General features: G+C 46.8%; 1 protein-coding gene across 2 annotated transcripts; it reads left to right on the top strand.

The window, feature by feature from the left end:
* Window positions 1-53,119: 53,119 nt before the first annotated feature.
* On the top strand, window positions 53,120-93,317 carry LOC141076494 (uncharacterized). Of its 2 annotated transcripts, none has more exons than XM_073563979.1 (7): window positions 53,120-53,266; window positions 85,391-85,537; window positions 85,666-85,845; window positions 85,930-86,053; window positions 86,137-86,234; window positions 86,433-86,523; window positions 92,327-93,317. In XM_073563979.1, the coding sequence occupies exons 1-7, from the start codon at window positions 53,180-53,182 to the stop codon at window positions 93,178-93,180; spliced, it is 1,581 nt and encodes a 526-aa protein (XP_073420080.1). In that variant the 5' UTR covers window positions 53,120-53,179; the 3' UTR covers window positions 93,181-93,317. The 2 variants fall into 2 exon arrangements, with proteins under 2 accessions (XP_073420080.1, XP_073420081.1); XM_073563980.1 differs by lacking the exon at window positions 53,120-53,266 and adding an exon at window positions 55,234-55,793.
* Window positions 93,318-144,179: the final 50,862 nt, after the last annotated feature.

Genomic DNA, 144,179 nt, shown 5'->3' on the forward strand with positions numbered 1-144,179 from the left:
GGTTGACAAGCTTAAGTAAGAAGAATTGATGCTTTTGGCATTCAAATGAGCACTGTAGGTGTGTTTCCTGTCCTCCTCTCACTGCCGACTTTTATTCCCCATCGACTTACATTGGGTTTCGTGTTTCGGGACGACCCCAACTTTTCCCTATAATCGGACGATCTTGCTCGACCCGACTTTTAGTCGCTCAACTCTAATGAGGACGACATCTTCATCTTCTACTACGGCTCTAGAGACAGATTTGACCAGAGTCGGTCACTGCCTCCATCCCCACCGGCCGTCTATATGAAGGTTTCCCGTCTTCCCCGCACTGGAATCTTCTATCACGTTAGATCTCAGCTCTGAGTCACACACAGAAGTTTGAGGCTTTTAGAAAAGACTTTTTGTTTCCACAAACACAACGGACAGAAATGATCTGACCCCAAAGTCTCCATGTACAGTGATTTATGGGGTTTATTTCTGGCCTTAGACTTTCCTATATTACAAGAAAAACTCCAGAAAAAGCCGATATTAAAATGTTTCTAAAGAAAATTGGCTCCAACAATTCTTGTAAGAAGAAAAAATTAAGAAAAAAGCAGAAGACACATTTTATACTTTTTCACATGTTAAACATTTATTAAAAAGAAATGAATCTTTTTGGGCCCCAGAACATAGATGTACACCGCAGGGACGGCACAGATGAGGCTTCAACAAAAACCCTGACAGTTTAACCACTTGCTGCTGTGAGAAGCAAACATGACATCTAAGAAGGTGTGACAGAGTTTGGCTGAATGCCCCCCGCCTCCAAGTACTCGATAGTATGGGGCGGCCTAGTTACTGCGATACTTACATGTCTAATAATGGGGTCTGGGCTGCAATGTATGAAGGTCTATTAGGCCGGGCCAGAGGCAGCGTCCAATAAGTTACCTTATAACGCCCCCATACTGTCATGGTTTACTGAGGCTCCTGGTTAAGCGGTGCAGCGGTTAATCTGGGAAACCTCTCTGCGGATCTGGGGAGGGTTCTTATAGCCTCATGGAGGAGCCGTCCCCTGTCCTTTATACTCCTGGCTGAGTGTGTCTGACCCTGTTCTGTCTGTGCTTCATGCCTGTCTTCGTATGCTTGCTTGGTGTTTGACTTGGTCCTGTCACGGTTAACGTCTCTTGTATTCTGACTCTGTACCTCGCTGCCCGCTCTGTGTATGACCCCGGCTACGTATTGACCTTTCTGTGATTATCCCTCCTGTACCTCGCTGCCCGCTCTGTGTATGACCCCGGCTACGTATTGACCTTTCTGTGATTATCCCTCCTGTACCTCGCTGCCCGCTCTGTGTATGACCCCGGCTACGTATTGACCTTTCTGTGATTATCCCTCCTGTACCTCGCTGCCCGCTCTGTGTATGACCCCGGCTACGTATTGACCTTTCTGTGATTATCCCTCCTGTACCTCGCTGCCCGCTCTGTGTATGACCCCGGCTACGTATTGACCTTTCTGTGATTATCCCTCCTGTACCTCGCTGCCCGCTCTGTGTATGACCCCGGCTACGTATTGACCTTTCTGTGATTATCCCTCCTGTACCGTGCTGCCCGCCCTGTGTATGACCCCTGGCTACGTATTGACCTTTCTGTGATTATCCCTCCTGTACCTCGCTGCCCGCTCTGTGTATGACCCCGGCTACGTATTGACCTTTCTGTGATTATCCCTCCTGTACCTCGCTGCCCGCTCTGTGTATGACCCCTGGCTACGTATTGACCTTTCTGTGATTATCCCTCCTGTACCTCGCTGCCCGCTCTGTGTATGACCCCTGGCTACGTATTGACCTTTCTGTGATTATCCCTCCTGTACCTCGCTGCCCGCTCTGTGTATGACCCCGGCTACGTATTGACCTTTCTGTGATTATCCCTCCTGTACCTCTATGCCCGCTCTGTGTATGACCCCGGCTACGTATTGACCTTTCTGTGATTATCCCTCCTGTACCTCGCTGCCCGCTCTGTGTATGACCCCGGCTACGTATTGACCTTTCTGTGATTATCCCTCCTGTACCTCGCTGCCCGCTCTGTGTATGACCCCGGCTACGTATTGACCTTTCTGTGATTATCCCTCCTGTACCGTGCTGCCCGCCCTGTGTATGACCCCGGCTACGTATTGACCTTTCTGTGATTATCCCTCCTGTACCTCGCTGCCCGCTCTGTGTATGACCCCGGCTACGTAATGACCTTTCTGTGATTATCCCTCCTGTACCTCGCTGCCCGCTCTGTGTATGACCCCTGGCTACGTATTGACCTTTCTGTGATTATCCCTCCTGTACCTCGCTGCCCGCTCTGTGTATGACCCCTGGCTACGTATTGACCTTTCTGTGATTATCCCTCCTGTACCTCGCTGCCCGCTCTGTGTATGACCCCGGCTACGTATTGACCTTTCTGTGATTATCCCTCCTGTACCTCTATGCCCGCTCTGTGTATGACCCCGGCTACGTATTGACCTTTCTGTGATTATCCCTCCTGTACCTCGCTGCCCGCTCTGTGTATGACCCCGGCTACGTATTGACCTTTCTGTGATTATCCCTCCTGTATCTCGCTGCCCGCTCTGTGTATGACCCCGGCTACGTATTGACCTTTCTGTGATTATCCCTCCTGTACCGTGCTGCCCGCCCTGTGTATGACCCCGGCTACGTATTGACCTTTCTGTGATTATCCCTCCTGTACCTCGCTGCCCGCTCTGTGTATGACCCCGGCTACGTATTGACCTTTCTGTGATTATCCCTCCTGTACCTCGCTGCCCGCTCTGTGTATGACCCCGGCTACGTATTGACCTTTCTGTGATTATCCCTCCTGTACCTCGCTGCCCGCCCTGTGTATGACCCCGGCTACGTATTGACCTTTCTGTGATTATCCCTCCTGTACCTCGCTGCCCGCTCTGTGTATGACCCCGGCTACGTATTGACCTTTCTGTGATTATCTCTCCTGTACCTCTATGCCCGCTCTGTGTATGACCCCTGGCTACGTATTGACCTTTCTGTGATTATCCCTCCTGTACCTCGCTGCCCGCTCTGTGTATGACCCCGGCTACGTATTGACCTTTCTGTGATTATCCCTCCTGTACATCGCTGCCCGCTCTGTGTATGACCCCTGGCTATGTATTGACCTTTCTGTGATTATCCCTCCTGTACCTTGCTGCCCGCTCTGTGTATGACCCCTGGCTACGTATTGACCTTTCTGTGATTATCCCTCCTGTACCTCGCTGCCCGCTCTGCAGGATAATCCGTTTGTTCTTCCTGTAGATCGGGGTGGGAACCTTTTTTGTGCCAAGGGCCATTTGGAATTTTATAATAGCGTTCGGGGGCCGTATAAATTTATTAATAATGATGAGCGAGTATACTTGTTGCTTGGGTTTTCCCGAGCATGCTCGGGTGTCCTCTGAGTTTTTTGGCGTGCTCGGAAATTTAGTTTCTGTCGACACATTTGCATGATTTGCGGCTGCTGGACAGGCTGAATACATGTGGGGATTCCTTAACAAACAGGCATTCCTCACATGTATTCAGGCTGTCCAGCAGCCATAAATCATGCAGCTGAGGCGACGAAAACTAAATCTCCGAGCATGTCAAAATACTCGGACACCCGAGCATGCTCAGGAAAGCCCGAGCAACGAGTATACTCGCTCATCACTCATTAATAACTGTCTTAAACATTAGTAAGCTGGTATCCAAGGTAAACAGCGGGTATCTATATATCTTGGATACCAGCTCCCAGCGTCGTTGATCGTTGGTCTCTCGCTGTCACATGCAGCGATGCGCGCTGGCCAGTGGGAGACCAATGATCAAAAAATGGCCCAGGACATTCGAGCACAATCAGCGATACCCGGCGGGGGGGCTGGTCGCTGATGCATGTCACACACAGCGATGTCGCTGGCGAGATCTCTGTGGCGTCACAAAATCAGCGATCTCGCTGTGTGTGACGGGGCCTTTAGAGTTCATTTCCTCCCAGCAGTGGGGTTTTATATGCAGGAGCCAGGCAGGTTCAGAACGCTACTAACCTGCTCATTACGGTAACCCCATTTATGGGGCTTGAGGTATACAGAACATGGGTGGTACATGGGGCCTGGGGTATACAGCACATGGGGGTACATGGAGCCTGAGGTATACAGCACATGGGTGGTAAATGGAGCCTGAAGTATACAGCACATGGGGGGTACATGGTGCCTGAGGTATACAGCACATGGGGGGTACATTGAGCCTGAGGTATACAGCACATGGGGGGTACATGGAGCCTGACGTATACAGCACATGGGGGTACATGGAGCCTGAGGTATACAGCACATGGGGGGTACATGGAGCCTGAGGTATACAGCACATGGAGGGTACATGGAGCCTGAGGTATACAGCACATGGGGGGTACATGGAGACTGAGGTATACAGCACATGGGTGGTACATGGAGCCTGAGGTATACAGCACATGGGTGGTAAATGGAGCCTGAGGTATACAGCACAGGGGGGTACATGGAGCCTGAGGTATACAGCACATGGGGGGTACATGGAGCCTGAGGTATACAGCACATGGGTGGTAAATGGAGCCTGAGGTATACAGCACAGGGGGTACATGGAGCCTGGGGTATACAGCACATGGGTGGTACATGGAGCCTGAGGTATACAGCACATGGGGGGTACATGGAGCCTGAGGTATACAGCACATGGGTGGTACATGGAGCCTGAGGTATACAGCACATGGGTGGTACATGGAGCCTGAGGTATACAGCACATGGGTGGTACATGGAGCCTGACGTATACTGCACATGGGGGTACATGGAGCCTGAGGTATACAGCACATGGGGGGTACATGGAGCCTGAGGTATACAGCACATGGAGGGTACATGGAGCCTGAGGTATACAGCACATGGGGGGTACATGGAGACTGAGGTATACAGCACATGGGTGGTACATGGAGCCTGAGGTATACAGCACATGGGTGGTAAATGGAGCCTGAGGTATACAGCACAGGGGGGTACATGGAGCCTGAGGTATACAGCACATGGGGGGTACATGGAGCCTGAGGTATACAGCACATGGGTGGTAAATGGAGCCTGAGGTATACAGCACAGGGGGGTACATGGAGCCTGAGGTATACAGCACATGGGGGTACATGGAGCCTGAGGTATACAGCACATGGGTGGTAAATGGAGCCTGAGGTATACAGCACAGGGGGGTACATGGAGCCTGGGGTATACAGCACATGAGTGGTACATGGAGCCTGAGGTATACAGCACATGGGGGGTACATGGAGCCTGAGGTATACAGCACATGGGTGGTACATGGAGCCTGAGGTATACAGCACATGGGTGGTACATGGAGCCTGAGGTATACAGCACATGGGTGGTACATGGAGCCTGAGGTATACAGCACATGGGGGGTCCATGGAGCCTGAGGTATACAGCACATGGGTGGTAAATGGAGCCTGAGGTATACAGCACATGGGGGGTACATGGAGCCTGAGGTATACAGCACATGGGGGATACATGGAGCCTGAGGTATATAGCACATGGGGGGTACATGGAGCCTGAGGTATACAGCACATGGGTGGTAAATGGAGCCTGAGGTATACAGCACATGGGGGATACATGGAGCCTGAGGTATATAGCACATGGGGGGTACATGGAGCCTGAGGTATACAGCACAGGGGGGGTACATGGAGCCTGAGGTATATAGCACATGGGGGGTACATGGAGCCTGAGGTATATAGCACATGGGGGGTACATGGAGCCTGAGGTATACAGCACAGGGGGGTACATGGAGCCTGAGGTATACAGTACATGGGTAGTACATGGGGCCTGAAGTATAAAGTACATGGAGGTACATGGAGCCTGAGGTATACAGCACATGGGGGTACATGGGGCCTGAGGTATCGTGATTACCTTGCACACTGCAGCCGCACAGGAGGACGTGACACTTTCAGGTCTGCTATCTTGCTCAGCAGTGGATGGAGCCTGTTCACGGAGTCCGGCGTCTCCCTGGTGCAGGCTCGCTGACAATGCAGCCCCCTCGTCTATTGCTGCAGCAGGATTATAACTCTCCCTCTCCTGGAGCCGCACAGCAGGAGTCTCCCGAGTCCCCACTGATGGGAAAAGCACGGCAAGATACCGCGCGCAATTCTTAAAGGACCCGCGGCCAAAAAATAGGGGAAGTGGGGAAAGCGGCTGTGGGCTGCACAAAATGATATGGCGGGCCGTATACGTCCCGCAGGCCGGATGTCCCCCACCCCTGCAGTAGATAATCCTCCTCTAGAGGAGTCTGGAGGCGACTCTGTCATACAGACCACAGGAAAGCTGGAATATTTGTGTGTATGGGGGAGTCGGGAGAGATCGCCGTCTGCCAAATGTCCGTTCAGCCAACTCTGATCTCATGTGTATGGGGCCGTTAGTATTACACTGACAGGCAGTGATGATACACGGCACTACAGTAGTACAGGGCATCACCGGAGCCATCAGAGGCTTGTATGTTGTGTGATCGCACTGATCAGAGGGGTTTAAAAAGGTTTAAAGTGGAAAAAATATCACAGTTTCAGCAACAAGAAATATCCATCACTATATGGAAAGTAGAGTCACTGCACAATGTTAGTTACGTCACGTCCATAACTACTTTATTATACTCTATTATCCTGTACACAGTGGAGTAGATAGAAATCACAGATCCCACAGCAATAGCTGGAATTGGGCCCTCCAACGTAAAGAAAAAAAATCTATCTATATACACTGTTCAAAAAAATAAAGGAAACACTTATACAACAGAATATAACTCCAAGTAAATCAAAGTTCTGTGAAATCAAACTGTCCACTTAGGAAGCAACACTGATTGACAATCAATTTCACATGCTGTTGTACAAATGGAATAGGCAACAGATGGAAATTATTGGCAATTATCAAGACACCCTCAATAAAGGAGTGGTTCTGCAGGTGGGGACCACAGACCACATCTCAGTACCAATGTTTCTGGCTGATGTTTTGGTCACTTTTGAATGTTGGTTGTGCTTTCACACTCGTGGTAGCATTAGACGGACTCTACAACCAACACAAGTGGCTCAGGTAGTGCAGCTCATCCAGGATGGCACATCAATGTGAGCTGTGGCAAGAAGGATTACTGTGTCTGTCAGCGTAGTGTCCAGAGGCTGGAGGTGCTACCAGGAGACGGGCCAGTACACCAGGAGATGTGGAGGGGGTCGTAGGAGGGCAACAACCCAGCAGCAGGACCGCTACCTCCACCTTTGTGCAAGGAGTAACAGGAGGAGCACTGCCAGAGACCTGCAAAATGATCTTCAGCAGGCCACAAATGTTCATGTGTCTGCACAAACCGTTAGAAACTGACTCCATGAGGATGGTCTGAGTGCCCGACCTCCACAGATGGGGGTTGTGCTCACAGCCCAACACCATACAGGACACTTGGCATTTGCCACAGAACACCAGGATTGGCAAATTCACCACTGGCGTCCTGTGCTCTTCACAGATGAAAGCAGGTTCACACTGAGCACATGTGACAGACGTGACAGAGTCTGGAGACGCCGTGGAGAGCGATCTGCTGCCTGCAACATCCTTCAGCATGACCGGTTTGGCAGTGGTCAGTAATGGTGCGGGGTGGCATTTCTTTGGAGGGTCACACGATGTTGGGCTGTGAGCACAACCCCCATGGAGACACAATTGTGCCTTTACCTGGAGATAAATTCCCAGTGGGGGCAATTTCCAAAATGCAATAACTTAAGTGGGGAATTCAGCTCTTTTCGCACTTAAGGGATCTGTATATGGAGTCTACAAACTACAGTGGGGAAAATAAGGATTTGTTACGCTGCCAATTTTGGGGCTAAAGTCACATTTTTGTGAGAAAAAAAGTAAAATTGTCATTTTTTCCTTCCACATTGCTTATATTCCTGTCACACTGTCCGAATTCAGATATTGTCCTGTCAGAAAGGAGAATACAGGGAGCGAAAGGGTTAATAGTACTCACAGGAGGAACCGGCCCAGAAAACAGAAGATCCAGGAGTGTCCACCACATATATGACTGCTCTGTGCACAGGACCTGTGATGAGGTCACAGGAGGGGAGGAGTCAGGGGTCACATGATCAGGGGCCTCAGTGTGTGCAGGACTCAGTGTGCTGGAGCGCTCCCGATAATCAGCTGCGTGTGTCGCGCTGTGTGATAGTCACAGCACCTGCATGGAGGGCGACACATGCAGCTGATTATCGGGAGCGCTCCAGGGATCCGGGGTCCCGATGCAGCTATTCGGTAAGTGATATTAGCCAATAACAACTTCTCCGACGATATTCGCTCATCTCTAGTAATAACAGCTCAAAGAAATTCACCGAACTTTTCATTCATTTTAATAGCAAGACCCTATTAAATATTGAGCACCAGCGGGACGAAGCATTGACAGCGGCATGTAAAAGTGTGGGCGCCCCGGGTCAAAATGACCGTTATTGTGAGCAGTAGTAAGATGAAGTTGAAATGATCTCTAAAAGGCCGAACCTCTAAGATCACACATGGCCTTTGCATTTTAGGCAAAAGTAATAATTATAAAATATATATATAGACTTTTTTACAATTTCATAACTGGAAAAAGAGGCGATGCAAAACTTTGGGCACCCTAGGAGATTTGTGTACTGAGATAATTTTGACCAAGATTTCTCATCTTAATTAGCTTGTTACGGTTATGGTGAGATCACATGGTGCCCAGGAGCTACAGTCTGAGGAAAGGGCTAAAAAGCCTTCACTAGACCCCTGTACAGCTGTATAATGAGGCCCAGGCTTTATAGTGAAGGGACAGGAGTGAGGGCCTGTTCCCAGGAGCTACAGTCTGAGGAAAGGGCTAAAAAGCCTTCACTAGACCCCTGTACAGCTGTATAATGAGGCCCAGGCTTTATAGTGAAGGGACAGGAGTGAGGGCCTGATCCCAGGAGCTACAGTCTGAGGAAAGGGCTAAAAAGCCTTCACTAGACCCCTGTACAGCTGTATAATGAGGCCCAGGCTTTATAGTGAAGGGACAGGAGTGAGGGCCTGTTCCCAGGAGCTACAGACTGAGGAAAGGGCTAAAAAGCCTTCACTAGACCCCTGTACAGCTGTATAATGAGGCCCAGGCTTTATAGTGAAGGAACAGGAGTGAGAGCCTGTTCCCAGGAGCTACAGTGTGAGGAAAGGGTTAAAAAGCCTTCACTAGACCCCTGTATAGCTGTATAATGAGGCCCAGGCTTTATAGTGAAGGGACAGAAGTGAGGGCCTGTTCCCAGGAGCTACAGTCTGAGGAAAGGGCTAAAAAGCCTTCACTAGACCCCTGTACAGCTGTATAATGAGGCCCAGTCTTTATAGTGAAGGGACAGGAGTGAGGGCCTGTTCCCAGGAGCTACAGTCTGAGGAAAGGCCTAAAAAGCCTTCACTAGACCCCTGTACAGCTGTATAATGAGGCCCAGGCTTTATAGTGAAGGGACAGGAGTGAGGGCCTGTTCCCAGGAGCTACAGACTGAGGAAAGGGCTAAAAAGCCTTCACTTAGACCCCTGTACAGCTGTATAATGAGGCCCAGGCTTTATAGTGAAGGGACAGGAGTGTGGGCCTGATCCCAGGAGCTACAGTCTGAGGAAAGGGCTAAAAAGCCTTCACTAGACCCCTGTACAGCTGTATAATGAGGCCCAGGCTTTATAGTGAAGGGACAGGAGTGAGGGCCTGATCCCAGGAGCTACAGTCTGAGGAAAGAGCTAAAAAGCCTTCACTAGATCCCTGTACAGCTGTATAATGAGGCCCAGGCTTTATAGTGAAGGGACAGGAGTGAGGGTCTGTTCTCAGGAGCTACAGTCTGAGGAAAGGGCTAAAAAGCCTTCACTACACCCCTGTTCAGCTGTATAATGAGGCCCAGGCTTTATAGTGAAGGGACAGGAGTGAGGGTCTGTTTCCAGGAGCTACAGTCTGAGGAAAGGGCTAAAAAGCCTTCACTAGACCCCTGTACAGCTGTATAATGAGGCCCAGGCTTTATAGTGAAAGGACAGGAGTGAGGGCCTGTGCCCAGGAGCTACAGTCTGAGGAAAGGGCTAAAAAGCCTTCACTAGACCCCTGTATAGCTGTATAATGAGGCCCAGGCTTTATAGTGAAGGGACAGGAGTGAGGGCCTGATCCCAGGAGCTACAGTCTGAGGAAAGGGCTAAAAAGCCTTCACTAGACCCCTGTACAGCTGTATAATGAGGCCCAGGCTTTATAGTGAAAGGACAGGAGTGAGGGCCTGTGCCCAGGAGCTACAGTCTGATGAAAGGGCTAAAACGCCTTCACTACACCCCTGTACAGCTGTATAATGAGGCCCAGGCTCTATAGTGAAGGGACAGGAGTGAGGGCCTGTTCCCAGGAGCTACAGACTGAGGAAAGGGCTAAAAAGCCTTCACTAGACCCCTGTACAGCTGTATAATGAGGCCCAGGCTTTATAGTGAAGGGACAAGAGTGAGGGCCTGATCCCAGGAGCTACAGTCTGAGGAAAGGGCTAAAAAGCCTTCACTAGACCCCTGTACAGCTGTATAATGAGGCCCAGGCTTTATAGTGAAGGGACAGGAGTGAGGGCCTGTGCCCAGGAGCTACAGTCTGAGGAAAGGGCTAAAAAGCCTTCACTAGACCCCTGTATAGCTGTATAATGAGGCCCAGGCTTTATAGTGAAGGGACAGGAGTGAGGGCCTGATCCCAGGAGCTACAGTCTGAGGAAAGGGCTAAAAAGCCTTCACTAGACCCCTGTACAGCTGTATAATGAGGCCCAGGCTTTATAGTGAAAGGACAGGAGTGAGGGCCTGTGCCCAGGAGCTACAGTCTGAGGAAAGGGCTAAAACGCCTTCACTACACCCCTGTACAGCTGTATAATGAGGCCCAGGCTCTATAGTGAAGGGACAGGAGTGAGGGCCTGTTCCCAGGAGCTACAGATTGAGGAAAGGGCTAAAAAGCCTTCACTAGACCCCTGTACAGCTGTATAATGAGGCCCAGGCTTTATAGTGAAGGGACAAGAGTGAGGGCCTGATCCCAGGAGCTACAGTCTGAGGAAAGGGCTAAAAAGCCTTCACTAGACCCCTGTACAGCTGTATAATGAGGCCCAGGCTTTATAGTGAAGGGACAGGAGTGAGGGCCTGATCCCAGGAGCTACAGTCTGAGGAAAGGGCTAAAAAGCCTTCACTAGATCCCTGTACAGCTGTATAATGAGGCCCAGGCTTTATAGTGAAGGGACAGGAGTGAGGGTCTGTTCTCAGGAGCTACAGTCTGAGGAAAGGGCTAAAAAGCCTTCACTACACCCCTGTTCAGCTGTATAATGAGGCCCAGGCTTTATAGTGAAGGGACAGGAGTGAGGGTCTGTTTCCAGGAGCTACAGTCTGAGGAAAGGGCTAAAAAGCCTTCACTACACCCCTGTTCAGCTGTATAATGAGGCCCAGGCTTTATAGTGAAGGGACAGGAGTGAGGGTCTGTTTCCAGGAGCTACAGTGTGAGGAAAGGGTTAAAAAGCCTTCACTAGACCCCTGTACAGCTGTATAATGAGGCCCAGGCTTTATAGTGAAGGGACAGGAGTGAGGGTCCCCAGGAGCTACAGTGTGAGGAAAGGGTTAAAAAGCCTTCACTAGACCCCTGTACAGCTGTATAATGAGGCCCAGGCTTTATAGTGAAGGGACAGGGGTTAAAAAGCCTTCACTAGACACCTGTACAGCTGTATAATGGTGGGCACTGTACTGTATAAGGAAAGTGCCCCTGACTGGGTGCCTTTCCTCCCCTCCCCTTCCCTTAGGGTTAATAGAGCTGGCCCACCCACGTCATGGTCCGGGGTGGGTACTTAATGTTATAGGGCCAATAGGGATAAGGAAGGGGTTACTACAGCCCCTTCCTGTACTTATAATGGACCAGATCCGAGGCCGCCCTTCCTCTTTCCTCCTGGCAGCTGATTCTGGAAGTGCTTGTTGAGCACTGTCCGTCGGTTCTATGGCAGACCCTCTTTTGGAGGCCCTGCGCTTGCGTGTCCTGCAGGAAGGAGAGTCGTGGCTACAGAATTTCCTCGCGGGGATCGATGCTCACCTGGCATCCCCGCGGGCTGCAGCTTCTCCAGTGGTGCCCGGTCCTGGAGCGGTTTCACCGCGGTCAGGTCTGGCCGCTGCAGCGGTGTCACAACAGCCGGCGGCGTTGGGGGAGGTGGGAGGCAGGCGGTCCGTGCGGCGATCCCGCCCTCCTGTCCGGCTGCGCGATGCCTCGCCTGCGCTGGCCGGAGTTTCCCGGCGGCGCGCGGCTAGGCGGAAGTCTCCGCCCCAGACTTCCGGTCTGGAGAAGCTGAGCGCGCAGCCGCGCCGACACGTGGGAATAGGGGGCGCCGGTCCAGCGGTAGGCAATTGCGGGGGGGTTAGGGAATCTAGGGGCCCCGATCAAACACTTAGCGGAGCGGGAGTGGTTGGAAGGGATCCGGGCAGGGCGGCGAGGGAGATTACGTGCAGTGGGATATCCGGTGCCATTATGGGAGGGAGGAATAGTGCAACCTCCTCCGGCTCAGCAGAGGAGCAGGGCACTGATCAGCCGGGGGTGGGGGCCCAGGGGAGGGGCAGTCTGTCACTGGCTCTTGTTGTGGGAGCGGTCCACACATCATCCCCTGCAGAAGTGATTGCGCCGGGTACTACAGTGCCTGCGGCGGCACCGCAGCACGGCGGTACGCAAGGGGTTGGGGGTCAGAGCCAGGCCCCCGCTTCAGCCATAGCTGGGGGTAGTCGGGAGGCGTCAGTTAATGCGGCAGTGGTCGGTTCCCCCAGGAGGAAGAGGCGAGGCAGGCGTAGTCGCCGGGGATCCTCATCCTTCTCTTCCTCTTACTCATCGTCCCCACAGTCGCGGCGTCACGGGCACCATGCATCACAGTGTCGCCATAAAAGATCAAGGCACTCTGGCCGCAGGGGTTCCTCTAGTGGTCATCACCATCCCCGGTCCTCGAGACGTGGCTCTCCATCTTCAGTGTCAGAGGTGTCCAGCGCGTCTGTGAGTCCCGAGCGAGTCCGTGGCACCGGGAGTCGAGGGCCCGATCAAGGACTTACAGCCTGGTTGAGGCGAGAACAACTCCCGAGGCTACAAGTCGCGGCGTCATCATTCCGGCGGGTCATCCGGGAGCCGGAGTTCCTCCAGCCATGGGAGTCCCTCCTCCAACGGTGAATCCGGGTGAGTGTTCCTTGTTGGGTTCTCCGAGTGTCGATACCACAGCTATGTTATCCGTGTTGCAAGCGTTGATCGGGCAATTGCCCCCCAAAGCTAGTATGGCGAAGGAGTGTCAGAAGGGGGTTGCCCCATTGTCGGGGGTGTATAAGGATACCATGTTCTGTGGGGTTAGTGCACTTGGGTCGCACATTGATGATGATACTAAAAAGATTTGGAGTAACGATTATATAGATATTTGGTCGTTGGTTTCGGTGGACCAACACACCGTGGACAAAGAAAGGAGGCCGGTTGAGAGGTTTTCGGAGAGAGTGCGTCCAAAGGTGGCTAAAACTATGAATAATAGGTTGCAAGCTTTCGCCGTACTGGGTTGCATTATGGGACAGGAGCACCCGAGCCGCTGTTCAGAGTTGTTTATCTACCAGGATATGATCTACAACTCATATAAGGCTCATGGGGGTTCAGCTTGGTGGAGGTACGATGAGGAATTCAGGAGGCGGTTAGCCCTTCACCCGGAAATCGGATGGGGGGTGAAGGCGACTGAGGTTTGGTTGCGCCTTATGATGACTCAGAAGCAGTATCCCTTTCGGTCAGCGGCTGCTGGACAAGGATCAACAGGTTCCAGTTCAGTGGGATATGAACATAAGGATGAGTGACCTCATGGAGATCAACATCCAACACTGCGGAGACACCATCACATGTTTCTCAACGCAGTGATCTAGAGCAATGCCCCCATCCCTTATGGGAAATATGCAAAAGCATGTAAATCAACAGCCGCGGAGACACCATCACATGTTTCTCAACGCAAGCAATGACTAGCCAGGTCTTTCCCCGGGAAGGAACAACCACGGGAAGGGCAGTCTCCAATGAAGGAAACCACCTATGCCAAAACATGGTATCCATCCACAGACAGCTGTTTCGGGGTATTGCCCCTCATCACCAGTTCAGTGGGAGACCCGGTACCTGTTGGTTGTTTAATGAGGGACACTGTCGGTTTTACGGCCTCTGCAAATTCCGACATGAGTGTTCGGCATGTGGAGGTTCTCACCCGGCGTCTAAGTGTTCCCGCCCTGCGGGAAAGCTGCCTGTCAAGCCACAGCAAACTGAGAGGAGAGACGCCGGTGAACGTAGTCGCGATGGCACCATGGTTAGACCGTTATCCTAACAAGGAGGCTGCAGGTATGCTGCGTTTTGGTTTTTCGGAAGGTTTTTTCATCCCGTTTAAATTGCATAGGTCCCCCGGTTTTGCGGCAAATTTGAAGTCGGCTCGCGAACATCCGGATGTTCTGGTGGCAAAAGTGCAGAAGGAGGTAGCCCTGGGTAGAATGGCCGGTACGTTCGTATCCCCACCTTTTCAGGATTTTAGAGTATCGCCCCTGGGAGTGGTGCCTAAAAAAGACCCTGGTTCCTTTCGATTGATTCACCATTTGTCTCACCCAAGAGGGTCTTCAGTGAATGATGGTATTTCCCCTGATGATGCTTCGGTATCTTATGCATCCTTCGACAGGGCTGTGGCTTTGATTAGGATCGCTGGGGAAGGAGCCTGGTTGGCGAAGTCTGTTATCGATTCGGCATTTCGTCTGTTGCCGGTTCATCCGGATTGTTTTCATCTGTTGGGTTGTCAGGTAGAAGGAGAGTTTTATTTTGATATGTGTCTTCCCATGGGATATTCTATTTCATGTTACTATTTTGAACTTTTTAGTTCTTTTTTGGAGTGGGTAGTGAGATGGGAATCGGGCAGTAGGTCCGTCACTCACTACCTGGATGATTTTCTTTTTGTCGGCCCGAACGACTCTGAGTTATGTAGTAATTTGCTTTCCACATTTACGTCAATCGCGCGGACGATTGGTGTGCCTTTGTCACCAGAGAAGACCATCGGTCCGGTTCACACTTTGTCTTTTTTAGGCATCGAAATTGATACTGTAGCAATGGAGTACCGACTGCTGGGGGACAAGGTTCAGAAATTGGTCTTGTTGATTGAGGGTTTCATGTCAGTTCGGAAGGTTACTCTCTTGCAGATGCAATCTCTGTTGGGGTTGTTAGTATTTGCGAGTAGAGTAATGCCGGTTGGTAGGGTTTTTTCACGACGGCTGTCGTTGGCTACGAAAGGGGTCTCCAGCCCACACCACAGGGTGCGGGTTATGAGGGCCATGAAGGCAGATTTGGAGGTGTGGCTTTCCTTTTTGCACACATTCAACGGTCACACTTGCTTTATGCTACCGTGCCGGACGGCACAGGATTTGAATTTTACGTCTGGGGATGGTGGCGCTGGTTTTACGTCAGGATTTGGGAATCGCTTGTGTCAGGAGAATTGGCCGGAGTTTTGGGTCAGGTTGGGTTTTTGTAATGACAGGACCATGTGTGCGATTTTTCCGATCGTTGTTTTGATTGAGTTGTGGGGTGATCTACTATGTAATCAGGAAATTCATTGGAGGACGGTTAATCCAGGGGTGGCTCGTTGCCTCAATCATTTCTCGTCCAGGTTTCCGCCGGTCTTGTGCCTTCTTCGTAGACTGGCTTTGCGCTGTTTGAAATTCAACATTTGGCTTCATTCTCAACTGGTACAAGGCCCCGATGTTTTGCTGCTTAACGATTCTGATTTTTCTGACTTGCAGGTTTCCAAGGATCCTGGTCCCAATTCCCGTCGGGAAGTTTTCAGTTGCCTGCAGATTCTGTGGGACGTGGTCAGGAACAGTTGATGTCCCTGGTTCATTCCTCTGTGTCCCAGTCGACTTGGCGAGCATATGGTAAGGCATGGATGGAATGGTGTCAGTTGGCGGGTCATAGGCCTGTTCAGATGTGTGAGTCCTCGAGATTGCAAGTTACGGTGGAGTACGTGTGTCATTTGCATAGTACGGGTCTATCTGGTACGTCAGCGCAGCAGCGCTTATCCGGCGTTGCTTTCCACTTTCAGTTATTGGGTTGGTCCGATGTTACCAAATGTTTCATTGTCCGACAGGCTATGAAGGGTTGGAGGGTTCAGCCTCGTAATGAGTGTAGGTGTCCGGTGTCCCTTGCCCTTCTTAGCCAACTCATAGGTATTACCGTTAAAGTGTGCAATTCTGCGTTTGAGGCAGCCCTTGTGTCTGCCGCTTTTGGCTTTGCATTTTTTGGGGCATTAAGGGTTGTCAAACTGGTTCCTCGTTCGAAGTTGGATTTGGGGTGTGGTTTGCGGATGTGGTTTTCTTGGATGAGTCGGTGCGCGTGAGGATACGTAAATCGAAGACTGATCCTTTGGGTAGGGGTTCCTGGGTTTTGCTACGGGCGGCCAGATTCTCATTGTGCCCGGTCGCTTTGCTTAAGGAGTATGTGTCTATGAGGACGGGAGGTAGTTTTTTCTTTGCGCATGCTGATCATTTACCTTTAACTAGGTATCAATTTCATGCTGTGTTCAATAGATGTTTGAAGGGGTTAGGAGTTCCAGCTGGTGAGTATGGCACCCAGTCTTTTCGCACTGGGGCAGCTACGGAGGTGGCTAAGGAGGGTCTTCCTGATGCTGAAGTTCAGAGGATTGGGAGGTGGAAATCAGCATGCTTTGCTTGTTACATTCGTCCAGATTTGTTATATTAACGATTTCTTTCTCTGCAGATTCCGTCAGGTCAACTGTATGGTTGCTGGGACATTCCTACATTTTCTGGGCTGCGCAGCGTGCGGAGTGTCGCCCAGGTGGACGGCACCTTGGATTTCGGGATGTGACTTTCATGTGGAGAGGCATTAGGGGCCTGCAGTGGCCGCAAGTTTTACCGGAGGTTGTTTCGATTGCAAGAGGAGCTCGGGGGCCGAGCATTTTGGTGTTACATGCGGGGGGAAACGATTTGTGCTCGTACAAGGTGGCGGAGCTGCTATGATGCGGGCTGATATGGAACAGTTTCATAGTTTTTTCCAGGAACTAGTGTTGGTTTGGTCGGAGATTGCTCCGAGGGCGGTGTGGCAAGGGGCTCGTGATGGTATGGCAGTCGAACGTTCGAGGTCTATCAATGCCCGTATCTCTAGGTTCGTGCGTGAGAGGTTCAGTGTGGTTGTTCGTCACAGACAACTGGAAGGAAATAACAGTGCTCTGCTAAGGCCTGATGGGGTACATTTAAACGAGATCGGGCTTGATATCTTTCTATCTGGTCTGCAGGATGGAGTGGAGCAAGCTTTGCTATTGATGGATGGGGGGGTCGGAGTCCTGTTTAGAAACAGGATCCTCCGTGGCGGTGAAAGAAGGAATGGCACAAAGCTATGGCTTGCTGGCCAACTTGCCTGCAAATACAGAACAGGGCATTTGGCAGCGAGCGCGTGTTAAAGAGAAGCTAAGTGCCTCTAAAATGTTTGTTTGAGAAAACATTCAATAAAGCTGTGACCGACCTTCACCCATCATTTGGTTTCCGAGTTTGGTTTTTGGTTGGGTGGGGTAGAGGAAACGTTATTGGGGTTTTTAGCCCTGAGTCACAACAGTCTGAGGCCAAGGCTTTATAGTGAAGGGACAGGAGTGAGGGCCTGTGCCCAGGAGCTACAGTCTGAGGAAAGGGCTAAAAAGCCTTCACTAGACCCCTGTACAGCTGTATAATGAGGCCCAGGCTTTATAGTGAAGGGACAGGAGTGAGGGCCTGTTCCCAGGAGCTAGTCTGAGGAAAGGGCTAAAAAGCCTTCACTAGACCCCTGTACAGCTGTATAATGAGACCCAGGCTTTATAGTGAGGGGACAGGAGTGAGGGCCTGTACCCAGGAGCTACAGTCTGAGGAAAGGGCTAAAAAGCCTTCACTAGACCCCTGTACAGCTATATAATGAGGCCCAGGCTTTATAGTGAAGGGACAGGAGTGAGGGCCTGTACCCAGGAGCTACAGTCTGAGGAAAGGGCTAAAAAGCCTTCACTAGACCCCTGTACAGCTGTATAATGAGGCTCAGGCTTTATAGTGAAGGGACAGGAGTGAGGGCCTGTACCCAGGAGCTACAGTCTGAGGAAAGGGCTAAAAAGCCTTCACTAGACCCCTATACAGCTGTATGAGGCCCAGGCTGTATAGTGAAGGGACAGGAGTGAGGGCCTGTGTCCAGGAGCTACAGTCTGAGGAAAGGGCTAAAAAGCCTTCACTAGACCCCTGTACAGCTGTATAATGAGGCCCAGGCTTTATAGTGAAGGGACAGGAGTGAGGGCCTCTTCCCAGGAGCTACAGTCAGAGGAAAGGGCTAAAAGGCCTTCACTAGACCCCTGTACAGCTGTATAATGAGGCCCAGGCTTTATAGTGAAGGGACAGGAGTGAGGGCCTGTTCTCAGGAGCTAGTCTGAGGAAAGGGCTAAAAAGCCTTCACTAGACCCCTGTACAGCTGTATAATGAGGCCCAAGCTTTATAGTGAAGGGACAGGAGGGAGAAAAGTGGGGAAAGGAGCAGGAAGAGCCGGACTGCCCATCACTAACCTGCAGAGCCGTACTCCACATATATGGCTGCTCTGTGCACAGGACCTGTGATGAGGTCACAGGAGGGGAGGAGTCAGGGGTCACATGATCTCCGGAGTGAAGACGCTCCATGGAGCCTTCTCCTCAGTCAGTGACATTCCCGCCATTATTTGCCCCTCACTACTGGCACAATTACCCCGCGCCGCCTTCTCTACACAGTGTTATGTGTGGAATGTAACGTGTGATTTCTCTGGAGGGAAATAGACGCCACACAGGAGGGAATTCTCACCAGTTACCGGCCGTCTACTATATGGCGGCATATGATTGTGCTATCGACTCCACACCAGGAGCTAAAATGCCCAAATCTCGGTTATTTCCTCCCTTCCAGAGTCCGGCTGAGGCCGGGGTCACACTTGGGAGAAACTCGCCCGAGTCTCGCTCCTCAGTGTCCTTGTGGATTAGCCTCTGTAGGGGAAACGACACCGGCTGTCAGGGACAGGGGGCCCCAACATAAATCCAATATTCGCTGTAAGAAAACCCAACCTGATGCCGCCATTCGGGGTCACCAATGCTCCGGCAGTCTGTGACAATGTCAGTAATTATATTTTTGTCACTGATTGGTAGATTTGTGGTAATTTTCCTGGATGATATAGTGAGTTCCTCCCGTCCTCTGGAGGAGCATGCTGAGCATGTCAGACAGGTTCTCCAGGTTCTACGTGACAACTATTTATTTGGTAACCTGGAGAAATGACAATTTGTGGTCCAGCAGGTCCAGTTCTCAGGACATTTGGCTTCTGCATTGGGGTCTCAGATGGACCCGTTACGGTCCCAGCAGTCCCTTCATTGGTTTTATCCAAGTGACCTGAAAGTGTTACAGAGATTTCTTGTAGTCGAGAAACTGAGGAACAAACAAGTGAAAAATAGGGTCTTACCTGATAACCAGATGTAATGAGAGTAGGGGAGTATTACACTCACCTGATGGAGTGGCGCCTTTACACCATGCTCAATGCATAAATCAGCTGCTGCAGGACCCGGGGCCAAAGACCGAGCAGAAGAGCTGATCCGGGTATAATGTGTCTGTACCTGCGCTGCTGATGGAGACGATCGGAGATGGAGATTTTCCTTAAAAACGTTTATTTACTTATATTCCGCAGCACTTTACAGTTTGCACACATTATCATCGCTGTCCCCAATGGGGCTCACAATCTAAATTCCCTATCAGTATGTCTTTGGAATGAAAAAACGTCAACAAATCACAAAATGTCAAAGTTCATGAGAAAGTCCGTCACACAAAGATAAATTATAGATCATGAGAAAACAGAACACACTTACATACAATAATTATATTATAAAGAGCCTATGAATGAAGTGAGGTCACCTAAAAGAATGAATAAAAATATACTGTATCTTTCGGACTATAAGCCGCACCGGACCATAAGCCGCACCCCAAATATTCAGGAGGAAAATAAGGCAAAAGTTAATGTGTCAAATGGGGGTCTGTGCCACAGTCTGAATTCAGTAAACCCGGGGGGGGGGGAATCGGCAGCGCTGGTGGAGCCGGGTCACAGGAGGTGTTCGGGGATCCGGCGATGATCTGACTTATCCCAGGCTGGTGCAGCAGGAGGCTCTGTAACATCTGTAATCTCACTGTGGCCATTTGGAGTAAGGGGGTTTAGTTTATAAATCCAGAAGATTTCTTCCCGATGTAGTTGTCCAATGCGATTCTGACCCTGTGGGGGAATCTCCTCTGTGGGGAATATTCTCAGTTGTGTGGAATCTTTCTTGTGTTTGATGGTGCAGTGACGTGAAAGCCCATGTTGGAGAAAACCCTATGGAGTATTGGAACGGTGTGAGTTCAGCCTTTTGTGGAGGGGTTGGGTCGTCCTTCCCACATATAATTTCTGGTATGAGCATATAATCACATATATAACATAACTGGTGGAACATGACATGGGAGTTTTGGTCGGGAAAATTTCACCAGTAGGTATAAGGGTGAATTCAGAGAGACCATGGCAGATCGAGTCACAACAGAGGCAAGTTTTCAGATCGCATGTAATGATTTTATTCGGGAGACAGGCGATTTTTAGCAAATCTTCCTTCTTCTCTTCTATGTTTCTTGGTGCTAGGACATTTTTCAACGATGGAAGTCTTCAAAATGTCAAAAAGGGATTGCTGGGTAATGTTTTACCCATTCCAGCTGTCTGACATGCTTATGATGCTCCTGCAGAGGACGTGAGTAACTCAATATATCATCCAGGTAAACTATCGCAAATCTACCCATCGGTGAGAAAAAAAATGAAATTTTCAAAGACTGCCGGAGCATTGTTTAATCTGAATGGCATCACCAAATTTTCAATATGACCCTCCCGTGTATTGAATGCGGGCTTCCATTCATCACCATTGTGTATACGTATAAGAGTAATCATAAGGAATTGAAAGAATTGTCACCCTGTAAAATAATGCATATCCTGTAAAATACTCAGGACTAGTTACCAGATAAAAATGTAGTGGTTTATTTGGATTCTTCCATCAAAGAAAGGTTATTACAGAAAAACAGGTGAATAAAAATAGGTGAAAGAGAAATTGTCCATAGTTCATACTCTGAGATCCCACATGGCAAAAGCAACATGTATTCTTCTTTCTCTCCGGGATCTCTCATGGCAAATGGCGTCTGTCTCTCTTAGGCTTCTTCGTACTAAAGTAACATACCAGCTGTTATGTCATGTCATGGCCCAGAACAGATGACATCTTCGTGTCTGTCTCTCATGATGGTGAGGGAAGAACAGCGACCTCTACAGTTAGCCATGAATTATATACGTCTCCTAAAGCACGTGGTCTCTACATATATGGAGCTGTCTTTCTACCATGAGCCAAGCTTAAAAATAGCCTATGTCGTGTAAGCTAAAGCAATGTACAGAACTGAGTCTTATAAGAAATTAACGGATTATTAATATTTAACAATTCCCCCTTTTGAGGGAGACAGACATTAATTGGAACCCTCAAAATATAACAAGATTTTTTTTCTTCTTTTTTGACAAAATAATTTAATATCAATAACAATAATAATATCAGATTACCGTTATAAGTACTCAATGACATAATTGATGTGAATTCATGTTATGGTAAGCCGTGAACAATATTCATATAAAATATGTATAATTATACTTCCCTAAGTCTAAATTGAAGCATCTCAGGTCCAGTCATCATCTGATGTCATCTGGTCTTCATTTTGATGTCTTCTGTCTTCTTCTTGGTTCTTTTAAAAACACAGTTTTTCTATAGCATATAGATGTTGTAGAAATTGTGTTGTATATCAAATCAAAGTTCATAAATTCAAATGTTAATACGAAAACAAAGTCTATGCAGCTTTAATATCTGTGCAGTGTCACATTTAAAAACCTGGGCTTACATTGGCTCGCCTTGGATATTCTGGAATCCTCCATCGGTACTGGTCTTTGAACAGGTGTGACGTCTTTGGTCAGCAAAGCAAGGGTTAAAATGACTCTTCCTTGCTAAACATAGCACCATAACCAGTCCTTGTCCTAATGCACAGGACATATGTCAGGGTTGTAGCTTCCTGACAATTACCTTATTGTTCACCAGCTTTACATCGAAGCTTTACAGGTGATTGAAAACTTCTGGAACTTGATAAGAACGTGATAACACAGTTCACATCAGCATCATAGGATCATCGTCCTCTGGTTGTCAGGTTAGACACTTTAATTGTGACTGTCAGTGGTGGATACTGCACTTGTAATTAACACAGTCTTACCGAGAAGTCATAGCTTTGTTACCTTCTGGGACTTCTGGATCGCGGCATTCTTCTTGCAACTGATAAGAATCAATTTTAATATGAAAAGTCTTTATTAACGTAATTTCAGTATCTTGCTTGAAGTCTTCAGTCCCTAGTCTATACCAAATCCGGTAATTTTCCTATCCTATAATATCACAGCGTACCATAGCAATCAGTAATATCCATATAATTATCAGAATTTGTACCGTATATGGATTTCAATGTTTGAAATAATAAACCAATAATAAGTGATAATACATTATTATCCATATTTTTTTCATGTGATAGAACATTTTTATGTCATAGGTGTAATTACCTTTTTCAACCTATAGGTGTCACTGTGTTTTATGTAACCAGTGTTTTCATCTTTATTAATAAGGAATATATTTATTATACTAATAATATGTAGGAATGTATAGCCATGAACCAAAATAAGAATATATGAGTGAGTGAATGAATGAATAAAAGAATTGTTGCATATAACTCAGAAGTGAAACATTTTCCTTTGTAATGAAACCGTATCATTGTTATATTTAATGAAGCAAAATTCTATAGTAGATATTACTTTACTATTGATGAAAGAAAAAATAAAAATGTAAGAATTAAAAATAAAAATAGAATAAAAAAATTGAGAATTAAGAATAAAAATAAAAATAAGGCCTTTATGTTGATGCAGAGTAGTTATGTCTTCAGTGACATATACCCTTAATATTTCCATGATCTGGATTATTTCATAATTGTCATAAACTTGTGTTACCAAAATATTCAAATTATGCAACTTTGCATATAATATTCCTCTTACTGTAAAGAAATGACTCTTTATAATACTTGTTATTATACCCAATACTTATACCATTGTACCTTATTTCTATTTGTTCTTTATTAAAATGTGTGAAGAAGAGGTATTAATCAAATGTGATGATGTAGTCAGGATCAAAAACATATTTTCCCCCTTAATACCAAAAAAATATTGTTTCATGAAATAATTCATTTATCAAAACCAAAATTAAAAATAATTAATTTATAAATTGTGTAAATATTATACTTGCTTATACCATTATTTGTCTGAAGATGTGTAACCATTAAAATTAATTTGAATATCATAAAATTATCCTTTGGAAAAATTAATTTAAATGTAGTTTAAGATTAACACACTTGGACAGAGAAGGAAGGTCCACTATTCCCAGATGCAGCTGGTGAATACCAGGCTCTGTGCTGGTGCCTGTTTAAAAGAGCTAAAGCTGATAAGGAAAGAATAGATTTTCTTCATAAACTATTTTCTATTTTGTTGTGCGATTGCACTTATCCACAATTAACTAAATCAAGAAATAATTACTAAAGAAATATAGAAATATATGTTGTATAGATAATATTTCATTATGTATCTTAATATTCTAATAATTTATCTGATCTGCATATTTCTCCTAAAGATAAAAGCTTTTGGGGTTTTTTTTTTTTTCTTTCTCTCATGCATTCAGGATCCTGAGGCCTCACAAACGTATCACATCACTCGCTCAGCAGCTGCTCATACACTCAGTCACTGTCACTCAGACTGTGTCACATATTAAGTTTAAACCAAATACCTCACATACGAAGGTGTGATGAATACACGTATTTTAACCCAAATTATCCTAATCATCAATGCATTGTAACTATTTCAATTTAGTCTCTTAATATTTCTTTGAATATTCCCCACATGACATAAATATATATGTATAGCTATACTTGACATTTAGGCCTAGAAAAAAAATTCCATTGCTTTGCAAAAGTTGAGACCCCTTTAAAAATTCTTTCCCTAAGGAACAGGGACATAGTATACTGGTCTGGTATACTTATTATTAGAACAAGGTACAAATTTCCCTGCTGTGGTTGTCATTCGAACCATGCAGAAAAGCACACCCACAGAACATATTAAAAAATGCAATTAGTTATTTCCTTTTAAGGGTTAGATATATATAATCATGCAATTATTGCAACTTGCTGTGTAAATAAAGGCATAAATCCTTGGAAGAGAATTTTTCCCGATTAAGTCCTGCTTTGAAATGAAAATTCTAAGGAAACATAAAAGAGAAGATTAATATCATATTCATATTCTAAATATTATTACTGATGTAGATTTTAATTTTCATTAAAAAATACAGTTCTACTATTTCTACTTCTACAAACACTCTATATATACTGTATGACTATGTATATATCCACAAACCATAAAACTACAGGATTATAACCTATAAAATAATTACATATAACTCACTAATTGTATAACACTGTTACACAATATATATAATTACTTTTTCTAGCCAATTCCTACACCCATACTTATTTCTCTGCAAAAAATATCCTGAAAGGTTCTTGCCATTTTAAAGCTGATAGATTCTTGGAGCAGAGTATTCAGTTTACAGGCCATGATGTCACTCACCACCTGTTTCTGTCTGTCAGATTCGGCCATCTTGGTTACAGAAAGAAGATCAAAACTCATCATTTTCCTTAATTCAATTTGTGTCTTTTCGGTGTTCTTTTGCATCATTCCATATGGCTTATAACAAACATGTGATTTTCTTTTTCTTTCTTCGTAGATTTGATTTTGGGGAAAACTCATTTTAGAAGGTTTTGCTAATACAGGCTTCTGATAAGATTTTACTCTGCCTGTCTTTACAAAATTAGCACGATTTACTGTCCTTTCACGATTCTCGTGTTTTCTGGCAAAATCAAGGGATTGCGCACATTCAAATAAAGAATCTTTTTGTGACGCAATAACACGAGATGCAGGATTTAAAAAACAAAATTTGCTTACAAAACTCCTTATGAGGGACGGTGTTTTGACATTCTCACTCAGCATTCTATACAAACGTTCATATATGGACATGAACGTAAAAATACATTCCTTCCGACCAATCCTTAATTTTTGAAGAATATCAATATCTGGATGATTTTCATTTGATGAACAAAAAATGAGAATTTTTAATCTGTCTTTATCAGTTAAATTCTCATGTGTTTCACCAGATAACTTTAAAGATAACCTCCTGGAAAAGGTTACAGGGATCCACATTTTGAACAACTGATTCTTCTCCTCGTTCGATAAATCAAATTTGTCAACACAACTTTCAAAAACCTCAGAGTTTCTACAAACATGCATTTTGTTGTCATATGCAGGAATTATTTCGCATATTTTTATCAAATTCTTCCTTACGTTACTTCGGATTTGGGCCTGTGAGTCGTCTATTTTTAGTTTTACGTCTTTCCCTTGTACGTCCTCTACGTCAGTTCTGAAGTCTCCTCCTACTTCTCCATCTTGTTCCACATCTGCAAGGTCACCTTCAATGGCCGCTACAGACACTTGATTACAGTCAAATCTCCCTAACTTTACAGCCAATCTCGAGAACATCACAACAATCATTTTTGGATTTCTCTGACACAGATCTATGAAATATATCTACCATCTGTAGAATATTTTTTAATCTCTCTCTTTCTCTATTGAAAAACTTAGAATCTAACCTTTGATTCTCGAGTTCACACTCGGCATATAAACTTAACCATAAAACTTCTGAATTAGAATTGTCTACAGACTTAAATTTCAATCTACTCTGCTTAGCATAAGAATTAATTACATCCATTTCTCTTACCTTGAAATTTCTCAGCTTGTTCCTTTGATAGACAATGCTGGGCTCTTGTCTTGGTTTCAGCACGTCTGGCACTTTGGCACTTGTAGTACTTCTCAATCTATCTGGCAATTCTTACTTCTAGGTTCTGTGTGATTCTTGTAAGTAGTGGAATTCCCGATAACTTGCACATATGATTTGACGTTAGCAAAGTCCAAAAGGGGGTTTGGGCAAGTGGAGGGAAATTCGCAAAAAAGTACAAAAATGCAGATCTGGCTGGCTCTCCAATGTAAAATAATGCATATCCTGTAAAATACTCAGGACTAGTTACCAGATAAAAATGTAGTGGTTTATTTGGATTCTTCCATCAAAGAAAGGTTATTACAGAAAAACAGGTGAATAAAAATAGGTGAAAGAGAAATTGTCCATAGTTCATACTCTGAGATCCCACATGGCAAAAGCAACATGTATTCTTCTTTCTCTCCGGGATCTCACATGGCAAATGGCGTCTGTCTCTCTTAGGCTTCTTCGTACTAAAGTAACATACCAGCTGTTATGTCATGTCATGGCCCAGAACAGATGACATCTTCGTGTCTGTCTCTCATGATGGTGAGGGAAGAACAGCGACCTCTACAGTTAGCCATGAATTATATACGTCTCCTAAAGCACGTGGTCTCTACATATATGGAGCTGTCTTTCTACCATGAGCCAAGCTTAAAAATAGCCTATGTCGTGTAAGCTAAAGCAATGTACAGAACTGAGTCTTATAAGAAATTAACGGATTATTAATATTTAACACACCCAGATCCTTCTTACAATTTTATTCAATGGTGAAACGTGACATCAAACCATATTAGAGTGCGGCGTGCAGGTAGCAGGGAGCTATACAGAGGAGAGAGCCTGACGGACTATGGCTGTTTCGCACTTGCTTAGCACTTCTGCCGGTCCATGCTTGTCAGGGGGATACACCACTTCGTTTTAACAAGGGTTAGGGAATGGTTAACTGAGAAGTGCAAAACATGTAAAGTGAGTACAGTGAGATGATTAATATATAAGATTAAAAGAAATATAACATAGATCAAAGCCACACATATTAAATCTATCATTGAGGCCAAGGGGAACTTGTGCATCACAATCCAAAATCCATTTTGCTTCTCTTTTTAGTAGCCCCACGGCTCCTAGATACCCGCTGTTTACCCTGGAAACCAGCGTGCACGCTCATTTCCAAGGTAAACAGCGGGTATCCAAGAGCCGCGGGGCTCCTAGTTACCTGACGTTTACATTAGAAACCAGCGTTCAAAAAATGGCCCGGGACATTCAACGACGATCAGCGATAACCAGCAGGGGGGTCGGTCGCTGATCCCCGTCACACACAGCGATCTTGCTGGAGAGATCGCTGATGTGTCACAAAATCAGCGATCTCGCTAGCAAGATCGCTGTGTGTGACCGGGCCTTAAGTCAGGGATGAGGGGAAGCGGGTAAGTGTTCCGAACCGTTATCTTGTTAAGTTCCCGAAAGTCAAGGCATGGCCGCAAACCACCATCTTTCTTCTTCAAAGAAGAAGAACCCTGCTGCCACGGGTGAAACAGAAGGCCTGATATGCTCTTTGCGGAGACTCTCAGCTATGTACTCCTTCACGGCTTGGCACTCTGGCCCAGACAAATTGAACAACCGAGCCTTAGGTAACTTGGCTCCAGGTAGTAAATCAATGGCACAATCGTATGGTCTATGTGGTGACAGCACCTCAGCCTTGCTTTCGGAAAACACATCTTCGAAATCCTTCAGGTATTCCGTAATACCTTCCAGACCGACAGATGACACAGATACGGATTTAACAGAGTTAACAAGAGGTCTCAGGTTACAACATTTATCCTTGCATCCCCATTGAGTGAGCTCCCCCGTTACCCAATCAATGGTAGGATTATGGCGTTGAAGCAAAGCCATCCCCAGTACCAGTCCCACAGGCAAGTTATCTAACACAAGACAACTTAGTTTTTCCACATGAGTGGGACCCACTTTCAGAGAAAAAAGTTCAGACCTGAAACAGATACCATCCTGGGTAAGAAGGGACGAGTCAATTGTCACAAGTTTAACAGGATCCTGCTGACTGTCCCTATCTTATTAAGAGTCATAATATGGGTATCAATCAGGTTAACAACAGAACCACAGTCAACAAAGGCGGTAGTCTGAACAGGACCATCATCAAGTTCCAGTTCCAACTGAAGCACAATTTTTGCAAGTGAGGAAAAGTGTACCTGATTGTCTTTGTAGCCTCCTCGACTACTACCCAGACTTAGGCATTTCCCGCCACCTTGGAGGACGACGGACAGGAAGGGCAGTCCTTCTTCCAATATCCAGATTCCCCACAATAGAAGCACAACTGCTTCTCCTGGCGGCGTCTTCTTTCCTTCTCCTCACAGGTGACAGCGCTCACCTCCATAGCCACAGGAGGAGTCCGGGTATCACCTCGACTGGAGAATAACGATGTTTTGAGTTGCATAACGCCTCTTGACCGCAGTCTGCGATCCATACAAACCGCTTGGGTCATGCATCCTCCAGGGAGTCAGGTGGAGGATGAAGTGCCAGGGCATCCTTCAGATGTTCACACAGGCCTCTACGGAACCCCCAAAGGGCGGCATCACTCCAAGAAATCTCAGCTGCCCAACGTCTAAATTCAGAACAGAACCACTCAGCCGAGTGCTTCTGTGGCACCCCCAGGAGTATGGTCGCCACAGTGGCATTACCTTCCTCCTAGGGAGTGTGATGTCTTGCTTGGAAGCAATGAAGGAACTCTCTGTCAGGTAAATCCAGCACACAGCACAGTTCCCACTCCAGGCCAGCAGAGTGAGCTCTGAACCCAAACTGCTGAGGAGCTGCTCTCTGTGGCCAGGAAAGGGAAGTTAGTGAGTTGGTGTGGAGAAGGCGAAGTGTGTGGATGTGGGAGAGATGAGCTGGAGGATTGAGCGGAATTCAGGCTCACTTCTAGCTGTAGCGCATGGACGGGATTCTGGTCTCCAAGGTTGTATGGATGCTGATGTTCCGGAAACAGAAACCGGAGGAACAGGAGGCTGTAAATGCTCTGTTCCGACATAAGACTCGGAGGCACAGCAGCAACGAGTGTGAGCCAGAGAAGAAGGAGGCTACGGCTGTCTGCCATACAAGGGGAGTTCTAAAAGAGAGCAAGCAAGGGGAACTTCAGTGTAACTCAGTACTGCAAGTACCTCAGATAAGCGCTAGGAAGGAGACTACACAACCCATCTGCATAAAGAGATTCCTAAGTTGCTTCCAGGCTGATTAACTCCTGTTCCATCTGTAATCTGGATCCTCGACTGCACTTACAAAGCAAAGTAAAGGTAAAGGAAACTGCACCCTGTTGTGCCATTGCCTCCTTCCTGCAACCTCTTCCGCACTGCTACATCTCTGTGCGTAACACTGCACCCTCTCCCTCAACACCTATTACCACTGCCCTGGGACTACAGCTCTACCTGTGGGGAGCTCTTACACCTTGCTGCCTTATACCATCTGTCCCAGAGGATCTGCCTGCAGTGTCGGCTTAACCCCTTCATTGCCGAGCACCACAGGTGGCGTCACGTATCATCCAACTATAAACTTTATTCAGCCACATTTCACCCCTTTGGATGGACTCCTAGGGCCACAGACCGGGTCACCGCCACCGTGACACGTCCCTCTGAGACACCGGCCCGGTACCGAGTAACCCCACTGCCCTGGCAGGCGATCCATTTTGGCGTCATGAACAGGATTTACGAAGCCCGGTGCTACCGGGTCCTGTGTGCCAGAGACTGTATTGTGTGCCATAGACTTATTTTGCAATTGCCGCCATTACCCCGCCATTTGGCGCGTGCGGGAAGCCAAAGGGGTGTGCCTTCATGGGTGGAACCTGCAAGAGTGAAGTGCTGCGCGGGAAGAGACCAGCGGGCGGGAAGTGAGGAACTGAGGCCTGCAGTCCTGGTATCCCCGATCATCCAGCCTCTGGAGCGGCAACCGGTAAGTCAGTGAAACACGGGGCCTGGCAAACGTTAACTAGGGGGGAAGAGAATGTCTGAGGCAAGAGAAGATGCAGCGGTGGATGCCACCGCACCCCCCACAGCGCTGCAAGATGCAGGGGCCAGCGCAGCTGCGGCTCCAATGGCACCGCAGAATCCAGCTGCCAGCGCCACCTCCAGAGCACCTCAAGAACCAGCGCAGCAGTCCCCATAATGCCGCTGTCCATGCCCTATATACCGGGAGTGGCCTGGTTACCGCAGTACTCAGGGGAGTCACATACCCTGAGTGAATTCAAAGAGAGACTGTGCAGCTTGTTTGAGGTGTATCCTCTGTCTGAAAACCAAAAAGTGAACATCCTTATTGGGCAGCTAACTGGTGCAGCGCAAAGAGAAGTAAAGTCCTGGCAGGACACTGATAAAGAGACTGTTAAAAAGATTCTGGCTAAGCTAAGCACCTTTGACACCCACACTGCAGCTGAAATAAAAATGAGATTCTTTGGGTGTAAGCAAAGAGTGCAGGACAGTATATGGGACTATGCTCTTAACTTGCAGGAGGCGCTGAGAGCCATAAAGCAGATTGACTCAGACAGTGTGAAAGATGGAGACAGGTTGTTAAAGGAGCAATTTACTGAGGGACTCCTATCCAGTACCCAGAGCACAGCTGCGCATCATAGCCCTACAAAACCCTGACCTAGACTTTGCAGACTTTAAAGACAGGGCTAACCGGGTGCTGAATGAACCAAATGTCAGCTGTCCAGCACCCCCTAGGCGCCCAGCAATCACATACCACCAAGAAGCAGCATCTTTCCCTCGGAGGCTGACGCACAGACTTTGGATAATGATCCATCTACAGAACTGCGCCTTCAGGTCCAAGAGCTGACCAAAAATATGGCTGCACTCGCCAAAACTGTGCAGTCCATGCAGATGTCCTCAAAGGAGAAGATCCAGCTGGCCTCCAGTCCAGAGAATGTCCCGTGGCTACGGAAGAAGAGGATCCTGCCACTCCGAGGGGAGTGACAACGATCGCTATGACCAGGATGGACGTCCCATCTGTCGTCACTGATGCAAGGCAGGCCACATCGCAAGATTCTGTTATTTAAATGAGCAACCCCTGGGGCAGAGGGCCAACCCCCCAGGAGTAGGACCACAAGGCCCAAAGAACTGGCGAGCCAAGTATCTTGGAGGGCGACCGGTCCTCCCAGTGGTGATTGACGGCATCCTGTGGAAAGAGCTGAAAACTGCTGTTCACAAACGATCTCCATCCAACCTCACTGAGCTTGAGCTGTTTGCCAAGGAAGAATGGGTAAGAATTTCAGTCTCTCCATGTACAAAACTGACAGACATACCCCAAGTGACTTGCAGCTGTAATCGCAGCAAAAGGTGGCGCGACAAAGTATTAAGCTAAAGGGGCCGAATAATATTGCACGCCCCACTTTTCAGTTTTTGACTTTCCACAAAAATTTTAAATAACCAATAAATTTCATTCAACTTCACAATTGTGTCCCACTTGTTGATTCTTCACCAAAAATTTACATTTGGTATCTTTATGTTTGAAGCATATGTGGGAAAAGGTTGAAAAGTTCCGGAGGGCCGAATACTTTCGCAAGGCACTGTGTTTGTGTCACTGACATGTATATATATTTATGTATTCTACGTGTACATATCTATCTATTCTTTTCTGAGCTGTCAGTGTGATTTTACAATAGCTGGACATGAATTGCCGGCTTTTCAAAGGACATCAGTGCGTATAAATCGGACAGCATTCGCATGGTCCGAGTGCTGTCCGATTTATCTATCGCACCCATTGACTTCTATTGCAGGATGCGATCCGATTTGTGATTACAATTGCAGCATGCTGCGATTTTTTCTCCAGCCTGATCTTGATCCGATCTGAGCTGGGAAAAAACCGCAGATGAGCACACCATCATAGATTAACATTGGTACAAATTCAATTTGATTTTTTTTTATCAGATTGAATTTGTCCGATTTCACCGCAAGTGAGCATGAGCCCTTATCGCACCCCACCAGGCCAAGACTTATGTTCAGCGGCCCCAACCACTCATCGGTCTCTTGTTTAGTCACTGTCCACAGCTCCTGCGCAGTAACGTCCCTGCGCGTGCTTACTGTTCCGCCTATCGGTAGTTATCTGGACCTTGCCACTGATGGTGGTGCACACCTGATTTTGACTGCAACATGTGTGTGCTGGACAGTGATAGCCCCGCTTGAAAAATTAGTGGTGGATGGGAACCACGTACTGCACAACAGCCACCACAATCACTTTTTTAAAACTGTTTTTCTCCATTAGATGGAATGGCAGCATTTCAAAGGCCAGGAATGTGTACATGAAGTTATTCAGGACCAGGGCCAGTGGGCAAGTAGTTTCCTCTTTCTGTCTAGGATTTGGGTGACTGAGAGCTGAACACTTCCATGGGACGGGGTGCAGATGCTCGGTGACACTGCTGGTGGTGGTGCTGTTGTAAGGACGAAGACCGGGCTGCAGGTACCTGTACCGAGCCTGGTCCAGAACTGTTGAGGCTGCCTCCCATGTTGCATGGGGCCGTAATGAGGAGCTGGACTGACCTCATGACCCAGGATAAAAGGAAAAGCGTGCGCTGCAGCAGTCAGTTTGGCGATAACCAGCAACAGCGCACAGCTGAGAGAGCAGCTCGCTCCGTCCACCGAGCATCGGCACTGCGGCAGGCTGCGTTCGCTGTCCACAGCGGGACCACGGGAGATAAAGGTGCCTTGCGCCCCATGACAGAAACAGAGAAAGGTGCTGTGCACACCGTGACTGTGAGTACCGCACACAGAGCAGAGAAAGCCGAGCACCGGACATACGCTTGCGGCCTCCCTGCCAGTTGATGCACGGCCATTTACGCTTCACTCTGGGAGCGCTGCGGTTTTGTTTCGGCTGCATCTGTTTATGGACTAGAGGCTCAGCGGAAGGTGCCGGAGACCGACCGCTGCCACCAGAAGACGGACCATCGTTTAAAGGACCCCATGGACTATGGAGTTTTGGAGATGTAAGATGGGGACATTGTGGACTGAGGACATTACATGTTGGCCATCTCCATGGATTTGTTGTACAACCCTGGATTTATGGAATAAGAATAGTTGCATCGGTGACCTGCCTCGGTGATTATTACACCCCACAACCTCAGATCTCCACAGGGAGGATTTGTTCTCACTTCTCATTATTGTGCTAGCCCAGTTTTTGTTAATCATGAGCTATTAATCTTTTACAGAACCATTTTCCATATTACAGAATTGTATCTTTATAAATGTCACACTGATGGGCCGGATGGCATCCAATGTTTTCTGCTCAGACCCATCTGAGTTCAGTCACATTGCGAGTCCAGATGAGAAAACCCCCCCGATCTGCCCGGCCTGATAGAAGAACATTGCTCCGAGTGCAGGCCAATATGCAGAGGATCGCACTCTGCTGATTATTATGCCAGCATGCGCGAGACTCAGAATGTGAAGAGTCACATATTACACAGAACAGGCAGGAAACAAGGGAAGCAGAACTATCAATATGGGAGAGTGATACACAGCTGTGGCCATATTGGGGCAGTTCATAGATAAGGAGGGGGAGGTTTTAGGGTCTGTGCACACGTTGCGGATTTCCTGCGGATCCGCAAGTGGTTTACAGTACAATGTTGTTCTACGGAGAAAAAAACCCGCTGTGCACATGCTGCGGAAAAATCTGCACGGAACCGCAGGATGTCAATTCTTTGTGCGGATTCCGCAGCGTTTTTACACCCATTCCATTATAGGAATCCACAGCTGTAAAAACGCAGAGCAAATCCACACTAAATCCGCATAAAAAACGCAAGGATTTTGACCTGCGAATTCTGTCAAAAGATGTAGATTCCCCACGGAAAATTCCGCAACGTGTGCACATCCCCTTGTTGTCCTGTGATTTTAGGTCTGATCCAGGGTTGTGGTCTTCAGGAGGTCTGAGGAGCACATTCCTTCATTGATGTAACAAGACATAAATCCACGCGACACATTCATTCCAGCTCTGTCACAGGTCGTCAGAATTTTGTAAGCCATTAGTATCCAAAAAATAAACCGTGAATATTGCCTAACATTACAAAGATATTTTTCCTCTGGAAAATCTACCATCGCCTGTCCCATCAGTGGTGACAGCAGCAGTCTGACCCTCAGCGAGGAGCAGCTTAAGAAAGAAAAAACAATTATGGACAAAAAAATACAAAACATACAGCTGATCCGGCTGTACGGGCTCCACGGAAGTGCGGGTCTGATCTACTGGTGAGGACTTCCCGGCAGGTAGTTCCCCCAATAAACCGCACGGTGTGGACACAGCCCGATACAGATCCAACTGCGGTTACTGGATTTTTCAGAGAAAAATAAGGAAAAAATATTTTTTAATAAAATGGTGGTGCTTCTTAAAATCCATGCGTCTTTATTGCTTATCGGGGGGTGGTGGCTGCGGTGAAGCGGTGTCCCAGGGTCGCTGCTGGAGGAGGCAGGAGTGGGGTGATTCTGCAGATGGCAGGCAGGGATGAGGGGGTGCTCCGATGTGCGGCGCTGGTGCGGGGGTCTCCGGTGGTTGCTGGCCGCTGCTGCTGGTGTCTCCGATGCACAGCGGTGCTGCGTGGGAGTCCAGCGCTGCCCGGAGCTCTGCCAACACTTTGCGACATGCCAGAGCCCCGATACTTCCACGTTTCCCTGTGCGTGGGCAGTGGACTCCGATAATTTGTACGCCGCCGCCACAGTTGCGGCGCATGCACAGACGGTGATCAATATCTTGAGAGAGATTTCAGCGCTGAGATCTCATCTCTCGAGATCTTGGTCCCGAGATCATTTTCTACGCATGCGCCGCCGCCGGCCATATTCCCGGAGTCTACAGCACACGCACAGGGAAACATGGAAGTACTGGGGCTCTGGCATGTCGCAAAATGTTGGCAGAACCCCGGCCAGCGCCGGACACCCACGCAGTACCGCTAGGCACCGGAGACACCCGCAGCAGCAGCCAGCAACCACCAGGCAGCCGGACACCCCCCCTCATCCCAGCCTGCGGCCAACACCCACAGCATCGGTAAGGCATGTACGCTTTGTAAGACGCACCCCCATTTTCCCCCCAAATTTTGGGGGAAAAAAGTGCGTCTTACCAAGACTAATGTCACACCGAGCTTTATCATTCTAGAAATGAAAATTCAACTCGTATCTGTCACACTATTTTATTACAAGTCAAATAGTTAGAACTAAAATATATAAATCTATGCATACATACAAATGAATGATAATGAGTTTTAGAAATCAAAACAATTAATTAACCCCTTTACCCCCAAGGGTGGTTTGCATGTTAATGCCCGGGCCAGTTTTTACAATTATGACCACTGTCCCTTTATGAGGTAATAACTCTGGAATGCTTCCATGGATCCCGGTGATTCTGACATTGTTTTCTCGTGACATATTGTACTTCATGTTAGTGGTAAAATTTCTTTGATATGAAATTTTGAAAATGTTGCAATTTTCCAACTTGGAGTTTTCTTAATAAGTAACATTTCCCACATGTTTACTTTACATCAGCACAATTTTGGAACCAAAAATGTTTTTTTGTTAGGAAGTTATAAGGGTTAAAAGTTGACTAGCGATTTTTCACTTTTACAACACCATTTTATTTTTAGGGACCACATCACATTTGATGTCACTTTGAGGGGTCTATATGATAGAATGGTGTCACTTTTGGGTATTTTCTAAAAACTGCACCCATCAAGGTGCTCAAAACCACATTCAAGAAGATCATTAACCCTTCAGGTGCTTCACAGGAATTTTTTGAATGTTTAAAAAAAAAAAAAAAACATTTAACTTTTTCACAAAAAAAATTACTTTAGGTCCAATTTTTTTATTTTCCCAAGGGTAACAGGAGAAATTGGACTGCAAAAGTTATTGGGCAATTTGTCCTGAGTACGCTGATACCTCATATGTGGGGGGAATTACAGTTTTGGTGCATGGCAGAACTCGGAAGGCAAGGAGCGCCGTTTGACTTTCTCAACGCAAAATTGGATGGAATTGAGATGGGGCGCCATGTCACATTTGGAGAGTCCCTGATGTGCCTAAACAGTGCAAACTCTCCACAAGTGACCCCATTTTGGAAACTAGACCCCCCAAGGAACTTATCTAGATGTGTGGTGAGAACTTTGAACCCCCATGGGCTTCACATAAGTTTATAATGTACAGCTATAAAATTAAAAAATCATATTTTTTCCAAAAAAAAAATTATTTTCACCCCCAATTTTTATTTTCCCAAAGGAAACAGGACACCAGAAGTTATTGTGCAATTTGCCCTGAGTATGCTGATACCCCATATGTGGGGGTAAACCACTATTTGGGCGCATGGCAGAGCTCAGAAGGGAAGCAGCTCCATTTGACTTTTTGGCTGGAATGGAGATCGGACCCCATGTTGCATTTGGAGAGCCTCTTTTGTGCCTAAACAGTGGAAACCCCCCACAAATGACACTATTTTGGAAACTAGACCCCCCAAGGAACTTATTTAGATGTCTGGTGAGCCCTTTGAAGCCCCAAGTGCTTCACAGAAGTTTATAACGCCCGGGTGTGAAAATAAAAAAATTATATTTTTTCCACAAACATGATCTTTTAGTCCCCAATATTTTAATTTTTCCAAGGGTAACAGGAGAAATTGGACCCCAAAAGTTGTTGTCCAATTTGTCCCGAGTAGACTGGTACCCCATATGTAGGGGTAAACCACTGTTTGGGCGCATGGCAGAGCTCGGAAGGGAAGGAGCACCATTTGAATTTTTCAGCGAAGAATTGGCTGGAATTGAGATCAGACGCCATGTTGCATTTGGAGAGCCCCTGATGTGCCCAAACAGTGGAAACCCCCAATTCTAACTCCAACCCTAACCCAACACACCCCTAACCCTAATCTCAGCCCTAACCAGAAAATGGAAATTATTTCTTTTTATTTTATTATTTTTCCCTAACTAAGGGGGTGTTAACGGGGGGTTTGATTTACTATTTATGGCGGTTTTTATGTTTGGCGGCTGTCGCACGCTAAAAGACGCTTTTTATTGTAAAAATAGTTTTTGCATCACCACATTTTGAGAGCTATAATTTTCCATATTTTGACCCACCGAGTCATATGAGGTCTTATTTTTTGCGGGACGAGTTGACGGTTTTATTGGTACCATTTTCTGGCACATGACATCTTTTGATCGCTTTTTATTCTGATTTTTGGGACCCAGAATGAATAAAAACCAGCATTTCATGAATTTCTTTTGGGGGTGCGTTTACACCGTTCCGCGTGTGGTAAAATTGATAAAGTGTTTTTTTCTTCGGGTCAGTACGGTTACAGCGATACCTCATTTATGTCTTTTTTTATGTTTTGGCGCTTTTATGTAATAAAACCAATTTTATATAAAAAATAATTGTTTTTGCATCGCTTTATTCTGAGAGCTATAATTTTATTATTTTTTCGCTGATGATGCTGTATGGCGGCTCGTTTTTTGCGGGACAAGATGGCGTTTTCAGCGGTACCATGTTTATTCATATCCGTTTTTTTATCGCGCGTTATTGAACTGTTTGTTCAGCAGTATGATGATAAAGCATTTTTTTTTTAAAGGGGTTTACCAAGGGGATTAACTAGTGGGACAGTTTTATAGGGCGGGTCGTTACGGATGCAGCGATACTAAATGTGTGTATTTTTATTGCTTTCTTTTTTCCAAAAAATGAATTAGGGATTTTTTTTTTATTTAGCGATTTTTTTATAAATTAATTTTATTATTTTTTTTTTTTACTTTATTACATTGTCCCAGGGGGGGGACATCACTGTCATGTGTCTCATCGCTGATCTGACAGGTTGCACAGCACTGCTGCAGGCTTCCTCCGTGCCTGCACTCCACAGGCACGGAGGAAGCCGCTTCCCTGCAGGCCCCCGCGGCCATATCGGATCTGGAGGCCTGCAGGGAGGAGGACCCTCGGAGCGACGCAGCACATCGCATCGCTCCGGGGGTCTCCGGGAAGCACGGATGGAACCCTCTCCCTGCATGCTTCTCTCCTATGTCCCAGTACACTGCGATCATGTTTAATCGCAGTGTGCCAGGGGTTAATGTGCCAGGGGCGGTCCGTGACTGACCACCCCTGACACATAGTGCAGAGTGTCAGCTGTGATAATCAGCTGACACCCGGCTGCCATAAGCGGCGCTCCCCCCGTGAGTGCTGCTGATCGCGTTAGATGTACTATTCCATCCTTGGGACTTAAGTCCCAGGTCAGATGGACGGAATAGTACATCTAATGTAGGAAAGTGGTTAAGGCACATTAGAGATTAATGAGAAAAAAAAAAAAACATTTTGTACCAAAGTCCCCTGTTCTTTAGCTGCAAAAAATGTATTGAGGTACTTAACACAAAATTCCTCTCTCGCTGAATCCACTATAGGACAAGAGCATGGGTAAAGGGAAGAGGACCTGTTGTGAATTCTCTCTATGGCTTCCCTCTGGTGATTACTGAAGATAGTGGAGCTAGTCAGATTGACAGAGGGGTTGCGAGTTCTCTTTCTGGACTCCCTCTGGTGGTTACTGGAGGTAGTGGAGCTGATCTGATTGACAGAGGCTTGTCACCTGATAATGAGGAAGACGACTGGAGATCTGGGGTTTCTGATTGGGATTTAAGACAGCTGACTCCCTCTATCCCTGCTGGTGATTTTCTTCCTGTGCCTCCTGAGGTCTGATGTCTCCTGCTCTTTCCCTGCATGTTCAGCCAAGTGGTATATTTGCTATTCTGTTTACATTTGATCTGGTTTTGTCTATCTCAGTTTTGTGTGGGTCAGCCAGCTCCGGCTGGGCCGTGCTAAATCACCACCCATATGTTGCTGCATGTGCCAGTTTGTTTTGTCCCCTTTTATATTGGTCTCTTTTTGCTTTGCTTTCAGAATATACCAGAGTGCTGATATAGTGGGGGCGAAGTTGTGCGACTTCAGTGTTTTTGTGCATCAGACGTGTTGAACTTTTTGCAGGGTTTTTTTGCGTAATTTCAGACAGTGTCTTTCCTTTCCTGTCTAGTCAGTGTGGGCTGTTGTGAGCTCATTTTCGGGTTTGCCTCTGGCTTCTGGTGAGGGTTATGCAGCTGGCTGTGCTGACAGAGGAGTAGTGAGTTCTCTATCTGGACTCCCTCTGTTGGTAAAGGGAGGTAATGAAGCTGATCTAAATGGCAGAGACCGGCCACCTGAGGAAGAGGACTGTGATTGGATGTCAGGAGTTTCTGATTGGATTTAAGGCAGCCGACTCCCTAGTTTCTTGCTGGTGATTTCTCCTGACTGTGGCTTTTGGTTTCCAGTTTGGTTCCTGCCTTCTTAAAGCTAAGTTTTCTCTGCTATTGTTCATATGAGTTTTTGTCTGGTTTGCTTGGTTTTTGTGTTCAGCCAGCCCTGGCTGGGATTGGGCTGAATCCCCATTTTGTCTCTGATCAGTTGATCTCTTTTGCTCTGTCTTCAGAATATACCTGACTGCTGATATAGGGAATTGAAGTCTAGCGACTTCAGGGCCTTTTTTTTTTAATCAGACGTGTTCGACATTTTTTGTCAGGGTTTTTTGCGTGATTGCAGACAGCAGCTTTTCTTTCCTGGCCTTTCTAGTTAGTGAGGGCCCCATCGTTTGCTCAGCCTTTCTATCTGTGTTTGTGTTTTCATCTTGTTTCACCTTCAATACATGTTGGGGGCTGTCTATTGCTTTGGGGTCTGCTCTGGGGCAGTTTAGATTTTCCCTTTCTTTAGGCTTATTTAGTTCTCCGGCCGTGACGAGGCGTCTAGGACTATCGTAGGCACGCTCCACGGCTACTGCTAGTTGTGTGGATAGGATCAGGGGTCTGCAATCCGCTAGTTACCAACCTCTTCGGTTTTCTGGGCTTAGCTTGCTTTTTGTTTTTTCCTCCTCGGTGACTCATTCATAACAGTGGGCCCCATCATTTGCAGTCTATTTTTCTGCCTGCGTTTGTGTTTTCATCTTGTCTCATCAACAATATATGTTTGGGGGCTAGCTATTCCTTTGGGGTCTGCTCCAGGGCAGTTTAGATTTCCCCTTTCTTGCTTTAGGCTTAGTTAGCTCTCCGGCTGTGCCGAGGCATCTAGGATCATCGTACGTACGCTCCACGGCTACTGCTAGTTGTGTGGATAGGATCAGGGGTCTGCAATCCGCTTAGTTACCAACCTCTCTGGTTTTCTGTGGCTTAGCCTGGGCCTGCTATCCTCCTCGGTGACCCATTCATAACAGAATCACCAGCCTAACTGTAGAATCTAGGGTACTCTAAAGAAGGAAAGAATTGAAAAAAATATATGGAAAAAAAATTCTGACATTTTTTTTTTTTTCTGGGGCCGTAGGAGGATATTTTTTGTCTAAATGGAGACTAAACAATTGTCCTATCGTGTGGAGCAGCTCGCTGCTGAAGTGCAGGGAATTTCTGCCTATCTCGCTCAATCTTCTGCTGTTGAACCAAAAATCCCTACTCCTGATGTGTTTTCTGGGGATCGGTCTAAATTTCTGAATTTTAAGAATAATTGTAAATTATTTCTTGCCTTGAAGCCTAACTCCTCGGGGAGCTCGGTGCAGCAGGTTAAAATTGTCATTGCCATGCTGCGCGGCGATGCCTAGGATTGGGCTTTTTCTCTGACACCTGGAGATCCTATTCTGGCTAATGTGGATACGTTTTTTCAAGCCTTGGAATTGTTGTATGATGAACCTAATGCTGTTGATCAAGCTGAGAAAACCTTATTGGCATTGAACCAGGGTCAGGATTCTGCAGAGTTATATTGTCAAAAATTCCAAAAGTGGGCGGTCCTTACTAAATGGAATGACGATGCCCTAGCAGCTCTCTTTCAGAAGGGTTGGGCAAAAACCGTAAAATATGTTATGGTGGGATTTCCTGTCCCCTCTGGTCTTGACTCCATGTCATTGGCCATTCAAATTGATCGGCGTTTACGTGAACGTAAAACTACACGAGAGGCGTTGCCGCCTTTCGAACAAACTTCTGAACCCATGCAATGTGATAGGGTTTTGTCTAGGGCGCAACGTCTGGAGTTTAGAAGGCGTAATAAGTTGTGTTTTTTCTGCGGGGACGCCTCTCGTACTATTGCTGTCTGCCCTAAACGAGAAAAGCGTTTTGCTCACACATTTGCGGTGGGCAGTGTACAACCTAAGTTCCTTTTGGCGATTACCCTGATCTGCTCCTTGTCTACATTTTCCGCTAAGGCTTTTGTAGATTCAAGAGCAGCTTTGAATCTGCTGGATTTAGACTTTGCTAAACGTTGTGGTTTTCCCATGATACCCCTGTGGACTCCTATCCCTTTGAGGGGTATTGATGCTACTCCTTTGGCGGAGAATAAACCCCAGTTTTGGACCCAGGTGATAATGCGGGTCGTCCCAGACCACCAAGAAAATTGTAAATTTTTGGTGTTGCACAATTTGCTTGATACTATTGTTCTGGGTTTCCCTTGGTTGCAAACTCATAATCCTGTTTTAGATTGGAAGTCTGTGTCTGTGGTGAGTTGGGGTTGTCAGTGTGTTCTTAGTGACACTCCTGTTTAGTGACACTCCTGTTTTCTCCACCTCTCCCCAGTCTCATGATATTCCTATTTGGCTTATTTTTCTGATGTATTCAGTGAGAGTAAGTCTGCATGTTTGCCTCATCACAGGAGTTATGCCCGGGTGTAAATTTCCCAAGGGTCGGCTTTTCAACTTATCGGTACCCGAACATGATGCTATGCGATCTTATATCAAGGAGTCGTTGGAGAAGGGTCATATTAGACCATCCTCTTCACCCTTAGGTGCTGGATTTTTTTTGTGGCCAAGAAAGATGGTTCATTAAGGCCATGTATGGACTATCGTTCCCTTAACAAAATCACTGTTAAATATCAGTACCCGTTACCCCTGATTTCTGATTTATTTTCCAGAGTTAAAGTGCCTGTTGGTTTGCCAAGCTTGACCTCAGGGGGCGTATAATCTTATTCGCATAAAGCACGGGGATGAATGGAAGACAGCATTTAATACTCCGGAGGGACATTTTGAGTACCTGGTGATGCCTTTTGGGCTAATGCCCCTTCTGTCTTCCAGTCTTTTATGAACGATATTTTCCGGGACCTTGTGGATAAGTTTTTGATCATTTGTCTGGATGATATTTTGATCTTTTCCAGTGATTGGGATTCTCATGTGGAACATGTCCGGATGGTGTTCCGGTTTTGAGGGAAAATTCTCTGTATGTTAAGGGATCGAAGTGCCTCTTTGGTGTACAGAGGATTTCATTTTTAGGATTCATTTTGTACCCGTCAGCTATTGAAATGGACCCGGCCAAGATACAAGCCATTTATGATTGGGTTCAGCCCACTTCTTTGAAGGCTCTCCAGAATTTTTTGGGTTTTGCTAATTTCTACAGTAAATTTATAAGTAATTTTTCTGGTATTGTTAAACCACTGACTGATTTGACCAAAAAGGGCGCTGATGTGGTGAACTGGTCTCCAGAGGCAGTTTTGGCATTTCAGGAGCTTAAGCGGAGATTCACTTCGGCTCCGGTTCTACGGCAACCTGATGCCTCACTCCCATTTCAGGTGGAGGTAGATGCTTCTGAGATTGGTGCAGGAGCCATTTTGTCCCAAAGAGATCCGGTGACTTCTAAGAGGAATCCCTGTGCCTTCTTTTCTCAAAAATTCTCCCCCATCTGAACGTAACTATGACGTGGGGAATCAGGAATTGTTGGCCATGAAATGGGCATTTCAAGAGTGGAGACATTGGCTGGAGGGAGCGAGACATCAAGTTATGGTCCTCACTGACCACAAGAATTTGATTTATCTTGAATCAGCCAAACGCTTGAATCCTAGACAGGCTAGGTGGGCCTTGTTTTTCACGCGTTTAAATTTTGTGGTCTCTTTCCTTCCAGGCACTATGAATGTTAAGGCGGACGACCTTTCTAGGAGTTTCTTTGCAGATTCTTTTGATGTGACCAAGCCTACTACCATTCTAAATGAGGGTGTAGTTCTTTCCGCCATCTCACCCGATTTGAGACGTGCCCTTGAGGAATTTCAGGAGGACAAACCTAAACGTTGCCCTATGGGGAAATTGTATGTCCCTGACCAGTGGAGGAAAAGAGTAATGTCTGAAATTCATTGCTCCGCATTGGCTAGTCATTCAGGTATTTTTGGTACCAGAGATTTGGTGAGTCGGTCTTTTTGGTGACTTGCCTTATCTCGTGATGTCAGGAATTTTTGTGCAGTCCTGTGGGACTTGTTCTCGGTCCAAGCCCTGTTCTCGTTCTAGTGGGTTGTTGATGCCCCTGCCGGTGCCCAGGAGGCCATGGACTCATATCTCAATGGATTTTATTTCTAATCTTCCTGTCTCTCAGAGAATGACTGTTATCTGTGATAGATTTTCTAAGATGGTCCATCTTGTACTACTCCCAAAGTTGCCATCTTCTTCTGAGTTGGTGCCCTTGTTTTTACAACAGGTGGGTTCGGTTGCACGGGATTTCTGAGAACATTGTGTCGGACAGAGGAGTCCAGTTTGTTTCCAGATTTTGGAGAGCTTTTTGTTCCAAACTGGGAATTCAGTTATCTTTCTCCTCTGCATTTCATCCTCAGACCAATGGGCAAACTGATAGGATCCCAAAGTCTGGTTTGTTCTATTTGAGATGTTTCCTATCTGCTGATCAGGATGACTGGGTCTCATTTTTGCCCTTGGCCGAATTTGCGCTAAACAATAGGGCTAGTTCTGCCACTTTGATGTCGCCTTTTTCTGTAACTTTGGGTTTCATCCTCAATTTTCTTCAGGGCAGGTGGAATCTTCGGCCAAGTGTGGATTCTGTGGTAGAGAGAATTCAGCAGATTTTGGACCAAGTGGTGGATAAGTTGTCCCACTCAAGAAAAATGCCAACGGTTTTCCAACCGGCATAGGACCATTGGTCGCAGGTTTAAAGTGGGTGATATGGTTTGGCTGTCTTCAAAGAATATTCCTATGAAGGTTGCATCTCCAAAATTCAAGTCAAGATTTATTGGACCTTATGAGATTTTGGAAATCCTTAATCCCGTTTGGCTCTTCCAGTTACGTTTAAGATTCATAACGTGTTCCATAAATCCTTGTTGAAGAGGTTTGTAGAGCCAGTAGTTTCAATGGTGGCACCTCCTGACCCTGTGTTGGTTAAAGGTAATTTGGAGTATGAGGTAGAGAAAATATTGGATTCTCGTTTGCTAGACGGAGACTCCAGTACCTGGTCAAATGGAAGGGTTATGGCCAGGAGGATAATTCTTGGGTCTCTGCTTCTGACATTCATGCCGAAGACAGCTGACTCCCTCTATCCCTGCTGGTGATTTTCTTCCTGTGCCTCCTGAGGTCTGATGGCTCCTGCTCTTTCCCTGCATGTTCAGCTAAGTGGTTCATTTGCTATTGTTTGCATTTGATCTGGTTTTGTTTATCTCTGCTTTATGCGGGTCAGCTAGCTCTGCCTGGTGCTGTATCACTGCCCATATGTTACTGCATGTGCCAATTTGTTTTGTCCCCTTTTATATTGGTCTCTTTTTGCTTTGCTTCCAGAATATACCAGAGTGCTGATATAGTGGGGGGCGAAGTTGTGCGACTTCTGTGTTTTTGTGCATCAGACGTGTTGGATTTTTGCAGGGTTTTTTGCGTGATTGCAGACAGTGCCTTTCCTTTCCTTTCCTGTCCTGTCTAGTCAGTGTGGGCCCCATCGTTTGCTCAGTCTATTTTTCTGCCTGCGTTTGTGTTTTCATCTTGTCTCACTGACAGTATATGTTTGGGGGCTAGCTATTCCTTTGAGGTCTGCTCCGGGGCAGTTTAATTTCCCCTTTCTTGCTTTAGGCTTAGTTAGCTCTCCGGCTGTGCCGAGGCGTCTAGGATCATCGTAGGTACGCTCCACAGCTACTGCTAGTTGTGTGGATAGGATCAGGGGTTTGCATCCGCTTAGTTACCAACCTCTCTGGTTTTCTGTGGCTTAGCCTGGGCCTGCTATCCTCCTCGGTGACCAAATTTTATCAGGGACCTAGGTGGGCCCTGTGCCATATATAACAAGTCCTAGGATGACCCAAAAAAAACCCATAAAACAAAGCCCCAAAAAAATAGAGAGAAGCATGACAGTACAGAGAGTATGTACAGCAGATAAGGTAAAGGTGAGAAATAAATATTGGACAAAGGAAATGAAAAGGTGGTAGACCCCCACAGGACCAACCCTAGCAAGCCACGAGAAGTGGAAAGAGGGGACGGGAACTTCGGAGATCTTAGACTCATCTATCTGACATCGGAGGGGCGCTGGGTCACACCAATTTTGGCAGAACACGGATGGTGGAGGCACCAGCACTCCACTTGGTGGAGAGATGGCGAATGATGAATTGCCATCCAAAGAGGTCACTACTGTGGAGGGCAAGGTGAAAAGAGACAGAGGAAACTCCCAACACCTAGAAGAAAACAAAGAAATTTATGTAAGAAAAATCCTGCCTAAATTGTACAAAAAGCCATGGCCGCCCCTCCCAATAAATGCCCATCAGCAACAATGTACAAACTGAACATGAGGTTATTACTTTACATTCTGATAAGCCTGTATGAAGCCCACTACCACGTCACAGTTACCAAAACATGGGGGCCCTAGCTTTAAGGGGAATCTGTGATCCCATTTTAAGCCTATAAGCTGCGGCCACCGCCATCAGGGGCTTATCTACAACATTCTGTAATGCCGGGGGCGCTGCCACTGTAACCAAGGTCGCACCTTTAAAAGATTCTGTAATGCTGTAGATAAGCCCCGGATGTAACCTGAAAGAGAAGAAAAAAAGAGTCAGATTATACTCACCCCGGGATCCGATCCGATGGGTGTTGCGGTTCGGTCCGGGTCCTCCCATCTTCATGTGATGCCGTCCTCCTTCTTACTTCTGCAGCAGCGCAGGCCCTCTCTGACATTTCCCAGCGCCTGCGCACTGCAGTAATTTACTCTGCCCTCAACAGGGCAGAGCAGTACGCCTGCGCAGGAGCCGTACGCCTGCGCAGGAGCCGCAGCAGAAGTAAGAAGGGGAACGTCATAACATGAATATGGGAGGACCCGGACCGGACCGCGACACTAACCGCCCCCGGTGAGTATAATATAACTTGTTTTTCTTATCTTTCAGGTTACATCCGGGGCTTATCTACAGCATTACAGAATCTTTTAAAGGTGCGACCTTGGTTACAGCGGCAGCGCCCCCGGCAGGGAGAGCGGCAGCGCACTTCCTTCCCTAGGCAGACTCCTAGCACGCAGTCCCATGCAAGCAATATTACCCCGTTCTCCCCAGGTAGACCCCCCTCCAGCATGCGCATGCAGCCCCATGCAAGCAACATCCCCCTTCTCCCCAGGCAGCCCCCCCTTCAGCATCCAGCCTCATGCAAGCATCACCCACTTCTCCACATTAAGACACCCCCCTCCAGCATCCAGCCCCATGCAACCAACATCACCACTTCCTACCCAGGCAGACCCCCCCTCCAGCATGCACATACAGCCCCATGGAACAAACATCAACCCCTTCTCCCCAGGCAGACCCACCTCCAGAATGCAGCCCCATGCAAGCAACATCACCCCCTTCTCCCCAGGCAGACCCACCTCCAGAATGCAGCCCCATGCAAGCAACATCACTCCCTTCTCCCCAGGCAGAACCCTCCTCCAGCAACATTACCCCCTTCTCACCAGGCAGACCCTCCTCCAGCATGCACATGCAGCCCCATGCAAGCAACATCACCCCCTTCTCCCCAAGCAGCCCCCCCTCCAGCATGCACACGCAGCCCCATGAAAGCAACATCACCCCCTTCTCCCCAGGCAGACCCTCCTCCAGCATGCACACGCAGCCCCATGCAAGCAACATCACCTCCTTCTCCCCAGGCAGACCCCCCCCTCCAGCATGCACATGCAGCCCCATGCAAGAAACATCACCTCCTTCTCCCCAGGCAGACCCTCCTCCAGCATGCACATGCAGCCCCATGCAAGCAGCCCCCCCTCCAGCATGCACACGCAGCCCCATACAAGCAACATCACCCCCTTCTCCCCAGGCAGACCCCCCTCCAGCATGCACATGCAGCCCCATGCAAACATCACCTCCTTCTCCCCAAGCAGCCCCCCTCCAGCATGCACACGCAGCCCCATGCAAACAACATCACCTCCTTCTCCCCAGGCAGACCCCCCCTCCAGCATGCACACGCAGCCCCATGCAAGCAACATCACCTCCTTCTCCCCAGGCAGACCCCCCTCCAGCATGCACATGCAGCCCCATGCAAGAAACATCACCTCCTTCTCCCCAGGCAGACCCTCCTCCAGCATGCACATGCAGCCCCATGCAAGCAGCCCCCCCTCCAGCATGCACACGCAGCCCCATACAAGCAACATCACCCCCTTCTCCCCAGGCAGACCCCCCTCCAGCATGCACATGCAGCCCCATGCAAACATCACCTCCTTCTCCCCAAGCAGCCCCCCTCCAGCATGCACACGCAGCCCCATGCAAACAACATCACCTCCTTCTCCCCAGGCAGACCCCCCCTCCAGCATGCACACGCAGCCCCATGCAAGCAACATCACCTCCTTCTCCCCAGGCAGACCCCCCCTCCAGCATGCACATGCAGCCCCATGCAAGAAACATCACCTCCTTCTCCCCAGGCAGACCCTCCTCCAGCATGCACATGCAGCCCCATGCAAGCAGCCCCCCCTCCAGCATGCACACGCAGCCCCATACAAGCAACATCACCCCCTACTCCCCAGGCAGACCCCCCCTCCAGCATGCACATGCAGCCCCATGCAAACATCACCTCTTTCTCCCCAAGCAGCCCCCCTCCAGCATGCACACGCAGCCCCATGCAAACAACATCACCCCCTTCTCCCCAGGCAGACCCCCCTCCAGCATGCACACGCAGCCCCATGCAAGCAACATCACCTCCTTCTCCCCAAGCAGCCCCCCCTCCAGCATGCACATGCAGCCCCATGCAAGAAACATCACCCCCTACTCCCCAGGCAGCCCCCCCCTCCAGCATGCACATGCAGCCCCATGCAAACATCACCTCCATCTCCCCAAGCAGCCCCCCTCCAGCATGCACACGCAGCCCCATGCAAGCAACATCACCTCCTTCTCCCCAAGCAGCCCACCCTCCAGCATGCACACGCAGCCCCATGCAAGCAACATCACCTCCTTCTCCCTAAGCAGCCCCCCTCCAGCATGCACACGCAGCCCCATGTAAGCAACATCACCCCCTTCTCCACAGGCAGACCCCCCTCCAGCATGCATACGCAGCCCCATGCAAGCAACATCACCTCCTTCTCCCCAAGCAGCCCCCCTCCAGCATGCACACGCAGCCCCATGCAAGAAACATCACCCCCTTCTCCCCAAGCAGCCCCCCCTCCAGCATGCACACGCAGCCCCATGCAAGCAACATCACCCCCTTCTCCCCAGGCAGACCCCCCTCCAGCATGCACACGCAGCCCCATGCAAGCAACATCACCTCCTTCTCCCCAGGCAGACCCCCCCTCCAGCATGCACACGCAGCCCCATGCAAGCAACATCACCCCCTTCTCCCCAGGCAGACCCCCCTCCAGCATGCACACGCAGCCCCATGCAAGCAACATCACCCCCTTCTCCCCAGGCAGACCCCCCTCCAGCATACACACGCAGCCCCATGCAAGCAACATCATCCCCTTCTCCCCAGGCAGACCCCCCCAGCATGCACATGCAGCCCCATGCAAGCAACATCACCCCCTTCTCCCCAAGCAGCCCCCCCTCCAGCATGCACACGCAGCCCCATGCAAGCAACATCACCCTCTTCTCCCCAGGCAGACCCCCCTCCAGCATGCACACGCAGCCCCATGCAAGCAACATCACCCCCTTCTTCCCAGGCAGACCCCCCTTCAGCATGCAGCACCATGCAAACAACATCACCCCCTTCTCCCCAGGCAAACCCCCCTCCAGCATGCACATGCAGCCCCATGCAAGCATCACCCCCTTCTCCCCAGGCAGACCCCCTCCAGCATGCACATGCAGCCCCATGCAAGCAACATCGCCCACTTCTCCCCAGGCAGACCCCCCTCCAGCATGCACACGCAGCCCCATGCAAGCAACATCACCCCCTTCTCCCCAGGCAGACCCCCCTCCAGCATGCACACGCAGCCCCATGCAAGCAACATCACCTCCTTCTCCCCAAGCAGCCCCCCCTCCAGCATGCACACGCAGCCCCATGCAAGAAACATCACCCCCTTCTCCCCAGGCAGCCCCCCCTCCAGCATGCACATGCAGCCCCATACAAGCAACATCACCTCCTTCTCCCCAAGCAGCCCCCCCTCCAGCATGCACACGCAGCCCCATGCAAGAAACATCACCCCCTTCTCCCCAGGCAGACCCCCCTCCAGCATGCACACGCAGCCCCATGCAAGCAACATCACCCCCTTCTCCCCAGGCAGACCCCCCTCCAGCATGCACACGCAGCGCCATGCAAACAACATCACCCCCTTCTCCCCAGGCAAACCCCCCTCCAGCATGCACATGCAGCCCCATGCAAGCAACATCGCCCCCTTCTCCCCAGGCAGCCCCCCTCCAGCATGCATACGCAGCCCCATGCAAGCAACATCACCCCCTTCTCCCCAGGCAGACCCCCCTCCAGCATGCACACGCAGCCCCATGCAAGCAACATCACCCCCTTCTTCCCAGGCAGACCCCCCTCCAGCATGCACATGCAGCCCCATGCAAGCAACATCACCCCCTTCTCCCCAGGCAGACCCCCCTCCAGCATGCACATGCAGCCCCATGCAAGCAACATCGCCACCTTCTCCCCAGGCAGACCCCCCTCCAGCATGCACATGCAGCCCCATGCAAGCAACATCACCTCCTTCTCCCCAAGCAGCCCCCCCTCCAGCATGCACACGCAGCCCCATGCAAGCAACATCGCCCCCTTCTCCCCAGGCAGACCCCCCTCCAGCATGCACACGCAGCCCCATGCAAGCAACATCACCCCCTTCTTCCCAGGCAGACCCCCCTCCAGCATGCACACGCAGCCCCATGCAAGCAACATCACCCCCTTCTTCCCAGGCAGACCCCCCTCCAGCATGCACATGCAGCCCCATGCAAGCAACATCACCCCCTTCTCCCCAGGCAGACCCCCCTCCAGCATGCACATGCAGCCCCATGCAAGCAACATCGCCACCTTCTCCCCAGGCAGACCCCCCTCCAGCATGCACATGCAGCCCCATGCAAGCAACATCACCTCCTTCTCCCCAAGCAGCCCCCCCTCCAGCATGCACACGCAGCCCCATGCAAGAAACATCACCTCCTTCTCCCCAGGCAGACCCCCCTCCAGCATGCACATGCAGCCCCATGCAAGCAACATCACCCCCTTCTCCCCAAGCAGCCCCCCCTCCAGCATGCACACGCAGCCCCATGCAAGCAACATCACCTCCTTCTCCCCAAGCAGCCCCCCCTCCAGCATGCACACGCAGCCCCATGCAAGAAACATCACCCCCTTCTCCCCAGGCAGCCCCCCCTCCAGCATGCACATGCAGCCCCATACAAGCAACATCACCTCCTTCTCCCCAAGCAGCCCCCCCTCCAGCATGCACACGCAGCCCCATGCAAGAAACATCACCCCCTTCTCCCCAGGCAGACCCCCCTCCAGCATGCACACGCAGCCCCATGCAAGCAACATCACCCCCTTCTCCCCAGGCAGACCCTCCTCCAGCATGCAGCCCCATGCAAGCAACATCACCCCCTTCTCCCCAGGCAGACCCCCCCTCCAGCATGCACACGCAGCGCCATGCAAGCAACATCACCTCCTTCTCCCCAAGCAGCCCCCCCTCCAGCATGCACATGCAGCCCCATGCAAGCAACATCGCCCCCTTCTCCCCAGGCAGACCCTCCTCCAGCATGCACATGCAGCCCCATGCAAGCAACATCACCCCCTTCTCCCCAGGCAGACCCCCCTCCAGCATGCACATGCAGCCCCATGCAAGCAACATCGCCCCCTTCTCCCCAAGCAGCCCCCCCTCCAGCATGCACATGCAGCCCCATGCAAGCAACATCACCCCCTTCTCCCCAGGCAGACCCCCCTCCAGCATGCACACGCAGCGCCATGCAAGCAACATCACCTCCTTCTCCCCAAGCAGCCCCCCTCCAGCATGCACACGCAGCCCCATGCAAGCAACATCACCCCCTTCTCCCCAGGCAGACCCTCCTCCAGCATGCAGCCCCATGCAAGCAACATCACCCCCTTCTCCCCAGGCAGACCCCCCTCCAGCATGCACACGCAGCGCCATGCAAGCAACATCACCTCCTTCTCCCCAAGCAGCCCCCCCTCCAGCATGCACACGCAGCCCCATGCAAGCAACATCACCCCCTTCTCCCCAGGCAGACCCCCCTCCAGCATGCACACGCAGCCCCATGCAAGCAACATCGCCACCTTCTCCCCAGGCAGACCCCCCTCCAGCATGCACATGCAGCCCCATGCAAGCAACATCACCTCCTTCTCCCCAAGCAGCCCCCCCTCCAGCATGCACACGCAGCCCCATGCAAGCAACATCACCCCCTTCTTCCCAGGCAGACCCCCCTCCAGCATGCACATGCAGCCCCATGCAAGCAACATCGCCACCTTCTCCCCAAGCAGCCCCCCCTCCAGCATGCACACGCAGCCCCATGCAAGCAACATCACCTCCTTCTTCCCAGGCAGACCCCCCTCCAGCATGCACACGCAGCCCCATGCAAGCAACATCACCCCCTTCTTCCCAGGCAGACCCCCCTCCAGCATGCACATGCAGCCCCATGCAAGCAACATCGCCACCTTCTCCCCAAGCAGCCCCCCCTCCAGCATGCACACGCAGCCCCATGCAAGCAACATCACCCCCTTCTTCCCAGGCAGACCCCCCTCCAGCATGCACATGCAGCCCCATGCAAGCAACATCACCCCCTTCTCCCCAGGCAGACCCCCCTCCAGCATGCACATGCAGCCCCATGCAAGCAACATCGCCACCTTCTCCCCAGGCAGACCCCCCTCCAGCATGCACATGCAGCCCCATGCAAGCAACATCACCTCCTTCTCCCCAAGCAGCCCCCCCTCCAGCATGCACACGCAGCCCCATGCAAGCAACATCACCCCCTTCTCCCCAGGCAGACCCCCCTCCAGCATGCACACGCAGCCCCATGCAAACAACATCACCCCCTTCTCCCCAGGCAGACCCCCCTCCAGCATGCACACGCAGCCCCATGCAAACAACATCACCCCCTTCTCCCCAGGCAGACCCCCCATCCAGCATGCACACGCAGCCCCATGCAAGCAACATCACCTCCTTCTCCCCAAGCAGCCCCCCCTCCAGCATGCACACGCAGCCCCATGCAAGCAACATCACCCCCTTCTTCCCAGGCAGACCCCCCTCCAGCATGCACATGCAGCCCCATGCAAGCAACATCGCCACCTTCTCCCCAAGCAGCCCCCCCTCCAGCATGCACACGCAGCCCCATGCAAGCAACATCACCTCCTTCTTCCCAGGCAGACCCCCCTCCAGCATGCACACGCAGCCCCATGCAAGCAACATCACCCCCTTCTTCCCAGGCAGACCCCCCTCCAGCATGCACATGCAGCCCCATGCAAGCAACATCGCCACCTTCTCCCCAAGCAGCCCCCCCTCCAGCATGCACACGCAGCCCCATGCAAGCAACATCACCCCCTTCTTCCCAGGCAGACCCCCCTCCAGCATGCACACGCAGCCCCATGCAAGCAACATCACCCCCTTCTCCCCAGGCAGACCCCCCTCCAGCATGCAGCCCCATGCAAGCAACATCACCACCTCCCCAGGCAGACCCCCCCTCCAGCATGCACATGCAGCCCCATGCAAGCAACATCGCCACCTTCTCCCCAAGCAGCCCCCCCTCCAGCATGCACACGCAGCCCCATGCAAGCAACATCACCCCCTTCTTCCCAGGCAGACCCCCCTCCAGCATGCACACGCAGCCCCATGCAAGCAACATCACCCCCTTCTCCCCAGGCAGACCCCCCTCCAGCATGCAGCCCCATGCAAGCAACATCACCCCCTCCCAGCTCGTGCATGAACATCCACTTACCTGCTATGACACCGGCAGGTTCCTGTCTGCTGCTCTGCTCTATGGAGGAGGAGGCCCCGCCCCTTCTGGTCACATGGGCATGACGTCAGCACAGCTCCAAGCCGACTTGGATTTAGCCTCTACCTTTTTTTTTAACAGCTGTAACCGGAAGTAGAAGCGGCTCACTTCCGGTATTACAGATCATCGATGTTGTGGAGCAACAGGAGAGCAGTGTGGAGAGCGCGCAGCACAGGAGGGAGCGGCCGACACCCCGCAGAGGACAGAAGGGAGACGGTGTGTGGAGAGAGAGTGTGGGGGGGGCAGAGCCAGAGCTGGTGCGTGGCGGACGGGGGCAGAGCCACAGCTGGAGTTTGGCGGACGGGGGTAGAGCCACAGCTGGTGCGTGGCGGACGGGAGCAGAGCCGGAGCTGGTGCGTGGCGGATGGGGGCAGAGCCACAGCTGGAGTGTGGCGGACGGGGGCAGAGCTGGTGCGTGGCGGACGGGAGCAGAGCCGGAGCTGGTGCGTGGCGGACGGGAGCAGAGCCGGAGCTGGAGTGTGGCGGACGGGGGCAGAGCTAGAGTGTGGCGGACGGGGGCAGAGCTGGAGTGTGGTGGACGGGGGCAGTGCCAGAGCTGGTGCGTGGCGGACGGGAGCAGAGCCGGAGCTGGTGCGTAGCGGACGGGAGCAGAGCCGGAGCTGGAGTGTGGCGGATGGGGGCAGAGCCACAGCTGGAGTGTGGCGGATGGGGGCAGAGCCACAGCTGGAGTGTGGCGGATGGGGGCAGAGCCACAGCTGGAGTGTGGCGGACGGGGGCAGAGCTGGTGCGTGGCGGACGGGAGCAGAGCAGGAGCTGGTGCGTGGCGGACGGGGGCAGAGCTAGAGTGTGGCGGACGGGAGCAGAGCCGGAGCTGGTGCGTGGCGGACGGGGGCAGAGCTAGAGTGTGGCGGACGGGGGCAGAGCTGGAGTGTGGTGGACGGGGGCAGTGCCAGAGCTGGTGCGTGGCGGACGGGAGCAGAGCCGGAGCTGGTGCGTGGCGGACGGGGGCAGAGCTAGAGTGTGGCGGACGGGAGCAGAGCCGGAGCTGGTGCGTGGCGGACGGGGGCAGAGCTAGAGAGTGGCGGACGGGGCCAGAGCTGGAGTGTGGCGGACGGGGGCAGTGCCAGAGCTGGTGCGTGGCGGACGGGAGCAGAGCCGGAGCTGGTGCGTAGCGGACGGGAGCAGAGCCGGAGCTGGAGTGTGGCGGACGGGGGCAGAGCCACAGCTGGAGTGTGGCGGACGGGGGCAGAGCCACAGCTGGAGTGTGGCGGGCGGGGGCAGAGCCACAGCTGGTGCGTGGCGGACGGGGGCAGAGCCAGAGCTGGTGCGTGGTGGACGGGGGCAGAGCCACAGCTGGTGCGTGGTGGACGGGGGCAGAGCCACAGCTGGAGTGTGGCGGACGGGGGCAGAGCTGGAGTGTGGTGGACGGGGCCAGAGCTGGTGCGTGGCGGACGGGAGCAGAGCTGGAGCTGGTGCGTGGCGGACGGGGGCAGAGCTGGAGTGTGGTGGACGGGGGCAGAGCCGGAGCTGGTGCGTGGCGGATGGGAGTAGAGCCGGAGCTGGTGCGTGGCGGATGGGAGTAGAGCCAGAGCTGGAGTGTGGTGGACGGGGGCAGAGCCGGAGCTGGTGCGTGGCGGACGGGGGCAGAGCTGGAGTGTGGTGGACGGGGGCAGAGCCGGAGCTGGTGCGTGGCGGATGGGAGTAGAGCCGGAGCTGGTGCGTGGCGGATGGGAGTAGAGCCGGAGCTGGTGCGTGGCGGATGGGAGTAGAGCCGGAGCTGGTGCGTGGCGGATGGGAGTAGAGCCGGAGCTGGTGCGTGGCGGATGGGAGTAGAGCCGGAGCTGGTGCGTGGCGGATGGGAGTAGAGCTGGAGTGTGGCGGACGGGGGCAGAGCTGGAGTGTGGCGGACGGGGGCAGAGCTGGAGTGTGGCGGACGGGGGCAGAGCTGGAGTGTGGCGGACGGGGGCAGAGCTGGAGTGTGGCGGACGGGGGCAGAGCTGGAGTGTGGCGGACGGGGGCAGAGCTGGAGTGTGGCGGACGGGGGCAGAGCTGGAGTGTGGCGGACGGGGGCAGAGCTGGAGTGTGGCGGACGGGGGCAGAGCCACAGCTGGAGCGTGGCGGACGGGGGCAGAGCTGGAGTGTGGTGGACGGGAGCAGAGCCGGAGCTGGTGCGTGGCGGACGGGGGCAGAGCTGGAGTGTGGTGGACGGGGGCAGAGCCGGAGCTGGTGCGTGGCGGACGGGGGCAGAGCTGGAGTGTGGTGGACGGCAGGGCTGTGGAGTCGGTAAGCCAAACCTGCGACTCCAACTCCTCAATTTCCCTTACACCGACTCCACCTCCCACATATATTGCTTATATTTAAGTGAAAAATGTAGTACAATGTGAACATCAGACATTTAATCATTTCTGTGATCCAATAATCAAGATATTTAGATAGAACAGAATATCTATTTATTGGAATACAACTTTAGAACACAAAAAACTGTAATAAATTGTAAATATGTAATACACTGTACAATATCGATTACACACAGTACAGACCAAAGTTTGGTCACACCTTCTCATTCAAAGAGTTTTCTTTATTTCATGACTATGAAAATTGTAGATTCACTCTGAAGGCATCAAAACTATGAATTAACACATGTGGAATTATATAATTAAGAAAAAAGTGTGAAACAACTGAAAATATGTCTTATATTCTAGGTTCTTCTGCTTTGCACACTCTTGGCATTCTCTTGATGAGCTTCAAGAGGTAGTCACCGGAAATGGTTTTCACTTCACAGGTGTGCCCTGTCAGGTTTAATAAGTGGGATTTCTTGCCTTATAGTCCTACTGAATAGACTGTTAGAATTTGTATTATGGCAAGAAAAAAGCAGCTGAGTAAAGAAAAACGAGTGGCCATCATTACTTTAAGAAATGAAGGTCAGTCAGTCCAAAAAATTGGGAAAACTTTGAAAGTGTCCCCAAGTGCACTGGCAAAAACCATCAAGCGCTACAAAGAAACTGGCTCACATGAGGACCGCCCCAGGAAAGGAAGACCAAGAGTCTTTTGGTCTGTACTGTGTGTGTATATGTGTATATATATATATATATATATATATATATATATATATATATATACATACACACACACACTATGACTTATCTCGGCTAAGATAAAGCCTAGATCCTCAGGCTACATTCACACTATGGGCGTAGCCAGGATCAAACCTGGGGGGGGGGCAGAACCTCATACTGTTCCGCAGAATTTCATACTGCACACCTCAGCTGCTGCAGAACCTCATACTGCACACCCCTACACTTGAAAATAAAGCCTGCACCTTAAGAAGATGTGTTGATGAATGCAGTCTATTTATTCCAACTATCAATTGATGTTGATGTGTTACTGAAGACGAGCAATGCCTGTCCTGGGCGTCCTTTTGGGCAGCTATGAGGTGGACCTGACTGGTGCTAAAAAAAAGGAGTGTTAGTCTGTGTGCTATCCGGCTTTCATTCTTTTTGGTACAGATATGATATGGATAGACAGATATGGATAAATGGATAGAGCAGATTTCTAATCTGCTTTTGCTATTGAAAACATTATCTATGAGCTCAAAAACCTTTCAGGTGATGCGGTTTATTAAAAAGCTGATCTGCTTTGGCAACTGAAAAACGTATCCTCAAAAAACAGGGAAAACGCTGTGTGTGAATGTAGCCTTAGATCAGGAATAGAACAGCCATTTATAGGACATTTCATAACTTTCCCAAATTCCTATGAAAAAATATTCAGCACATTCTGCATTAAACTACTGTACCCAATTTATTATATATTTTAGGAGTCGGAGTCAGTCCATTTTATACCGACTCCACCAAAATGAGCACTGACTCCGACTCCACAGCCCTGGTGGACGGGGGCAGAGCCGGAGCTGGTGCGTGGCGGACGGGGGCAGAGCCGGAGCTGGTGCGTGGCGGACGGGGGCAGAGCAATGTAGGAGCAATGTCTAGTAGAAGACTGTGAAAAATGAGGATGAATGAACTCATGGAGATCAACATCCAACACTGCGGAGACACCATCACATGTTTCTCAACGCAGTGATTCTAGAGCAATGCCCCCATCCCTTATGGGAAATATGTAAAAACATGCAAAACACAAGCCGTGGAGACACCATCACATGTTTCTCAATGCAAGCAATGACTAGCCAGGTCTTTCCTCGGGAAGGAACTACCACGGGAAGGGCAGTCTCCAATGAAGGAAACCACCTATGCCTCTAGACATTGCTCCTACTGGCCATTTTCCTACTCCACACTGATGAGGGGCAATACCCCGAAACAGCTGTCTGTGGATGGATACCATGTTTTGGCATAGGTCGTTTCCTACTCCTTGAGTAGGCTTGCACCGGTTGTTCGAGGCTCTTGCAGGGCAACCAGCATGATGGATTCTTCTTGGGTCAGAGGTGGAGAAAATGTCATGTCAATTTGTCTCATCAGGTGGGGTGGGCTGGTCTCCACCATAAACTGAAACAGGATGGGGTGTCCTGGCTGTGTCCACACGCTCAGGGCTCAGGGGCTTGTAAAGCCCCCATCACATATAGCGATCTCGCTAGCGAGATCGCTGCTGAGTCACAAGTTTTGTGACGCAACAGCCATCTCACCAGCGAGATCGTTGTGTGTGACAGCTATCAGTGACTGGCCCCCTGCCGGGTATCGCTGATCGTTGTTGAAACATCTGGACATTTTTGGGGTCGCTGGTCTCCCGCTGGCCAGCACGCATCGCTGCGTGTGACAGGCGGGAGACCAGCGAACTGGAGCTGGTAACCAAGGTACACATCAGGTTTCTAAGGGGCGCGCCCCTTAGAAGCCCGAAGTGTACCTTGGTTACCAGCTCCCTGCATCAGCACGCTGGTAACTAAGATATAATGCGGGTAAACTAAGCGACATGCGTCGCTTGTTACCCGCGTGTCGCTGATACTGATCGCTGGTGAAGCTGCCTGTTTGACAGCTCACCAGCGATCATGTAGCGACACACCAGCGATCCTGACAAGGTGATATCGTTGTCGGGATCGCTGGTGAGTCGCTATGTGTGACGGGGCCCTAAGCTGGGAATGTCTGACTTGACCTTCAATCCCCACACAAGACATAGTGTTCTGATAGGCAGGTGGGGTCGGGGAGTTCCACATGCCTCATCACACTTCTGACTGCACCAGTGTCCACAAGGAAAGATATGACAACCCCTGGAGATTTGAGGTATTGGGTCCGCTGATGGAGTTTTACATGTTAGGAGCGTGATGTCTTGCGGACCTGGCTTGCCTCTGTCCTATAGACAGGGTTCTTCACTGTTTCCTGTGTTTCTTGCTTGGCCTATTCCCCTGCGTGATGTCCTGGGCTGCCGGGGTGCTGTGCACTGGTTCTGGAAATGACCAAGGTTGCCACAGTTGTAACACCTGATGGGTCTCCCGTCCCTGCAGGGTGGGTGCTCTTCCACATCGGTGGCCACCATAGGAGGGGCTGTCTTGCGCACTCCTGGGTGGGACTGAATTCTTCTGGCTACTACGAGCAGGGCATCTACGGCTATTGACCTGTACTCAGGCCTGATCACTATCAGCAGCTTCTTGATTGGTTCTCTTAGTCCATGCCTAAAGGCCTCTGCCAACATTTGTCTGTGTATCTGATCATGAATAGTGAAGCCTAAGTCTTGGAATATTTGCCTCACTCTGCCATGAAACTTGTCTACAGACTCTGTCTCGGCCTGGCTCATGTTATGTAGGCTAAGTGCTTGTCTGGCTTTGGCCCACTCTCTGAGCTGCTCAATTAGCTTTGATCCTGACTCCCAGGAGTGCACATCTAATTCTGATGGAAGCTTGAAGTGTTCCTTCATGATTGGCCAGAGTGTTTCACCTGCTTTTAATTCCATTATGGACCAGAGATCAATTCAGATTGCAGATATGTTTGCTGGCTCTGCTGCATTCTTCAGTAAAATGGCATGGGGTCCATATCTAGGTTTGGCAGATTTTTCAGAATACTGAACACCTGACTAGGGGTGAAGGGCACATAATGTAAGAGTTCTGGCTGTATCTGCCCCTGCCTTCTTGGTGTCTGTGGGTTTCTTCGCCTAGTACTGGGCAGCATGTATGATGTCCCCTCTTCATATTCATCAGAGGAGAAACTGTGACATTGTGTGGGTGATCCAACCCCCTTCTAAGGTTGCAGGTCTGCCTGGCACTTAGGATCCTCATTGTAAGACCCAGCAGCTGCAGACGCTGATGACTCACACCTCCCTTCTGCTAGCTGTTGTATTGGGGGGGCACCTGTGGTGTTATGTGTAGGGAGTGTTTCACTTTCTTCTCCTGGTATCATAGCTGGCTCTTTAGAGAGGGTGCCCTGTGGAGATAAGGACACCTCATTTTCTGGATTTGGCACTGGCCTAGCTGGTGACAATGAACTGAGAGGTGGGAGAGAGGGTGAGGAGCAGGGAGGGGTAAAGTAGAGAGTGGAAAGGTGGGGAGATGATAGAAGAGGAGGGGAAAGAGAAGACGAGGGGGATGAGGGAGGAGGAAAGACAGAGGGAAAAGATGAGGGAGGAGGAAATATAGGAGGAAAAATAGATGAGGGAGGAGTGGAGATGGAGGGAGGAGAGAGATGGGAGGAGAGGGAAGGAGGAGCGCACTCCTTCCCCTTTTCTGCAGTCAGAGAAGGCATGCTTGGACTTGTGCCTTCTCCCAGGGGGGGGGGGGAGCGGGGTGCCTCACAGACGGCACAGCTTAGAATTCCGCTGAAAACACTTTTTTCTCTCTTGTACACGTAAAAATAATCCTTTCCTGTTCACCTAACTCTCAGTACTTCTATGCTGTAAATCCGCTGCCACTTTATAAAACTCGGACTTCAATTCAGCTCAACTAACTAACTTCCCTTTTTTCTTCTCAATACATTATGCCATGCTGCAGCTTAAAAGCTGCCCCTGTAAATCTACATAACTTTCTGAATAACACTGTCTATTCCAAAAACTTCAAAAAAAAGTGATTAAAACTTCAAAAACTTCACAACCCTTTTTAAACTTGCTTAAAAAGGAAAGAAAAAAGCAAAAAAAAACAAAATATTTATAAAAACTTCAAAAGAAAATGGAAAACTAATAAAAACTCAGAAAATGGAGAAAAAAGAAAACAAAAAGAATAATCAGGAAGTTGGTAAAACTTGGAAAGAACACTCCAAAAATAAATAAAAAAATCCAAAATTCAGTAAAACTTCCAACAATAAAATGTCCGTGCACAAATGGAGGATACACACACTTCCCCTTTCCTCTGCCTGCGTCTCTCAGTAAAATCTTTTGAGAACAATGGAAACAAAAAAGCAAACTGAGACAATGGTATATATTCAACAACCCAGCATTCCCAAAAATTCTCACACTACAGTAAAAAACTTCCACCAAATGCAAGATAAAACAAGGGAAAAGCAGAGTACAGAACAAATGTGACAATATGAAAAATATCAGAGACGCACCCCACGGGCAAAAGAGGAAGTGTAAAAGAAAAGGAAAAAAACTTTCTGCTTCAGATCTTCGTTGATGCACATATAGACGTCTGGGATGAAATCGAGGCCCTCTTTAGTGACACGTAGCACAAGCAGCTCTGGTAACCAACAACTGCCAATCACACTTGGTGTACTGCGCTCGGTCACCCGGGAATGTTAACACACTGTACCGGTCGTCCCGCCGGTAACAGGAGTCCGTGATAACTCCCACAAAATTGCCACCATCTGTACCTGGCCGGCCTCTCCTGTCCTTCCGATGTACAGGTGAATCGGTGGCAACCTGTCAAGTGATTTGGCTTGCGATATCTCCCCCAAGCTAAACACCACCACGTGCCTGGCGATCTGGGTGCTCCTGTCCCTTCCGATGCATGGGTGTATATGTGATAGCTTGATAGGAGACTCGACTAGTGATATCTCTCTAAGCCCCCACAACCCATACCTGGATAGGCCTCTCCTGTCCTCCCTGTGTACAGGTTTATTTGTGAGGACTTAGCAGAGGAAGTTGAATCTCTCAGATATCGGTTTCCCAGCAACCACATGCACAATCAATCACCGTTCCACCAGCTCTCTCCCGGATCTAGACACAAACAGGACCCAAAGCAGACACCTTGGCTTATCCCAGGGTTTGGATAAGGGTGTGGACTTTTACACTACCTGGGAATGCGGTGGTGACCACACCTGCCCGGCTAGAGGTACAGACCCGGACTGGGCACAGGGGACATTCAGGTAAGATAACCAGATTTTCTTACCTTACTTATGGAGTTGCGCAAATCTCCGTCCCCATGAGCCAAGGCCTTAGTCGGCACCTCCGTCTCTCTGGTCAGCAGGGTCCCCGTGCGTTTCGTCCACAGCCCCGCGTCTCTGCGCCAGATGATATGGAAATTTAGATATATCTCTGTGTGTGCTGCGGCCTGTCCTAATTAGAACAGAGTCTCATTGAGCGCTCAACAGAAAAGACACCCTAAACACATTGTTAGCAGTATCTCCAGCAGGACTCTGCTGGTTTATTGCACATACGTGTATATGGTTTTATAATTACATACAGAAAGGAGTGGTTAGTCAGTTAACATAAGGCTTGTGTTTTAATGCTATTGGCTATTTGAGTAAATGAACTTATATGGCAGTGTCCGACATGACGGTGATTTAGCATCATTTGATTTACTCTTATGCATTGTCTTGCAATGTCAGCAAACCTCCGATATCAGCTAGTGCATCTGGTCCAACTTCCTCCTTTCCCATGGCTGGCTGATATATCACAAGACAATGCTACCACGAGACTATGCTGGTTCTCCAGACTGGCTCATGGGGTTAGTAGGTCATTTTCAGCAATTGATTATAAGGTTCAAGATAGCTATGAAAATGTGTATATCAGTATATAAGGATATATGAAAGTGAGATCTGTATGAAATGTATATATTTCCATCACAGCTGGAGTGTGGTGGACGGGAGATAAAACATAACCTTTAGTAAGATAGTAGGATAAAAACAATTTTGTGTCCCCCAGAGTGAGTGAATATAAATGTTTGGGTGAAGTCACAAATAAAGGGGTGTGAGGAGCACAGCCCGATCAGGAGGAATGATTCCCACTTGCAATGGCTGAACTGTAATCAGCAAGTCCCAGAATCTCACGTTGTGGATCTGGGAGAATCCCACAGAACCCTGCAAACAGCGACTGACAGATTCTGGCTGCATATAACAGTAATGACTGGAATCTGGATGACATTAATAGAGTTACCACCCGGAATATGCCAGAGCAATAAGTGAGGAAAGGCACAAGCTCAGCCATTCATGAAGGGGGTGCGGGAGGAAAAGGAGATCCTGGGTCCAGGATGCTCCATATAGGACAAGGGGAAGAAAATGCCCTACAAGACCCTAAAGGGCTAACAATAGTCTATCCCCAAGACTCCCCCCTGACCTTCCACAGCTCCCCCTGTGCTAAACAAGCCCTGCACACCCCCATGGAAGGGGACTTATCCTTGTGATAGGAGGTGAGGGGCCATAGTGCTGAGCTAAAGGGGGGGGGGGAGAGTATGAAATACATACCATGGTACTTCCGGTGGTCGAAACGCACGCCAGGGTGCCATAAAGGTGCGTGAGCCGCAAGGAAAAAATCTGCGACACTCAAATGAAGGCGAACTACTAATTGTGTCCCATGAGGCAGAGGCGTGCACTCCACAACCTAGTGTTTCCAGTAAGTGGAACGCACGCCAAAATAACTTGTGGTTTCTTGAACCACATAGAAGTAGAATATGCAACCGATTTGGCTTGATGACGCGCGGTCCACAGCCTTTTATTTCCGGCATGTGGAACGCACGCCAAAGCCACATGCGGCTTGTGGAACGCACGCCAAAGCCACATGCGGCTTGTGGAACGCACGCCAAAGCCACATGCGGCATGTGGAACGCACGCCAATGCCGCATGTGGAACGCACGCCAAAGCCACATGCGGCATGTGGAACGCACGCCAAAGCCACATGCGGCATGTGGAACGCACGCCAAAGCCACATGCGGCATGTGGAACGCACGCCAATCCCACATGCGGCATGTGGAACGCACGCCAATCCCACATGCGGCATGTGGAACGCACGCCAATCCCACATGCGGCATGTGGAACGCACGCCAATCCCACATGCGGCATGTGGAACGCACGCCAAAGCCACATGCGGCTTGTGGAACGCACGCCAAAGCCACATGCGGCTTGTGGAACGCACGCCAAAGCCACATGCGGCTTGTGGAACGCACGCCAAAGCCACATGCGGCTTGTGGAACGCACGCCAAAGCCGCATGTGGAACGCACGCCAAAGCCACATGCGGCATGTGGAACGCACGCCAAAGCCACATGCGGCATGTGGAACGCACGCCAATCCCACATGCGGCATGTGGAACGCACGCCAATGCGGCATGTGGAACGCACGCCAATGCGGCATGTGGAACGCACGCCAATGCGGCATGCGGCATGTGGAACGCACGCCAATGCGGTATGTGGAACGCTGTAAAATAATGTGAGTCTTGTAAAATACTCAGGACTAGTTACCAGATAAAAATATAGTGGTTTATTTGGATTCTTCCATCAAAGAAAAGATTATTACAGAAAAACATAAAAATAGGAGAAAGAGAGATTGTCCATTAGTTCATAGCTAAGCTTGTAACCTTCTTTCCTGGAACTCTGAAAAGACGTGTCCTGTAGTGCGTAGCTTCTCTGGATGTGAGTTGGATTAACATACCAGCTGTTCAGTTATGTCCGTGCAGAGATGACATCTTGCGTCTGTGTCTCATGATGGTGAGGGAAGGAGCGAGCGACCTCTAGAGTGAGCTATGAATTATATACGTCTCCTAAAGCACGTGATCCAGGTATATATGGAGTTGTCCTGTACCATGAGCCAAACTTACAAAAATAGCCTATGTCATGTCAGCTAAAGCAATGTACAGAACTGAGTCTTATACGAAATTAACGGATTATTAATATTTAACAATTCCCCCTTTTGAGGGAGACAGACATTAATTGGAACCCTCAAAATATTACAAGATCTTCTTTCTTTTTTCCTTCTTCTGTGACAAAATAATATCAATAACATCAGATTATTGTTATACGCACTTAATGATGTGAATTCATGTTATGGTAAGCCGTGAACAATATTCATATAAAATATGTATAATTATACTTCCCTAAGTCTAAATTGAAGCATCTCAGGTCCAGTCATCATCATCTGATGTCATCTGGTCTTCATTTTGATGTCTTCTGTCTTCTTCTTGGTTCTTTTAAAAACACAGTTTTTCTCTAGCATATAGATGTAGAAATCGTGTTGTGTATAAAATCAAAGTCCATAAATTCAAATGTTGATAAGGAAACAAAGTCTATAGATGAAATGCAGCTTTAATATCTGTGCAATCTCACCTTTAAAAAAACCTGGGCTTACATTGGCTCGCCTTGGATATTCTGGAATCCTCCATCGGCACTGGTCTTTGAACAGGTGTGACATCTTTGGTCAGCAAAGCAAGGGTTAAAATGACTCTTCCTTGCTAAACATAGCACCATAACCAGTCCTTGTCCTAATGCACAGGACATATGTCAGGGTTGTAGCTTCCTGACAATTACCTTCATTGTTCACCAGCCTTCATCGAAGCTTTACAGGTGATTGGAAACCTCTGGAACTTGGTAAGAACGTGATAACACAGTTCACATCAGCATCATAGGAGCATCGTCCTCTGGTTGTCAGGTTAGACACTTTAATTGTGGCTGTCAGTGGTGGATTCAGCACTTGTGACTGTCAGTGGTGGATACTGCACTTGTGACTGTCAGTGGTGGATACTGCACTTGTGACTGTCAGTGGTGGATGCTGCACTTGTGACTGTCAGTGGTGGATACTGCACTTGTGACTGTCAGTGGTGGATACTGCACTTGTGGCTGTCAGTGGTGGATACTGCACTTGTGGCTGTCAGTGGTGGATACTGCACTTGTGGCTGTCAGTGGTGGATACTGCACTTGTGATTGTCAGTGGTGGATACTGCACTTGTGATTGTCAGTGGTGGATACTGCACTTGTGACTGTCAGTGGTGGATACTGCACTTGTGACTGTCAGTGGTGGATTCTGCACTTGTGGCTGTCGGTGGTGGATACTGCACTTGTGGCTGTCGGTGGTGGATACTGCACTTGTGGCTGTCGGTGGTGGATTCTGCACTTGTGACTGTCGGTGGTGGATAAAGCACTTGTGGCTGTCGGTGGTGGATACTGCACTTGTGGCTGTCGGTGGTGGATACTGCACTTGTCACTGTCAGTGGTGGATACTGCACTTGTCACTCTCAGTGGTGGATTCTGCACTTGTGACTGTCAGTAGTGGATTCTGCACTTGTGATTGTCAGTGGTGGATACTGCACTTGTGACTGTCAGTGGTGGATACTGCACTTGTGGCTGTCAGTGGTGGATACTGCACTTGTGGCTGTCAGTGGTGGATACTGCACTTGTCACTGTCAGTGGTGGATTCTGCACTTGTGACTGTCAGTGGTGGATAAAGCACTTGTGGCTGTCAGTGGTGGATACTGCACTTGTGACTGTCAGTAGTGGATTCTGCACTTGTGACTGTCAGTGGTGGATACTGCACTTGTGATTGTCAGTGGTGGATACTGCACTTGTGACTGTCAGTGGTGGATACTGCACTTGTGGCTGTCAGTGGTGGATACTGCACTTGTGGCTGTCAGTGGTGGATACTGCACTTGTCACTGTCAGTGGTGGATTCTGCACTTGTGACTGTCAGTGGTGGATAAAGCACTTGTGGCTGTCAGTGGTGGATACTGCACTTGTGACTGTCAGTAGTGGATTCTGCACTTGTGACTGTCAGTAGTGGATTCTGCACTTGTGACTGTCAGTAGTGGATTCTGCACTTGTGACTGTCAGTAGTGGATTCTGCACTTGTGACTGTCAGTGGTGGATACTGCACTTGTGACTGTCAGTGGTGGATACTGCACTTGTAATTAACACAGTCTATTACTCAGTAATCATAGCTTTGTTACCTTCTGGGACTTCTGGATAGCGGCATTCTTCTTCTTGCAACTGATAAGAATCAATAAAGTTTAGAAATATGAAAAGTCTTTATTAACGTAATTTCAGTATCTTGCTTGAAGTCTTCATTCCCTATTCTATACCAAATCTGGTAATTTTCCTATCCTATAATATCACAGCGTACCATAGCAATCAGTAATATCCATATAATTATTATCAGAATTTGTACCGTATATGGATTTCAATGTTTGAAATAATAAACCAATAATAAGTGATAATACATTATTATCCATATTCTTCATGTGATAGAACATTTTTTATGTCATAGGTAGAGTTGAGCGACTTTTGGTTTTTTAGGGTCGCGTTTCGTGAAACCCGACTTTTCCAAAAGTCGGGTCGAGCAAGATCGTCCGATTATAGGGAAAAGTCGGGGTCGTCCCGAAACACGAAACCCAATGTAAGTCAATGGGGAATAAAAGTCGGCAGTGAGAGGAGGACAGGAAACACACCTACAGTGCCCATTTGAATGCCAAAAGCATCAATTCTTCTTTCTTAAGCTTGTCAACCTTAATTAACTTCATATTACAAGTTACGCACTGAAAAATGGGGGTTATTTGGCTACAAACTGTGGGGGGGAGGGCTGGCTCCAGGTTTTCATGTGCCCTGGGCGAAAGAGCGCCCCTTTAACACATACCACAACTCATCATGCTCCGATACGGCAGAGAAATAGCGGTATAGTACAATGAAAAATACCTCACTTTTTACATCTCATGACGAGGCCCATCTATTTCTCCATACAGAATCATTGGTCCCATATAATGTTTGAAACAGTATATGATGAGCTCCACATAATGCTACAGTATATGTTGGTCCCCATGGATGAAGCTCCACTGTCTTATGGGCCCAAATAATGCTCCAAACATAATGGGCCCCATTTCTAATGCTCTAGTGTATAATGGGCCCTGTAAATGCTGCTCCAGTGTCTGATGTCCACCTTTGGAATGTTCCAGTGTATGGTGGGCCCCATCTATCATTCTCCAGAGTATAGTGCTCCCCAAAAATTGCTGTCCCAACATTGAAAACAATCAAATAAGTCTCCTCGCTAGGGAATCCCTGTACTTGTCTGGACAGGTGCTGTAGCTTGCTTAACAGCTCGCCAGCCGTTCTCACGCCCAGTATGGATTGCACGTGATTGCACAAAGGTTAGAAAGGGTACCGTATCCCTGGATAACATGTATGGATAGCGTACACATTCAAAATATGTCTATACAGCATGAGGCAGGCTCAGACGTTGTTAGGCCCAGTATGGATTGCACGTCATTGCACAAAGGTTAGAAAGGGTACCGTATCCCCGGATAACATGTATGGATAGCGTACACATTCAAAATATATGTCTATACAGCCTGAGGCAGGCTCAGACGGTGTTAGGCCCAGTATGGATTGCACGTCATTGCACAAAGGTTAGAAAGGGTACCGTATCCCTGGATAACATGTATGGATAGCGTACACATTCAAAATATGTCTATACAGCATGAGGCAGGCTCAGACGTTGTTAGGCCCAGTATGGATTGCACGTCATTGCACAAAGGTTAGAAAGGGTACCGTATCCCTGGATAACATGTATGGATAGCGTACACATTCAAAATATATGTCTATACAGCATGAGGCAGGCTCAGACGGTGTTAGGCCCAGTATGGATTGCACGTCATTGCACAAAGGTTAGAAAGGGTACCGTATCCCCGGATAACATGTATGGATAGCGTACACATTCAAAATATATGTCTATACAGCATGAGGCAGGCTCAGACGGTGTTAGGCCCAGTATGGATTGCACGTCATTGCACAAAGGTTAGAAAGGGTACCGTATCCCCGGATAACATGTATGGATAGCGTACACATTCAAAATATATGTCTATACAGCATGAGGCAGGCTCAGACGGTGTTAGGCCCAGTATGGATTGCACGTCATTGCACAAAGGTTAGAAAGGGTACCGTATCCCCGGATAACATGTATGGATAGCGTACACATTCAAAATATGTCTATACAGCATGAGGCAGGCTCAGACGGTGTTAGGCCCAGTATGGATTGCACGTCATTGCACAAAGGTTAGAAAGGGTACCGTATCCCCGGATAACATGTATGGATAGCGTACACATTCAAAATATATGTCTATACAGCATGAGGCAGGCTCAGACGGTGTTAGGCCCAGTATGGATTGCACGTCATTGCACAAAGGTTAGAAAGGGTACCGTATCCCCGGATAACATGTATGGATAGCGTACACATTCAAAATATATGTCTCAGGAGGCAGGCTCAGACGGTGTCAGGCACAGTATGGATTTGATGGCCCAGATTACACAGAGGAGGAGCAGGGAGAGGTAAAGATTGCAAATGCTGGGGCCCTGCCCAAGCAAGGGGGGCCCACTCGTGGGCGTCGGTACTGGCACTGGGCCCCTCATAGTACAGCGGTGTGTCTGACGGCGGGTGTGCACCACCGCCGTCAGAGACACTTGATTGCACTATGAGGGACCCTGTGCCAGTGCCCGCGCCCAAGAGTCGGCCTACCCACCTGTCCAGGGCAACGGCACTCGCACGGTGTCGTGCGGTAGGTGGTGACCCCGGCCATGGGGGGGGAGGCAGCACAGTTAGGGAGTTTTAGAAAGTGGCATATGTTGATGTTGGACATTCAGCTGATGCAAAAGGCGAAATAGGTGAAGAACCAGGAAGAGGTGGACCAAAGCAAGCCATTTTTCTGTCACCCTATGTGTCATCAGGGGAAGGTGGGACAAAATCCTTGGAAACCCATGCGTGGTTCATTTTAATGAAGGTTAGATCATCCACATTTTGGGTTGACAGACGGGTCCTTTTTTCTGTAAGGATTGATCCAGCTGCACTGAAGACTCTTTCCGATAGCACACTTGCAGCTGGGCAAGCGAGCTCCAGTAAGGCATATTGGGCCAATTCAGGCCAGGTGTCCAGTTTAGCGGCCCAATAGTCAAAGGGGAATGACCTGTGTGGGAGAACATCGATATGGGAGGAAAAGTAGTTTGTAACCATAGTTGACAACTGCTGTCTCCTGTCTCTTTCCATCGATGCAGTATTACCAGTTGTGTGAGCGGTATTTGAAAAATCAGTCCACAACATTGTCATGAAACCCCTGTCTCCAACTCCACTTCTGCTGTGTGCACCACGAACACCTCTGCCAAGCTGCCCCCGGCCCGTACGGCTCGTGTGAGAACCATCACCGCTGCTGTGTGCTGGGAATGCCTCAAGCAACCGATTTACCAGAGATGCTTGTTTATTAGCCAATATTAGGTCAAGGTTCTCCTGTGGCATGATGTTTTGTAATTTGCTTTTATAGCGTGGATCCAGGATGCTGGCCAACCAGTAGTCGTCATCGTTCATCATTTTGGCAATGCGGGGGTCCCTTTTTAGGATCCGCAAGGCATAATCTGACATGTGGGCCAATGTTCCCGGTGTCAATGATGCACTGCGAGTGCTGGGTGGAGGAGCACTTTCTGGCAAATCCACATCCCTCCAGTCACGCAAAAACCCTGTACCAGACCTTGCCACGCCAACATTTTCACTTGCCCCACGAGATGCATCCTCCTCCCCTAAGTAATCATCCCCATCATCCTCCTCCTCTTCTTCCTCCACTTCGTCCAGGAGAGGTCCCTGAGCAGACAATGGCTGAATGTCATCAAGGATTCCCTCCTCCTCTTCCTCCTCATCAACATTGGCTGCAGACGCCTGCTCCTTAAGGTGCGTCAAAGTTTGCATGAGCAGACGCATAAGTGGGATGCTCATGCTTAGGATGGCATCGTCTGCGCTTACCAGCCGTGTGCATTCCTCAAAACACTGAAGGACTTTACAAAGGTCTTTCAGCTTCGACCACTGCACGCCTGTCAACTCCATGTCTGCTCTCAAAGTGCCTGGCCGTGTATCCTCCCACAAATGCATTATGGCCTGCCTCTGCTCGCACAGCCACTCCACCATGTGCAGGGTGGAGTTCCACCTTGTTGCAATGTCGATAATGAGGCGGTGGTTGGGAAGGTGGAGCAATCGCTGCAGCTTCTGCATACGAACGGAGTGTACAGGCGACCGGCGGATGTGCGCGCACAGTCTTCGCACCTTCTGGAGCAGGGCTGTTAACTCCGGATAATTTTTGAGGAAGCACTGCACCACCAGGTTCAATGTGTGAGCCAAGCAAGGTATGTGGCTGAGTTTTGAAAGGGCTATGGCTGCCACAAAATTACGGCCGTTATCACTAACTACCTTGCCTGCCTCAAGATGTACACTGCCCAGCCATGACTCAGTTTGTCGCTTCAAGTACTCGGCCAGCACCTCGGCGGTGTGTCTGTCGCCCAAACACATCATCTGCAACACAGCCTGCTGACGCTTTCCACTAGCTGCTCGATAGGGGGACACATCGTGTGCAACAGTGGCAGCTGCAGATGGAGTGCTCGTACGACTGCGCTCTGTGGACAAGCTTTCGCTTCTGGAGGAGGAGGAGGAGGAGGGTCGAACGCCTACAGCCAACTGTTTCCTATACCGTGGGCTAGGCAGCACTGTCCCACCACCGCTGTCCCCTGTGGACCCTGCATCCACCACATTAACCCAGTGCGCAGTGATGGACACGTAACGGCCCTGGCCATGCCGACTGGACCATGCATCAGTTGTGAGGTGCACCTTTCCGCTCACTGACTGCTTGAGTCCATGGACAATGCGGTCTTTCACATGATGGTGGAGGGCTGGGATGGCTTTGCGAGAGAAGTGGCGACTGGGTAGGTCATAGCGTGGTACTGCATAGGCCATGAGTTCGCGGAAAGCTGTGCTTTCCACCAACTGAAAGGGCATCATCTCAAACGAGATTAGTTTGGCAGTGTGGGCGTTCAAACCCAGTGTACGCGGATGAGAGACTGAGTACTTTCTTGACCTACTCATAGTGTCTGGGAGGGTGAGCTGGACTTGAGAACTGCATATGGTGGAAGTAGCGGTGGACAGGGCGGACTGAGAGAGGGTTGATGATGGTGATGGAGTTGGTGTTCTTTCTGATGGCCTAGAATCAGTCTTTCGTTGATATAACAGTGGGATTCCCTGACTGCTGTGGCCTTGCAACGACACCTCAACATTTGCTGCTGTGCTAACCGGTGGGCTTACAGTGGGGGAAACAATGTAGCGTTGCTGACTACCTTCGTTGTGATCAGTTGCACATGTGGCACTTGAGGTTTGGTGTTGTGTCCACGCTTGCAAGTGCATGCTGGTTAAATGTCTAAGCATGCAACTGGTATTCAAATTTTTCAGATTTTTCCCTCGGCTAAAGGTCTTTGCGCACTTCTTACAGATAACCTTGGCCTGATCATGAGGATTTTGTTCAAAAAAGTGCCACACTGCACTCTTCCTACTTTGGCAGACATTTTGCGGCCTAGCACGCTGTGATCTTTTGACCCTCTGGACAAGCTGTCCAGCAACTCTTTTGATGTTTGGAACCTGTCTTTGGAGTGCTCCGGGCCTGCCAGATAACAGCTGTTGCGATGTCGATGTCTGCTGTGGATGCTCCTCATCTGAGCTATTGGAAGCAGCACCCTCTTCCCCCAATGGATGCCAATCTGGGTCAACAACTGGGTCATCCATCACCTCCTCTTCTATGTCATGTGCACCTTTCTCTGTGTCACCGTGTATGGTGGTATAGTGTGCGGGAAGGGGCACCTGAGTCTCATCAGGGTCAAAATCTGGCTCTGTACACTGCGAGGACAATGTAGTGCTCTGAGTGAATGTACCAGCAGAATCATCCATCAGCGGCTGTGCATCAGTGCACTCCATGTCAGATTCATCTTGGCCTGGGTAATTCACCATTTCACTTGATAATCCAGGCATGGTATGTGAAAACAGCTCCATGGAGTAATCAGTAGTATGGCCTGCGTCATCCTTCAATCTTGGTTGGGGTGAAGGACACAAGGAAAGGTGTGGTTCATGAACATGAGCCTCCAATGACGACTCAGTGCTTTTACTTTTTACAACTGAAGAAGAGGAGGCGATAGAGCTGGAGGCTGAGTCAGCAATGTAAGACAAAACTTTTTCCTGATGCTCTGCCTTTAAAAGCGGTTTGCCAACTCCTAGAAAACTAAGCGTTCGTGGCCTTATGTAGCCAGACGATGACGCAGGGTCAGCACCTCCTGCATTCGGTCCTATTTTGCTCTTGCCACTACCATCAGATCCACCACCAACACCATCATTACCAGCTGCCAACCCCCGCCCAATTCCACGGCCTCTTCCACCAGCCTTCCTCATTTTTGGTAGAAATGTAGACAAAATCCAACAAACTATATAGTAATGTAAAACAAGGTAAAAGGTGTCTATAGGACAGGGGAGATTTAGAATTTCTGCACACACTTGTGGACAGTGGACACTTTTGGATTGTGTGAGGCCCACTGATATCTGAGCGCTATGTGACACGCTCGATGGCACAGCTGCCTGTGACCAAAGTGACGAGAGGATAATGGAGATTTTGAATCTCTGCGTACACTTTTGGACACTGGACACTTGTAGATTGTGTGAGGCCCACTGATATCTGAGCGCTATGTGACACGCTCGATGGCACAGCTGCCTGTGACCAAAGTGACGAGAGGATAATGGAGATTTTGAATCTCTGCGTACACTTTTGGACACTGGACACTTGTAGATTGTGTGAGGCCCACTGATATCTGAGCGCTATGTGACACGCTCGATGGCACAGCTGCCTGTGACCAAAGTGACGAGAGGATAATGGAGATTTTGAATCTCTGCATACACTTTTGGACACTGGACACTTGTAGATTGTGTGAGGCCCACTGATATCTGAGCGCTATGTGACACGCTCGATGGCACAGCTGCCTGTGACCAAAGTGACGAGAGGATAATGGAGATTTTGAATCTCTGCGTACACTTTTGGACACTTGTAGATTGTGTGAGGCCCACTGATATCTGAGCGCTATGTGACACGCTCGATGGCACAGCTGCCTGTGACCAAAGTGACGAGAGGATAATGGAGATTTTGAATCTCTGCGTACACTTTTGGACACTGGACACTTGTGGATTGTGTGAGGCCCACTGATATCTGAGCGCTATGTGACACGCTCGATGGCACAGCTGCCTGTGACCAAAGTGACGAGAGGATAATGGAGATTTTGAATCTCTGCCTACAGTTTTGGACACTGGACACTTGTGGATTGTGTGAGGCCCACTGATATCTGAGCGCTATGTGACACGCTCGATGGCACAGCTGCCTGTGACCAAAGTGACGAGAGGATAATGGAGATTTTGATTCTCTGCGTACACTTTTGGACACTGGACACTTGTAGATTGTGTGAGGCCCACTGATATCTGAGCGCTATGTGACACGCTCGATGGCACAGCTGCCTGTGACCAAAGTGACGAGAGGATAATGGAGATTTTGAATCTCTGCGTACACTTTTGGACACTGGACACTTGTGGATTGTGTGAGGCCCACTGATATCTGAGCGCTATGTGACACGCTCGATGGCACAGCTGCCTGTGACCAAAGTGACGAGAGGATAATGGAGATTTTGAATCTCTGCGTACACTTTTGGACACTGGACACTTGTAGATTGTGTGAGGCCCACTGATATCTGAGCGCTATGTGACACGCTCGATGGCACAGCTGCCTGTGACCAAAGTGACGAGAGGATAATGGAGATTTTGAATCTCTGCGTACACTTTTGGACACTGGACACTTGTAGATTGTGTGAGGCCCACTGATATCTGAGCGCTATGTGACACGCTCGATGGCACAGCTGCCTGTGACCAAAGTGACGAGAGGATAATGGAGATTTTGAATCTCTGCGTACACTTTTGGACACTTGTAGATTGTGTGAGGCCCACTGATATCTGAGCGCTATGTGACACGCTCGATGGCACAGCTGCCTGTGACCAAAGTGACGAGAGGATAATGGAGATTTTGAATCTCTGCGTACACTTTTGGACACTGGACACTTGTGGATTGTGTGAGGCCCACTGATATCTGAGCGCTATGTGACACGCTCGATGGCACAGCTGCCTGTGACCAAAGTGACGAGAGGATAATGGAGATTTTGAATCTCTGCCTACACTTTTGGACACTGGACACTTGTGGATTGTGTGAGGCCCACTGATATCTGAGCGCTATGTGACACGCTCGATGGCACAGCTGCCTGTGACCAAAGTGACGAGAGGATAATGGAGATTTTGATTCTCTGCGTACACTTTTGGACACTGGACACTTGTAGATTGTGTGAGGCCCACTGATATCTGAGCGCTATGTGACACGCTCGATGGCACAGCTGCCTGTGACCAAAGTGACGAGAGGATAATGGAGATTTTGAATCTCTGCGTACACTTTTGGACACTGGACACTTGTGGATTGTGTGAGGCCCACTGATATCTGAGCGCTATGTGACACGCTCAATGGCACAGCTGCCTGTGACCAAAGTGACGAGAGGATAATGGAGATTTTGATTCTCTGCGTACACTTTTGGACACTGGACACTTGTAGATTGTGTGAGGCCCACTGATATCTGAGCGCTATGTGACACGCTCGATGGCACAGCTGCCTGTGACCAAAGTGACGAGAGGATAATGGAGATTTTGAATCTCTGCGTACACTTTTGGACACTGGACACTTGTGGATTGTGTGAGGCCCACTGATATCTGAGCGCTATGTGACACGCTCGATGGCACAGCTGCCTGTGACCAAAGTGACGAGAGGATAATGGAGATTTTGAATCTCTGCGTACACTTTTGGACACTGGACACTTGTGGATTGTGTGAGGCCCACTGATATCTGAGCGCTATGTGACACGCTCGATGGCACAGCTGCCTGTGACCAAAATGACGAGAGGATAATGGAGATTTTGATTCTCTGCGTATACTTTTGGACACTGGACACTTGTGGATTGTGTGAGGCCCACTGATATCTGAGCGCTATGTGACACGCTCGATGGCACAGCTGCCTGTGACCAAAGTGACGAGAGGATAATGGAGATTTTGAATCTCTGCGTACACTTTTGGACACTGGACACTTGTGGATTTTGTGAGGCCCACTGATATCTGAGCGCTATGTGACACGCTCGATGGCACAGCTGCCTGTGACCAAAGTGACGAGAGGATAATGGAGATTTTGAATCTCTGCGCACACTTTTGGACACTGGACACTTGTGGATTGTGTGAGGCCCACTGATATCTGAGCGCTATGTGACACGCTCGATGGCACAGCTGTGACAAAAGTGACTAGAGGATAGGGGAGATTGGATTGCTTTTAAAAAAGCAGTTTGCGGAGCAGTGGGTAAACAGCAATGCCAGCGTGTCAGGAAGCCTTAGAAGGCAGCCCAACAACCAACACCACTGATACACCACAATATAGCCTCCCCTTGCACTGCACACACAGTGACTTGTGTGTTGTGCAGGCCAAATCGCTAGCAGCAGAAGCAGTTCTTTTGTCTTCTTCCCTGCCTAACGCTCTCCCTACAGAATCAGCAGCAACCTCTCCCTATACTAAGATCGGCAGAAGTAAGATGGCGGTCGGCGTGCACGCCCTTTTATACCCCCTGTGACGCCCACCAAAGCAAGCCAATCACTTGCATGCTCTTCTGAAAGATGGTGGTGACCCGTGCCTAGGTCATCACGTTGCCCACAGTGTCCGTGGATCCTGATTGGCTGAAAAAGAGCGCAAAACAAACTTTTGAAACGCGACTTTGGCGCGTAAGTCGCCGACCTCGTGGCCGACCTCATCCTAGGGTCGGGTTTCGTTTCATGAAACCCGACTTTGCCAAAAGTCGGTGACTTTTGAATTTTTTCGACCCGTTTCGCTCAACTCTAGTCATAGGTGTAATTACCTTTTCCAACCCATAGGTGTCACTGTGTTTTATGTAACCAGTGTTTTCATCTTTATTAATAAGGAATATATTTATTATACTAATAATATGTAGGAATGTAAAGCCATGAACCAAAATAAGAATATATGAGTGGATGAATGAATGAATAAAAGAATTGTTGCATATAACTCAGAACTGAAACATTTTCCTTTGTAATGAAACCGTAGCATTGCTATATTTAATGAAGCAAAATTCTATAGTAGATATTACTTTACTATTGATGAAAGAAAAAATAAAAATGTAAGAATTAAAATAAAAAATAGAATAAAAAATTAAATTAAAAATAAGAATAAAAATAAGGCCTTTATGTTGATGCAGAGTAGTTATGTCCTCAGTAATATATACCCTTAATATTTCCATGATCTGGATTATTTCATAATTGTCATAAACTTGTATTACCAAAACATTCAAATTATGCAACTTTGCATGTAATACTCCTCAGAAATGACTCTTTATAATACTCAATGTTATTATACCCAATACTTATACCATTGTACCTTATTAATATTTCTTTTTTATTAAAATGTGTGAAGAAGAGGTATTAATCAAATGTGATGATGTAGTCAGGATCAAAAACACTTTTTCCCCATTAATACCGAAAAATATTGTTTTATGAAATAATTCATTTATCAAAACCAAAATTAAAAATAATTAATTTATAAATTGTGTAAATATTATACTTGCTTATACCATTATTTGTCTGAAGATGTGTAACCATTAAAACTAATTTGAATATTATAAAATTATCCTTTGGAAAAATTAATTTAAATGTAGATTTTCTTCATAAACCATTTTGATGTGCGATTGCACTTAGCGCTTATCACAATTAACTAAATCAAGAAATTACTATAGAAATATATGTTGTGTAGATAATATTTCATTATATCTTAATATTCTAGTAATTTAACTGATCTGCATATTTCTCCTAAAGACAGGTTTTTTGTTTTTTTTTGTTTTTTTTTTAATGCATTCAGAATCCTGAGGCCTCACACACACCAAACGTATCACATTACTCGCTCAGCAGCTGCTCCTACACTCAGTCACTGTCACTCAGACTGTGTCACATATTATCCCACATACAGAGGTGTGATGAATACACGTATTTTAACCCAAATTATCCTAATTATCAATGCATTGTAAACTATTTAAATTTAGTCTTAATATTTCTTTGAATATTCCCCAAATACAAATGATATAAAAATATATTGTATAGCTATACTTGACATTTAGGCTGAGTTCACACGTGGCGTTTTTTTCGCGTTTCCGCGGCGGTTTTAACCGCGCGATTTTGCCGCGAAAAATAAGCATCCCATGCATTCCTATGGGATTCCGCAATGCTGTGCTAATGCTGCGGTTTTTACCGCGGCGGAATCGCTTCGCGGTAAAAACCGCAGCATGCTCATTAATTTTGCGGAATCGCAGCGATCCCGCACCCATAGGAATGCATTGTTCCGCTTACTTCCCGCAAGTGGCTGTGCACACCATGCGAAAAGTAAGCAGAGCAATTGCGGATGGTACCCACGGTCCGGAGGAGATGAGACTGTCCTCCGGGCTTTGGGTACCATATCCCTGTAAAAAATAGAATTAAAATAAAAAAATATTGTTATTCTTACCTTCCGGCGTCCCGCACAGCATTCCCGCCTCTCTCCACGCTTCCGTTCCCAGTAATCCTTTGCGAAAATGCCCGCGATGGCGTCCGTTCTCGCGGGATCGCGAAGTCTCGCGGTAATTCGCGATGACATCGCGCGAATGACCGGGCATTTTCGCAAAGGATTACTGGGAACGGCTGCGCGGGAAGACGGAAGGTGAGAATAACACCATTTTTTATTTTTTTTAACATTCTATCTTTTACTACTGATGCTGCATAGGCGGCCTCAGTAGTAAAAAGTTGGTCACACTCGTCAAACACTATGTTTGATGAGTGTGACCAACCTGTCAATCAGTTCTCCAAGCGATGCTACAGATCGCTTGGAAAACGCTAGCGTTTTGCAAGCTAATTACGCTTGCAAAATGCTAGTTTTTCCGCGGGAAAATCACGGGAATTTAAAATGCGACTTTCCCGCGGAATGGAATTCCGGAATTCTCGCGGTAATTTCCGAGAGAGTTCCGGTACGTGTGCACTTAGGCTTAAGCATGGAAAAAAATTCCATTGGTTTGCAAAAGTTGAGACCCTCCTTAAAAATTATTTTCCTAAAGAACAGGGACATAGTATACTGGTATACTTATTATTAGAACAAGGTTCAAATTTCATATACTGTGGTAGTCATTCATAGAATCATAGAATCGTAGAGTTGGAAGGGACCTCCTGGGCCATCTGGTCCAACCCCCTGCTCAAAGCAGGATTCGCTAAATCATCCCAGTCAGATGTCTGTCCAGCCTCTGTTTGAAGACTTCCATTGAAGGAGAACTCACCACTTCTCGTGGCAGCCTGTTCCACTCATTGATCACTCTAACTGTCAAAAAGTTTTTTCTAATATCTAATCTGTGTCTCCTCCCATTCAGTTTCATCCCATTGCTTCTAGTCTTTCCTTGTGCAAATAAGAATAAAGTTGATCCTTCTACAATGTGACAGCCCTTTAGATATTTGTAGACAGCTATTAAGTCTCCTCTCAGTCTTCTCTTTTGCAAACTAAACATTCCCAAATCCTGCAACCTTTCCTCATAAGACAGGGTTTGCAGACCGGTCACCATTCTGGTCGCTCTTTTCTGAACTTGCTCCAGTTTGTTGATGTCTTTTTTAAAATGTGGTGCCCAAAACTGGACACAATATTCCAGATGAGGTCTGACCAAAGAGGAGTAGAGGGAAATAATGACTTCACGTGATCTAGACTGTATGCTTCTGTTAATACATCCTAGAATTGCATTTGCCTTTTTTGCTGCTGCATCACACTGTTGACTCATATTCAGTCTGTGATCTATTAGTATACCCAAGTCTTTTTCACATGTGCTGTCACTTAGCCCTATTCCTCCCATTCTATATATGCTTTTTTCATTTTTATTGCCCAGATGTAGTACTTTGCATTTCTCCCTGTTAAAAACCATTCTGTTAGTTGCTGCCCACTTCTCCAGTTTATTTAAATCTTTTTGAATCCTCTCTCTCTCTTCTCTAGTATTAGCTATCCCTCCTAGCTTTGTGTCATCAGCAAATTTAATCAGTTTACCCTCAATTCCTTCATCTAAATCGTTGATAAAGATGTTGAACAATACAGGGCCCAGGACAGAGCCCTGTGGTACCCCACTTGAGACATTCTTCCAACTGGATGTGCAGCCATTTACGACCACTTTTTGGGTCCGATCACTAAGCCAGTTATGAATCCACCTAACAGTTGCCTTGTCCATTCCATACTTAGTCATTTTTTCAATAAGGATTGTATGAGAGACTTTGTCAAATGCTTTGCTGAAGTCAAGATATACTATATCTACAGCATTTCCTTGATCCACCCAATCAGTGATACCGTCATAGAAGGAAATTAAGTTAGTCTGACATGACTTATTAGTTACAAACCCATGCTGACTCTGTTTAATCACTTCATTCTTATCCAGGTATTGACATGCATGTTGTTTAATAATTTGTTCAAAGATCTTTCCTGGTATAGAAGTCAGACTCACCGGCCTATAGTTGCCTGGGTCCACCTTCTTCCCCTTTTTGAAGATAGGAGCAACATTTGCTCTTCTCCAGTCTTCTGGCACTTCTCCTGTTCTCCAAGAATTTTCAAAGATTATGGAGAGGGGTTCAAAAATTTCTTCTGCTATCTCCTTCAGTACTCTGGGGTGTAATTCATCTGGACCTGGAGACTTGAATTCATTTAGGTTAGCTAAGTGTTTCCTCACTATCTTTCTGTTTATAGATATCCTGGATTCTTCTATTCCCTTAATAGGACAGTGAATAACAGTTGATGTTACATTTCCTTTCTGAGAGAAAGCAGATGCAAAATAGGAATTTAAAAGTTCAGCCTTCTCAACATCCTGTCTTACCATTTCATCATTTTCATCCTGTAAAAATCCTATAGCATCTTTGACTTTTCTTTTACTTTTGACATATCCCCAAAATCCTTTATTATTGTTTTTGACATCTCTTGCAAGCCTCAATTCATTTTCAGCTTTAGCTAATCTGATTTGTGCCCTGCAGGTTCTGCAGACAGCATTATATTCTTCTTTAGATATGCCTCCCTCTTTCCATTTTATAAACATTTTTTTCTTCCTTTTTAGCATGTGCTTAAGTTCTGTGTTCATCCATCCTGGTTTCCTTAAATGCTTCCTATTCTTCCCTCTTTTCGGAATTGTTAACAACTGTGCTTTGAGAATTTCATTTTTCAAGATTTCCCATCCCTCCTGGACATTTTTGTCTTTTAGGATATCCAGCCATTGGATCCCTCCAATTCTCTTTCTGAATCCCTTAAAATCTGCCTTTCTGAAATCTAACCTTGACGTCTGAGTCTTCACAGGTCTTCCGCCTCTAGTTATCCAAAATTCTAAAATAGCATGGTCACTACCTCCTAGGGTCCCAGCCACTTTTACCTCCTCAACCATTTCCTCCCTGTTTATAAGGATTAGATCCAAGGTAGCAGTTCCCCTTGTTTTCTCCCCTACCTTTTGGAAGATAAAGTTGTCAGCAAGAGAGGATAAGAATTTCCTTGACCTGTTAGTTTTGCCTGAGAGAGATTCCCAACAAATGTCTGGATAGTTGAAATCTCCCATGACAACTATGTCATATTTTTTGGAGAACTTGGCCATTTGATGCATAAAGAGTTCATCCATATCTTCAGCTTGCACAGGCGGCCTGTAGTAAATGCCTACAATGGTGTCCTTTCCATTGTTCTGTCCTTGTATTCTTACCCAAACAGTTTCCACAGAACTCCCAGTCTCTGAAGCTTCAATCTCTGTGCAGATATACGTGTTTCTAACATACAATGCGACACCTCCTCGTTTATCAAGTCTGTTTCTTACAAATAAGTTGTATCCTTCTAGTCTTGTATTCCAATCATGTGTATCGTCCCACCAAGTTTCAGTGATTCCAATGACATCATATTTCTTTTCCTGTGTTAGTAGTTCCAATTCTCCTTGTTTGTTGCCCATGCTTTGTGCATTAGTATAGAAGCATTTTAGTTTGTGATTGGTTTCTCTTTCTCCAATATTTTTATTAATTAGATTCTTTCGTCTTTGTTCTTCCTTTCCACTTCTAATAGCAGAGTTCTCAATAGCATTTGTCAGGTGTATGGCTTTTTCTGGTCTTTTGCTTCCCTTCCCATGTTGTTCTAGTATAAAGCTCTCCTTACAAGTGTAGCAAGGCGACTTCCAAATACATGTTTTCCAGTCTTCGTAAGGTGCACCCCAAGTAGTCCATCGTATAAGTAGTTCACTCCGTGATCCAGAAATCCAAATCGTTGCTGACGGCACCATCGACGTAGCCAGTTGTTCACCTGTAGAATCTTATTCCACCTCCTTGTTCCATGGCCATCCACTGGGAGGATGGAAGAGAAGACCACCTGCGCTCCCAGTTCTTTCACTTTCTTGCCTAAGTCTTCAAAGTCTCTGCAGATGGTTTCCAGGTCGTTTCTTGCGGTGTCATTTGTCCCCACATGTAGTAGCAGGAATGGGTAGTCATCTGTAGGTCTGAAGAGTCCTGATATCCTGTCAGACACATCTTTAATTTTTGCACCTGGAAGACAGCACATTTCTCTTGAAGTTATATCCGGTCTGCAGATAGCGGCCTCTGTTCCTCTCAACAGGGAATCCCCCATGACCACCACTCTCCGTTTCTTCTTCACAACATTTTTCTTTCTCCATCCAGGAGGACTCTGAAGGCGTACAAGGTTGCTGTTTGTGGGCAAAGTCTTATCCTGATGTATTTCTTCATCGTTTTCCTGCGTGAGAGCCTGGTACTGGTTTCTGAGCAGTATGGGTGCTGACTGCCTCCTGATCCTCCTGCTTCTCTGGGTCACATGTCTCCATTCCTCTGTTTCTTCAGGTGCACTTCGAATTTCTTCTCTTTCTTCTTCTTCTCAAGTCATGCAGTAAAGGAACACACACAGAACACATTTTAAAATGCAGTTAGTTATTTCCTTTTAAGTGTTAAATATAAAATCATGCAATTATTGCAACTTCCTGTGTAAATAAAGGCATAAATCCTTGTAAGAGAATTTTTCCGATTAAGTCCTGCTTTGAAATGAAAATTCTAAGGAAAAATAAAAGAGAAGGTTAATATCATATTCATAATTCTAAATATTATTACTGATGTAGATTTTAATTTTCACTAAAAAATACAGTTCTACAATCTCTACTCCTACAAACACTCTATATATACTGTATGAATATGTATATACAAAACTATAGAACTACAGGATTATACTCTATAAAATAATTACATATAACTAATTGTATAATTCTTTTGCACAATATATATATAATTACTTTTTCTAGCCAATTCCTACACCCACTCTTTCCCTGTAAAAGATGTCTTTAAATATTCTTGCTACTTTGAAGTTAACGGATTTTCTGAGCTGCTCCGATGGACCCTTCAGCTCAAAGTCAATGATGTCACTCACCACCTGCTTCTGTCTGTCACATTCGGCCATCTTTTTTACAGAAAGAAGATCAAAACTCATCATTTTTCTTAATTTAATCTGTGTCTTTTCGGTGATCCTTTGCATCATTCCATAAGGCTTATAACAAACGTGATTTTCTTCGTTCTTCATAAATTTGATTTTGGGGAAAACTCATTTTAGAAGGCTTTGCTAATACAGGCTTCTGATAAGATTTTACTCTGCCTGTCTTCACAAAATTAGCACTATTTACTTTCCTTTCACGATTCTCGTGTCTTCTGACAAAATCAAGGGATTGTGCACATTCAAACAATGAATCTTTTTGTGACGCAATAACACGAGATGCAGGATTTAAAAACCAAAATTTGCTTACAAAACTCCTTATGAGGGACGGTGTTTTGACATTCTCACTCAGCATTTTGTACAGACGTTCATATATAGACATAAACGTGAAAGTACATTCCTTCCGACCAATCCTTAATTTTTGAAGAATATCAATATCTGGATGATTTTCATTTGATGAACAAAAAATTAGACTTTGTAATCTGTCTTTATCATTTAAGTTCTCATGTGTTTCACCAGATAACGTTAAAGTCAATCTCCTAGCAAAGGTTACAGGGATCCACATTTTGGACAACTGATTCTTCTCCTCGTTAGATAAATCAAATTTGTCAACACAGCTTTCAAAAACCTCAGAGTTTCTACAAACATGGATTTTGTTATCATATGCAGGAATGATTTTCCATATTTTTAGCAAACTTTTCCTTACTTTACTTCGGAGTTGGGCCTGTGAGTCGTCTATTTTTAGTGGTCCGTCTTTCCCTTGAACGTCCTCTACGTCAATTCTGAAGTCTCCTCCTACTTCTCCATCTTGTTCCACGTCTGCAAGGTCACCTTCAATGGCTGCTGCTACTATTTGCCTTTCATCTTGTAACTGCTTTTCCACATTACAATGTATCTCGGGAACATCACTATTTTCCTTTACACAATCATTTTTGGATTTCTCTGACACAGATCTATGAAATATATCTACCATCTGTAGAATATTTTTTAATCTCTCTCTTTCTCTATTGAAAAACTTAGAATCTAACTTCTGATTCTCCAGTTCACACTCTGCATATAAGCTAAGCCATAATACTTCTGGATTAGACTTGTCTACAGACTTAAATTTCAATTTACTCTGCTTAGCATAAGAATTAATGACATCCATTTTATTTCTCTTACCTTGAAATGTCTCAGCTTGTTCCTTTGATGGACAACGCTGGGCTCTTGTCTTCACACGTCTGGCTTCAGCACGTCTGGCACTTTGGCACTTGTAGTACTTCTCAATCTATCTGGCAATTCTTAGTCCTCACTTCTAGGTTCTGTCTGATTCTTGTGAGTAGTGGAGTTCCTGATAACTTGCACATATGACTGACGTTAGCAAAGTTCAATCCCCCTTTTGGGCAAGTTGAGGGAAATCCGCAAAAAAAATACAAAAATTCAGATGTGGCTGGCTCTCCAATGTAAAATAATGTGAGTCTTGTAAAATACTCAGGACTAGTTACCAGATAAAAATGTAGTGGTTTATTTGGTTTCTTCCATCAAAGAAAAGATTATTACAGAAAAACATAAAAATAGGAGAAAGAGAGATTGTCCATTAGTTCATAGCTAAGCTTGTAACCTTCTTTCCTGGAACTCTGAAAAGACATGTGTCCTGTAGTGCGTAGCTTCTCTGGATGTGAGTTGGATTAACATACCAGCTGTTCAGTTATGTCCGTGCAGAGATGACATCTTGCGTCTGTGTCTCATGTTGGTGAGGGAAGGAGCGAGCGACCTCTAGAGTGAGCCATGAATTATATACGTCTCCTAAAGCACGTGATCCAGGTATATATGGAGTTGTCCTGTACCATGAGCCAAACTTACAAAAATAGCCTATGTCGTGTCAGCTAAAGCAATGTACAGAACTGAGTCTTATACAAAATTAACGGATTATTAATATTTAAAAAACGCACCCCAATGCCACATGCGGCATGTGGAACGCACGCCAAGGCCACATGCGGCATGTGGAACGCACGCCAATGCCACATGCGGCTTTGATGGCATCTTCCCTTTAAACTGCCATGGTTTTTGTTGCAGCCGCTCCTGTGCCGTCCCTGCGGTGTTCATATATGTTATGGTTCCAAAAAGAATTAATTTGTAAAAAAAAAAAAAAAAAAAAAAATGTTTCACTTGTTAAAAAATAGTAAAATGTGTCTTCTGCTTTGTTTTTCTTTTTACAAGAATTGTTGGAGCCAATTTTTCATTAGAAACGTTTTAATATCGGCTTTTTCTGGTGTTTTTCTTGTAATATAGGAAAGCCTAAGGCCAGAAATAATCCCCATAAATCACTGTACATGGAGACTTTGGGATCAGATCATTTCTGTCCGCGTTGATTGTGTAAACAAAAAATCTTTTCGAAAAGCCTCAAACTTCTGTGTGTGACTCAGAGCTGAGATCTAACGTGATAGAAGATTCCAGTGCGGGGAAGACGGGAAACCTTCATATAGACGGCCGGTGGGGATGGAGGCAGTGACCGACTCTGGTCAAATCTGTCTCTAGAGCCGTAATAGGAGATGAAGATGTCGTCCCCATCATGAAGGAGTTATTTCTCATGTCGCGTGTAATGAATATCTCCTGCAATATTGCTAATGCCGATTCCAGTGCCGGTAATGAGACGAGAATTAGCGTTATGGAAGATGAGTCTATGAGGAACATGTTCAGCTGCCGACTCCGAGGTGGAAACTGCTTGTTGTCTGTGGCCTAAATATATAGGTTTTATTAGTAGATGTCAGGGAAGAAAACTAAACCCTGTAAAATAATAAATCTCATATGTTTCCCTTATTATCTCCAGTAATTGTATTATTACACAGGATTCTTATGATGTTACATCGGATCATCTTCTCATTCAGGTCTCTACAATATCGGATCCTCTCAGTGAAGATCTACAAAAGAGAATTTTCCTGATTTACCCATCAAGGACGGATATGGACAGAGACAAGATGGCGGAGAGGATATTACACCTCACCCTAGAGATCCTCTTCCGTCTCACTGGAGAGGTGAGAGATTCTGATGACGTCACATTACATCATTCTTATCTATGGGAATAACAGATGGACAGAACTGGAGAGGTGAGGACTCTGGAAATGTCTGGAGTGAGATTTATTAATGTGTCCTCCATAACCAGGATTACACAGTGGTGAAGAAGACCTCTAGTGATCGCTGTCCGGACCCTGTGTCTGAGGGATGGGGAAGACCCCTGAGCCCAATCACGGGGCCTCCACCTCACCCCCTGATCCATGAGGACATCAATGACCAGAAGATCCTAGAACTCATCTACAAGATGACTGAGCTGCTGACTGGAGAGGTGACACTGCTGGGAATGCTGGGACATTATACAGTAACGCTATGAAGGGATCGGGGGATGACGGTATATCATTGTATGTGTCAGGTTCCTATAAGGTGTCAGGATGTCTCTGTCTATTTCTCCATGGAGGAGTGGGAGTATTTAGAAGAACACAGCGATCTGTACAAGAACGTCATAATGGAGGTTCCCCAGCCCCTCACATCTCCAGGTAATAGACAGGACTAAATACACACGGCCTATAATTATCTGTATGTAGAGAATGAATTCAGTCCCTGTATGTGTTTCCTCCAGATCTATCCAGTAAGAGGACAACACCAGAGAGATGTCCCCGTCCTCGTCTTCCACAGGACTGTAACCAAGAAGATCCCAGTGCTCCTCAGGATCATCAGGTAGATGGAGAGAAGGTGTCAGGAGATCTCCCCTATGATGTGTAGACGGCTGTGAAGGTCTTGTGCTCAGTCTTGTTTTATCCACCAGTATTATATGTTTTATACTTGTGTAATGAGAGCGGTGGAGATGGCAGGATTAGAGCTGATCATAGATGGGACGTCTCCATCTGTCTGTGACTTTTACAATATTTGTTTCAGGGTGAAGATCTGACCCATATTAATACTACAGAGACACATGTGAGAGATGATGAGCGGTGTAAAGAGGAGATTCCCACATATGACTACCCAGGTGAGTAGTAACCACTGAATGCAGAGAAGTCACAGATTCCTCTCAGTCACCGGCTGTCGCTGCTTTATCGGTGGTGTAGTCCGGCCGTATTACCATGATCACCATTTTGCCTCTAGACCTCAACATTCTCCTCCACCCAAAACTGTTCAAATGACTTTGGGCATTGAAAGCCCTTTTCTATAGAACTTACAACCTGGAGGATCCACATAACTCCTGGGATTAGTGTGAGGGTGATCCCTTAAAGCGAGATCTATATGATTGCTTGTACCTGACCCAATATAGGCCGAGTGCACACTTCAAGAGTCACACCGAACACAGAGTTAGATGTCTACTCCTTTCTCAGCAAAGGCTTGCACACAACTGAAGTTTATTCTTATGACAAAGTGACAGGAAATGGGTGTCACACAATCTCCTGAGTAGCCAGTGTCAGTCTATGATAGGTCCATTTCAACTTCACTTCCATATATGGTATCCAGTATCTCAGCTTCTGCATTCCAAGGATTCCTTCCAGGATGTTGTCTGAAGACACAGACGCCATCTTGGTATACCATATCTGAACTGACTTATATAAGGGTTAATAATTGATTTCATTATCCATTCTCTCCTTCACATTAGGAGACGCTGACCATTACCTGCCCAGATCTGTAACTATAAAGCCAAATGACAGCGTACGTAGAATGTGCTGACAAGATAGAAAATCACTTGTAGAAAAATCTTATGCTGGGCCTGTAAGAGAAAGCGGAGGGTAATGATGCTGTTGGCTTCCTAGATCCCTGAGATCTTATCGGACGAATCTTCTCTCCCTTCTGTGCTGCTGAATGTCTCATGGTCCCTACAAGACAAGGTCCAGTCTTTCTGACCAAACTTCCCTTTTATGAGCGACAACAGTAAATGTGCAGTGAGGCCAAGTGTGAATTTCTGTCCAGTAACAGCAGAGTTTCCCTTTATCCTGACTTTTCAATTTGTATTAAAACCAACTAACTTCAGGAGGATTGTGATAAACTACAGGACAAACATTCCACCTGTGCCATGATAGATCTCTAAGCTGTGCGTGGCCGATGGCTGTAATATACATTTATTCCCGCCTGCAGGAGATGTGTTGGCTCCAGCCCTGATTTCATGGATTCCCTCCACGTCATAAATTACATTGTTTTTGATCCTAAGGAATTCAGATTACTGCACAATCTCTCCTGAAATGGGGAGCAATATTATTATCTCTAATCTTCTGGTCAGGATTCATAGTAGCTCCAATAATCCACCATAAATGAGGGCAACTCTGGTTTACTGTTTAATCTCTATTTGTAGCTTTCAGTTAATGAGATTCTCGTGCTCTGGGGCGGGGCTGTGGGCGTGCCTGTGGGTGGGGCTGTGGGCGGGCCTTTATGTGGTGCTCTGATTACATATTCATCTGTATTGGCTTATGACAGGTCACTGATCCCTCACTGACCTGCCCCCCATTTTTATATAATAATAATCCTTATATAGCGCCAGCATATTCCTCAGCGCTTTACAGTTTAACAGTTTCAAAACACAAGTCATAAGTAATGTTAATAATACAATAATTAAAGCAAAATAAGCCGACCCTGCTGGTGAGAGCTTACAATCTACAATGAGGTGGGGGAGATACAGAGTACAGGTGTGTATTTACAATGATGGTCCAGCCATCTTGAGGGAGTGAGGGATAGATGGAGATAGATACACACGCACACTTACACATACAATGACTTTGATTAGTGAACGTGATAGGCCGCTCTGAAAAAATGTGTTTTAAAGGAACGCCTGAGACTATGCAAATTGTGGATAGTCATTTCTTGGGGTAGAGCATTCCAAAAGATTGGCGCAGCGCGGGAGAAGTCTTGGAGTCAGGAGTGGGAGGTACTGATTAGTGCAGATGCTAGTCGAAAGTCGTTTGCAGAGCGCAACAGTCAGGCCGATAGACAGAAATGAGGGAGGAGATGTAGGGGGGTGCTGCACTGTGGAGAGCTTTGTGGGTGAGAACAAGTACTTTGAATTGGATCCTATAATGAATGGGCAGCCAGTGTAAGGATTGGCAAAGAGCGGACGTGTCCGAGTACCGATTAGCCAGATGGATGACCCTGGCTGCTGAATTAAGGATGGACTGGAGAGGGGATAGTGGAGTAACGGAGAGGCCAATTAATAGAGCATTGCAGTAATAATAATCTTTATTTTTTATATAGCGCTAACATATTCCAGTTTGCACACATTATCATCACTGTCCCCAATGGGGCTCACAATCTAAATTCCCTATCTTTGGAATGTGGGAGGAAACCGGAGTACCTGGAGGAAACCCACGCAAACACGGGGAGAACATAGAAACTCCTTGCAGATGTTGTCCTTGGTGGGATTCGAACCCAGGACTACAGCGCTGCAAGGCTGCAGTGCTATCCACTGAGCCACCATGCTGCCCATAATCCAGGCGGGAGTGGATCAATGCTACAGTGAGGGTTTTTGTTGTTTCCATGGTGATAAGGCAGATTCTAGAGATGTTCTTTAGGTGTAAGCGGCAATAGCGGGCATGAGATTGTATATGGGATGTGAAGGAGAGATTGGTGTCAAACATAACACCCAGACAGCGCGCCTGCTGCCGTGGCGTTATTATGGTGCCACCCACGAGAGGGAAATGTCAGATTTAGGGAGGTTAGTAGACGGCAGGAGTAGAAGAATTTCAGTTTTTGAGAGGTTGAGTTTCAGATAGAGAGCGGACATGATGTTGGAGACTGCGGACAAACAGTCACTGGCGTTCTGTAGTACAGCGGGGCTAAGGTGGGGGGATGACATGTATAATTGTGTGTGTCATCAGCATAAAGATGTTACTGAAAGACAAATCTGATGGTTTGTCCAATTGGGGCGGTGTAGCGAGAGAAGAGGGCCAAGGACTGAGCCCTGAGGTACCCCGACATTGAGAGGAAGAGGAGATGACGTGGAGCCAGAGAACAAAACTCTGAAGGAGCAGTCGGAAAGATAGGAAGAGAACGAGGAGAGAGCAGTGTCCTTAATGCCCAGTGATTGGAGCCTAGAGAGTAGGAGACGGTGGTCAGCAGTGTCGAAAGATGCAGAAAGGTCGAGAAGAATGAGCAGAGAGTGGTGACCATTACGTTTTGCTGTCAGAAGGTCATTGGTCATTTTGAGTGCAGTTTAAGTCAAATGTAGGGGCGGAAGCCGGACTGTGAAGAGTCTAGGAGGAAGTGAGTGGAAAGGTAATGGGTAAGCCGGGAGTAGACTAGGCGCTGCAAAAGTTTAGAGATGAAGGGGAGATTGCAGACTGGTCTGTAGTTAGTGCAGGATGGGTTGAGAGCGGGTTTCTTTAGTAATGGAGTAACGATGGCTTGTTTGAAGGAGGATGGGAAAATGCCCGAGGAGAGGTTAAAGATTGTAGTTAGGTGAGTTGTGATGACTGGAGAGAGAGACTGGAGGAGATGTGAGGGAATGGGGTCGGTCGTGCATGTAGTCGGACGAGAAGAAGACAGGAGTCTGGAGACTTCTTCTGTGATGGGCTCAAATGTGGAAAGTGAGCCATGGGAATCACAGCACTTGGTGGTTGGGTGCAGATTTCCTGACGGATATTATCTATTTTTTCTGTAAAGTGGGAGGCCAGGTCATCAGCACAAATGTCTGTGATAGGGGCTTGTGCTTTTGACCTGAGGAGGGAGTGAAAGGTGTCAAAAAGTTTCTTGGGGTTGTTGGCTAGTGAGGAGATCAGGGTGGTGAAGTAGTTCTGTTTGGCGAGGTGAAGGGCAGCGTTATAGGTTCTTAACATAAATTTGAAGTGGATGAAGTCTTCTGGTGTGCAGGTTTTTCTCCATAGGTGTTCAGCACTCCTAGAGCATCGCTGGAGAAGTTGAGTTTGTGATGTGAGCCAGGGTTGTTTTACTCTGTGTTTGGAGGTTCTGAGGGTGAGGGGAGCTACTTGGTCAAGGGTGCTTCTAAGAGTGTCGTTGTAGTGATGAACAGCCAGATCAGTACAGGAAAAAGAGGAGATTGGGGACAGTGATGAGTGTAGTCTCTTATAGACGCTACTACGCAGGCGCCGCCATCGCCGGTGACAATTTGCTGGATGTAATTTTTTTCTAAGCCTCCCAATAGCCACAATATTATAGGCATTATCACCAATAATATCAATGCTATTATATGCGTTATGTAATAATGGGGGGCAGGTCAGTGAGGGATCAGCGACCTGTCATAAGCCAATACAGATGAACATGTAATCAGAGCACCACATAAGTCTCATTGACAGTTACAGGAATCGTTTGATCGCAGTGATTGCCTCAAAAGGTTGTGCAACAAAATATTAACCCTTTCACGCCAGAGCCTGTTTTTGCCTTTGTGACCAATTTTTTCAGCTCTGACCAGTGTCACTCTATGAGGTCATAACTCTAAAATGCTTCAACGAATCCTGGTGATTGTGAGAATGTTTTCTTGTGACATATTGTACTTTATGGTAGTGGTAACATTTATGTAATATGACTTGCGTTTATTTGTTAAAAAAAGGAAATTTCACAAATGTTGAAAATTTTGCAATGTTCACTTTTTTTTAATGCTCTTAAATCAGAGAGTCATATCGCACAAAATAGTTAATAAATTAACATTTCCCACATGCCTACCATCAGCACAATTTTGGAAACAATTTTTTTTTTGTTAGGAAGTTATAAGAGTCAAAAGTTGACCAGCGATTTCTCATTTTTACAACAAAATTTACAAAACCATTTTTTTAGGGACCACCTCACATTTGAAGTGAGTTTGGGGGGTCAATATGACAGAAAATACCCAAAAGTGTCACCATTCTAAAAACTGCACCCCTCAAGGTGCTCAAAACCACATTCAAAAAGGTTATTAACCCTTCAGGTGCTTCACAGGAATGAATGGAATGTGGAAGGAAAAAATAAACATTTCTATAACAAGAAATTTCCTTTAGACCTAATTTTTTTTACTTTCGCAAGGGTAACAGGAGAAAATGGATTATACATTTTGTTTTGCAATTTCTCCTGAGCATGCCGATGATACCCCATATGTGGGGGAAATCTACTGTTTGGGCACACACGGCAGGGTTGAGAAGGGAAGGAGCGATATTTAACTTTTTGAATGTAAAATATGCTGGAATAATTAGTGGTTGCCATGTCGTGTTTGGAGAGCCCCTGATGTGCCTAAACAGTGGAAACCCACAACAAGTGACCCCATTTTGGAAACTAGACCCCCCCCCCCCAAGGAAATGTGTGATGGGCGTTTTGAGCTTCCAAGGGCTTCTTAGAAGTTAATTACGTAGAGCCGTGAAAATAAAAAGTCTTTTTTTTTCCACAAAAAATGATCTTTTCGCCCTCCGTTTTTTTTTTCCAAAGGGTAACAGGAGAAATTGGACCCCAAAAGTTGTGTAATTTGTCATTGGTGTGCTCCAATTCAAGAGCACTAGGGACAGCGCTAGTACTTGGCATTCCCTTAGTTGGAGACATTTCTCCAGAAGCGCTATTTGTCCTTCTTGTTGTACTGGTCCCTGTGTGTGAGGATGGATCAGAATCAATGCTCATTTCTGAGCTGCTACTAAAGCCCTCAAAATCCACATCGCCATCTGACACTGCACTTTCTTCACTGTCAGAACATAAAAGTGCATAAGCCTCCTCTGCACTATAATACTGATGGACCACTTTAACCATTTAACCCTAACAGTAACCCTAACTTTAGTCTAACTTTAGCCTAACAGTAACCCTAACAATAACCCTTACTTTAGCCTAACAGTAACCCTAACTTTTGCATTAACTGCAACCTGCCTTATCTGTTTTTCTGTTGACAGATGAAGTGAATGCCATTACTCCAGATATATCATCATCCATTCACAGCAAAGATCTGTCATCTGATCCTATGAAACAGGTCCCATCTTCTGATTCATTACTGACTACTAAGGAAAATCAAAGTCGCAAAAGAGGCATTAAAAAACAAACTGCTCCTAAAGCAAAGAAGCCATTCTCATGTTCACAATGTGGGAAATGTTTTAACCACAAAGGGACTTTTATTAGACACCATAGAACTCACACAGGGGAGAAGCCTTTTTCCTGTTCAGAATGTGGGAAATGTTTTAACCAGAAAGGGAATCTTGATGAACACCAAAGAACTCACAAAGGAGAGAAGCCTTTTTCATGTTCAGAATGTGGGAAATGTTTTACTCAGAATTCAAGTCTTGTTAAACATCAGAGAATTCACACAGCAGAGAAGCCATATTCATGTTCAGAATGTGGGAAATGTTTTACTCAGAATTCAAGTCTTGTTACGCATGAGAGAATTCACACAGGGGAGAAGCCTTTTTCCTGTTCAGAATGTGGGAAATGTTTTAACCAGAAAGGGAATCTTGATGCACACCAAAAAACCCACACAGCAGAGAAGCCATATTCATGTTCAGAATGTGGGAAATGTTTTACTCAGAATTCAAGTCTTGTTACGCATGAGAGAATTCACACAGGGGAGAAGCCTTTTTCCTGTTCAGAATGTGGGAAATGTTTTAACAATAAATCAGATTGTGTTAAGCACCAAAAAACCCACACAGGAGAGAAGCCATATTCATGTTCAGAATGTGGGAAATGTTTTATCCGAAAATCACAATTGGTTAATCACCATGGAACTCACACAGGGGAGAAGCCTTTTTCCTGTTAATGTGGGAAATATTTTTACCAGAAAGCGCTTCTTGATCGCCATCAGAGCAGTCACACAGAGGAGAAACCTTTTTCACTTTCTTAATGTGGGAAATGTTTTACTTGGAAATCAACTGTTAATAAACATCAGAGATGTCACATAGGGGAGAAGCCTTTTTTATGTTCATAATGTTGGAATAGTTTTAGCCAAAATTGAATCTTCTTAAATGGGTTGTCTCCTGTCATTCCTCATGTTTGCTGACAAAAGGATAAAACTAAGTTTTATTAATTCCAAATATAAAACTATACCCATAATTCATCCCCTGAAGGTTAGTCAATAGGTGACTAATAGAAAAAACATGTACCCCACAGTTCAGTACAGTACATAGGGTGAGGTGATGTATACACTCACTCTCCAAGCCTCTCATTTCTATGGGTTTCATCGTCCTCACCAAAGACGACTCATCAGGAGACTATTTAATATTGATCTATATTCAAACGAGACTAGACAAAAAAAAAACTAAAATCATTTATCATGTTATCCAAAACAGTCAGAAAACTAGCCCCATATTGGCAGATCCCAGACCTCAGACTATATACTGTGTAAGTTTATAAGCCAGTCCAGTGTCAGGAATAGATAGTATGTGACAATACAGTATAATTCTTGTGTTTTTCTCCTATAGGGACTGCCCTAGTTTGGTAATGTAACTGCTGTTAATTAGTAGTGCAGACAAATTGTCCAGACTAAACTCAGTCTTCAGACGGCCCAATATGTACCACTCAGGGAAAACTTACCTGCTCCAAAGATCATTAGCAGCTTCTAACTAATGGCCATGCTGCAGTCTGTCGGGAAATGAGTGCAATATCGTTATAAAGACTAGGGATATGTGCAATCATAATGTCTGGGAGATCTGTGCCATTATTTAGTATGAATATGGAAATTATCTCTGAAAGGTAAGTGCTCCCTGAGCGGTATATACGGTATTCTCACATACTATCTATTCCTGACACTGGAGTGACTTATAAACTTACAAAGTATATAGTTTGAGTTCTGGGATCTGCCAATATGGGGCTAGTTTTCTGACTGTTTCGGATAACATGATACATGATTTTAGGGTTTTCTTCATCTAGTCCCGCTTGAATATAGTTCAATATCAAATAGTCTCCTGATGAATGAATGAATGAATGAATGAATCCAATGAATATTCATTTCTCTTAAGTAGTGGCACACATGACCGCCAGCAGCAGCAGGAAGCCGGTGGCTGACACTGCGCACTACTGAAGAGTAATGAATACTCACCGCTATCTCTGATGAACAGTCCCGGTGAGCACTCCGGCAGCTGTGCAAATAACGCTATAACAACGCATTCCCATGCAATCCTATGGGAATCCGCAATTGCTGTGCCCATGCCGTGGATTTTTCCGCTGTAGAATCGCATCGCAGTAAAATCCGCACCATGTCCATTAATTTTGCGGAATCTCGGCGATTCCGCTGCTATAGGATTGCATTGAAACGCTCACTTTACACATGTGGCTATGCCCACTATACGTAAAGTGAGTGCTTCATGTGCGGATGGTACCCAGGGTCTGGAGGAGACTTTCCTCCATGCCCTGTGTACCATATTTCTGTACAAAATAGAATTAAAATTAAAAAAATGGATATATCTACCCTCTGTCGGCCCCCAGCGATGCTGCCAGCAACTTCCGTTCCCAGGGATGCATTGCGCGAATGACCTTTGTGACGTCACGGTTGTCATCAGAGGTCATTCGCGCAATGCATCTCTGTGAACAGAAGTTGCTGGCAGCGTCGCTAAGGACCTGGAGGACTTTGGGGGATGACAGGGTAAGTATACACATATTTTTTTATTTTTAACATTCTATATTTTACTACTGATGCTGCATAGGCAGCATCAATAGTAAAAAGTTGGTCGCACTATGCTTGACAAGTGGGACCAACCTGTATCACTTTTTCAAGCGATGCTTCAAATCGGTTGGAAAGGGCTAGCATTATGGAAGCTAAAAACGCTTGCAAAATGCTTGTGTTTTGCCAGAAAACGCTTGCAAATTCCGCATGCATTTTACCCACGGCAGGGAGTTGTGGAAATGCTGCAGACAATTTTGCAGCATTTCTGCAGCGTGGGCACATAGCCTAAAACAATTGCTGGCATCGGAGCAGGATGCTGTGAGGGAGCCCTGGGTAGGTAAGTGCAATTTTTTTTTTTAATATTTTCTGATGGGGCCATGCATAACAGGACCGGGATGGGGCCCTGCATACTAGGATGAGATGGGGGCCCTGCATACCAGGATAAGGATGGGGCACTGTATACCAGGATAGGGATGTGACCACGCATACTAGCATAGGGATGAGGGTGATCATTTCTGCCAGGATAGGGATGAGTGATCCATGCATACTAAGGATGAGATGGCCATGTGTATCAAGATGGGGGTGAGGGGACCATACATACCAGGATAGGGGATATTAAGTACAGAATTGACCACACTTTTTGCGTTAATTTTTTTCCTAATTTCCTGCTCTAAAACCTAGGTGCATCTTTTAGTCCAAAAAATACGGTATATATATTTTTTTTTTTCAAAGGACTCATTCTTCATGTTTGGCCTCATTAAAATAAAAACACTCATACTCCGCTGGCGTGCCGGCTCCACTTCAGCGGTGTCGAGACTCACTGTCCCGGGGCATATGTGAGGTTGTCACATCACACGAGCCCTGCACCCAATCAGCAGCAGCTTTCACTGTTCCTTCACACGTATTGAACATCAACAGGAGGCCAGGGCTGCGGCTGCTCTCTGACGGCCTCATGATGCTTGATTTGTCTGAAGGTGGGGACAGTGACGTCAGCGCTGATTGGGCACAGGGCTCACATGATGTAAAAACCTCAAAAGAACCCCAAGAACACAAGTGCCGACACCACTGAGACGGTGCCAGCATGGGAGGTTTGTGTAAGTGTTTTTATTGTAACAGGACCAAACATGAGGAATGAGAAGGGGTTGTCCAACTAGTTGTCAACCTCTTTATCAAAAATCCCACACAGGGAAAAGTCATTATTATACCTAGAGCGTGAGAAATGAATTACAGGAAAATCATTTTTTGTTGACCTTCAAAAATAACTCCGACGAGGAGAACCTATATATATTATTCACAAATTGTACAAGAACATGATGCATGCGGCGTGCGTTCAAGGATGGAATATTGTATGGAAGTTTTATAGGATAAATTCAAGGATGAATATTATATGGGAGTTTATTCGGACTCCCATGACAGCACCACGAGAGAGGGGATCCGCCCTTCGGGAACAGGAAACCTACAGATACAAAAGGGAGGCACCTCTCCCACGCATCAGTTGGTTTCCTGTTCCTGAGGGGACGGGATCCTACAGACCGGATCCCAGGCCGGCCGGCCGGTACAGGTAGCGAGGGGGTCTCCTACCTCGGCCTGGTGCGGAGCTCCTGGAGGACGCCACTGTGGCTCAGGATGGGTGGCACGGTGGTGGTGGATACAGCAGGGAGCGGCTTCCGGAGGAGGTCCGTCTCCATATGTGCGCCGCCGCCGGTAAGTATGCCCCCTGGGGGCTCCCAGCTCCGGCGGTGCGATCGCGGTGGATTGAGGGGGGCCGGCGCAGCTGCAGGGTGCTGGGGCCGGGGAGTGCTCCATGGTGGAGCGCCCGGGCGTCCCGCGTGACTTCAGGTCACGTCGGAATCGTGGTGACGTCAAGGGGCGGAGCCTCGGGGCGCTTCCGGGTCGGCGGCGCCACTGCGCAGGCGCGGGGACCCAAGATGGCGGCGCCCATCGGGAGGACGCCGGTAAGCGCCGGTTCCCCTGCCCAAAGCGGCGCCAGCTGGGGAGGGGGGCCCTATTAGGGGGGAGGGCACGGCAAGAGGAAATCTGTCCGGAGGAGGGGTATATAGGCAGGACCCTAGATGGGTGCCTTGCCTTGGCCACATTATTGCAAGCCAGTAATGGAGAGCAATCAGGAGCAGCAGCAACGGCGGCAACAGCGACAATCTTCACTGCTGCCCCTGGATGACCTTAGGCAGGTCAAACAGAAGAAGAAAGAGGCCCGTGACAGTAAGGAGCATCCGGGACGAAGTGACAAGTCCAGTCATAAAAGCTCCTCTAGGCGGTCAGGAGCAGCGACTGAGAAAAATCCCCCTCATTCTCCGGTACTTGATTGTGGCACTGGTAAGTGATCTTCGTGAATGTTCACTCAGTGACGGGGCCTCCTTCTGTGTTTTATTCTAGGGGAAGAAAGCTACGAGTAAAACCAGACACAGGGAATGCGCACTCTGTGCATGCCCGTTACCAGATTCATGCCCCAAAAAGTTATGTCCCCCCTGTATCCAGCAGACAGTGGCGTAGGAGTCGCCCGCAGTAGCGGCGTGTTTAAGGGATATAGTAAGGGCAGAGATGAAGGAAACCCTAAAATCCCTGTCCCAACCAGAGAGTGTAAGGGGTGAGGACCTGGTGGAGTCGGATTCCTCGACAGAGTGGAGGAGAAGTAAGGGTTCCCATATTTCATTTCCCTCGTCCTCAGAAGAAGAGGACTCTGGTCGGTTTTGCCTGCCGCTCGACCGAGTAGACAAATTGGTACAAGCGGTCAGAGGAACAATGGAGGTGGAGGAGCCGAAGCCTCAATTCAATTATCCATGCAGGATGTGATGTTTGGGGGGCTGGAGCAGAGGAAGCGTAGGGTCTTCCCACTAAGCGAAAAGATCCAGGATCTCATCCGCAGAGAGTGGAAAAAGCCAGATAAAAGAGGGTCGCTACCACCAGCCCTCAAGCTTAGATATCCCTTTGACGATTCAGCAATGAATACTTGGGACAAGGCCCCCAAATTAGATGCAGCTATTGCGAAAGCATCGAAAAGATCCTCGCTACCCTTTGATGACATGGGGTCCCTTAAAGATCCTCTAGACAGGAAGGCAGATACCTTCCTTAAAAATACCTGGGAAATGGCAGCCGGTTCCTTAAGACCAGCAGTAGCATCGACTTGCACGGCCAGGTCCATGGTGGTCTGGTTGGACCAGATAGAGTCGCAGTTAAAACAAGGAACATCTAGACAGGAAATCCTTGGGGCCCTACCAATAATCCAGGATGGCGCAGCCTTCCTAGCAGATGCCTCGGCTGATGCAGTCAGAATGGCCGCCAGGGCAGCAGGACTCTCTAATGCGGCTCGGAGAGCCCTGTGGCTGAAGTACTGGCCGGGAGATATTCAGTCCAGGGCGAAACTCTATACTATCCCGTGTGAGGGGGAATATTTATTCAGAGCAGTCCTGGACGAACTACTGGAGAAGGCCGGGGATGATAAAAAGAAATTCCCAAATCTTTTGTCCCCATCTTACCGACGTCCGTTTAATAGAAGGAGATTCGGTCAAGGGAGAAGGTGTAACCCTTCACCTAATAGAGACCGTCCCAGATGGGAGGATAGAAGAAGAGGTACGGGCTTCATGTTCAGACGCTCGTCGAGAGCGAAAAAGACAGAACCAATGACTAGCAATTCCCGTGGGGGGTAGACTGTCATCCTTCCTCCCAGCATGGCTACAGGTCACCAATAGTGACTGGGTGCGGAATGTGATATCCGCCGGACTCAGGTTGGAGTTCACTCAAGTCCCACGGGATACCTTTAAACCAACACCCTTAACGTTCTGATAGAGGTTCCAGAGTCTGAGAGAGGAAGAGGATTCTACTCTCCCTTATTTCCTAATCCAAGAGCCGGATAAAACATTCAGAACGATTATTTGCGTTTCCTTAAAGAATTTTTGGTTAAACGCACCTTTAAAATGGAATCCATTAGTTCTACAATAAAGATGCTGTTTGAAGGGTGGTTTATGGCGGTAGTGGACTTAAAAGACGCATACTATCATGTGCCCATCCACGCAGATTTCCAGCATTTCCTGAGAGTGGCGGTATCAATAGACGGTATAATCCGTCATTATCAATATAGAGCCCTTCCCTTTGGTCTCTCAGCAGCGCCCCGGGTATTTACAAAAATAGTGGCCGAAGTTATGGCTCATTTATGGGAAGTTGACATCTTAATTATCCCATACTTGGATGATTTTTTGATTGTGGGAAATTCAGTGGACCATTGTCTATCTCAGATAAAAAAAGCTAAGTCCAGATTAGAGAACCTCGGATGGATAATAAATTACGAGAAGTCCCGATTTCAGCCCTTAAAGGTCCAGAAGTTTCTAGGCTTGCTGTTAAATTCAGAAACTCAGCAGTGTCTGTTACCCGTAGATAAATTACAGCAGCAGGTTCTTCGGGCAATCGATAGACCCTCCATGACCTCCAGGCAGGCCATGTTCCTGTTAGGCTCCCTAACCTCATGTATCCCAGCGGTCAAGTGGGCACAATTCCACACTAGGGCCCTTCAGAATGACGTCCTGGTTAATAGCAGAACCTTAGAGGGCTTCTTGCAGGGTCAGGTATTGGTAAGCCCCTCAACTATTACATCTCTTAGGTGTTGGCTCGATGTCGGAAATTTAGCCTCGGGGGTGCCCTGGGTGATACAGATAACCCGCGTAATAACCACAGACGCTAGTCCTTGGGGTTGGGGGGCCCATATGGGGGACATAGTGGTACAGGGACAGTGGGACTCCGATGCTGAGATCTAATCTAACCAGAGGGAGCTGCTGGCGATTGAATTGGCCATTAAAAAACTCATTATGTATCTACAGGGCCATCATGTGAGGGTACTCTCGGACAACCAGCTAGCGGTAGCCTATGTCAACCACCAAGGTGGAACCCGCTCCAACGCCCTGATGCGGATAACGGAACGTCTCCTTCAGATAGCAGAGAAAAATTTTCTATCTTTAACCGCGCTCCACATCAGCGGAAAAGAAAGCATGAAGGCAGACTTTCTAAGCTGCAGGGCCCTAAGGCAGGGAGAATGGGCCTTAAACTCAGACATCTACAACCAGATTGTCCGCAAATGGGGTCAACCGGAGGTGGACCTCTTTGCCACCAAGGAAAACAGGAAGGAAAAACTTTGTTCCCTAAATCCCAGGGAAAATCCACTGGCCGTGGACACCCTCCTAATAAAATGGGACTTCTCGCTGGCTTATGCGTTTCCGCCTTTGAATCTTCTACCTCTGGTAGTGAGGAAGATCAGGGAAGACAGGGCAAGAGTCATATTGATTGCCCCCTTCTGGCCCAGAAGGACCTGGTTTGCATGGTTGAGGACCATGTCAGTAAGCGATCCTTGAGTACTGCCGAACCTTCCAGATCTCCTCTACCAGGGGCCATTCAACCACCCACAAGTAGCGGGACTCCGTTTGACGGCATGGTGTTTGAGAGGACACTATTGAGGGATAGAGGGTTCTCAAAAAATGTAATCGATACACTCCTAAAAAGTAGGAAACAAACCACCACAGGTATATATGCTAGAACCTGGAGGCGATTCCTGTTCACCTGTGAGTTTAATATCAGGGATGGAATACCCGTAAAACAGATTCTAGAATTCCTCCAGAGGGGTCTCGAGTTGGGCCTTTTCACTAGTACATTGAAAGTACAAGTTTCAGCTTTAGGGGCCCTATTTGCATGCGACATTGCCGGTAACCATTGGGTAGCGAGATTCATTAAGGCAGTTACCAGATCGAGACCCATACTCAAAGATAGGTGTATGCCTTGGGTCTTAAATTTAGTCTTGACAGCCATGACAGAAACCGTTTGAACCTCTGGATTCTGCTTCACTAAAAATGATATCACTTAAGACAGCCTTTTTGGTAGCAATAACATCTGCATGTAGAATAAGCGACATACAGGCACTTTCCAGATTGCCCCCTTACACAGAATTCTTACAGGATAGAGTAATCCTAAGGCGAGACCCGGCATACCTTCCCAAGGTAGCATCTCATTTTCATAGGACACAAGAGATAGTTCTGCCTTCCTTCCTCCCTAATCCAACCAATCCTAAAGAACAAAAACTTCAGGCTCTAGATGTTAAGAGATGCCTACTTAAATATTTAGCAGCCACAGATCCTTGGAGGAAGGAGAACGCATTATTTTTATCCTTCCAAGGTCCCAGGAAAGGGTATAGAGTGTCAAAGCGCACGTTAGCAAGGTGGATTAGGGAGGCTATCTCTCTTGTCTACACAGCAGGTGGTGGTCCGGCTCCACAGAACCTGAGGGCGCATTCCACTCGTGCCATGGCATCATCCTGGGCAGAGAGATCGGGAGTATCAATTGACCAGATATGTAAGGCGGCCACCTGGTCATCTCCTTCCACCTTTTTTAACCACTATCGGTTAGACATGGGTGCCTCCTTAGATCTCACCTTTGGGCTAAGGGTGCTGCAGGCTGTAGTCCCTCCCTAAATTAGTTTACATCTCTGTAATTCTCTCGTGGTGCTGTCATGGGAGTCCGAATAAAGTATTAAGTTACGTAACGGTATTTTTCGGAAGCCCATGACAGCACCCTTAGTTCCCTCCCTTGTTCACGTATAAGGGTGCACCCCTTTAGAAGATGGTTTTCGCGAGTTCACCTTATGTGGGAGATGGTTTAAAGAATTGTAAATAGGATAGATAGGTTGTATATATTGTGTATATGCGGTGTACTAACCATGGTAGCCTCTCAAGCTCTGTAATCCAACTGATGCGTGGGAGAGGTGCCGCCCTTTTGTATCTGTAGGTTTCCTGTTCCCGAAGGGCGGATCCCCTCTCTCGTGGTGCTGTCATGGACTTCCGAAAAATACCGTTACCGGTACGTAACTTAATACTTTTATAGCATAAATGAAATACCAACAGAAAATAAGCGACCCAAAACAAATATTTTTCAGTAAAAATAACTCCTCTTTATTAGGTAAAGTATAAAAGAATTGCGCCATTTTCCGATACTTGTCGCGTCTTCATTTTTCATGATTTTGGGTTGGGTGAGGGCTTATTTTTTGTGTGCCGAGCTGACGCTTTTAATGAATACCATTTTGGTGCAAATACGATCTTTTGATCGCCCGTTATTGCATTTTAATGCAATGTTGCGGCGATCAAAAAAACATAATTCTGGTGTTTTGGCTTTTTCTCATTATGCCGTTTAGCGATTGGTTTAATATGTGCATGTTTTATTTTCTTTGTATTGTTTTATTTTGAATGGGGTGGAGGGGTGATTTGAACTTTTATATATTTTTTTCTATATTTCAAAATACTTTTTTGCAACTTTTGGCATTGCGAAGACATACAGCATTGTATCTTAATTAACCAGATGACTATTTTTAGCAAAAGAAGAATAGTAGAATGTTATCTGTATGTTGGCTTTCAAATGTAAGTGTAGATTTCTGGTTGGTCAAGAAAACAGACTTTTGTTTGTGTAAGCCCGTAATATTGACTTTTATTGTGCGCTTATCCTTGATCACTAGTGATGATTGCTGATATGCTAATTTATACATTGTGTTATGGAGCCAGTTTGTTGACTTCTAAAGCAGAGAGGGAAAAACTATGCAAATAGTTTAAATAATCAAGTAATGCTACTTGATCTCATCTCCATTCTTACCCTTCATGTAAATACTCAGACCCAAAGAGTGGTCGTAAATGGCTGCACATCCAGTTGGAAGAATGTCTCAAGTGGGGTACCACAGGGCTCTGTCCTGGGCCCTGTATTGTTCAACATCTTTATCAACGATTTAGATGAAGGAATTGAGGGTAAACTGATTAAATTTGCTGATGACACAAAGCTAGGAGGGATAGCTAATACTAGAGAAGAGAGAGAGAGGATTCAAAAAGATTTAAATAAACTGGAGAAGTGGGCAGCAACTAACAGAATGGTTTTTAACAGGGAGAAATGCAAAGTACTACATCTGGGCAATAAAAATGAAAAAAGCATATATAGAATGGGAGGAATAGGGCTAAGTGACAGCACATGTGAAAAAGACTTGGGTATACTAATAGATCACAGACTGAATATGAGTCAACAGTGTGATGCAGCAGCAAAAAAGGCAAATGCAATTCTAGGATGTATTAACAGAAGCATACAGTCTAGATCACGTGTAGTCATTATTTCCCTCTACTCCTCTTTGGTCAGACCTCATCTGGAATATTGTGTCCAGTTTTGGGCACCACATTTTAAAAAAGACATCAACAAACTGGAGCAAGTTCAGAAAAGAGCGACCAGAATGGTGACCGGTCTGCAAACCCTGTCTTATGAGGAAAGGTTGCAGGATTTGGGAATGTTTAGTTTGCAAAAGAGAAGACTGAGAGGAGACTTAATAGCTGTCTACAAATATCTAAAGGGCTGTCACATTGTAGAAGGATCAACTTTATTCTCATTTGCACAAGGAAAGACTAGAAGCAATGGGATGAAACTGAATGGGAGGAGACACAGATTAGATATTAGAAAAAACTTTTTGACAGAGTGATCAATGAGTGGAACAGGCTGCCACGAGAAGTGGTGAGTTCTCCTTCAATGGAAGTCTTCAAACAGAGGCTGGACAGACATCTGACTGGGATGATTTAGCGAATCCTGCTTTGAGCAGGGGGTTGGACCAGATGGCCCAGGAGGTCCCTTCCAACTCTACGATTCTATGATTCTATACTGAATGAGGGACACTTGTTAAGTCTAAAAATAGGTTACATGCCTCTGTATAAAGAGACTGAGAGAGAGAAACAGCCAGAGATTCTGCTAAGACATCCATACATCTTAAAAGGACCAGAGACAGGACAGCAGCCATTTTACAGCATGACTCCATTACGAGGGACACAGATGTATCATTCTATAGGAAACAACCTAGGGGTTTTCAGCCTGAGTTGGAAGAATACAGATCTCCATTGACCATCACTGAACCTTGGATACATTTGGAGAAGCCAGATTGTGATCCTCAAATCAACTGGCCTTGTATGGACTGTCATCTTCCTACGCTTGTCATTACCTCCTCTTTGTGTGCGTGCCACAGGTGAGGTAGTGACCCTGGAAGATCTGTAGTCACAGCTGCTACCACCCTGGCGAGTCAGTGGAAGGGTGAGACTCAGTAATGTGCATCATCTTGGGTACTGTGCTGGGACTGTTCTATGTGTTATCTGCCTGTTTTGTGGTACAGTAAAGCATTGCCACTCTGTTTTACCCTCACCCTGTGTTGCCTGAATAACATTTTGCCCATGTTATAAGGAGAGCGGGAGTTCGGCAGGACGATCCATGGTCCATGCGTTTTCGGCTAGTGGGGGCGCTCATAGCAATTCGGCAGTGACAACCATAGACTTCTGCTGGAGGCCAACGCATCGGTGACCCACAATCATGATGGGGTCACTGAAGGGCGGGATTTCCGGCACGCTTGCTGACGTGCCAGAAAAGATGTGGGCTCAGCGCTGGAGCCCACATCAAATGGAGGGAGTTTGACAATGGCGTACATTTACGCCTGATGTCAGAGAGGGGTTAAAGGGGATTGTTTGGTAATCATGTATACTTACAAGTAATTACAAAAATAACAGCTTCTAATGTTAAATAGTATATAGTTAGGACAAGAAAATATTTGTGTAAACCATGTGTAGATATAAAAATACAGGCAAATGGAGCTCCATCTAGTGACTGTGCAAAAGTCCCATCATAGAGTAAAATGTATCCTAAGAGAGTGTCACTGTCAAGGTGGAAATGAGATTAATGAGAAGGTGACGATCTGATCGCATGCCTTGTAATTTATGCTGGCTTTTAACCTCACTTGTATGGACTAAGTGAATAAAGAATTATATTTCACTATATCGTGGAGCTGGACATTTATCTTCATTACTTTATATGGAGGTTGTGCGTGGCATATACAGCAGTGAGCTGGCATATGGAGGTTGTGTATGTGAAGCAATGGCTGGGGAGACTACGGTACACAAGATGATGTGCAAACAACACAGTTAATTTATGGACAGGCAAGGAATGAAGTGATAGAGACGTGTAAGCAGAGGTATGCAATGACACAAGACAATTTACAAAAGTGATAATTTTTTGCTGGGCCATCAAACAGCATGGTGCTCCAACTAATACAGAACAATATATTTTCCAACAGGCAAAACACAGTAAACGCAGTATGATGCTACTTTAACTATAGCCTCACTGGCCTCTGCTACGCAGGCCACAGCTGCCGTGCTCTGTCTATTGCAGCCTATCCTAAGCCCTAACGTATACACACAAGGGGTTACACACAAGGGGTTAAAACTCGCAGTAACGTTGAAGCCTCAGTCTAGTCTCGGGGTCCCCCAGCAATACTGTAAGATGGTGCGCACGTCTTTCTGGAAACTCTGAAACGTGGTCTTCTACTTGCTTGAGGGTCCTGGAGATGCTCCTTGAAAATGACATTCCTTTCTTGTATTTCTTCGTGGCTCCTCACAGGACAGCCACCTTTGTTATCCCCAGAAGAGTCTACACAATCTCATAAGTTTAGTCAGACACAGTCTGCGCGTCTTTTCACAGATCCAGGAACGCCAGCTTCCTGCAGCAGCTTCAGCTCAGCACACATGTACAGGAAAAGAGCCCTCCCCTCTCCAGTGCTGGCAGAACAGCACACACAGTCTTTTGCATGGGAGACAGAATGTACCTGTTATGAATGGGTCACCGAGGAGGAAAACAAGACCAAGCTAAGTCACAGAAAACCAGAGAGGTTGGTAACTACACGGATTGCAGAACCCTGAGCCTAACCACACAACTAACAGCAGCCGTGGAGCATACCTACGATGATTCTAGACGCCTCGTCACAGCTGGAGGACTAAATAAGCCAAAAACAAGAAAAGGGGAAATCTAAACTGCCCCAGAGCAGGCCCCAAAGGAATAGACAGCCCCCACACATGTATTGACGGTGAGACAAGATGAAAGCACAAACAGGTAGGAAAATAGGCTGAGCAAATGATGGGGCCCACACTAACTAGAAAGGAAAGGAAAGATACATTCATGCAAAAAAAAACCTGCAAAAATGTCGAATACTTCTGATAGCAAAAAATACCCTGAAGTCACTAGACTTCTCCCACTATATCAGCACTCTGGCATATTCTGAGAACAGAGCAAAAAGAGGCCAATCTAATAAGGGACAAAAAGCAAACTGGCACATACAGTGACAAAAGAATGGAACTTCAGCACAGCCCCAGCCGGGGCTGGCTGACCACACAAAAAACTGAATAGACCAAACCAAAACAAATGTGAACATTAGCAGAGAACACTTAGCTTGAGAAGGCAGGAACTGAACTGGAAACCAAGACCTCAGGAGGCAGGAAAAAAATCACCAGCATGGGAATAGGGAGTCGGCTGTCTTAAATCCAGTCTGAGACTCCAGATGTCCAATCATCCTCATTATCAGGTGGCAGGTCTCTTAATTAGATCAGCTTCATTACCTCCTGCCACCACCAGAGGGAGCCCGGAAAGAGAACTCACAACTCCTCTGTCAGCACAACCAGCTCCCTCACCAGAAACCAGAGGCAGACCAGAAAATGAGTTTGCAACTGTACCCCCCCTTGAGGAGGGGTCACCGAACCCTCATCGATGCCACCAGGCCGTTCAGGATGGGCCCCGGTGAAAAGCACGAACCAACCTATTGGCATCAATGTCAGAGGCAGAGACCCAAGAATTATCCTCCTGGCCATAACCCTTCCATTTGACCAAATACTGGAGTCTCCGTCTAACCAAACGAGAATTCAATATTTTCTCTACCTCATATTCCACATTGCCTTTAACCAATACAGGGTCAGGAGGCGCCGCCACAGGAACTACTGGCTCAACAAACCTCTTCAACAGAGACTTATGAAACACGTTATGGATTTTAAACGCAACTGGAAGAAACAGGATTAAGAATCTCCAAGATCTTATAAGGTTCAATAAATCTTGGCTTGAACTTTGGAGACGCAACCTTCATAGAGATATTCTTTGACGACAACCAAACCATATCGCCCACTTTAAATCGGGGACCAATGGTCCTATGCCGGTTGGAAAACCACTGGGCCTTTTCCTGAGAGTGACAACTTATCCACCACTTGGTCCCAAATCTGCTGCATTCTCTCTACCACAGTGTCCACACCTGGGCAGGTTGAAGATTCCACTTGCCCTGAAGAAAATCGAGGGTGAAACCCAAAGTTACAGAAAAAGCGCGACATCAAAGTGGCAGAACTAGCTCTATTGTTTAGCACAAATTCGGCCAAGGGCAAAAATGAGACCCAGTCATCCTGATCAGCAGATATAAATCATCTCAAATAGGACTTCAAAGTCTGGTTTGTTCTCTCAGTCTGTCCATTGGTCTGAGGATGAAATGCAGAGGAGAAAGATAACTGAATTCCCAGATTGGAACAAAAGGCTTTCCAGAATCTGGAAACAAACTGGACTCCTGTCCGACACAATGTTCTCAGGAATCCCATGCAACCGAACCACCTGTTGTAAAAACAAGGGCACCAACTCTGAGGAAGATGGCAACTTTGGGGGTGGTACAAGATGGACCATCTTTAAAAATCTATCACAAATCACCCAGATAACAGTCATTCTGTGACAGACAGCAAGTTCAGAAATAAAATCCATTGAGATATGGGTCCATGGCCTCTTGGGCACCGGCAGGGGCATCAACAACCCCCTAGAACGAGAACACGGTTTAGACCGAGAACAAATCCCACAGGACTGCACAAAATTCCTGACATCACGAGATAAGGCAGGCCACCAAAAAGACCGACTCACCAAATCTCTGGTACCAAAAATACCTGGATGACCAGCCAATGTGGAGCAATGAACTTCAGACATCACACTTTTCCTCCACTGGTCAGGAACATACAATTTTCCCATAGGACAATGCTCAGGTTAATCCTCCTGAAATTCCTCCAGGGCGCATCTCAAATTGGGCAAAATGGTAGAAAGAACTACCCCCTCACCTAGTATGGTAGTAGGCTCAGTCACAATAAGAGAATCAGCAAAGAAACTCCTAGAAAGGGCGTCTGCCTTAATATTCTTAGTGCCCGGAAGAAAAGAGACCACGAAATTAAAACGCGCAAAAAACAAGGCCCACCTAGCCTGTCTAGGATTCAAGCGTTTGGCCGACACCAGATAAATCAAATTCTTGTGGTCAGTGAGGACCACAACTTAATGTCTAGCTCCCTCCAACCAATGTCTCCGCTCTTCAAATGCCCATTTCATGGCCAACAATTCCCGATTCCCCACATCATAGTTACGTTCAGATGGGGAGAACTTTCTAGAAAAAAAGGCACAATGATTCATTTTATAAGTCACAGGATCTTTTGGGGACAAAACAGCTCCTGCACCAATCTCAGAAGCATCTACCTCCACCTGAAATGAAAGTGAGACATCAGGTTGCCGTAAAACCGGAGCCGAAGTGAATCTCCGCTTAAGCTCCTGAAATGCCGAGACAGCCTCTGGAGACCAATTCAGCACATCAGCGCCCTTCTTGGTCAAATCAGTCAGTGGTTTCACAATACCAGAAAAATTAGCTATAAATTTACGATAAAAATTAGCAAAACCCAAAAACTTCTAGAGAGCCTTCAAAGAAGTGGGCTGAACCCAATCATAAATGGCCTGTACCTTGGCCGGGTCCATTTCAATAGCCGACTGAGACAAAATAAATCCCAATAATGAAATCCTCTGTACACCAGAGGCATTTCGATCCCTTAACAAGCAGGGAATTCTCCCTCATAATCCGGAACACAGTCCAGACATGTTCCACATGAGAATCCCAATCACTGGAAAAGATCAAAATATCCAGATAGATAATCAAAAACTTATCCACAAAGTCACGGAAAATATCATTCATAAAGGATTGGAAGACAGAAGGGGCACTAGTGAGCCCAAAAGGCATCACCAGGTACTCAAAATGTCCCTCCGGAGTATTAAACGCCGTCTTCCATTCATCACCGTGCTTGATGCGAGTAAGATTATACGCCCCCCTGAGGTCAAGCTTAGTAAATCAGCAGGCACTTTTAACTCTGGAGAATAAATCAGAAATCAAGGGTAACGGATACTGATATTTAACCATCATCTTGTTAAGGGAACGATAGTCAATACAAGGTCTTAATGAACCATCTTTCTTAGGCTGGTTTCACATTCACGTTAAAACAACGCTGCGCACTGCGTCGGTAAGCCCCGCCCCGATCCGGCTCCCTGCCCGCCCCATCCGGGATCACCGCCTACTATCGCATTTGCACGCATGCGATCGGCGCACCCTATCTTTAGCATAGGGTGCGCAGATCATGCGCTGCCAGTGTGAAAGTAGCGTGCTGCGCACTTTTGACGGTGCGCCGTGTGCGCCGAAATGCAGCATGTTGCATTTTGGCGCGCACAGCGCACCGTCAAAAAAGCGCAGCACGCTACTTTCACACTGGCAGCGCATGATCTGCGCACCCTATGCTAAAGATAGGGTGCGCCGATCGCATGCGTGCAAATGCGATAGTAGGCGGTGATCCTGGATGGGGCGGGCAGGGAGACGGGGCGGGGCTTACCGACGCAGTGCGCAGCGTTTTAATGCGAATGTGAAACCAGCCTCAGCCACAAAAAATACCCAGCAACTAAGGGTGAAGAGGATGGTCTAATATGACCCTTCTCCAACGACTCCTTAATATAGGATTGCATAGCATCATGTTCGGGTACTGATAAGTTGAAAAGCTGACCCTTGGGAAATTTACACCCAGGCATCAACTCAATTGCACAGGCATAACTCCTATGAGGAGGCAAAGACGCAGACTTACTCTCACTAAATACATCAGAAAAATCAGCCAAATAATCAGGAATATCATGAGACTGAGGAGAGGTGGAGAAAACAGGAATGTCCCTAAGGACACAGTGACAACCCTAACTCACCACAGACAGATTTCCAATCCAAAACTGGATTATGAGTTTGCCACCAGGGAAACCCAGAACAATAGTATCATGCAAATTGTGCAGCACCAAAAATTTACAATTTTCTTGGTGGTCTGGGGCAACTCGCATTATCACCTGGGTCCAGAACTGGGGTTTATTCTCCGCCAGAGGAATAGCATCAATACCCCTCAAAGGAATAGGCGTCCACAGAGGTATCATGGGAAAACCACAACGTTTAGCAAAGTCCAAAACCATCAGATTCAAAGCAGCTCCTGAATCTACAAAAGCCTTAGCGGAAAATGTGGATAAGGAGCAGATCAGAGTAATTGCCAAAAGAAACTTAGGTTGTACACCGCCCACCAGAAATGTGTGTGCAAAACGTTTCTCTCGTTTAGGGCAGACAGAAATAGTACGAGAGGCGTCTCCACAGAAAAAACAGCTTATTATGCCTTCTAAACTCCTGACATTGCGCCCTAGACAAAACCCTATCACATCGCATAGGTTCAGACGCTTGTTCAAAAGGTGGCAGCGCCTCCCATGTAGTTTTACATTCACGTAAACGCCGATCAACTGGAATGGCTAATGACATAGACTCATCAAGACCAGAGGGAACAGGAAATCCCACCATAACATGTTTTACGGTCTCTGATAAACCCTTCCGAAAGAGAGCTGCCAATGCACCATCATTGCATGTAGTAAGGATCGCCCACTTTCGGAATTTTTGACCATATAACTCTGCAGTAGAGTTGAGCGAAACGGGTCGAAAAAATTCAAAAGTCGCCGACTTTCGCCAAAGTCGGGTTTCATGAAACGAAACCCGACCTCAGCGTGAGGTCGGCCACGAGGTCGGCGACTTTAGCGCCAAAGTCACGTTTCAAAACATGCTTCAGCGCCCTTTTTCAGCCAATGAGTTAGAGCGGACACTGTGGGCAACGTGATGACATAGGCAGTGGTCCCCACCATCTTTGAGAAGGGCATGCAAGTGATTGGCTTGCTTTGGGGGGCATCACAGGGGGTATAAAAGGGCGTGCACGCCGACCGCCATCTTACTTCTGCTGATCTCAGTATAGGGAGAGATGCTGCAGATTCTGTAGGGAGAGCGTTAGGCAGGGAAGAAGAAAAAAAAATCAGCTGCTGCTGCTAGCGATTTTGCCTGTACAACACACCAGTCACTGTGCAGTGCAAGGGGAGGCTATATTTTGGTGCATCATCTCTGTTGGTTATTAGGCTGCCTTTTAAGGCTACCTGGTAGCTGCATTGCTATGTGCCCACTGCTGAGCAAACTGCTTTTTTCAAAGCAATCCAGATTTTGTTTTGTCCTTGTGAGTTACTGAGCGTTCATTTTTCACACACTGTACAGCGGTGTACGCTCCTCTCTCAGTACCGTGTAACGGCTGTTATCACGGCCACAGTGAAGCTATCTGTGTGTGACTCTGTAAGGATAAGTCGAGGAGTTGTTCCATTCTTACAGACCTCCACATTATAGTTTTGTCTGTTTTTCAAACAGTGTAGTCTATTTGCTGTTTGATTACATTCAAAACTATAGAGCGACAGCGTGTGTCAGTCCGTATACTAAAAAAACACGGAGCTTGACAATTTAACATACACCGGACAGCGGTGTACGTGCACGCTGCTCTCAGTACCGTGTAACGGCTGTTGTCATGGCCACAGTGAAGCTAAGGGTGTGACTCTGTAAGGATAAGTCAAGGAGTTGTTCCGTTCTTACAGACTTACACTCTAGGGAGATTCCAATCCTGCCCTGTTGTGAGTTCATTTTTCCCTTCAACACTGAGGCCCGATGAACTCCCTCTTCTGGTAAGGAAAGGTAGTGAGCCTGATTATCAGGCATCTGAGCCTAATGATGATGACTGGCTGAGTGGAGTTACTGACTGGATATAAGGCTGTCGACGCCCTCCTGTCCTGCGGGTGATTTCTCTGTGGGATCCTTGGAGACCAGTCTGAACTCCTGCTCTTCTAAAGCTAAGTTTTCTGCTCTACTTTTTGCATTTGTGCTTTGACTTCGTTTTTGCTTTGTTTTTCTGGATTTCTGCCATTCCCTGCTGGGGTGAGCTGAATTCCTTTAGCTCTGTCCTCTGAAAATACCTGAGTGCTGATTTAGTTTTTGAAGCCTAGCTGCTTCAGGGCCTTTTTCCATATCAGCTGGTTGGCTTATGTCTTTTACAGGGTTTTGGCAGATTGCAGATAGCAACCTTCCTTTCCTGTCCTGTTTAGATTAGTTTGGGCCCCATCGTTTGCTCAGCCTATCTTTCTATCTGTGTGAGTGTTTTTTCATCTTGCTTCACCGTCATTATATGTTGGGGGCTGCCTTTTTCTTTGGGGTCTGCTCTGGGGCAGTTTAGATTTCCTTTTCTGTCTTTAGGCTATTTAGCTCTCCGACTGATCGAGGGGTCTAGGGCATCGTAGGAACCCCCCACGGCTACTGCTAGTTGTGTTGATAGGTTCAGGGGTCTGCAATCTGATAGTTGCCAACTTCTCTGGTTTTCTGGACGTAGCTCCTATTTTTGTGTCTGCCTCCTACGGTAACTCTATCATAACACTGCCCTGTCCTATATAACATTTTTCACACCTGCCAAATTCATCCTGTCATACAGCGGTGTGATATACACTGGGCCTGACACAATACGTCAGTGTCCAGAAGTGTGTAAGGACATTCCATTTCTCCCATCCTATATAACATTTTTCACACCTGCCAAATTCATCCTGTCATACAGCGGTGTGATATACACTGGGCCTGACACAATACATCAGTGTCCAGAAGTGTGTAAGGACATTCCATTTCTCACGTCCTATATAACATTTTTCACACCTGACAAATTCATCCTGTCATACAGCGGTGTGATATACACTGGGCCTGACATAATACATCAGTGTCCAGAAATGTGTAAGGACATTCCATTTCTCCCGTCCTATATAACCTTTTTCACACCTGCCAAATTCATCCTGTCATACAGCGGTGTGATATACACTGGCCTGACACAATACATCAGTGTCCAGAAGTGTGTAAGGACAATCCATTTCTGCCGTCCTATGTCACATTTTCACACCAGCCTAATTCAGTCTGTCATACAGCGGTGTGATATACATTGGACCTCACACAATACATCAGTGTCCAGAAGTGTGTAAGGACAATCCATTTCTCCCGTCATATATCACATTTTTCACACCAGCCAAATTCAGCCTGTCATACAGCGGTGTGATATACATTGGGCCTCACACAATACATCAGTGTCCAGAAGTATGTAAGGACATTCCATTTCTCCCGTCATATATCACATTTTACACACCAGCCTAATTCAGTCTGTCATACAGCGATGTGATATACATTGGGCCTTACACAATACATCAGTGTCCAGAAGTGGTAGGAGAATTAAATTCTCCCCTGTCCTATATACACCTTGTACCTTGTTTTACAGTTACATATCGTTGGTGGAATTGTGGGTACATTTTTCAAAAAAATGAGGAAGTGTGGTGTAAGAGGCCGTGTTAGTGGGCTGGGGTTGCCAGCTGTTAATGATGGTGTTGGTGTTGGATCTGCTGGTAGTGGCAAAAGCGAAATAACACCTAATGCAGGAGGTGTTAAGCCTGCGTCATCATCTGGCTCCACAAGACCTCGAAGGCTCCCTTTTCTGGGAGTAGGTAAACCGCTTTTAAAGCCAGAGCTTCAGGAACAAGTTTTGGCCTACATTCCTGACTCGGCCTCCAGCTCTATCGCCTCCTCTTCTGAACTTGTAAAAAATAAAAGCACTGAGTCGTCTTTGGAGGCTCATGGTCATGAACCACACCTTTCTTTGTGTCCTTCACCCCAACCAAAATTGAAGGATGCGGCAGGCCACACAACAGATTACTCCATGGAGCTGTTTTCACATACCATGCCTGGGTTATCAAGTGAAATGGTGAATTACCCAGGCCAAGATGAATCTGACATGGAGTGCACTGATGCACAGCCACTGATAGATGATTCTGCTGGTACAGTCACTCAGAGCACGACATTGTCCTCGCAGTGTACTGAGCCAGATTCTGACCCTGATGAAACTCAGGTGCCCCTTCCCGCATACTATACCACCGTACACGGTGACACAGAGGAAGGTGCACATGATATTGAAGAGGAGGTGATGGATGACCCAGTTGTTGACCCAGATTGGCATCCATTGGGGGAAGAGGGTGCCGCTGCCAATAGCTCGGAAGAGGAGGAGCATCCGCAGCAGGCATCGACATCGCAACAGCTGTTATCTGGCAGGCACGGAGCAGTCCAAAAACGGGTTACAAAAAGCCAAAAAGTTGCTGGACTGCTTGGCCAGACGGTCAAAATAGCACAGCGTGCAAGGACGCAAAATGTCTTCCATAGTAGGAAGAGTGCAGTGTGGCACTTTTTTGAACAAGATCCTAATGATAAGGCCAAGGTTATCTGTAAGAAGTGCGCAAAGACCTTTAGCCGAGGGAAAAATCTGAAAAATTTGAATACAGTTGCATGCTGAGACATTTAACCACCATGCACTTGCAAGCGTGGATGGAACACCAAACCTCAAGTACCACATGTGCAAATGCTCCCAAAGAAGGTAGTCAGCAACGCTACATTGTTTCCCCCACTGTAAGCCCACCAGTTAGCACAGCAGCAAATGTTGAGGTGTCGTTGCAAGGCCAAAGCTGTCAGGGAATCACAATGTTATATCAACGAAAGACTGAATCTAGGCCATCAGAAAGAACACCAACTCGATCACCATCATCAACCCTCTCTCAGTCCGCCCTGTCCACCGCTAGTTCCACCATAGGCATCTCTCAAGTCCAGCTCACCCTGCCAGAGACTATGAGTAGGACAAGAAAGTACTCATCCTCTCATCCACGTACACTGGGTTTAAACGCCCACATTGCCAAACTAATCTCGTTGGAGATGATGCCCTATCGGTTGGTGGAAAGCGCAGCTTTCCGCGAACTCATGGCCTACGCAGTACCACGCTATGAACTACCCAGTCGCCACTTCTTTTATTGCAAAGCCATCCCAGCCCTCCACCTTCATGTGAAGGACCGCACTCAAGCAATCAGTGAGTGGAAAGGTGCACCTCACAACTGATGCATGGTCCAGTCGGCATGGCCAGGGCCGTTACGTGTCCATCACTGCGCACTGGGTTAATGTGGTGGATGCAGGGTCCACAGGGGACAGCGGTGGTGGGACAGTGCTGCCTAGCCCACGGTATAGGAAACAGTTGGCTGTAGGCATTCGACCCTCCTCCTCCTACTCCTCTAGAAGCAAAAGCTCGTCCCCAGAGCGCAGTCGCAGCAGCACTCCATCCGCAGCTGCCTGTGTTGCACACGAGGTGTCCCCCTATCGATCAGCTAGTGGAAAGCATCTGCAGGCTGTGTTGAAGATGATGTGTTTGGGCGACAGACACACCGCGGAGGTACTGGCCGACTACTTTCAGCAACAAACTGAGTCATGGCTGGGCAGTCTACATCTTGAGGCAGGCAAGGTAGTCAGCGATAACGGCCGTAATTTTGTGGCTGCCATAGCCCTTTCAAAACTCAGACACAGACACATACCTTGCTTGGCTCACACCTTGAACCTGCTGGTGCAGTGCTTCCTCAATAATTATCCAGAGGTAACAGGCCTGCTCCAGAAGGTTCGAAAACTGTGCTCGCACATCCGCCAGTCGCCCGTACACTCCAGTCGTATGCATAAGCTGTAGCGCTTGCTACACCTTCCCAAGCACCGGCTAATTATCGACGTTGCAACAAGGTGGAACTCCACCCTGCACATGGTTGAGCGGCTGTGTGAACAGAGGCAGGCCATAATGCGTTTGTGGGAGGATACCCGGACAGGCACTTTGAGGGCAGACATGGAGTTGACAGGTGTGCAGTGGTCAAAGCTGAAAGACCTCTGTAAAGTCCTTCAGTGTTTTGAGGAATGCACACGGCTGGTAAGCGCAGACGATGCCATCATAAGCATGAGCATCCCACTTATGTGTCTGCTCATGCAAACTTTGACGCACATTAAGGAGCAGGCATCTGCAGCCGAGGTTGCCGAAGAGGAGGAGGAAATCCTTGATGACAGTCAGCCATTGTCTGCTCCGGGACCTGTCCTGGACGAGGTGGAGGAAGAAGAGGAGGAGGAGGGTGATGATGGGGATGATTATTTAGGGGAGGAGGATGCTTCTCGTGTGCCCAGAGAAAATGTTGGCATGGCAAGGTCTGGTACAGGGTTTGTGCGTGACTGGAGGGATGTGGATTTGCCAGAAAGTGCTCCTCCACCAAGCAGTCGCACTGCATCATTGACACCGGGAACATTGGCCCACATGTCAGATTATGCCTTGCAGATCCTAAAAAGGGACCCCCGCATTGCCAAAATGATGAACGATGACTACTACTGGTTGGCCAGCATCCTGGATCCATGCTATAAAGGCAAATTCCAAAACATCATGCCACAGGAGAACCTTGATCTAATATTGGCTAACAAACAAGCTACTCTGGAAAACCGGTTGGTTGAGGCATTCCCAGCACACAGCAGCGGTGATAGTTCTCACACGAGTCGTAGGGGCCAGGGGCAGCTTGGAAGAGGTGTTCGTGGTGCACACATCAGAAGTGGCATTGGAGACAGGGGTTTCATGACCATGTTGTGGACTGATTTTTCAAGTCCTGCTCACATGACTGGTAATACTGCATCGATGGAAAGTGACAGGAGACAGCACTTGTCAACTATGGTTACAAACTACTTTTCTTCCCATATCGATGTTCTCCCGCACAGGTCATTCCCCTTTGACTATTGGGCCGCTAAACTGGACACCTGGCCTGAATTGGCACAATATGCGCTACAGGAGCTTGCTTGCCCAGCTGCAAGTGTGCTATCGGAAAGAGTCTTCAGTGCTGCTGGATCAATCCTGACAGAAAAATGTACCCGTCTGTCGACCCAAAATGTGGATGATCTAACCTTCATTAAAATGAACCATGCATGGGTTTCCAAGAATTTTGTCCCGCCTTCCCCTGATGACACATAGGTTGAAAGAAAAATGGCTTGCTTTGGTCCTCCTCTTCCTGGGACTTGAACAGTTTCGCCTTTTGCATCAGCTGAATGTCCAACATCAACATATGCCACTTTCTAAAACTCCCTAACTGCTGCCTCCCCCCCTATGGCCAGGGTCACCACCTAGCGCACGAAACCGTGCAAGTGCCGTTGCCCTGGACAGGTGGGTAGGCCGACTCTTGGGCGCGGGCACTGGCACAGGGTCCCTCATAGTGCAATCAAGTGTCTCTGACGGTGGTGGTGCACACCCACCGTCAGACACACCACCGTACTATGAGGGGCCCAGTGCCAGTACCGACGCCCACGAGTGGGCCCCCCTTGCTTGGGCAGGGCCCCAGCATTTGCAATCTTTACCTCTCCCTGCTCCTCCGCTGTGTAGTCTGGGCCGTCAAATCCATACTGGGCCTGACACCGTCTGAGCCTGCCTCCTGATCTATAGACATATATTTTGAATGTGTACACTATGCTATCCATACATGTTATCCGGTGATACGGTACCCTTTCTCACCCTTGTGCAATCACGTGTAATCCATACTGGGCCTGACACCGTCTGAGCCTGCCTCCTGATCTATAGACATATATTTTGAATGTGTACACTATGCTATCCATACATTTTATCCGGTGATATGGTACCCTTTCTCACCTTTGTGCAATCACGTGTAATCCATACTGGGCCTGAAACCGTCTGAGCCTGCCTCCTGATCTATAGACATATTTTGAATGTGTACACTATGCTATCCATACATTTTATCCGGTGATACAGTACCCTTTCTCACCTTTGTGCAATCACGTGTAATCCATACTGGGCCTGACACCGTCTGAGCCTGCCTCCTGATCTATAGACATATTTTGAATGTGTACACTATGCTATCCATACATGTTATCCGGTGATACGGTACCCTTTCTCACCTTTGTGCAATCACGTGTAATCCATACTGGGCCTGAGAACGGCTGGCGAGCTGTTAAGCAAGCTACAGCACCTGTGGTTTGCACACGTAAGTTTTTCATTTTTTCAGGAATGATGGTTAGGCCTAATTCCGGAACTGCGGTTGACCTGCACTTACTGGGAAATCATCGTTCGCGGGTAATAATTGTAATCCCAGATCCCCATCACTAACGGTGTTCAGCGGGTTAGCTGCACCTGTAAGCGACAAATGCTGGCCCTTTCAGTGTAGCGCACATGCAGCCACGGACATGTAAGGGCATGACACACCAGTTATTGGCCAATCTCACGTGCCAGAGCCTCGCGTGTCCCTCTAGTAAGCCGGACTCGGACCGCGGGTCATGACGGAGTCTTGTTCGTTAACAGAATTAAGCTTGCAATGTGTGCATCTTTTTTGTTGCTGGATGGTTGAGGTTGCCCGTGTTGAGTCAAATAATGCCGCAGGCTCCACTCCTGGTGGTGCCCTTTTGGACATTCCTTTAAGGTTCAGCTTTGCAACCATACTGCCCACGTAAAACAAACACTTTGCCTTCATGAACACTGTTTGGAGGGTCGTGACTCGTGGGAATAACGCCGCCCAATCAGTTAACCTGCTAGAGAGATCCTTCTTTGCTCCCAAGCATGACATCACACTCCCTAGGGAGAAGGTAATGCCATTGTGGCGACCGTACTCCTGGGGGCGACACAAGTGCACTGATGCCCAGCCACTGCTCGATGAATCTGCTGGTACATTGACCCAGACCACTACATTCCCCTCGCACTCTACACGGCCTGAATCTGACCCTGATGAAACTCAGGTTACCCTTCCCATATACTGTTCCATCTTACACGGTGACAAAGAGGAAGCTGCAGATGAAAGTGCAGGTTCGGCCCACCCGCCGTCAGACACACCACCGTACTATCAGGGGCCCTGTGCCAGTGCCGTCGCCAACGAGTGGGCCCCCCTGCTTGCTCAGGATCACAGCACTTGCAAGGTTGAAATACTGTGCAGTGAGATGGAAGATGGGGACGACGAGGAGTCCAGACTAGTACAGGGATTCCCTAGCGAGGAGACTTATTTCATTGTTTTCAATGTTGGGACAGCAATTTTTGGGGAGCACTATACTCTGGAGAATGATAGATGGGGCCCACCATACACTGGAACATTCCAAAGGTGGACATCAGACACTGGAGCAGCATTTACAGGGCCCATTATACACTAGAGCATTAGAAATGGGGCCCATTATGTATGGAGCATTATTTGGGCCCATAAGACAGTGGAGCTTCATCCATGGGGACCAACATATACTGTAGCATTATGTGGAGCTCATCATATACTGTTTCAAACATCATATGGGACCAATGATTCTGTATGGAGAAATAGATGGGCCTCGTCATGAGATGTAAAGAGTGAAGCATTTTTCTTTGTAGTATACCACTATTTCTCTGCCGTATCGGAGCAGCATGAGTTGTGGTAGAATTATAGACTCATAGAATCGTAGAGTTGGAAGGGACCTCCTGGGCCATCTGGTCCAACCCCCTGCTCAAAGCAGGATTCGCTAAATCATCCCAATCAGATGTCTGTTCAGCCTCTGTTTGAAGACTTCCATTGAAGGAGAACTCACCACTTCTCGTGGCAGCTTGTTCCACTCATTGATCACTCTGTCAAAAAGTTTTTTCTAATATCTAATCTGTGTCTCCTCCCATTCAGTTTCATCCCATTGCTTCTAGTCTTTCCTTGTGCAAATGAGAATAAAGTTGATCCTTCTACAATATGACAGCCGTTTAGATATTTGTAGATAGCTATAAAGTCTCCTCTCAGTCTTCTCTTTTGCAAACTAAACAATCCCAAATCCTGCAACCTTTCCTCATAAGACAGGGTTTGCAGACCGGTCACCATTCTGGTTGCTCTTTTCTGAACTTGCTCCAGTTTGTTGATGTCTTTTTTAAAATGTGGTGCCCAAAACTGGACACAATATTCCAGATGAGGTCTGACCAAAGAGGAGTAGAGGGAAATAATGACTTCACGTGATCTAGACTGTATGCTTCTGTTAATACATCCTAGAATTGCATTTGCCTTTTTTGCTGCTGCATCACACTGTTGACTCGTATTCAGTCTGTGAACTATTAGTATACCCAAGCCTTTTTCACATGTGCTGTTGCTTAGGCCTATTCCTCCCATTCTGTATATGCTTTTTTCATTTTTATAGCCCAGATGTAGTACTTTGCATTTTTCCCTGTTAAAAACCATTCTGTTAGTTGCTGCCCACTTCTCCAGTTTATTTATATCTTTTTGAATCCTCTCTCTCTCTTCTCTAGTATTAGCTATCCCTCCTAGCTTTGTGTCATCAGCAAATTTAATCAGTTTACCCTCAATTCCTTCATCTAAATCGTTGATAAAGATGTTGAACAATACAGGGCCCAGGACAGAGCCCTGTGGTACCCCACTTGAGACATTCTTCCAACTGGATGTGCAGCCATTTATGACCTCTCTTTGGGTCCAATCACTAAGCCAGTTATGAATCTACCTAACAGTTGCCTTGTCCATTCCATACTTAGTCATTTTTTCAATAAGGATTGTATGAGAGACTTTGTCAAATGCTTTGCTGAAGTCAAGATATACTATATTTACAGCATTTCCTTGATCCACCCAATCAGTGATTCTGTCATAGAAGGGAATTAAGTTAGTCTGACATGACTTATTAGTTACAAACCCATGCTGACTCTGTTTAATCACTTCATTCTTATCCAGGTACTGACATACATGGTGTTTAATAATTTGTTCAAAGATCTTTCCTGGTATAGAAGTCAGACTCACCGGCCTATAGTTGCCTGGGTCCACCTTCTTCCCCTTTTTGAAGATAGGAACAACATTTGCTCTTCTCCAGTCTTCTGGCACTTCTCCTGTTCTCCAAGAATTTTCAAAGATTATGGAGAGGGGTTCTAAAATTTCTTCTGCTATCTCCTTCAGTACTCTGGGGTGTAATTCATCTGGACCTAGAGACTTGAATTCATTTAGGTTAGCTAAGTGTTTCCTCACTATCTTTCTGTTTATAGATATCCTGGATTCTTCTACTCCCTTAATAGGAGAGTGAAGAGCAGTTGATGTTACATTTCCTTTCTGAGAGAAAACAGATGCAAAATAGGTATTTAAAAGTTCGGCCTTCTCAGCATCCTGTCTTACCATTTCATCATTTTCATCCTGTAAAAATCCTATAGCATCTTTGACTTTTTTCTTTTACTTTTGACATATCCCCAAAATCCTTTATTATTGCTTTTGACATCTCTTGCAAGCCTCAATTCATTGTCAGCTTTAGCTAATCTGATTTGTGCCCTGCAGGTTCTGCAGACAGCATTATATTCTTCTTTAGATATGCCTCCCTCTTTCCATTTTATAAACATTTCTTTCTTCCTTTTTAGCATGTGCTTAAGTTCTGTGTTCATCCATCCTGGCTTCCTTAAATGCTTCCTATTTTTCCCTCTTTTCGGAATTGTTAACATTTGTGCTTTGAGAATTTCATTTTTCAAGATTTCCCATCCTTCCTGGACATTTTTGTCTTTAAGGATATCCAGCCATTGGATCCCTCCAATTCTCTTTCTGAATCCCTTAAAATCTGCCTTTCTGAAATCTAACCTTGACGTCTGAGACTTCACAGGTCTTCCTCCTCTAGTTATCCAAAATTCTAAAATAGCATGGTCGCTACCTCCTAGGGTCCCAGCCACTTTTACCTCCTCAGCCATTTCCTCCCTGTTTGTAAGGATAAGATCCAAGGTATGTGTTAAAGGGGCGCTCTTTCGCCAAGGGCACATGAAAACCTGGAGCCAGCCCTACCCCCCCACAACTTTAGCCAAATAACCCCCATTTTTCATTGCGTAACTAGTATTATGAAGTAAATAAAGGGTGACAAGCTTCAGTAATAAGAATTTATGCTTTTGGCATTCAAATGGGCACTGTAAGTGTGTTTCCTGTCCTCCTCTCACTGCCGACTTTTCTTCCCCATTGACTTAGATTGGGTTTCGTGTTTCAGTCGGACCCCCGACTTTTCCCTATAGTCGGCCGATTTCGTTCGACCCGACTTTTGTGAGTCGGGTTTCGCGAAACCCAACTCGACCCGAAAAAAGGCAAAGTCGCTCATCTCTACTATGCAGAATCCTGACCCTGGTTCAATGCCAATAGGGTTTTTTCAGCTTGATCAATAGCATTAGGTTCATCATACAACAACCCCAAGGCTTGAAAAAATGTGTCCACATTAGTCAGAATAGGATTTTCAGGTGTCAGAGAAAAAGCCCAATCCTGGGGATCGCCTCACAGCGAGGAGATGACAATTTTAACCTGCTGCACTGAGCTCCCCGATGAGTTAGGCTTCAAGGCAAGAAATAATTTACAATTCTTCTTAAAATTCAAAAATTTAGACCGATCCCCAGTAAACACATCAGGAGTAGGGATTTTTGGTCCAACAGCATGTGACTGAGTGAGATAGGTGGAAATTCCCCGCACTTCAGCAGCGAGCTGCTCCACACGATCAGACAATTGCTTAATCTCCATTAGAGAAAAAATCCTCCTACGGCCCCAGAGAAAAAGAGGAAAAAATACACATGGCCAATCCCTGATTGTAGGCTGGCTATCTCATTTGGTATTATTGCACCTGTGCAGTTGCCATTTTACTTGGGTCCGCTGCACCCTGGTGAGTGCAGATGTATTTAGGCCTGTCTGGTTTTCTGTTGATTTTTTTGGAGGATTTTTTCCTCTTTTTGAGGTTTTCATGTTATAGTAGGACTGGCAAGTGTAAGGAACTTTGACGCAGTTTGCCAGCTTCCGTATTATGGCCATAATATCAACCAATACCTTATATATATTGATATGTTTTTGTGCACTGCATATTTTTTCAGGGTGCAGTTGGACCCAAATGGTTCTGCTTACTGTGGCCTCTTTTCACACGGGATACATTCTAGTTGGCACTGGGCAGCCCCCCTATATGGTGTTACTAAGAGGCTGTGAACCAGAAGCTCTGCATTCCCTGTGTGAAAACTGCCACATGTGGATTATTTTTTTGCACTGGTGTACCACATGATCAATCCCTGATTGTAGGCTGGCTATTTCATTTTTTTATAATTGCACCTGTGCAGTTGCCATTTTACTTGGGTCCGCTGCACCCTGGTGAGTGCAGATGTATTTAGGCCTGTCTGGTTTTCTCTTGATTTTTTTGGAGGATTTTTTCTTTTTGAAGTTTTCATCCCACATACAGCCTGAGTCAGCTCCTGTAGGCGGTCCCGGAATTCCAGCACATACGGCACAATAGGTATCCCTTCTCTGGTTCCCTCCCCTTACCAGTGTTCTCGCACTAAGTCTAGGGGTCCCCTTACCCGCCTCCCGTATAACAGTTCGAAAGGGGAGAACTCTGTGGATTCTTGGGGCACCTCCCGATAGGCAAACAGGAGGTGTGGCAAGAATTTCTCCCAGTCCCTGTAGGTCCTGGTAAAAGTCCCAATGAGTTGTTTTAATGTTCCGTTAAAACGTTCACACAACCCATTGGTTTGCGGGTGGTACGGGGCGCTTCTAATGGACTTTACGCTGCACAGCTTCCACAGTTGGTTGGTCACCTCTGCTGTAAACTGGGTACCCTGGTCCGAGATAACCTCCCGGGGAAATCCAACCCATGAGAAAACCTGGAGCAGGGCAGCCGGCACTGTCTCTGCCAGTATGTTAGGTAATGCAACCGCCTCTGGATACCGTGTGGCATAATCTACCACTGTCAATATATACTTTTTCCCTGACGGACTGGGTTTGGCTAACGGCCCTATCAGATTGACTGCTACTCGGCTAAATGGCTCCTCCACAATGGGGAGGGGGTGTAGTTTGGCCTTGCAGTGATCTCCCCTCTTGCCAATGCGCTGGCAACTGTCAGGTCTGGCAGTACTGTCGAATATCATAGGTTACCCTCGGCCAAAAGAAGTTTTGTGTCAGACGATGCCTGGTGTGACTGACGCCGAGGTGCCCGGCCAAGGGTATGTCATGAGAGATTCGCAGTAGCTCCTGCCTATACTTCTTGGGAACTACCAGCTGTCGTTTTATAGTGAGGCTCATCCCTGTGTGGCGCTGCTCTGTAACCCGGTAGAGGAGTCCCTGATGCCATACAAACTGTTCCCCTTCCAGTACTCCTCTCCCCTCCTGTGCCTTCCCACAATACCCCTGTAATGAGGGATCCTCAAGTACCTCCATTTTAAACTCAGCTGGGGTGGCCCAAGAAATGTGTCTGGCTATGGGAATACGTGTAGGGCTGGGGAGTCTTACCTGGGCCTTCTCTGAGTGTGATTCCGCCTCCGCAGCTCGAGCTTGTCTCTGGGTGGTCACAGGATAGGTCTCAGCCAGAGGGGTGACCGAGAATGCTGACAAGATGGGCCACAAGTCATTTCCCAGCAAGACGTCTGCAAGCAGATCCTCCATCAGGCCGACCTCAACAAGGCCATCCCCGACTCCCCAGTTCAGGTGAATCCTGGCAGTGGGCAGTTGATGTATGGCTCCCCCTGCTACACAGACGGCCACTGTCCGGTTCGTCTTCTCTTGGTCCCGGATGAGATGAGGCTTCACAAGGGTCAACGTTGCTCCGGAATCTCTTAGTCCCTGCATACTTTTCCCATTAACCCACACCGCCTGTTGATGCTGTTCTCGATTATCTGCCTGGGCTGCCTGCAAGGGGTCTACTTCATTCAGCACTTCCTCCATCTCTTTCATCCTCAGATTAGTCATAGCCCTCAATGCCGGATCAGCTTCGCCCTGGTAGTAGTGTACAGCGGCCCAGTTGACAGTAGCCATTCCCGCCTTTGGCCACTGCATACGCTGAGTCCGGTTGGGACATTGTCTTTACAGGTGGCCCAGCTGATGGCAGGTGTGGCATCACACCCCAGGGGGACTCTGGTAAGCCGGGGTTTTAGCTCGTCCCCCGACAATCTTCTGTGGTTTAGGAGCCTCCAGACCCATGGGAGGGCCCCTAGTGACAGTCTTTGATCCTGACAACTGAGACCTCCTGGCATCATGCTGTTCATCAGCCGTCTGTCCCGAAGCCATTCTTGTGTCTCGGGGTTTACTCCAGTAAAGAATTGCTCTAACAAGAAGAGCTGGAGGACGTCCTCCTTAGTGGTTGCTTGGCTCCCTTGTACCCACTGTAGCAGTGACCACCCTAGTTTACAGGCCCATTTAGCATGGGTATCTCTTACCTGTTTTATAAGTCCGTGGAACTTTTGGCGGCATGCCTCAGGTGTCAGCGCATACCGGGCCAAGATCACTTCCTTGACCCGCTCATAGTCCATACAGTTCTCATCAGGTACCGTGCGATAGGCGTCCGCTGCCCGACCTGTCAGCTTGCTGGCCAGAACCTGAACCCAATCCTCCGGCTTCACTTGATGAAGGGCACACTGCCGCTCAAAGTCCTGCAGAAAGCCATCAATGTCTTCCTCCCCCAACTATCGAAAGGCATTATACTGGATTTTTTTGTGGCTTACTGCTGACGGTACCTGGGCGGAGGCCAGAGCTCCCCCTGCTCACTGACTCTTCTCTCTCCGCTCTGCCATCTCCATCTTGGCTAGCTCCATCTTGGCTAGCTCTACTTTGGTCTGCTCTGCCGTCTCCATCTTGGCTAGCTCTATCCTGGTCCGCTCTGCCATCTTTTCCTTCAGATCAGTACGCACATCAGCCATCACCTCTCGTATGATCTCTACTGCAGGGTTCGGGCCATAGAACGCCAGTCTGCTCTTTACCTCCCTCTGGAATTCAGTCTCTTCCACGTTCACATTGGGGGGCGCTGCACTGTCGTGTTCCATGATGGCTGCTATCAAATCCGCTTTTGTTTTGTTGCTGGTGATTAATCCTCGAGCTTCCACCAGGTCTTTTAATGTATTCCTCTTTAACTTCTGGTAGTTGTTTTCCATTCAGTCCTTTACTCTTATAGACGGGGTATCATATCCCACCGCTGCCATCAGTGTAACGAGGGTCTTCTGTGCTGTAATGCCTCTTACATTACCACTCCGTTTCTCAGGAGGTTCACGCTGCTTTTCCCCACTTCTGAATGAAGGACGCTGGTTCGAAAGGCTTTGTAACATGGGAACATATAAAAGATCACTGCTACTCCATGTATTTCCAGTGTGACAACATTTTACTCATCGGTCTCAGAATATATATACATACAGAGGGCAGGACAATCAATGTGTGTCATGCCAGTAAGTAACAGGCTCCAATTAAGACGCCACACGTACATTACAATAGCCGTGGGATTTACAAAGCTGGGAGGAGGTTAGAAGTGAGACATCTTGTTTACCTCTGCCCAGGGGGTCGCAGCCGGTCGGTTGCTGCATTAAGGGCATACATCTCCTATTTGGTGTGCTGGGGGGTTCTGTAACATATATAGAACAAACACCAGTATCCAAGTTAAAAACAATTAAAATTGCAAGAAAAGCAAACAAGTGATATCATGAAATAATGATGTAATGACTCTCCCACACAGAAAAGCCTGTATAAGAATGATAATGTGAATACAGGACAACCTGCAAGAGTTAGTAATAAATATAGTTACCATACAATGGCATCCATGTTAATAGTAAAAAGGGCCTGCACCTGACACCTAAGTAGCTATTGACAGCACCATGCAGAGAATGCTATGCATATGTAGAGACACAAAAGACCTGGTAGACAAAAAATGAGTTAATAAGTAGAGTTGAGCGAAACGGGTCGGCCAAATTCAGAATCCGCCAACTTTTGCGAAAGTCGGGTTTCGCCGATCGAAACCTGACCATAGCGTGAGGTCGCCAACTTGAGCGCCAAAGTCGCGTTTCTCACAATCCTTCCAGCGCCTATTCTCAGCCAGTCATGAAGGATGCATACTGTGGGCAACGCGATTACGTCGGCAGCGGCCCCCACCATGTTACAGAACGGCATTCAAGTGATTGGCTGGCTTTGTGTGGGGTCACAGTGCCAATAAAAAGCCATGACCGCCATCTAACTTCTGCTGATCTTAGGGATAGGTTGCTGCTGATTGTTCTCAATAGGAAGAGTGTTTAGGCAGGGAAAAAGTATAAAAAATTGCTTGTGCTGATAGCGAATGTCACTGCAAAACACAATTGTATAGTGTGCAGTGACCGGGGAGGATATATTTGGGTGCAGCAGCTCTGTTGGTTATTAGGCTGCCTTATAAGGCTCCCTGATAGCTGCATTGCTGTTTGCATACTGCTGTGCAGACTGCTTTTTTAAAAGCAAAAATCCTTTTATTCCTTTTTTTCTGCACAGTAGACACTGAGCGTAAATTTATTCACAAACCGTCTAGAGGTGAACGCTCCTCACACACTACCATGTACCGGCTGGTATCACGGACAAATAGAATCATAGAATCGTAGAGTTGGAAGGGACCTCCTGGGCCATCTGGTCCAACCCCCTGCTCAAAGCAGGATTCGCTAAATCATCCCAGTCAGATGTCTGTCCAGCCTCTGTTTGAAGACTTCCATTGAAGGAGAACTCACCACTTCTCGTTGTCGAGTTAGTCCATCGGCGTTACCGTTTTGTTTGCCGGGTCTGTAGTGGATGGTGAAGTCCAGAGGTTGTAGGGCTAAACTCCACCGCAGCAATCTGCCGTTGTCTCCAGAGACCCGATTAAGGCAGACTAGGGGATTATGGTCCATTAGTAGGGAAAACTGTTGTCCATACAAATATGGTTGCAACTTTTTGAGTGCCCATACTACCGCCAGGCACTCCTTCTCGATGGCCGCATAGCTTACTTCACGGGGCAGTAGTTTCCGACTCAGGTAAGCTACTGGGTGTTCTTGGCCGTCCGGACCGACTTGGCTCAGTACTGCCCCCAATCCAAACATAGAAGCGTCTGTGTGAACAAGGAGACGTTTAGTTGGATCGGGTCCGGCCAGTACAGGGGTATTGGTGAGGGCGTTCTTTAGTTGGCGGAAAGCTTCCTCACACTCTGGGGTCCAGGTTACCTGGCGGGGTTGGTTCTTACGGGTCTGATCAGTGAGGGGCTTGGCTACGCTGCTGTAATTGGGAACGAATTTCCTGTAATAACCTGCTGTCCCTAGAAACGCCATGACCTGGGTTTTAGTGCGTGGGGTGGGCCATTTGGCTATGGCCTCAATCTTGGCTGGTTCTGGTCGCTGTTTCCCACTTCCCACCCAATGCCCTAAATACTAAACCTCTGCTTTGCCCACGTGACACTTGTTTGGGTTCAGGGTGATTCCGGCCTGGTGGATCCTGTCCAATACTGTCTCTAAGTGATTTAGATGCTCTTCCCATGTCGCACTGTAGATCATCCCAGACAGATGTCTGTCCAGCCTCTGCTTGAAGACTTCCATTGAAGGAGAACTCACCACTTCTCGTGGCAGCCTGTTCCACTCATTGATCACTCTGTCAAAAAGTTTTTTCTAATATCTAATCTGTGTCTCCTCCCATTCAGTTTCATCCCATTGCTTCTAGTCTTTCCTTGTGCAAATGAGAATAAAGATGATCCTTCTACAATGTGACAGCCCTTGAGATATTTGTAGACAGCTATTAAGTCTCCTCTCAGTCTTCTTTTTTGCAAACTATTGCAAAAAAAAGGGGGAGACAAAAAAGCGCAATAGGGTCTTATCCACGTTACAAAAGACAGTATATCATGAAATATGGTCACCTGGTTAGGATGAGATAAGAGCGTGTAGGTAGCGGCTGCTGCAGATCCACAGGTCTTCAGCGACCAAAGAAATGATGAATCCAAAGGGAGTTTGTAGCTATATTCCGCGCTGCCGCTTTAGACAAATTCCAGGAGAATGCTGTATGATTGCAGTGGTTTTATTCTACGCGTTTCAGGGGTCTCATGCCCCCTTCATCAGGAAATACCACAAATACATACAGGTATCACAGACATAAATAGGTTTGAAAGGATGCTGGATTTCAAAAAAATGAGTGCCAACAAGTCAGATGGTGCAGTGTCAAAGTTCAATGACACCACATGATTAACAGTTCACCTAAGATATATTACAAAAGAATACGTATTTTAAAAGATTTTTTTGATTAAATTTTCATTTACAAAACAGATAATAAAGTCAAATTTACGATTTTAACAAAAAAAAAAAGGGGGAAAGGGGAGTTTATTCCTGTTTAGAGGTGGATACCTTACAAGTGGACTATCGTATGGAAACAGCAAACCGCTTTTTTTCATTGAAAGCATTGCAATCTTTATACAAAAAGGGGAAAAAAGTAAAAACATAATTTTAATTCTTTACCAATAAAAAATATATAATTTTAGTTAAATTCTAAAAAATTAAATATAAAGTTATTTTTTAGTATAGAGGAAATGGGTTTAAAAAATAATAAAGGAAGCTAAAAGCAGCAACACACGAGAAGCTGCACAGCAGTCAGCGCTGCTCAGAATGAGAACGCAGAAAAAAGAGACAGCATGGATTCATTACTTCACTGATACAAAGATCATGGGCAAATTTTAGATTTAACATGAAGCACATAAAAAAAGGGGGTTAATATCAGATGCAGCAACACACAGGACGCTGTGCAGGAGCCAACTACTGCTCAAAGTAAAAACGCAGGATAAAGCGGCAGAGTGAACGGGTGGCTTCATTAATAGCTCGCAGGCAGCTTTTGTGTTCACCCTGTGACACATAAGTCTTTTCACTGCGAGGGAGTGGCAGTAACATTCTTGTACTGCTCACTAATCTCTATGGCTAGGCAATATATGCATGGGAGCTGAGTTAAAGGAGAAATGAGATACTATTATCAGCCGGGGTCATTCTTTCATGTCAGACTAGTAGAATTAGTAGCGCTTACCCAGGCTTAATTAAAGAAGAAAAAAAAAAAAAACTCTTCAAAAAATTCTTCAAAAAATGCAACTAACAGAGATAATGTTTAAGACAGAGGTATGAAAGTGATTGCTCCCAAGGGCAAAAGGAGCTAAACCTGATAGGAGGCTATACAGGATTTTCATATATATAACACTCTTTTAGAGCTAACGCACAAGCAATATTTAAGCAAATACATAAATATTTTTTTTCATTAGACCAAGGAGGCACAGTATTGTAAAATTAATTATAAATATAAATATAAAATTGCAATTACATTAAGTGCAAAAAAATATATAAAAAATATATAAAAACCACAAGGCGGGGACTGCATAACTAGGTTAACATTATCAACAAGGGAAACTGACACAAATAGTGCATATAAAATTTTAAATTTAAATAGAACAAATTGAAATTATCACAAAGAACTCAGAAGCCATCTGTACACATGAGGGTTTTTTTTGAATATGGGTGTGAACAAATTCCACTGTCTAGGTAAAAACCTCAGTTATTTCATTTAAACCCTGTGGTTTCAGACTCCCTAATTTGTAGATCCAATAGGCTTCCTTTCTATTTAATTTCGTTGATCTGTTCGGTGCACTTTTAGGTATATGATCGATAGGGCTAATTTTTAATAATTTCGAATTCTTATCATGTACCAAAGCGTAATGTCTGGACAGCCCATGAGTAAGCAGGCCTTTTTTAATATTATGCCGATGGGAGTTCAATCTGAGGTGTAGGGGTTGTGTGGTCCTCCCCACATATTGCTTACCACAGGGACATTCAATGACATAAATGACAAAGTCAGAGTTACAATTTAGAACAAAAGGGATCATAAATTTCTCTTTAGTAGAAAATGAAATTATATAATCAGCTTTATGATTTATATTAGACCAGCATAAGCAGTTCCTCGTGCCACATTTAAAGATTCCTTTAGTTGAATTCAGGGTGTAACCGCTAATGGGGCTAGCATGGGCTCTCAGGCGGCTAGGGGCTATTAGATCCTTGATTGTGGGGGCTCTACGGAATGTAATCCCGGGATTCCTAGGAAGGATATTGTTCAGAATGGGATCGTTCAGTAATATATGCCAATTCTTATTTTTTGGGCAAAAAATCTTTTCTTTAAAATATTGGACTGATCTTTAAAGTCTGTATCCAATGAGCAGTTTTTTCTAATCCGGTGAAAATGATGAAAACAATTCACACCTACATCATTTTTCAATAATATTCCACATGATGTAGGTGTGAATTGTTTTCATCATTTTTTAAAATCTGACATTAGACTTTCTTTGGCTCAAAAGGATTTTATTTTAAAAGGTATTGATTTTATATTGAAAAATAATTTTTTTACCTTTGAAAAAATATTTTATCAACAAGTTAAGGGGACCGCAATGGGCTCGAAGGTAGCACCTACATTCGCTAACCTTTTCATGGGGATTTTTGAAAATTCCTTTATTTTGAATGAAAATTGGAGCAAAAATATTATTTTTTATAAAAGATTCATTGATGATTTATTTTTTATCTGGGACAACTCCACTAACAATGTTGAAACTTTTATTCAGACAATAAATTGTAATGACTGGGATCTTTCTTTTACAGCAGCTTACAGCAGTCTTTTAATTAATTTTTTAGATATTAACCTTTTTATTAAAGAGGACAGAATATGTAGCAAAACGTTTTTTAAAAAAGTAGACACCAATGGCTACATTCATTTTAATAGTGGGCACTACAACAGATGGCTGAATAACATTCCTAACAATCAATTTCACCGGATTAGAAAAAACTGCTCATTGGATACTGACTTTAAAGATCAGTCCAATATTTTAAAGAAAAGATTTTTTGCCCAAAAATACCCTTCACACTTAATTAAGAATGCCTATAAAAACTCTCTCAAAGTAAATCAGAGAGCATTGCTGGAGCCTAAAGAGCAAGTAATTACTGATAAGAACTTTTCAATGAATTTTATAACGCAATTCTCCATTGAACATAATGAAATCCGTAGAATTTTTCATAAGAATTGGCATATATTACTGAACGATCCCATTCTGAACAATATCCTTCCTAGGAATCCCGGGATTACATTCCGTAGAGCCCCCACAATCAAGGATCTAATAGCCCCTAGCCGCCTGAGAGCTCATGCTAGCCCCATTAGCGGTTACACCCTGAATTCAACTAAAGGAATCTTTAAATGTGGCACGAGGAACTGCTTGTGCTGGTCTAATATAAATCATAAAGCTGATTATATAATTTCATTTTCTACTAAAGAGAAATTTATGATCCCTTTTGTTCTAAATTGTAACTCTGACTTTGTCATTTATGTCATTGAATGTCTCTGTGGTAAGCAATATGTGGGGAGGACCACACAACCCCTACACCTCAGATTGAACTCCCATCGGCATAATATTAAAAAAGGCCTGCTTACTCATGGGCTGTCCAGACATTACGCTTTGGTACATAATAAGAATTCGAAACTATTAAAAATTAGCCCTATCGATCATATACCTAAAAGTGCACCGAACAGATCAACGAAATTAAATAGAAAGGAAGCCTATTGGATCTACAAATTAGGGAGTCTGAAACCACAGGGTTTAAATGAAATAACTGAGCTTTTTACCTAGACAGTGGAATTTGTTCACACCCATATTCAAAAAAAACCCTCATGTGTACAGATGGCTTCTGAGTTCTTTGTGATAATTTCTCTTTGTTCTATTTAAATTTAAAATTTTATATGCACTATTTGTGTCAGTTTCCCTTGTTGATAATGTCAACCTAGTTATGAAGTCCCCGCCTTGTGGTTTTTATATATTTTTTATATATTTTTTTGCACTTAATGTAATTGCAATTTTATATTTATATTTATAATTAATTTTACAATACTGTGCCTCCTTGGTCTAATGAAAAAAAATATTTATGTATTTGCTTAAATATTGCTTGTGCGTTAGCTCTAAAAGAGTGTTATATATATGAAAATCCTGTATAGCCTCCTATCAGGTTTAGCTCCTTTTGCCCTTGGGAGCAATCACTTTCATACCTCTGTCTTAAACATTATCTCTGTTAGTTGCATTTTTTTAAGAATTTTTTGAAGAGTTTTTTTTTTTTTCTTCTTTAATTAAGCCCGGGTAATTCTACTAGTCTGACATGAAAGAATGACCCCGGCTGATAATAGTATCTCATTTCTCTTTTAACTCAGCTCCCATGCATATATTGCCTAGCCATAGAGATTAGTGAGCAGTACAAGAATGTTACTGCCACTCCCTCACAGTGAAAAGACTTGTGTCACAGGGTGAACACAAAAGCTGCCTGCGATCTATTAATGAAACCACCCGTTCACTCTGCCGCTTTATCCTGCGTTTTTACTTTGAGCAGTAGTTGGCTCCTGCACAGCATCCTGTGTGTTGCTGCATCTGATATTAACCCCCCTTTTTTATGTGCTTCATGTTAAATCTAAAATTTGCCCATGATCTTTGTATCAGTGAAGTAATGAATCCATGCTGTCTGCGTTCTCATTCTGAGCAGCGCTGACTGCTGTGCAGCTTCTCGTGTGTTGCTGCTTTTAGCTTCCTTTATTATTTTTTAAACCCATTTCCTCTATACTAAAATATAACTTTATATTTAATTTTTTAGAATTTAACTAAAATTATATATTTTTTATTGGTAAAGAATTAAAATTATGTTTTTACTTTTTTCCACTTTTTGTATAAAGATTGCAATGCTTTCAATGAAAAAAGCGGTTTGCTGTTTCCATACGATAGTCCACTTGTAAGGTATCCACCTCTAAACAGGAATAAACTCCCCTTTCCCCCTTTTTTTTTTTTTTGTTAAAATCGTAAATTTGACTTTATTATCTGTTTTGTAAATGAAAATTTAATCAAAAAAATCTTTTAAAATACGTATTCTTTTGTAATATATCTTAGGTGAACTGTTAATCATGTGGTGTCATTGAACTTTGACACTGCACCATCTGACTTGTTGGCACTCATTTTTTTGAAATCCAGCATCCTTTCAAACCTATTTATGTCTGTGATACCTGTATGTATTTGTGGTATTTCCTGATGAAGGGGGCATGAGACCCCTGAAACGCGTAGAATAAAACCACTGCAATCATACAGCATTCTCCTGGAATTTGTCTAAAGCGGCAGCGCGGAATATAGCTACAAACTCCCTTTGGATTCATCATTTCTTTGGTCGCTGAAGACCTGTGGATCTGCAGCAGCCGCTACCTACACGCTCTTATCTCATCCTAACCAGGTGAGCATATTTCATGATAGAATCATAGAATCATAGAATCGTAGAGTTGGAAGGGACCTCCTGGGCCATCTGGTCCAACCCCCTGCTCAAAGCAGGATTCGCTAAATCATCCCAGTCAGATGTCTGTCCAGCCTCTGTTTGAAGACTTCCATTGAAGGAGAACTCACCACTTCTCGTGGCAGCCTGTTCCACTCATTGATCACTCTAACTGTCAAAAAGTTTTTTCTAATATCTAATCTGTGTCTCTTCCCATTCAGTTTCATCCCATTGCTTCTAGTCTTTCCTTGTGCAAATGAGAATAAAGTTGATCCTTCTACAATGTGACAGCCCTTTAGATATTTGTAGACAGCTATTAAGTCTCCTCTCAGTCTTCTCTTTTGCAAACTAAACATTCCCAAATCCTGCAACCTTTCCTCATAAGACAGGGTTTGCAGACCGGTCACCATTCTGGTCGCTCTTTTCTGAACTTGCTCCAGTTTGTTGATGTCTTTTTTAAAATGTGGTGCCCAAAACTGGACACAATATTCCAGATGAGGTCTGACCAAAGAGGAGTAGAGGGAAATAATGACTTCACGTGATCTAGACTGTATGCTTCTGTTAATACATCCTAGAATTGCATTTGCCTTTTTTGCTGCTGCATCACACTGTTGACTCATATTCAGTCTGTGATCTATTAGTATACCCAAGTCTTTTTCACATGTGCTGTCACTTAGCCCTATTCCTCCCATTCTATATATGCTTTTTTCATTTTTATTGCCCAGATGTAGTACTTTGCATTTCTCCCTGTTAAAAACCATTCTGTTAGTTGCTGCCCACTTCTCCAGTTTATTTAAATCTTTTTGAATCCTCTCTCTCTCTTCTCTAGTATTAGCTATCCCTCCTAGCTTTGTGTCATCAGCAAATTTAATCAGTTTACCCTCAATTCCTTCATCTAAATAGTTGATAAAGATGTTGAACAATACAGGGCCCAGGACAGAGCCCTGTGGTACCCCACTTGAGACATTCTTCTTCCAACTGGATGTGCAGCCATTTACGACCATTTTTTGGGTCCAATCACTAAGCCAGTTATGAATCCACCTAACAGTTGCCTTGTCCATTCCATACTTAGTCATTTTTTCAATAAGGATTGTATGAGAGACTTTGTCAAATGCTTTGCTGAAGTCAAGATATACTATATCTACAGCATTTCCTTGATCCACCCAATCAGTGATACCGTCATAGAAGGAAATTAAGTTAGTCTGACATGACTTATTAGTTAGAAACCCATGCTGACTCTGTTTAATCACTTCATTCTTATCCAGGTATTGACATACATGTTGTTTAATAATTTGTTCAAAGATCTTTCCTGGTATAGAAGTCAGACTCACCGGCCTATAGTTGCCTGGGTCCACCTTCTTCCCCTTTTTGAAGATAGGAACAACATTTGCTCTTCTCCAGTCTTCTGGCACTTCTCCTGTTCTCCAAGAATTTTCAAAGATTATGGAGAGGGGTTCTAAAATTTCTTCTGCTATCTCCTTCAGTACTCTGGGGTGTAATTCATCTGGACCTGGAGACTTGAATTCATTCATTTAGGTTAGCTAAGTGTTTCCTCACTATCTTTCTGTTTATAGATATCCTGGATTCTTCTATTCCCTTAATAGGACAGTGAATAACAGTTGATGTTGCATTTCCTTTCTGAGAGAAAACAGATGCAAAATAGGAATTTAAAAGTTCAGCCTTCTCAACATCCTGTCTTACCATTTCATCATTTTCATCCTGTAAAAATCCTATAGCATCTTTGACTTTTCTTTTACTTTTGACATATCCCCAAAATCCTTTATTATTGCTTTTGACATCTCTTGCAAGCCTCAGTTCATTTTCAGCTTTAGCTAATCTGATTTGTGCCCTGCAGGTTCTGCAGACAGCATTATATTCTTCTTTAGATATGCCTCCCTCTTTCCATTTTATAAACATTTTTTTCTTCCTTTTTAGCATGTGCTTAAGTTCTGTGTTCATCCATCCTGGTTTCCTTAAATGCTTCCTATTCTTCCCTCTTTTCGGAATTGTTAACAACTGTGCTTTGAGAATTTCATTTTTCAAGATTTCCCATCCTTCCTGGACATTTTTGTCTTTAAGGATATCCAGCCATTGGATCCCTCCAATTCTCTTTCTGAATCCCTTAAAATCTGCCTTTCTGAAATCTAACCTTGACGTCTGAGTCTTCACAGGTCTTCCACCTCTAGTTATCCAAAATTCTAAAATAGCATGGTCGCTACCTCCTAGGGTCCCAGCCACTTTTACCTCCTCAACCATTTCCTCCCTGTTTATAAGGATTAGATCCAAGGTAGCAGTTCCCCTTGTTTTCTCCCTTACCTTTTGGAAGATAAAGTTGTCAGCAAGAGAGGATAAGAATTTCCTTGACCTGTTAGTTTTGCCTGAGAGAGATTCCCAACAAATGTCTGGATAGTTGAAATCTCCCATGACAACTATGTCATATTTTTTGGAGAACTTGGCCATCTGATGCATAAAGAGTTCATCTATATCTTCGGCTTGCACAGGCGGCCTGTAGTAAATGCCTACAATGGTGTCCTTTCCATTGTTCTGTCCTTGTATTCTTACCCAAACAGTTTCCACAGAACTCCCAGTCTCTGAAGCTTCAATCTCTGTGCAGATATACGCGTTTCGAACATACAATGCGACACCCCCTCCTCGTTTATCAAGTCTGTTTCTTGCAAATAAGTTGTATCCTTCTAGTCTTGTATTCCAATCATGTGTATTGTCCCACCAAGTTTCAGTGATTCCAATTACATCATATTTCTTTTCCTGTGTTAGTAGTTCCAATTCTCCTTGTTTGTTGCCCATGCTTTGTGCATTAGTATAGAAACATTTTAGTTTGTGATTGGTTTCTCTTTCTCCAATATTTTTATTAATTAGATTCTTTCGTCTTTGTTCTTCCTTTCCACTTCTAATAGCAGAGTTCTCAATAGCATTTGTCAGGTGTATGGCTTTTTCTGGTCTTTTGCTTCCCTTCCCATGTTGTTCTAGTTTAAAGCTCTCCTTACAAGTGTAGCAAGGCGACTTCCAAATACATGCTTTCCAGTCTGTGTAAGGTGCACCCCATCTCTAGCAAGTAGTCCATCGTATAAGTAGTTCACTCCGTGATCCAGAAATCCAAATCGTTGCTGACGGCACCATCGACGTAGCCAGTTATTCACCTGCAGAATCTTATTCCACATCCTTGTTCCATGGCCATCCACTGGGAGGATGGAAGAGAAGACCACCTGCGCTCCCAGTTCTTTCACTTTCTTGCCTAAGTCTTCAAAGTCTCTGCAGATGATTTCCAGGTCGTCTCTTGCGGTGTCATTTGTCCCCACATGTAGTAGCAGGAATGGGTAGTCATCTGTAGGTCTGAAGAGTCCTGATATCCTGTCAGACACATCTTTAATTTTTGCACCTGGAAGACAGCACATTTCTCTTGTAGTTATATCCGGTCTGCAGATAGCGGCCTCTGTTCCTCTCAGCAGGGAATCCCCCATGACCACCACTCTCCGTTTCTTCTTCACAACATTTTTCTTTCTCCATCCAGGAGGACTCTGAGGGCGTACAAGGTTGCTGTTTGTTGGCAAAGTCTTATCCTGATGTATTTCTTCATCGTTTTCCTGCGTGAGAGCCTGGTACTGGTTTCTGAGCAGTATGGGTGCTGACTGCCTCCTGATCCTCCTGCTTCTCTGGGTCACATGTCTCCATTCCTCTGTTTCTTCAGGTGCACTTCGAATTTCTTCTCTTTCTGTAACATGAAGAGATAATTCTGCTCTGTCCAAGAACTCTTCACCTTCCTTAATGATCTTCAACGTAGCTAACCTCTCTTCGAGATTTTGCAACTTTTCCTCCAACAGGGACACAAGCTTGCATTTGTGGCATGTGAAGTTTGGCTTTTCCACTGGTAAATCTGTGAACATGTAGCAGGAAATGCAGCTCACCAAATGGCTCCTGGCCTCTTCCATCTTGAGATTTCTTAAAAACGATGAAAGATGAGCCAAATTTCACGCGCCGATAGGCGCGCGGTTTTTCCGATTTCCTCTTTTCAGCTGCAACGGCCAAAACCCAGTGATCGTTGAGCTCGCGGAGACTCTTCACTTATCCCAGAAGGCACTGGGAATATGCAAATGATCTCCTCAAGACTCTTCCCCTGGTTTTCCGATTTCCTCTTTTCAGCTGCAACGGCCAAAACCCAGTGATCGTTGAGCTCGCGGAGACTCTTCACTTATCCCAGAAGGCACTGGGAATATGCAAATGATCTCCTCAAGACTCTTCCCCTGGTTTTCCGATTTCCTCTTTTCAGCTGCAACGGCCAAAACCCAGTGATCGTTGAGCTCGCGGAGACTCTTCACTTATCCCAGAAGGCACTGGGAATATGCAAATGATCTCCTCAAGACTCTTCCCCTGGTTTTCCGATTTCCTCTTTTCAGCTGCAACGGCCAAAACCCAGTGATCGTTGAGCTCGCGGAGACTCTTCACTTATCCCAGAAGGCACTGGGAATATGCAAATGATCTCCTCAAGACTCTTCCCCTGGTTTTCCGATTTCCTCTTTTCAGCTGCAACGGCCAAAACCCAGTGATCGTTGAGCTCGCGGAGACTCTTCACTTATCCCAGAAGGCACTGGGAATATGCAAATGATCTCCTCAAGACTCTTCCCCTGGTTTTCCGATTTCCTCTTTTCAGCTGCAACGGCCAAAACCCAGTGATCGTTGAGCTCGCGGAGACTCTTCACTTATCCCAGAAGGCACTGGGAATATGCAAATGATCTCCTCAAGACTCTTCCCCTGGTTTTCCGATTTCCTCTTTTCAGCTGCAACGGCCAAAACCCAGTGATCGTTGAGCTCGCGGAGACTCTTCACTTATCCCAGAAGGCACTGGGAATATGCAAATGATCTCCTCAAGACTCTTCCCCTGGTTTTCCGATTTCCTCTTTTCAGCTGCAACGGCCAAAACCCAGTGATCGTTGAGCTCGCGGAGACTCTTCACTTATCCCAGAAGGCACTGGGAATATGCAAATGATCTCCTCAAGACTCTTCCCCTGATAGATATACTGTCTTTTGTAACGTGGATAAGACCCTATTGCGCTTTTTTGTCTCCCCCCCCCCCCTTTTTTGCAATAGTTTGCAAAAAAGAAGACTGAGAGGAGACTTAATAGCTGTCTACAAATATCTCAAGGGCTGTCACATTGTAGAAGGATCATCTTTATTCTCATTTGCACAAGGAAAGACTAGAAGCAATGGGATGAACCTGAATGGGAGGAGACACAGATTAGATATTAGAAAAAACTTTTTGACAGAGTGATCAATGAGTGGAACAGGCTGCCACGAGAAGTGGTGAGTTCTCCTTCAATGGAAGTCTTCAAGCAGAGGCTGGACAGACATCTGTCTGGGATGATCTACAGTGCGACATGGGAAGAGCATCTAAATCACCTAAAGACAGTATTGGACAGGATCCACCAGGCCGGAATCACCCTGAACCCAAACAAGTGTCACGTGGGCAAAGCAGAGATTTAGTATTTAGGGCATTGGATGGGAAGTGGGAAACAGCGACCAGAACCAGCCAAGATTGAGGCCATAGCCAAATGGCCCACCCCACGCACTAAAACCCAGATCATGGCGTTTCTAGGGACAGCAGGTTATTACAGGAAATTCGTTCCCAATTACAGCAGCGTAGCCAAGCCCCTCACTGATCAGACCCGTAAGAACCAACCCCGCCAGGTAACCTGGACCCCAGAGTGTGAGGAAGCTTTCCGCCAACTAAAGAACGCCCTCACCAATACCCCTGTACTGGCCGGACCCGATCCAACTAAACGTTTCCTTGTTCACACAGACGCTTCTATGTTTGGATTGGGGGCAGTACTGAGCCAAGTCGGGCCGGACGGCCAAGAACACCCAGTAGCTTACCTGAGTCGGAAACTACTGCCCCGTGAAGTAAGCTATGCGGCCATCGAGAAGGAGTGCCTGGCGGTAGTATGGGCACTCAAAAAGTTGCAACCATATTTGTATGGACAACAGTTTTCCCTACTAATGGACCATAATCCCCTAGTCTGCCTTAATCGGGTCTCTGGAGACAACGGCAGATTGCTGCCGTGGAGTTTAGCCCTACAACCTCTGGACTTCACCATCCACTACAGACCCGGCAAACAAAACGGTAACGCCGATGGACTAACTCGACAACGAGAAGTGGTGAGTTCTCCTTCAATGGAAGTCTTCAAACTGAGGCTGGACAGACATCTGACTGGGATGATTTAGCGAATCCTGCTTTGAGCAGGGGGTTGGACCAGATGGCCCAGGAGGTCCCTTCCAACTCTACGATTCTATGATTCTATTTGTCCGTGATACCAGCCGGTACACGGTAGTGTGTGAGGAGCGTTCACCTCTAGACGGTTTGTGAATAAATTTACGCTCAGTGTCTACTGTGCAGAAAAAAAGGAATAAAAGGATTTTTGATTTTAAAAAAGCAGTCTGCACAGCAGTATGCAAACAGCAATGCAGCTATCAGGGAGCCTTATAAGGCAGCCTAATAACCAACAGAGCTGCTGCACCCAAATATATCCTCCCCGGTCACTGCACACTATACAATTGTGTTTTGCAGTGACATTCGCTATCAGCACAAGCAATTTTTTATACTTTTCCCTGCCTAAACACTCTTCCTATTGAGAACAATCAGCAGCAACCTATCCCTAAGATCAGCAGAAGTTAGATGGCGGTCATGGCTTTTTATTGGCACTGTGACCCCACACAAAGCCAGCCAATCACTTGAATGCCGTTCTGTAACATGGTGGGGGCCGCTGCCGACGTAATCGCGTTGCCCACAGTATGCATCCTTCATGACTGGCTGAGAATAGGCGCTGGAAGGATTGTGAGAAACGCGACTTTGGCGCTCAAGTTGGCGACCTCACGCTATGGTCAGGTTTCGATCGGCGAAACCCGACTTTAGCAAAAGTCGGCGGATTCTGAATTTGGCCGACCCGTTTCGCTCAACTCTACTTATTAACTCATTTTTTTGTCTACCAGGTCTTTTGTGTCTCTACATATGCATAGCATTCTCTGCATGGTGCTGTCAATAGCTACTTAGGTGTCAGGTGCAGGCCCTTTTTACTATTAACATGGATGCCATTGTATGGTAACTATATTTATTACTAACTCTTGCAGGTTGTCCTGTATTCACATTATCATTCTTATACAGGCTTTTCTGTGTGGGAGAGTCATTACATCATTATTTCATGACATCACTTGGTTGCTTTTCTTGCAATTTTAATTGTTTTTAACTTGGATACTGTGTTTGTTCTATATATGTTACAGAACCCCCCAGCACACCGAATAGGAGATGTATGCCCTTAATGCAGCAACCGACCGGCTGCGACCCCCTGGGCAGAGGTAAACAAGATGTCTCACTTCTAACCTCCTCCCACCTTTGTAAATCCCACGGCTATTGTAATGTACCTGTGGCGTCTTAATTGGAGCCTGTTATATACTGGCATGACACACATTGATTGTCCTGCCCTCTGTATGTATATATATATTCTGAGACCGATGAGTAAAATGTTGTCACACTGGAAATACATGGAGTAGCAGTGATCTTTTATATGTTCCCATGTTACAAAGCCTTTCGAACCAGCGTCCTTCATTCAGAAGTGGGGAAAAGCAGAGTGAACCTCCTGAGAAACGGAGTGGTAATGTAAGAGGCATTACAGCACAGAAGACCCTCGTTACACTGATGGCAGCGGCGGGATATGATACCCCGTCTATAAGAGTAAAGGACTGAATGGAAAACAACTACCAGAAGTTAAAGAGGAATACATTAAAAGACCTGGTGGAAGCTCGAGGATTAATCGCCAGCAACAAAACAAAAGTGGATTTGATAGCAGCCATCATGGAACACGACAGTGCAGCGCCCCCCAATGTGAACGTGGAAGAGACTGAATTCCAGAGGGAGGTAAAGAGCAGACTGGCGTTCTATGGCCCGAACCCTGCAGTAGAGATCATACGAGAGGTGATGGCTGATGTGCATACTGATCTGAAGGAAAAGATGGCAGAGCGGACCAGGATAGAGCTAGCCAAGATGGAGACAGCAGAGCAGACCAAAGTAGAGCTAGCCAAGATGGAGATGGCAGAGCGGAGAGAGAAGAGTCAGTGAGCAGGGGGAGCTCTGGCCTCCGCCCAGGTACCGTCAGCAGTAAGCCACAAAAAAATCCAGTATAATACCTTTCGACAGTTGGGGGAGGAAGACATTGATGGCTTTCTGCAGGACTTTGAGCGGCAGTGTGCCCTTCATCAAGTGAAGCCGGAGGATTGGGTTCAGGTTCTGGCCAGCAAGCTGACAGGCCGGGCATCGGACGCCTATCGCACGGTACCTGATGAGAACTGTATGGACTATGAGCAGGTCAAGGAAGTGATCTTGGCCCGGTATGCGCTGACACCTGAGGCATGCCGCCAAAAGTTCCACGGACTTATAAAACAGGTAACAGATACCCATGCTAAATGGGCCTGTAAACTAGGGCGGTCACTGCTACAGTGGGTACAAGGGAGCCAAGCAACCACTAAGGAGGATGTCCTCCAGCTCTTCTTGTTAGAGCAATTCTTTACTGGAGTAAACCCCGAGACACAAGAATGGCTTCGGGACAGACGGCCAATGACTCTTGAGGAGGCCGCTCCTCTGGCCGATGAACAGCATGATGCCAGGAGGTCTCAGTTGTCAGGATCAAAGACTGTCACTAGGGGCCCTCCCATGGGTCTGGAGGCTCCTAAACCACAGAAGATTGTCGGGGGACCAGCTAAAACCCCGGCTTACCAGAGTCCCCCTGGGGTGTGATGCCACACCTGCCATCAGCTGGGCCACCTGCAAAGACAATGTCCCAACCGGACTCAGCGTATGCAGTGGCCAAAGGCGGGAATGGCTACTGTCAACTGGGCCGCTGTACACTACTACCAGGGCGAAGCTGATCCGGCATTGAGGGCTATGACTAATCTGGGGATGAAAGAGATGGAGCAAGTGCTGAATGAAGTAGACCCCTTGCAGGCAGCCCAGGCAGATAATCGAGAACAGCATCAACAGGCGGTGTGGGTTAATGGGAAAAGTATGCAGGGACTAAGAGATTCCGGAGCAACGTTGACCCTTGTGAAGCCTCATCTCATCCGGGACCAAGAGAAGACAGACCGGACAGTGGCCGTCTGTGTAGCAGGGGGAGCCATACATCAACTGCCCACTGCCAGGATTCACCTGAACTGGGGAGTCGGGGATGGCCTTGTTGAGGTCGGCCTGATGGAGGATCTGCCTGCAGACGTCTTGCTGGGAAATGACTTGTGGCCCATCTTGTCTGCATTCTCGGTCGCCCCTCTGGCTGAGACCTATCCTGTGACCACCCAGAGACAAGCTCGAGCTGCGGAGGCGGAATCACACTCAGAGAAGGCCCAGGTAAGACACCCCAGCCCTACACGTATTCCTATAGCCAGACACATTTCTTGGGCCACCCCAGCTGAGTTTAAAATGGAGGTACTTGAGGATCCCTCATTACAGGGGTATTGTGGGAAGGCACAGGAGGGGAGAGGAGTACTGGAAGGGGAACAGTTTGTATGGCATCAGGGACTCCTCTACCGGGTTACAGAGCAGCGCCACACAGGGATGAGCCTCACTATAAAACGACAGCTGGTAGTTCCCAAGAAGTATAGGCAGGAGCTACTGCGAATCTCTCATGACATACCCTTGGCCGGGCACCTCGGCATCAGTCACACCAGGCATCGTCTGACACAAAACTTCTTTTGGCCGAGGGTAACCTATGATATTCGACAGTACTGCCAGACCTGACAGTTGCCAGCGCATTGGCAAGAGGGGAGATCACTGCAAGGCCAAACTACACCCCCTCCCCATTGTGGAGGAGCCATTTAGCCGAGTAGCAGTCGATCTGATAGGGCCGTTAGCCAAACCCAGTCCGTCAGGGAAAAAGTATATATTGACAGTGGTAGATTATGCCACACGGTATCCAGAGGCGGTTGCATTACCTAACATACTGGCAGAGACAGTGCCGGCTGCCCTGCTCCAGGTTTTCTCATGGGTTGGATTTCCTCGGGAGGTTATCTCGGACCAGGGTACCCAGTTTACAGCAGAGGTGACCAACCAACTGTGGAAGCTGTGCAGCGTAAAGTCCATTAGAAGCACCCCGTACCACCCGCAAACCAATGGGTTGTGTGAACGTTTTAACGGAACATTAAAACAACTCATTGGGA

This window comes from Dendrobates tinctorius, unplaced genomic scaffold, assembly GCF_039654945.1.
Source record: "Dendrobates tinctorius isolate UK_male_01 unplaced genomic scaffold, ASM3965494v1 ptg000418l, whole genome shotgun sequence".
Taxonomy (NCBI): Eukaryota; Metazoa; Chordata; class Amphibia; order Anura; family Dendrobatidae; genus Dendrobates; species Dendrobates tinctorius.

What these genes read in the sequence shown, in the direction of transcription:
- LOC141076494 (XM_073563979.1), top strand. Translation starts at nt 53,180, where the DNA reads ATGTTGTGGAGCAACAGGAGAGCAGTGTGGAGAGCGCGCAGCACAGGA. An exon ending in CCAGCCCCTCACATCTCCAG is followed by an intron (nt 86,054 to 86,136) that starts GTAATAGACAGG and finishes TGTTTCCTCCAG; the next exon opens with ATCTATCCAGTAAGAGGACA. An exon ending in GTGCTCCTCAGGATCATCAG is followed by an intron (nt 86,235 to 86,432) that starts GTAGATGGAGAG and finishes TATTTGTTTCAG; the next exon opens with GGTGAAGATCTGACCCATAT.